Raw genomic sequence first — 142,916 nt, 5'->3', positions numbered from 1 at the left:
AGTTTTTATGATTGAAGTCGAAGAAGAAGAAGAGGGTGATATGGGAAATGGTGATCTGATGATAACCGAGGAGGATAAAGACATGCCAATGGTGTCGATTAGTGTAGTCGCTGGGGTTTTGGATTACAGAACTCTGAAGGTGAAGGGAGTTCACAAGAAAAAGGTGCTGTTCATATTGCTAGACACAGGATCTACACACAACTTTATGGATCCTAGCACGGCTAAGAATTTAGGCGTAAATGTACAAACTGCAGGTGTTTCGAGAGTTGCAGTAGCTGATGGTAGTAAGTTGGGGATACAAGGGAAAGTCTCTCAGTTTCAGTGGTTCTTTCAGGGCACAAAATTTCAAGATGAATTCATGATCATTCCTTTGGGTGGTTGAGATGTGGTGTTGGGGGCTCAATGGTTAGCACCATTAGGAGACACAACTTGGAATATGCAGAAGTTAGAAATGGGATTTTGGTGGAAGAATCAGAAAATACTATTTCATGGTATTAAACAAGGGTCCGTGAGAACATTTAAGGCCATCAAGTTTAATAAGAATCATGAGGAAGCGATACAAATTTCTATGATCTGTGCTCAAGAAGTAGTTGAACAAGAAGAGGAAATGGTTTATGCAGTGGAGCTAAGTCAACGAAACAATGCTGATAATGCAGCTATTGCAGAGTTAAAAGCCACCTACACAGATCTGTTCGTAGAGCCTACAGCTTTACCACCTTTTCGTGAAGGGCATAACCACAGGATAGTTTTAAAGGAGGGAAGCGATCCGGTTAACTAACTACCATACAGATATGCGGTGTATCAGAAGGATGAGATTGACATGATGGTTAAAGAATTACTCGCTGCTGGCACCATTCGAGTTAGTGCTAGCCCTTTTTCATCACCTGTAGTATTGGTCAAGAAGAAGGACGATACTTGGAGACTATGTGTGGATTACAGGGGACTCAATGTGCTTACCATCAAAAACAGATTCCTAATTCCACTCATTGAGGATATAATGCACGAGTTGGGGGGTTCTTCTCTGTTCTCTAAGATCGACTTAAGAGCAGGGTACCACCAAGTTCGTATGGAGCCAGAGGATGTTCACAAAACTGCATTCAAAACACGCAGTGGACATTACGAGTATCTGGTAATGCTATTTGGCTTAACTAACGCACCAGCTACATTTCAAGGGTTGATGAATGATGTTTTCCCTGAGTTTTTGCGCAAGTTTGTCCTCATATTCTTTGATGACATCTTGATTTACAGCGCCAACCTGACAGAACACATCTACCACTTGGAGCAAGTCTTTCAGACAATGAGGCAAAATAAACTATTTGCCAAAGAAAGCAAGTGTGTGTTTGCAATAGACAGGGTTGAGTATTTGGGGCATTATATTGCTGCTTGTGGGGTATCTATAGACCCCGCCAAGGTCAACGCTGTTGCAAACTGGCATGTTCCCTCGAATCTAAAACAATTGCGTGGGTTCCTCGGGCTAGCGGGCTATTATCGACCTTTCTTCAAAGGTTTTGGTACTACCGCTCGTCCTTTGACTACAATGACCAAGAAGGATTCGTTCTTATGGTCTACAGAGGCATTGGAAGCTTTCGAAAACTTGAAGATAGCCTTGAGTCAGGCACCGGTTCTAGCCCTTCCCATGTTTAGTAAACCGTTTTTGATGGAAATAGATGCTTGTTCTACTGGTATTGGAGCGGTATTGATGCAGGATGGCCACCCTTTGGCTTTCATCAGTCGACATTTAAAAGGGAAGCAACTGAACTTATCGATATATGAAAAGGAGTTGCTTGCAGTGGTTTTTGCGGTTCAGAAATGGCGACATTACCTATTGCCAAACCACTTTGTTATCAAGACTGACCAGCGGAGCTTGAAATATCTCTAGGAGTAGAGGTTGAAGACCCCCATTCAGCAACAATGGTTACCTAAGCTGTTGGAGTTCGACTACAAAATTCAGTACAAGTAGGGAAAAGACAACATAGCAGCTGATGCTTTGTCACGGATCGAAGGTGCAGAGGTGTTACATATGGCAATGTCAGTCCTAGAGTGTAACCTCATGAAAGATATACAAGCTCATTATGAGAAGGATCCAGAACTAAAACAGTTGATAAGTGAGTTGGAAGCTGATCCTGCAGCAAAAAGACATTATTCATGGGTTCAGCCCGTTCTTCGAAGGAAGAGCAAAATTGTAGTCCCTAATGATGCTCAGTTACAAAAAACCATCTTAGAATGGATGCACTGCTCAGGAATAGGTGGACATTCAGGCAGGGATGCGACTTATAAGAAAGTGAAAGGGTTATTTTTCTGGAAGAACATGGCGGTGGACATTCAAATGTTTATACGGAGTTGTGCAGTTTGTCAGCAGTGCAAGTATGACACGTCCGCTTCTCCGAGTTTGCTGCAACCACTTCTTATCCCTGATACAATTTGGACTGATTTATCAATGGATTTCATTGACGGCCTTCATGAATCCTTTGGTAAAACAGTGATATTTGTGGTAGTGGACAGGTTAACTAAATCTGCTCATTTCATGGCTTTATCACATCCGTATACTGCAGTAACAGTTGCACAAGCATTCATGGACACTGTTTTTGACTTCATGGTTGTCCTCGGTCTATTGTGAGTGACAGGGACACAGTATTCGTAAGTAACTTCTGGCAGGAGCTGTTTTCTCTACAAGGAGTTGATCTGAAATTTTCGAGTGCGTATCATCCCCAAAGTGATGGACAAACGGAGGTTGTTAATAGATGTTTGGAGACCTACCTTCGTTGCATGTGTGGTGATCGTCCTCAATTGTGGAGTCGTTGGTTACCTCTAGCAGAGTTCTGGTATAATACCAATTTTCACACTTCCACTCAGTTTAGTCCATTTGAGGCAGTCTATGGTCAAGCTCCTCCAGTACATCTTCCTTATCTTCCAGGTGAATCCAAGGTTGCTGTTGTGGCCGGAAGTCTTCAGGAACGTGAAGCAATGCTATTGGTTCTCAAGTTTCACCTTATGCGAGCTCAACACCGTATGAAACAAGTAGCAGATAAGCATCGTTCGGAGCGGCACTTTGATATTGGTGAGTCTGTGTTTGTCAAGTTACAACCATATCGTCAAGGCTCGGTGGTTATGCGTTCAACTCAGAAGCTCGCTCCAAAATATTACGGTCCTTACAAGATTGTTGACTGATGTGGTAAAGTGCCTTACAAACTGCAGTTACCGGACCATTCTCTGATTCATCCTGTCTTTCATTTCTCACAACTCAAGGCAGCAGTGGGTAACATTCCCACTTCGTTGCATCTCCCATCTATTGTGTCGGATAGCTGCGTTAAGGAACCTGTGCAGATCTTGGCTCATCAAATGGTTAAGCGGCAAGGTCGTGCGGTTACAAAAGTCTTGGTTCAATGGACAAATGAAACGGAAGACGAAGCTACGTGGGAGTTCTTGTTTGACTTACAACGCAAGTTTCTGGCTTTTGAACCTTGTGGACAAGGTTCTCCGAACAAGGAGGCTTTGATATAGCAAAAGAGGCATTTAGCGCACGTGGGGCTTATTGTTTTGGATAAGAGAGTGACGAGCGCGTGAGGAAGAAGTAATCAAGCTGGTAGAGTGCAGGTGGTAGAGGTTGCAGGCTGTCAACGTCAAGTAACGGTTAACACTGTTAGTGTGGTGGCAGTATAAGAGCAGTGTTAGCTCATCTTTATCTTTTATGCATTTTCAGAGTTTTAAACTTTTCTAGAACTTTCTAGTACTTTCCTCCCTCATCGTTTTGCTAAGATTCTAGCAGGTGAGAAGTGATTCTGCGTTCCTTTGAGAACATTGTTTCATCTATTGGTTTCTTTCAATAATATTCAACTCTGTTTACTCCTCTGTTTTCTCTGTTTTTGCCGTTGCAAACATGTCTTTATTAATCGTTATCAGTTTAGCGGCTAGCTGTTCAGGCTTTTAATATGGTTTGTGTTCTCTTTTCCAATCGTATATGTGAGCGCTTGACAATGGGTGGTTGGGAGTTTGATACATCCATTATGTTCTCTCCAGACAAAACACACAACAATTTGAAACATCATTCAAAGGAGAGTAGCATCGGATTATCAACATCTTTCAGTTTCGTCTTGTTTTATTTATTTATTAATAAGATCTTCATGATTTCCATAACTACGATTAGTCATCTCGACTGTTTGATTTTGGTTGATTTTTATTCTCACTGGTAATTGGTTTTTGTGTCACACATGTATGTAACTGTAACACACAAATAGAAACACCTACGAGAGTGGACATATCTTCAAAATATCAATGTTATACCTGGCTTGTGTAATATGTCTTTCTTTGTTGTATATATTGAAACAAGAGGTTACCACCAGTGGAACGGTTCAAAGTCCTGATTGAGTATTGGAAGTTTGTCTAGTTAACGTCAAAGAATACAACACGGCCCTAGCGCAATTCAAATTATAGCACACAGACTAGTTGGAAGGGATTATACATCAATTTTGGTGCACCAAAGACCATCTTCACATATATGCCACATATTCTAACAACAACTACGAAGTAGTAATCAGAGAATGAATCAGTTTACGTAAACTGTGCTAAGGCCGTGAATTCAGGCTTGATTCATTTCATACGGCTAAGACATAATTCCTAACACTTAGCTGAAAAGTTGAACGTGAAATGAGTGTAACTAAAGGTATCATGATCAAGAAAACATAGAATCATTAGTAGTACTGAAAATACCTTGTCGTAAGATACCACAACACGATTAAAACGATCATCAATAGCAAAAGACGCATTAACAAGAAAGAATCAAGTAAGCAGGCAAGAGAGGCTAAATACTATGTTCAAATATGCTCGCATTCACACAACGGTATCATACAATCTGATAGTAGCAAGCCTTTAAAGCTGACTGTAAAGGAAACTGAAAGAAAAATGCTCCAGATGAATAAGCAAAGACGTACAGGCTACCCAAGATGTCTTTGGAGTTTGGACAGAGAGAGAATCAAGTAGTTAACAGTACACAACACTAAAGTGTACTAAGAAACACAACTAGCAAAATAGAAAAGGATAGCAACCAATGTTGGAAAACCAATCATCCACTTGCCACTTTTGAAAGGTTTTGTATTACTATCAACCAGATATAGAAAAAATGCTAACGAAAATAGCAACAGCGAAGGCATAGCACCAAAAATCTACAATTACTCTTACCATGAGTGTGTAAGGGTATAGAGACACACAACACACTGATTTACACTTGGAACGCGCCAAGCCAACGCTTTTCTCTTCAATCTTATTAACAAAATTTATCTCTTACAATGATACAATTTTGTCTCGGCCCTTACTCAACCTATTCTACCCAATAGGATTGATCCCGACTAATAATGAATCTAACTGATGTTCATATATTTTACCTTGTTTTCCCTTAGTTTATTCACATCTTTTGCATCTTTTGCTATCCATTTAGGCCATTATTGTGTAGCTTTAGCACTAATCATGCATTATAGTTTAGATGCATTGCATTTGCATCCTTTCATGCATATTCAGGTGATTTTGGAGCTTAAGAAGGTTGGAAGCAATGCTGAGGAGAAGTGAAGCAACCATGACGGAAAAGCAAGAGAGTTAAGGCTGAAACAACAAGGTCCAGAGTCCAACTCGACCGCACACTCGACCAGACACTCGACGGTGTGCTGAGGAGGACTCGACCGAGTGGAGAATGCACGAGAGAAGCCAGCTCGAACTGCCACTCGACCGCGCACAAGTCGAGTTGACCTAGCCGTTGACTATTTTGTCTTTTAGTATTTTTAGGGCTTCCACCCCCTCTCCTATATAAAGCCTTGTACCTGCAGCCACCAAAAGAGTCCAGCTTTTAGATATTCTCTAAACCTAGTTTTTACCCTTTTGGGAATTATTCTTTTTGCACTTTTTATTTTCCTTAGGTTTTGTACTTGTTTGAGAGAGAGAAAAGACTAGATTCTTGTATTTTGTTGGTTTCATAGCTTTCAAGGTATAAAGATTTCGAGTTTTATTCCTTCATCAATATTGTAGATCTCTGTGTTATCTTTCATTTGATGCAAGTTTCAATATTTTCTGGGTTTATGATTTTTGTGTTCATCATGTGTTCTTGTGAGTAGTCCTTTAGGATCTTGAGGATGGGTTAGGCTGGATTGATCTTGTGGTTTGTGTGATTTGGTCAAGCTTGATTGTTGTAGATCTCTTCTAGGCTAGATGTTCTTAATGCTGATCCTGAACTGAGAGGTTAGGGTTTGATTTCAAGCATCTTAGCATCACACCAATGTTTAAGGAGCATAGATAAGGCTAGATCTAGAGCTTACCATTAGGCTTGCTAAGAGATTAGAGGTCTTGTTTGGTTTGAGATGTATTGCTTAATGCCTGCTTGTGTAGATTCTTTACTGTGTGAGAACAAGTCTAGAATTGCATAGGTTTGATTGTTTCTTGCCATGAGAGTGGAAGAAACTTGTCTTAGATTTATATGTCTAGAGATTAGCTCAAAGTTTGCTTGAGATTTGTTGACCAAGTTAGATAACCACAATGATTAGTTCAGCCCATGAATCCCTCCTCAAGGCCTTCTTTGTTTATTGATTTTTAAGTCTTAATCATGTTGCTTGCTTGTTGTTTGATTCGTATTTGCATTGCTCTGTTTTTATTGTGTTGCTCTGTTTCCCGGATTTATCCAGCTCGACCCTGTACTCGACCTACACTCGGTCGAGTGCTTGTTCGAGTTCATCCCCAGGACTCTTGTTTATGATTTGTGATTGTTCTGTTTCATTCCTATTTGCATTTCTGTTTCATCTACTCATTGTCCTGTTCATTATTGTCTTGCATTAGTTCATCATAGTAGTTTCTATTTCTGTTCTAGCTTCATATAGTCATAACCATTCTGTTCCATTCACATTTAGTTCTTAGTTCTTGTAGTTTACTTTCTGCATCTTTATATTTTCATCTTAGGATTGTTAGTGACAAACAATCTATGCATTTGGCTTAACTTAGATTCATATACATATCTTAATTGTTCACAAACACTCATTTAGGATTGATACCTCTTATACTGCAACAGCATAAGGGGAATTGAAACACCCATCCATCTATCCATTCATATCTCACCATTGCATATCATCATTCATCATTCACCACACCAAAAAGATCTTGTTTCACTAACCCTCTCTCTCTCTTTTTGCTAAGAGAATAAAACTCACCCTCTCTCTTTTCTATCTAAACTCTCACCAGTGTAAATCTCTGTGCACTTAATCACCTCCCTGATTAACGTCACAGAGAACTGGGAACACACCTTCTAAACCTTATCTTTGTGGCTTCGAAGTTTACAACTGTATCAATATTCTAGAGTGCTCAAATTGGCTCGTGGCCTACTCCTAGAATATATATACACGACTTGAGAACCCCTAGAAGGCGAATCTCCAAGTATCACGGGATAAGGAAACTGTTTGCTCTCAAGCTTATCTTTTCCTTATTTGCTGTAGAGAATATTCTTCATATCTCCAATGATAAGGAAACTGCTTGCTGCTCAAGTTTATCCTTTCCTTAATTTGCTGTGGAGAATATTCTGCATATCACCAAGAACCATCTTGTCTCTATCTTTAATGCCAAGTCATCACCTTTCCTCGACACATCATCACATCCACTCACGTCTTGCCACGTCAGCTCACACATCCATGTCAGCAACTCGGGCGTCTGTGATCTGATGCAACTTCCTGATTGACACAACGCTCTGTTCGGCACAACTTGTTCCTCACAGCGAGTTGTTCCAGAAGCTGCATTTACAATCTCCCCCTTTTTGACTGAGTTTGATACTCAAGCATCTCTCTGGTTCAACCTGAAAAGACACTCCAACAAACACAAGCCAAAAAACAGAACAAGCAACAACTAGACAAAACAACAATCATTATCTAGCAAAATCAATCAACAGCTTGTTCAAACAGAACTATGATAAGAACCTAACAATCAGAAACCCCAGCGGGCTGCAGCGGAAACCATGTTCTTAATAGCTCTCTAATCAGACTTAATCAATTGGCATATTCTCAATCATTAACAACCTAAGATCAACCAATCAATTCATTAAGACTCCCCCATAAACAATGATTCTCCCCCTAAACCAAGAAGAAACAAGGATTCTCCCCCATAAGTACAAAACTCCTTGTCATTGGGTGTTGATCAAAACCAGAATCATTCTCCCCTAGCTTGAGTGATCAACTAAGTCAAAAACAGACATACATATCACAACAGTACACTGAGTTATGGGAATCACTTACCTGCTAACAGTGCTTCGCGTCCTTAAGCACTTTGATGATCAGTCAAGTCGCCTATTGAAACAGCTTCTTGTTTGTAGGCATGTTGACTATCCTTGCAACCACAACTGGATGTTGGGAAATAGGACACTGGTAGCCGAGAATTCGAACAGCAGATAGCACTTTGGTCGAATCACAGTGTGGATGTGACCATACACAAGCTTTGCAGGAAAAAACAGCACCTTGTGTATCATGATCTTTGCTTTCAAACTTCTGCTTCACTAATCAGATGAGCTAAGCACATATCACTTCTCCAATTCGTCATCTGTAGGGAACTCAAACATATGATCATCTGTTAACTCAACTATCATCAGTCTCACATGTCTAATACCAGCCTAGCCATTAACTCCACCATAATCAAACAAAGTGTTGATCGGTCATGTGAGGCTCCAAATGCACAGTTCCTTACAAGAACAATCACTATCTTGATCAAACCCTTGACAGTTGACAGATTAGCCCACAAATCACATATACCTTTAGATAAGTAAGGCTTAATCTCAGACACAGTTTTTTAGAAGCCCAACAACTTCAAACATCTTCATACATCATCAGTGGAACCAACCACAAATGTTCGTTCTTCAATGGATGTATCACGATCCTAACAACAGAGTATCACACATCTGTCTTTATTGCAGATAACATGTCTCATAACAATCATATGCACCTGTAGGTCAACAAGGGTGAGATGATCTCCTGTCATTCTTTTGTTGACTTCACGACATTGAAGTATCAACCCACTTCTGCAGATTCTCTCTTAACTCAAGAAGATGTCTTCTAGGCGATACAGACGATACTGCACATGTCAAACAGCTGGTGGGACACAGACACTTGCTTCGTAGCACAATCCATCTTCTGGTAACAGTCCCTTGCAACAAATACTTTGATCAAAGATGGAACTCAATTGAACAACCCGACAGTCATGAAAGTCAACAACAACTTGCAAGCACAGCCTTTTGTCTATGAACACTCATCAGCCTCCGGTACAGGTAGCTCCATTCCTTCTTATCATGGAACTGACACTATACTCATTTATCGATACAAACTGAGTATCAGTCTTTTGAATCGTCCTCAGACGCACGATGACTCAACAACATTTCTCTAAAGCACTTCCACCACTTGAACCAGGTTGTGAGTTTCAGTAACAGCTACTTCCAACCCTTCAGTACTCATAGGACAATTATTTTCACCCAAATAATCAGATGAACACACAGCTCTTTGATCCTGCTTCCATGATCAATCCATCACTCAAGACGTCAGACCCTTGATCCATTGCTGCTTTCTGGAGTTTACCTCTTAGAGAGTCATGATCATTCCTATGGGTTGAAACAAAGAAGCTTAAACCTGAAATGAAGCTAGAACAGAAATAGAAACTATACTAATGAACTAATGCAAGACAAAGATGAACAGGACAATAAGTAAATGCAACATAAATGCAAATAGAATGAGACTAGAGACAAGACAAGACAACTACAAATCATAAACAAGAGTTCTGGAGATGAACTCGAGCAAGCACTCGATCGAGTGTAGATCAAGTGCAGGGTCGAGCTGGACAAATCCGTGAAACAGAGCAATGCCAGAAAAACAGAGCAATACAAGAACGAATCAAACAACAATCAAACAGCAGGATTAAGACTTAAATATCAATAAACAAGTAAGGCCTTGAGGAGGGATTCATGGGCTGGACTAATGATTGAGGTTATCTAACTTGGTCAACAAATCTCAAGCAAACTTTGAGCTAATCTCTAGACATACAAATCTAAGACAAGTTTAATCCACTCTCATGGCAAGAAACAATCAAACTCATGCATCTCTAGACTTGTTCTCACAAAGAAAAGAATCTACACAAGCAGGCATTAAGCAATATGTCTCATACCAAACAAGACCTCTAATCTCTTAGCAATCCTAATGGTAAGCTCTAGATCTAGCCTTATCTATGCTCCTTAAACAATGGTGTGATGCTAAGATGCTTGAAATAAAACCCTAACCTCTCAGTTCAGGATTAGCATTAAGAACATCTACCCTAGAAGAGATTCTACAACAATCAAGCTTGACCAAAGCAAACAAACCTCAAACACAGCCCAACCTAACCCATCCTCAAGATCCTAAGCTACTACTCACAAGAACACATGATGAACATCAAAGTCATAAACCCAGAAAATACTGAAACTTGCATCAAATGAAAGATAAAACAAAGATCTATAACATTCAAGAAGGAATCAAACACGAATTCTTAATATCTTGAAAGTTATGAAACCAACAAAATCCAAGAATCTTATGTTTTCTCTCTTAAAAGAGTACAAGATCTAAGAAAAATAAAAGTGCAAAAGGAATAATTCCCAAAAGGGTAAAAACTAGGTTTCTGACTATTCTAAAAAGCTGGACTTTTTGGTGGCTGCAGGTACAAGGCTTTATATAGGAGAGCAGGTGGAAGCCCTAAAAATACTAAAAGACGAAATAGTCAACGGCTCGGTCAACTCAACCCCCTGCTCGGTCGAGTGGCTGGTCGAGTTGGCTTTTCTTCTGCTTCCTCCAGTCGTTCGAGTCCTCCTCAGCACACGGTCGAGTGTTTGGTCGAGTGTTGGGTCGAGTGGGACTCTGGACCTTGGTTCTTCAGCCTTAACTCTCTTGCTTTCCCTTCAAAATTGCCTCACTTCTCCTCAGCATTGCTTCCATGCTCCTTAAGCTCTAAAATCACATGATTATGCATGAAAAGATGCAAATGCAATGCAACTATACTCTAATGCATGATTAGTGCTAAAGCTATGCAATAATGGCCTAAATGGATAGCAAAAGATGCAAAAGATGTGAATAAACTAAGGGAAAACAAGGTAAAATATATGAACATCAACACCTCCAAACTTATTCTTTGCCCTCAAGCAAGTAATCAAGACATAAGAAGGTAGGTGATGTTTGAAAGTGGGATCTCAGCTCCTAAAGCTTGCAAATAGACTATCTAGAATCAATGTCCAAGTTACTAGTACTATGATGCAAGTTGAATGAGCTGTACTTAAAGATTTTAGACAAGCATATCACAACCTTTACTGAGTAGAGCCTTAGATATCCACATGCATTCAAATCAACCATTTCCTTTAACATTCATTAATCAAGAACATGAATCAATTTTATGCAATGCTTAAACTCATTTGGCTTGGAGATAAAGGTTTAGAGACAATGATGGTCTCTTTTTAGAGTGGGGCTTATCAATATCAAGGTTCTCTCATAAAAATGGATTGAGCTTTAGAAGAATGGTAAAGGTAAGAACACTTAGACACATACAAGAACAAAACCTTGTCTACCCAAAGGCACCCAAAGTGTTTATCCAATCAATCTAAACCCAAATGATTCTAGTGCTACCCTTTAACTTCTTCTTTTCTCTTTCACCCTCTTCTCTTTTGGTTTTCAAGTCTTAGGAGAGGTTTCTTATTTGATCTTTCTAGTGGGATGGGGGATTCTTACTTATTTGCTATGGTTCTCTTTTCTTCTTATTCTTAAGACATACAAGCTTTTTGCTAGACTTTCCTTTTCTTTCTTTTCCTTTCTTTAACTAGAACCAGCTTCAACAATTTTTACTTCCCATCCTTTCACTAGACTTTGCTTAAACACATTCTCCTCTTAAAGACTCTAACCTTTTTCTTTCTCTTTTTCCTCTTTTCTTTTCAAAACAGCCAAGTCCCAAACCCAACAAGTGAACCTCCTAGTCCTATCTAGTTTGAAAAATGCAAACTAGAAGTACACAAGGTTTTACTCTTGTCAGTTCAAACCTAACACTTTCTACCAAGCTCATTCCCAAAAATAGGCCTCACACACACAAGAATAAACATGGCTTGAAAGAAGGGTTGGTTAAGGGGTAGGGGAACTGATTCCTAATGAGGAAATCAGCTACTTGGATCAACAAGAGTGGTAAAAAGGAGAAAGATGATCCAAATATGTATATGGTATCCATGAGTTTAAAGCAATGCGCATATTGATAATTGAAATTCAATATTAGGTTCTTATAAATAGGAAATGGTGTCAAATCACAACATGCTTCAATTTAGACCAAATGCAATGCAGGAATTCATGGCTTGGTTCAATCTTATGCTTCTAACTACTCAACTAGCATCAAAGTACTATTAATTTGGGCATTGATCCTAGTCTAGTGAATAAGCAAGCTAACAAGGAAAAACTCATCATAGATCCCTAATGCAAATATTATACAATCCTAAATGAAACATGCTAAACAAGATCCTAATATGCAATGCAAACTACATGAACACTCTTTTTTATAAAGATTTTTGCAAAAAAATTTCAAATTTTTAGGGTTTTTCTATGCCTTAGATGCTATGCAAAAACAAATATGAGGATGCTAAAAATTTGAAATAAGAACACAAAACACAATGTCAAATGCTATCTCAAACCCTCCCCCAAACTTAAATCACACAGTCCTCTGTGTGAAAGAAATTTGTAAGAGGAGTCAAGACCAAAAACAAAACACAATTTCAAATGCTATGATATTTACAAGGGAAGGTGATAGTGGTACCTCAAGGATTGGAGAAGAAGTTGTCCACATCCTCTTGCATACTGTCAAATGTGTAGTTGGGGTCTTGTTGATCACTTGGAGATGGAGATTGGGGCAGCTCGACGACGGTGATCGACCTGCACTCGGTCGAGTGCGTGCTCGAGTGGGGGGGGGGGTCGAGCTGGACCGTGTGTGTCCCTCTCTTCTTCTGTTTAGACTCCCTTGCTTCCCTGACCATGCAAATACCAAGACAAAAGTCAAAATACCAAAATCCTAAGCAATATATATAGAGATACCTTAGGGACTTCCTCCCTATTGAGCTTGTTTAAAGTCACTAAGCTTGACTTCTATAGCTCTTCAAGCTTGAGGGGCATCCTTGAGAAGCATTGAGCACTTCTCATGTGTCTCCTTCTCTCCCAAATACTTCTTAACTCTCTGACCATTAACTTTAAACTCACTGCCATCTTTGTTGAGAAGTGTGACAGTTCCATATGGTAAAATCTCTTTTATTTCAAAAGGACCTCCCCATCTACTTTTCAACTTCCCAGGGAATAACTTGAGTTTTGAATTGTAAAACAAGGCTTGGTCTCCAGCCTTTAGGTCTTTGATGAGAATCTTCTTATCATGGAAGGCCTTAGTCCTTTCCTTGTAGATTTTGGAGTTTTCATAAGCTTCCAATCTGATCTCCTCAAGTTCATGCAAATCAAGGCTTCTCTTAGCTTGTGCTGTTTCAAGATCCAAGTTGAAAAGTTTGATTGTCCATAGAGCCTTGTACTCAACTTCAACTGGGAGGTGACAAGACTTTCCATACACAAGCTGGAATGGGGTTCTTCCTATAGGTGTTTTGAAAGCTGTCCTATAAGCCCAAAGTGTTTCATCAAGTTTACTAGACCAGTCCTTTCTTTTTGCTCCTATTATTCTTGATAGAATGGCCTTGATCTGTTTGTTTGACACCTCAACTTGCCCACTTGTTTGAGGGTGATAGGCTGTAGACACCTTGTGCTTAACTCCATACTTCCTTAGCATCCCTTCAAAAATCTTGTTGATGAAGTGTGTCCCTCCATCACTTATTACAACTCTTGGGATTCCATACCTTGGAAAGATTATGGTCTTGAAAAGTTTGAGAACCACCTTATGATCATTAGTGGGACTGGCAATAGCTTCTACCCATTTGGAGACATAGTCCACTGCTACTAAGATGTAGACATTCCCATTTGAAGGAGGATTAAAAGGTCCCATAAAATCAATTCCCCACACATCAAATATCTCAACTTCAAGAATTGGATTTTGAGGCATCTCATTCCTTCTTGTTATATTCCCCATTCTTTGGCAAGCATCATACTTTGTGATGAACTTGTGGGTGTCCTTGAATAATGTAGGCCACCATAGGCCAGCTTGTAAGACTTTCTGGGCTGTCTTAAAGGTTGCAAAATGGCCTCCATAAGCAGAACAATGGCAATGTCCTAACACTCCTTCAACCTCATTCTCTGCTATGCACCTTCTAAACAATCCATATGATCCCTTCTTGTATAAGTAGGGTTCATCCCAATAGTATCCATTGATATCCTTGACGAGCCTCTTCTTCCTATAGGAGTTCATGTCTGCTGGGATTTCTTCACACACCTTGTAATTGACAATATCAGCATACCAAGGCAAATCCTCACTCTCAAGTGCCATCCACTCCTCCATCTCATCCTGCTCGATCGGGCACCCAAACACGCTCGGCCGAGTGCCTGTTCGAGTGGGTGGTCGAGTTGTGGGCCGTGTTGTCCCAATCAGCATCAGTTTCTCCTCAGGCATTGAATCATCAATTGGAATCTCCTCTTCTATCCTCATCCTGGACAAGTGATCAGTTACTCCATTCTCTATCCCCTTTTTATCAACTATTTCCATGTCAAACTCTTGGAGAAGCAAAATCCATCTCAACAACCTTGGTTTTGTATCCTTCTTTGAATAGATGTGCCTCAAAGCAGCATGATCAGTGTACACAATTACCTTGGACCCTTCTAAGTAGCTTCTGAATTTTTCAAAGGCAAATACCACTGCTAGGAGCTCTTTCTCTGTTGTTGAATATCTTCCTTGAGTTTCATCCAAGGCTCTACTTGCATAATGAATCACATGCAGCCTCTTATCTTTTTTCTGTCCTAGGACTGCTCCTACTGCAAAGTCTGAAGCATCACACATAATCTCAAATGGAAGATCCCAGTTTGGAGCTTGGACTATTGGAGCTGAAATCAAAGCAGCCTTGATCTCCTTGAAAGCCTTCAAGCAATCTTCATCAAAGTTGAACTCAGTTTCCTTACAAAGCAACCTTTTCAATGGCCTAGCTATCTTTGAAAAATCCTTGATGAATCTTCTATAAAACCCAGCATGACCAAGAAAGCTTCTTATGTCCTTAACTGTTTTTGGTGGTTGAAGTTGAACCATGACTTCTATCTTTGCCTTATCAACCTCAATACCTTTTTCTGAATCTTGTGTCCAAGAACTATCCCTTCTTCAACCATGAAGTGACACTTTTCCCAATTCAAGACTAGATTTGTCTCCTCACATCTCTTTAAAACCCTGCATAAATTAGCAAGACAAGAAGAAAAGGAATCTCCATAGACAGATAAGTCATCCATAAAAACCTCAACTACATCCTCAATGAGATCAGAGAAGATAGACATCATGCATCTTTGAAAAGTTGCTGGAGCATTACATAATCCAAATGGCATTCTTCTATAGGCAAAAGTACCATATGGACATGCGAATGTTATCTTCTCTTGGTCATTAGGATGAATGGGAATTTGGAAAAATCCAGAGTATCCATCCAAGAAACAGTAGTGAGTGTGATTAGCTAATCTTTCCAACATTTGATCAATGAAAGGAAGAGGAAAATGATCTTTCCTAGTAGCTGAATTAAGCTTTCTATAATCAATGCACATTCTATGTCCTGTAATGGTTCTAGTGGGAATTAATTCATCATGATCATTCTTTACTACAGTGATCCCTCCCTTTTTTGGGACACAATGAACTGGTGAAACCCAAGTACTATCAGAGATAGGATAGATTACACCAGCATCAAGCAACTTAAGGATCTCTTTTTTAACTACTTCTTTTAGGTTGGGGTTTAACCTTCTTTGAGGTTCAATGCTGGAGTAAGATTCATTTACAAGATGGATTTTATGCATGCAGAGACTAGGTGAGAGTCCTTGAATGTCATCCAAGGTATAACCAATAGCTTTTCTATACTTTCTTAGCTCAACAACTAGCAAATCAAGTTCTTTTTTACTTAACTTAGCATTTACTATCACAGGATAAGTAGAGTTCTCACCTAGAAAAACGTACCTTAGCCCAGTTGGAAGAGGTTTGAGCTCTACTTTTGGTGCTTTTAGTTCAGACCAATCATCTGTGGAGGACTCAGCAGTGCACTCGGTCGAGTGGCTCTGGTGCTCGGTCGAGTGCGTGGTCGAGTGCGTGGTCGAGCTCTCCAGATTTGCTATTTGAACTGAGCAGACTTCTTCTCTTAATGCAGGTAACCCCTCAAAACCTCTGGATGGTCTGATTCCCTACTGGAGTCCAACATCTCCTCATAGGCCTTGGTTTCTTTATGAATGAATCCTTCCTCCCTACTTTTGGTTAAGGCAGTCCTAAGGTGATCTTGTTCTGCTAGTTCTTCCATCAGTTCTCCTGCTAATTTGTCCATCTCTTCAACCCAAAAGATTTGCCCTCCAATGGTTGGTTTCTTCATAGCCTCTACAATATCAAATGTCATCTTGAGGTCCTCTCCCAAGTTGAGATCAATCTTCCCTTGTCTCACATCTATTATTGCTTCTGCTGTAGCTAGGAAAGGTCTCTTCAATATTAAAGGGTCTTTTGGTTCTTCATCCATTTCCAAGACTACAAAGTTTGTTGGGACTTCCACTGCTCCAACTCTAACTGGTAGATCCTCCAAAACACCATGTGGTAATCTTATTGATCTATCAGCTAAGATCAAGGATATATTGCATGGCTTATACCTTGTAAACCCTAGGCGCTTAGCAACTGATAGAGGCATTAAGCTTACTGAGGCTCCCAAATCACATAGGAATCTGTTGAAGGTTAAAGGGCCTATAGAGCAAGGTAGAGTAAAGGAACCAGGATCTCTTAGCTTTTGAGGGTTCACTTGCTTTGTGATGATAGCACTGCACTCATGGCTAAGAATCACCATCCCTTGAACTTCTTTGATCCTTTCCATCACAGCATCTTTCAAGAATTTCTGGTAAGGAGGAATCATCACAAAGGCATCTATTAGAGGCATTCTAAGTTCAATCTCTCTAACTTGTTTGTCAAACAATGCCTTGTATTTTTCAACCATCTGCTTCTTAAATCTTCCTGGGAAAGGTAGTGGAGGCTTGTAAGGAGGAGGAATGAACCGGACTTCTTTTTCTTTGGAAGTGACTGGCTTAATTTTTTCCTAGGAGGCTGCTCGATCGGGTGCTCGATCACACACTCGGTCGAGTGAGTGGTCGAGTGGTGGGTTGAGTTTGATGGCGTTTTCATTCTGAGTTTCTTCTTGTTGAAAACCCTCCCCTTCTTGATCACCATTGTCCTCAGTGTCTGGTAATGCTCCCTCTCTTGTTGGTAGAACCCTTCCACTGCGTAGATTGATAGCATGAGCAGATTCTATAGAGTTCATAATGGCATTGCCTTTGTTGTTATCTTGCATTGGGGCAGTAGCTAGTTGATTCTCCATTGTCACAATCCTGGAAGTCAGTGTGTCAAACTTGGTATGGAGTTCACTGTAAACATCTGATATCCTCCTGTTCAACTCAGCAAATCTGTTTGCTGCCTCAATCTTCCCTTGTGTTTGCCCAATCAACAACTGTTGCATCATAGCTCTTAAGTCTTGTTCTTGGCCTTGGTTAGTCTGAAACCTTGGTGGGAGACACAACTGAGGCTGGAACACTTGATGTTGTTGTTTGGGGACATAGTTTTGTTGCTGTTAAGGCTATTGAGGTGGATAGACTTGGTCTTGTGGATTAGCTACATTGGTGCTTCTATAGGAGAGGTTGTTGTTCTTGAACCCTCCTTGGTTGTAGCCTTTGAATCCACCTTGGTTTTGCATATAACAAAGCTCAGCAAACTCATTCTCCCCTTCTTGAACTTGAACCTCTTCCTCACCAATGAAGTGAATGGACTTTTGTTGGCTAAGGAGGATTTTATCAAGCTTCTCATTGACCATCTTCAAATCCTTCTTGTATTTGTCCTCTTGGTCAGTGGAGGTGGACCTTATGGTTATGTCATAGTCCTCATTATAGTTGCCATCTGACTGAGCAAGGTTCTCAACTAATTCCCATCCTTCTTCCACATTCTTTTTGAGGAAGTTGCCATTTGAAGCTGTGTCAAGAAGCATCCTGATCTTGGGAAGCACTCCTCTATACAATGTGCTTAGGAGTGACTCATTGCTGAAGCCATGGTGAGGACACTGAGTCTGAAATCCTTTGAACCTCTCCCAAGCTTCACAAAAGCTCTCATTGTTTCTTTGAGCAAACCCATAAATTTCATTCCTCAATCTAGCAGTCCATGCATTTGAGAACAATTTTGCCAAGAAAGCCTTCTTGCAAGCATCCCATGTGGTTATTGCTCCAGTAGGAAGAGTCTTCTCCCAAAGGTGAACCTTATCTCCAAGTGAAAATGGGAAGAGCCTCAACTTGAATCCATCCTCACTCACTCCATTAATCTTGGTAAGACCACAGATTCTATCAAATTCATCAAGGTGGTCTAGAGGATCCTCCATTGGCAATCCATGGAACTTATTGGCTTGAATCATGGTGATCAATCCACTCTTGATCTCAAAGTTGTTGTTTGGCACTGTGGGAGGCACAATGCCAGCTCTCTGGTTGTGGATATTGGGTGCATCTCCAGCACCAATGTTCCTTGGTCTTGGAACTGGATCTTGTTGCTCCATTACCACTTGATCTCCTTGCTGTTCTTGAACTACTCTTCTTTGCTTATGTCTCAAACCCTTTTGCAGTCTGTGGATGTTGTCAAGGCCTTTGAAGATTGTCTTTCCCCTTGGACCTTGTGTGCATCCACAGACTGAGATACTGACTCGAACAGGTGCACGGTCGAGCACAGGCTCGAGTGAGTGGTCGAGTCGACTGGGAACTGGTGTCTATTTAAATACGCTGTCTGACTCGATCAAGTGCTCGATCACTACTCGGTCGAGTGGTGCACGAGTGGGTGGTCAAGTGGTACCTGAAACTCAACACAGCCAAGCAAAAGAAGATTCGAGTTCAGCAACTTCACAAGTGTATAAACGAACTTAATCTTAGATTAATAATGATCCTAAATGTCACAGAAACACTCTCAAATGGACAATGGCGCCAAATTGAAACACAATTTGTTGGTGGTATTGATTGATGGATGTATGCAATGGTGAAATATGAAATGAATGGATGGCAGGGTGTTTCAATTCCCCTTATGCAATTGTAGTACAAGAGGTGTCAATCCAATCTGGGAGTTGTGAACAATCAAGATGTGTATATGAGCCTAAGTTAAGCCAAATATGCAAAGGATTTTTGTCACTAACAATCCTATTAATGAAATGTAAAGAACAGAAACTAAAACTACTAGAACTAGATGCTAAATGTAAATGGAACAGAATGATTATCACTAAAATGAAGCTAGAACAGAAATAGAAACTATACTAATGAACTAATGCAAGACAAAGATGAACAGGACAATAAGTAAATGCAACATAAATGCAAATAGAATGACACTAGAGATAAGACAGGACAAGTACAAATCATAAACAAGAGTTCTGGGGATGAACTCGAGCAAGCACTCGATCGAGTGTAGATCGAGTGCAAGGTCGAGCTGGACAAATCCGTGAAACAGAGCAATGTAAGAAAAACAGAACAATACAAGAACGAATCAAACAACAATCAAACAGCAGGATTAAGACTTAAAAATCAATAAACAAGTAAGGCCTTGAGGAGGGATTCATGGGCTGGACTAATGATTGAGGTTATCTAACTTGGTCAACAAATCTCAAGCAAACTTTGAGCTAATCTCTAGACATACAAATCTAAGACAAGTTTAATCCACTCTCATGGCAAGAAACAATCAAACTCATGCATCTCTAGACTTGTTCTCACAAAGAAAAGAATCTACACAAGCATGCATTAAGCAATATGTCTCATACGAAACAAGACCTCTAATCTCTTAGCAAGCCTAATGGTAAGCTCTAGATCTAGCCTTATCTATGCTCCTTAAACATTGGTGTGATGATAAGATGCTTGAAATCAAACCCTAACCTCTCAGTTCAGGATTAGCATTAAGAACATCTACCCTAGAAGAGATTCTACCACAATTAAGCTTGACCAAAGCAAACAAACCTCAAACACAGCCCAGCCTAACCCATCCTCAAGATCCTAAGCTACTACTCACAAGAACACATGATGAACATCAAAGTCATAAACCCAGAAAATACTGAAACTTGCATCAAATGAAAGATAAAACAAAGATCTATAACATTCAAGAAGGAATCAAACACGAATTCTTAATATCTTGAAAGGTATGAAACCAACAAAATCCAAGAATCTTATGTTTTCTCTATTAAAAGAGTACAAGATCTAAGAAAAATAAAAGTGCAAAAGGAATAATTCCCAAAAGGGTTAAAACTAGGTTTCTGACTATTCTAAAAAGCTAGACTCTTTGGTGGCTGCAGGTACAAGGCTTTATATAGGAGAAGAGGTGGAAGCCCTAAAAATACTATAAAAAAAATAGTCAACGGCTCGGTCAACTAGACCCCCTGCTCGGTCGAGTGGCTGGTCGAGTTGGCTTTTTTCTGCTTCCTCCACTCGGTCGAGTCCTCCTCAGCACATGGTCGAGTGTCTGGTCGAGTGTGGGGTCGAGTGGGACTCTAGACCTTGGTTCTTCAGCCTTAACTCTCTTGCTTTCCCTTCATGATTGCCTCACTTCTCCTCAGCATTGCTTTCATGCTCCTTAAGCTCAAAAATAACCTGATTATGCATGAACAGATGCAAATGCAATGCAACTACACTCTAATACATGATTAGTGCTAAAGCTATGCAATAATGGCCTAAATGGATAGCAAAAGATGCAAAAGATGTGAATAAACTAAGGGAAAACAAAGTAAAATATATGAACATCAACACACATCAGTGCACACTTGTTGAAAATATACAAACATTTCTTATCAACAATATTTACAATCTGCCTCGTGTTTCATCAATCAATCATATGAATTTAACTACAAAACATTGATTTTACAACACATTTTTTCTTTTCAGCCTTTTATACACGACCTCAGACATCCAAACATAGTTAATCACAGGAAGTGAGGGAACCATAAAAGCAATAGACCATCAAAAGCACTTGTATATTAATTTTACTTCTTAAAGTAAGCGGCTTTCATACCTTGAGATCTGTTATGTAATGTGTGCCAACCACTTGTTTAGGACTTCACCAGAAACTGCCACAACCTTTTGTGAATCTTCAAAGAACAACTCTATGATCAGTGGCTATTCTTTCGCTCTGGCATGCCTTTGATTCTCATGGTTCATCATCAACGTGAAGTAGGCAGCTGGAATTTCCTTTGGAGAGTGCACTGACAGGAGTGTATCAAGTCATCAATTTTTTTTTTTTTTTTTTTTTTTGACTTTTCTTGATACACTACCTTAGAGCTTAGATCCAACAGGCATGAATGATATTCACAGTTTGACGATATGAACGATCTTCTGCTGAATCTCCTGATTTCTATCAGCGATATCACTTGACTTCTCAACCGCAGATATTTGTGCATTCCCTTGTTATTATTCTTCAGGACTCTGTTGCAGACGTACCAGCAATATTACTCTATTTTTTTAATTACAAACAACTGGTACTTCTTTCAGAATGGAATGCATAATAATGCCACTCCTCAGCTCTTTGACCTCCTCCTTCACGATAACGTTTTACGAGATCCCCCATATGAATTGGCATGACAGGCAGCTGTTTTCCACTGACTCTTCGTTTAGACAGAGTGTTGCTCTTTTATACATTCTAGGAATTCCATGGCCTGTTCTGATGCATGTCCTTGTATCTGATCAACACAACTCACAGAACATATTAGATCCCACAAACACCAATGACTTTTCTCAGAATCATGTTGATCCAAGTCCAATGGTTTTGTAAACAAATCAGCAATTCGCAAATCAGTACTTTGATGTTCTATTACAGTCAGTTTCTCCACAACTAATCTATGAATAAACTAATATCCAGGATCCTGTAATTGTAATTTTAGTATGTGAAACATGATCTACAGCAATATCAACAAACAAACGATTATCACACAACATTGATGCAAGGTCAAAGAATGTACCGTACGCTGTTCTCAATTGTTTGATTCTCATCAGGTGATTGATTCTCTTCTTCCAACCTTGTGGAACTTCTTCTGGCTTAAGAGTTGACTTACATGATTTTTAAATCTGTAGAAATCAACCTTAATATGACCAATCACACCACAATACCAACAACGACGCAGTTTCCCTCTCAGGTTGTTCACAACAATCATCTGTTTAGTCTTCTGCACGTTGAACTCAGACGCTCGTTTGACAGCACCACCTCTGTTTTGTAGCACTATTGACCCATTCTCTGCACTTGTGTCACCACTTGAGTTTCCTCCATGGTTCTTCATACCACAGTTTGCAATCATAGTACCCTTGTGAGTAACCAGCCGCTTGTCTAGATCTTTTGCTCCTTTACTCAGCCTCTTGTTAATCTTTAGCTGATCCTCAAGACGTTGTCTCAATAGAGACATAATAACTTTCTCTTCAGACAACAATTTCTCAAGAGTGAAGACCCTATAGAGTAGCTCTTTCTTCTCGACACCAGATCATAATTTTCCTTCTTCTGCAGAATCAGATCCTTAGACAGAGCGATGACTTGTTTCTCAACAGATAAGCCAGCCACATCATCCTTAGGCTTCAAAACAGACTTCTGATTCTCATCATCTTCTTTGGCTGAATCAATATCACTCCATGTCAAACAAGATTTCGTATGAACATAGCATTGACGGTTTTAACACTTCAACACGCTTCTTCTTTCAAGTCTAGAACATTCTGATTGGAATTGTCCATAACCTTGATATTCTGAACTCTGAGATTCTTTCTCTGCATCAGATCTGAATGATGAAGATTGATGCTGACGTTGTACACCCTTCAGACTTCTGAACTGCTTCTTAATCAGTACTCCCTCATTACCTTGAACAGATGTCTGAGTTTCTACTGTCTTCAGAGTGAATGATTCCTCCGCCTTCTGAGCTTTCTTTCTCATCTGCAGTTCATCTGTCCGAATCAATTTCACACACTGATCAACCTTCTGTTCATCTGAACTCAAAGCACCTTTACCATCAGATTTGTGAGAAAGATATTCATGTGATAAGCTTCTGAGAAATTCCATGACAAACCTCTTATCCTTATATACCTTCTTCAGCACTACAACTTCCTTACAAGGAGAGCTTAGTTGACTGTTGAAAATGACAGGATGGTGATACATCAGATTTTTCCTTTTTAACCCTTCTGGCTTCCTCAAAGAAGGCTTCCAAAATATCCCAAGCTTCTTTCGCCGACATACACTCTTGTAACATCGCGAACAGATCCATCGGCAAGCAGCTGAAAATAGTAGATAACGCTTCAGCGTTATGTTTTCTCTTTAACTTCTCCTCAACCGTCCACAGCTTACAAAGCTTTATTACAGTTTATCCTCTCATGTTCGTAAGTGTTGGAAGTGACCATCCATCTTCAACAGCGAACCAGGCTTCCATATCACGACTCTGAATCATCTATCTGATTTGTGCTTTCCAATCATCATAATGCTCAGCGTCAAGCAATAGCGGATTGTTCTCATCAACGAACTGTTGTGGATTCTCCATACTCCATCTCAAGATCTCACCTGTTGAAAATATAAACAATTCTTTTATCAGGCGTCCGCTCTGATACCAATTGTAAGGGTATAGAGACACACAACACACTGATTTACACTTGGAACGCGCCAAGCCAACGCTTTTCTCTTCAATCTTATTAACAAAATTTATCTCTTACAATGATACAATTTTGTCTCGGCCCTTACTCAACTATTCTACCCAATAGGAATGATCCCGACTAAGAATGAATCTAACACTCTCTCTTTTTTTGCTAAGAGAATAAAACTCACCCTCTCTCTCTTTTCTATCTAAACTCTCACCAGTGTAGATCTAAGAGAAAGAAAAACAATTCTCTGTGCACTTAATCACCTCCCTGATTAATGTCATAGAGAACTGGGAACACACCTTCTAAGCCTTATCTTTGTGGCTTCGAAGTTTACAACTGTATCAATATTCTAGAGTGCTCAAATTGGCTTGTGACCTACTCCTAGAATATATATACACGACTTGAGAACCCCTAGAAGGCGAATCTCCAAGTATCACAAGATAAGGAAACTGTTTGCTCTCAAGCTTATCTTTTCCTTATTTGCTGTAGAGAATATTCTTCATATCTCCAAGGATAAGGAAACTGCTTGCTGGTCAAGTTTATCCTTTCCTTAATTTGCTGTGGAGAATATTCTTCATATCTCCAAGAACCATCTTGTCTGTATCTTCAATGCCAAGTCATCACCTTTCCTCGACACATCATCACGTCCACTCACGTCTTGCCACATCAGCTCACACATCCATGTCAGCAACTCGAGGGTCTGTGATCTGATGCAACTTCCTGATTGACACAACGCTCTGTTCGACACAACGACTTGTTCCTCACAGCGAGTTGTTCCAGAAGCTACATTTACAGAGTGAAGTCTCGAACTCTCTTGCTGGCATTTCGTTTAACCATACTTGAACAGCATGATTAATCTGCAACAGGAGCACCTCCTTTCGCAGCTTATTCGTCGTTTGGGCAAATGGATATAGGGTGGAGCGTGAACTGACAAATTTAAGGATATGATCAGGAGTAGAAGATAAGCAAAATGATTTAGCCCAATATTAAGAAAATATCTCTTTGATTTTCAGCAATATTAGCTCTAATTAAGGAAAGCACTTCAAACAATTTCAGTTATACCACGAGTACTTAATTAAACCTAAAGATTAATCAAGAAACCAAGAAATCATTACATATTCAAGCCTTTTATGTTTGCAATTGACTTCACCGAATCTTCCCATTGCCCGATCTGCACACAATATCCCCCCAGACTTAATTTGCCAGCGTATTTGTTCTTCAATTTTTTGAAACTTTTTCTGAAATCTCCTGTAAGGTTTTTCACGTCGGTCGTTGTTACCTTGTAGAAGATAGGAATCACGATGAGTCTTCTTTCTTTCCTTAGGTTGCTAATCTTCACGAGCTCGTTCATACACCAGTCAGATTCTGGGAACCTCTTGGAGAAGATCACGACCGCGATTTTGGACTCTTCGGATACGAATTTTGGGTCTTTTAAGAATGGGGATTTTGCAATATATATTTGAGAAAAGAGAAAGGCCGACAAGTTACAATACATTGTTAAGTTTGTGGGATTTGCAATACACAAGACAAACCTAAAAGGTGATTAATGATTATATATAAAGTTATAACCAAAAGATAGTTAATTAGTTATGATTATATTCAAGTTTGGAAGTACTTGGGCTTTAATCAACTCATGAATTAAGAGTTAAGACAAACCCAATAGGTAATTATGAGACTACATACAACATATGAGTGTTGTCTTGTTCTTTGTCTACATATTCTTTCTTCAAATCGTCAAAATTCTTTCCGAAATCTCCCTGAGGTACGGTTTTTTACGTTGTTCATGCCTCACCTTGGAGTTAGGAGAGGGCAAGAATGATCATCAAATCAAATAGCACAAGAGAGAATCAAGCGACCTTGTTTGCATACGCTTTAATAACACAACGCATTGATCGATAACAAAAACTGAAGTTGAAAAGGGGCAAAAACAAGTCCATGCATGCCAATGACCCAAAAAAAAAATATATACAACACAACAAAAACTGTATGATATACATTAAATGTAGTATTGTATAATGTATAATGTATACAGACAGAACAATGTAACTACAAATAACACAAAACTATAAAAAGACACAAACAGAAAGAAAAAAAGTGAACACAACGTTCACAAGCAAAGAAACTATAAAAGCAAACCTTTCTCTGCGAATCTAACGTTTTCTTATTTTGGAGTTTCTTTTGTCAACATTTTTGGGGGTTCTATAATAATACCACATTTTTCTTAATGTATCTAAGGAGGTGATGATGTGGTCACATTTGGTGGTTTTTATCTGAAAGGCCTTATAGAAAACCAAAAAACCGACTAACCATGATGCAGCGAAGCGAAGGTTCCCATCAGCTAAAAATAGTTTTGGCAAGAAGATACCACAGAAAAAAGCCAACATAGCAGAAACGAAAAGAGTTACTCCACTTCCGACATGTTCTGTTTTTCCGTAATTGGGATCTCTTCTCAACAGCTCTTTCTTAACCTCCCTGGTAGTACGCATAACAAGAACGTCATCTGATAAGCTACATGGATGAGTGAAACCGTAGTCGGGATATCTGAGACAAGAGAAAAGCCGACAACAAGTTACAATACTTAAACCTAGAATTGGGTTGACATGTTACTTCTAGACCAAAACTAATTTCTTAAGAAAGAATCCAAATACTATATATACTAAATAGTAACTAGACCAGACTACCCTCTAGAGTCTATCAAGAAAGGATGATAAAGAATCAAAATATTACCTATCGTTCCAGACCATGCCGCTTATGCCAGCAATGTACTCCACAGCCTCTTTCCACTTCTGGATCTGGACCTTCCCGTATTTATTCCTCAACTTCTGGAATGTTACACCGAACACACCATTGAAGTTTTTCACCTCGCTAGGGGTCACATTGACAAAGATGGGGATCACCACGAGTTCACCAGCCTCCACGCCCTCTTTCATCCTTACAAGCTCGTCCAAACACCACTTTGATTCTGAGTACCACTTAGAGAAGATCGCAAGCGCAATCGCTGACTCTTCGATCTTCTCGAAGAGATCCGTTATTGGTTTACCCTTCTGCGCTTTGTCATCTATGAAGTAGTTGACGTTATTTCTTTGGAGCTCAGTCAAGAGACGTTTAATAAAAGTGTGGCGGAGCTCTTCTTTCCGGTAATTGAGGAAAACCTGAGGACGTCTGTCTCCTGCTTGAGAAAAGGCCGCCCCCATTTTAAGGTTTGATTTTACCAGCAATTAACTAGAAAATTGTCAAAACACAAATTTCAAACTAAAGTCACTGTATCACACAAAACCTCAAATTATACTATCTATCAAAAACCCATCTTTTCTCATTTGCAAAACTGAAAAAGAAAAAAAAAACTCATTTGCAGCTACATATCTTCTCTTCTGATATATAGTCAAGAACCAAAAAGACTACAAAAGTGAAGTCAAAGAACAGAAAATTTGTCTGTTTCTCTGATTCAAATTTGTCTATTAGCATAGAAAATATAGTTTCAAATCCAGTGTTCTAATGGAAATCTTAGAACAATCAACATCTGAAGCTATAATATATGCTAATAAAGTAATAAGTACAATCAGGCCAAAAAAATTCTAGAGGCATGAAAAAGAAATTAAATCATGATTGTCATATTACAAACCTGCAGAAAGGAAGAACAATGGGTAGCTTAGATTTTACTCACCAAAAAAGTTTGAATGAGGTTGAATCTTGATCTGTTTTGGGGATTCGAGAATAATGATAAAGAACTAATATAAATTACCTGTTTTCGAAGAAGATGGGGTCGTATAAAGGTTTATATATTAATAAATGAAGAATAAAGACAAACAACCCAAAGGGGTGATTATGAATCTATGATTGTAATTAAGTCAAAGCGAAAAGATAATGGGTATTGTAGGCAAATAGTTTAGCACCATCCCATTAACCAGATTTTAAAAAGGAACAAATCATATTGGTCTTTGGAATAGGCTCAACAACTAATCCGATTCGAAAATCCAAATCCGATTAGCTTGACATCAAGCGTGAAGGTGCAACAGAGCTCTGAAGGGAACAGGCAGCTGTGAAGTGTCTCAGAGTACTTACATGTTGATGTGGAATGACGTGATGATGTGGAGAAATATTGTGGATTCGATGACAAGATTTCGTGAGAAGGAAGGAAGAAGGGATCAAGATATACTCGAAGATATTGAGAGTATATTTGGTGAGAAGAGATAAGGGAAAATAATTTTTAGGGATAAAGAATATTTCTTTTTAGTTAGAATTTACAAAGATCTAGGTTAGAGATTGTTTGTGGGGTATAAAGTGACGAGGGCTAGTCGCAAAAAGAGCTAGAACTCGTGAGATAAAAGTTTGAGAGTTTTGTAAACCTTCTAGCGAATTCAAAAAGCTTTGAAGGTAAGTGTGTATACTCTTTTAGATTTACACAAGGTGTTGTGTCAGATAGATAGGAGAGTGAGCTTTATTTTTCAAGTCTTGTAAGAAACGAAGATTTTTATAAAATTGATTAAAAGCGTTTGTTTGGCGCGTTCTAAGTGTAATATTTGTGTGTTGTGTTGTCTCTATACCTTAACAAAGCGATGCGACACGTAGAGTTTGTTGTACTATGGAGAGTTGTCATGTCTCATTTCACTTAATTGAGTAGCACAACAGTGGCGGGCAAACACATAAAAAGGAGATAAACTTCTAAAGTTCTAAAGTCAAAGCTAAAGATGATGTGGCATATTGGTTGTTCATTACACATAATATGTGATAGTCAACCTAGTGGTTGACAAAAGGTTTAGTATGTTTTTATCAAATCTGAGGTTCCAATTTCAGAGAAAACAATTTTTGTAGATCAATAGAGATGTTGAGTTGTCTCTAAAACTATTGATTATGTTTTCAATATTGTAAATAAATTAAATTCACACTCATTTTGTAAAAAACATATGTTTTTGTTTGAAAATGATGATTAATGTAACAAAAAAAGGTAGTAAAATATTATGGTGGTAATGTGATCCATTCACGGACAGGTAGAGTCTACAGTGTCTACACGTCTCAAAAGTCAGAAGCCTTCATGTAATATGTACTATTAAGTATATTATCAAGAAACCAAGTCAATCTATGCTTAGTTATATTCTAACGTTTTCCATGTAGAGAGGGATCTAAAATATCCTATTAAAGAAATTTGTTATATATATTCTGCATACTCTTCATAGTACAACAAACGCTATCAAATAATTGATGCAAGGTCAAACTAATCAAAATCGAATTATTTCATAAAAAAATATCAAATGCAAACCATTCACCACTCACTTTCCACAGCTCGATTGATTATGAAATGACCAAGAGGAATAGAGAAAACAGACATAAGGACTAAACCATAAGGACCAAAAACTATTGTGAAAAGAAGAAACAGACTTAGGAAACGTATAACAACTCTAATCACTTCATCTGTTCTTGCCGCCAATTGGTTGCGTTCCGCTTCAAAAATTTTGCGTTCGCTCTCGGAGATGTCTTTTAAAACTTTCTTAACCTCCTCGACGATTGTTCTGACCAAATCATTCTGCCGGCTGTCATCATAACAGAGATCAAAATATCGAACAAATTCTGTCCTGAACTAACCAAGAAACAGAGTCTTGAAACAGAGTATTCTAACCAAGAACAGAAGAAAAGAGACAAGTCAAGACCTGTATCGTGACGAAGACAAGCCAACGTTTCTCGAGACACAAAACATAGCTTCCTTCCATCTCCTAAAAGTTTCGGGCTCGCCGCGATGCGTTGACTTCAGGTCCCGGAAATTGTCTCCGAACTTTCCCTTTAGTTTCTTCACATCGTCAGTTTTCATCTTAAAGAAGATAGGAATCACTGTAAGGCTTCCTTCTTCCACACATTCTTTGATCTTAGCAAGCTCATCTAAGCACCATCTCGACTCGGTGAAGTTCTTGGAGAAGATTGTCAGCGCGACTCTCGATTCCTCGATCCTGTTGAAGAGATGATCAAGATCTTTGCCTCTAAGCTCATGATCATCTATAAAGACGTTTACATTCTCTTCTAAAAGAGCATCCACTAGAAAACCTAGGAACCTGTCACGCAACTTTTCGCCTCGGAAGTTGATGAACACTTGGTACTGAGGTGGGATCGGTCCAACGTTGGTAAAGAGGGATAAGGAGGAGCCCATGGAAGGTGATGATGATCTCTGAGGAAATTATTTGCAGAGGGAAAAAAATAAAGCAATTGATTTTAATGGTTTCAATGTGTGTTTTGACTTAATCACAATTGATTGTTGGTTTAAGCTTGAAGAGAACCTAAAAATAGAAAGAGCAGAGCATTCCTAATCGAGTTATGATTAGTGAATGGATAAGGATCAAAGCTTATTTAGTGTTATCTAGGATATTGGTGTTTCCTAGTTGAAATAGGTTTTGGTTTTACTATATATATGTATGACGAGTTATGGCATTAACATATAGAGTTTGAGAGATTGAGATTGAGATATTGTAACAAAGAGCTTAGAGTTTTGAGATATTTTCTTTAAGCTATTAAGAGAGTTATTCTTAAAACAGTCTTGTGTTCTTAAATCTTTGCTAATTCTATATTTGGTATCAGAGCATGAAAAGAAGATCAGGAATCTGTGAGAATAGAATAGATGTCAGGAGACGGAAGTACAGACACTAAGGATAAACAACTTGCGGTCGCAGGAGATAAACCAAAAGAAGGAGGAGCGTCATCTTCAATCTCATGTCCTATGCTCAGTTCTACCAACTACACGGTTTGGGCAATAAAGATGAGCTATGTTCTTAAGGTCAACAAGGTCTGGGAGGTGATCGAAGCAGAGTCATCCGATGGTGACAAGAATAATCTGGCCATAGCTTTAATCCTGCAATCCATACCAGAGACACTAATTCTGCAGGTCGGAGGTTTGAGTATAGCAAAGAAAGTCTGGGATACGATTCAAACTCGACATGTAGGAGCTGAGAGGGTCAAAGAGGCTCGACTACAAACCTTGATGGCTGAATTCGACAGGCTCAAGATGAAGGAAACAGAGAAGATTGATGACTTTGCAGAGAAGATTTCTCAGATTTCTTTGAAAACTGCTTCTCTTGGAGAAACTATAGAGGAATCAAAACTTGTTAAAAAGTTTTTGAAGAGTCTCCCAAGGAAGAAGTTTATTCATATGGTTGCTTCGCTTGAACAAGTATTAGACCTTAATACTGTAAGTTTCGAGGACATTGTTGGTAGGCTAAAGGCTTATGAGGAGCGCATCTCTGAGGAAGAAGATGCAGAGGAAGATCAAAGTAAGCTGATGTACACTAACTTTGAACCACAAAATCGAGAGTATAACGGAGACTATAGAGGAAGAGGACGTGGTGGAAGAAATTTCAGAGGACGAGGACGTGGCCGTAATAGTTGGAGGGATCCATCTCAAGTCACTTGTTTCCGGTGTGACAAGATAGGTCATTTTGCTTCACAATGTCCAGATAGGCTGCTTAAACTTGGACTAGCAGAACACAAGGAGACTGAACATAAGGACACTGAGGAAGCAGATCATCTCATGATGCATGAAGTTGTTTATTTGAACAAAGAACGCTGCATACCGAGTAAGTTTGAAGCAAATACTGTTGGAAGTAATGTGTGGTTTCTTGATAACGGCGCAAGCAATCATATGACTGGAGACCAGAGATACTTTGATAAACTCGATCGTTCAGTTACAGGAAAGGTAAGATTCGGAGATGACTCGAAGATTGATATCAAAGGGAAAGGGACAATTGCTTTCATTGACTCATTCGGGAAGCCAAGAGTGATGTCGGAGGTGTATTTTATCCCTAGTCTATGAACCAATATCATAAGCCTAGGACAGGCTACAGAGGCTGGTTGTGAAGTACGATTGAAAGGAGAACATCTTACAATGTGTGATCCAGAAGGAAACTTGCTCGTAAAAACAGAGAGAACAAAGAATCGGCTGTATAAGGTAAACATGGGACTAACAAACAAAGCTTGTTTGAACTTCACGGCTGCAAGTGAATCAAGTAGGTGGCATGCCAGAATGGGACATATTAACTATGTCACCTTGTCGAACATGTTTACTAATGAACTGGTGATAGGTGGTCCGAACAAATCTCTTGAAAAGGAGATTTGCAGTTCATGTTTACTTGGAAAACAACCTACTCAGGTTTTTCCAAATGCAACTGCCTTTTGAGCAACAAAGAAGCTGGAACTAATACATGGAGATCTCTGTGGCCCCATAACACCATCTACAAGTGCTGGAAATAGATACATATTTGTCCTTATAGATGATTATTCAAGATATATGTGGACTGTTCTACTAAAGGAGAAAAGTGAGTCATTACAGAAGTTTAAGAAATTCAAGGCTATGGTTGAAAAGGAAACAAGAGAAAAGATACAAACATTTAGAACTGATAGAGGAGGACAGTTTGTATCTCTTGAGTTTAATAGTTTTTGTGAAGACTCTGGAATTACTCGACACTTGACAGCTCCTTATACACCGCAACAGAACGGGGTTGTGGAACGACGTAATAGGACACTCATGGAGATGGCGAGAAGTATTCTAAAGCACATGAAGATGCCTAATTACTTGTGGGGGGAGGCTGTAAGACACTCCACTTACCTGTTGAACAGAGTTGTGACAAGGTCGCTTAGGGAACAAACTCCATATGAATGCTACCGAGGAAGAAAACCAGCAGTTGGACATGTTAGAGTTTTTGGTTGCATTGCTTATGCCAAGACAGAGAAAGCTCACTTGAAGAAGTTAGACGATAGAACTCGAGTTCTTGTCCATCTAGGAACTGAACCGGGTTCCAAGGCTTATCGATTGCTTGATGCAGAAACGAGGAAAATTATTGTTAGCCGTGATGTTGTTTTTGACGAAAACAAGAGCTGGAACTGGAGTAGGAACAATCTTAGTGATGGAGGAGATGAGAACTTCGAGTTTACAATTGATGGTATGAGTAGTCAAAATCGAGAGGAGAGTGCAATAAGCGAGTCACCAAAGCAATCTCTTGTGAGAAACAACTCTGATAGCGAGGAAACCGGAGAGGATGAGCAATCTGATGAAATTTCTGATAGCGAGACCAGACACATAGAAAACGAACCTGCAGTAATATCTGAAATTACAGAGAAAAGGCATCGTACTAAACCAAAGTACTTAGAAGACTATGTCTGTTTTCAACTTGCAGTGGAAGAAGGAGAATTAGTTTTGCTCTGTTTAAACAATGAGCCAAGGAATTATGAAGAAGCAAGAGAGTCTATTGAATGGAGACGAGCCTGCGAGGAAGAGATAGAGTCAATCGAAAGGTTCAAAACTTGGGATCTTGTAGACTTACCTATAGGAGCAAAGCCGATTGGTTTGAAGTGGGTGTTCAAAATCAAAAGAAACTCGGATGGGAGCATCAACAAGTATAAGGCTCGATTAGTGGCTAAGGGTTATGTCCAAAAATATGGTGTTGACTTCGAAGAAGTGTTTGCTCCAGTTGCAAGGATCGAAACAATCAGGCTTCTTATCAGTCTTGCTGCATCTTATGGTTGGGAGATACATCACCTTGATGTCAAGACAGCTTTTCTCCATGGTGAACTCAAGGAGATTGTACATGTCAATCAACTAGAAGGATTTATCAAGAAAGGTGAAGAGAGAAAGGTGTATAAGCTCAACAAAGCTTTATTTGTTCTAAGGCAGGCTCCTAGAGCATGGAACAACAAACTAAACCAGATACTTATGGAATTTGGTTTTGTTAAATGCTCAAAGGAACCCTCTGTTTATAGGAAGAGCTCAGGTCATAATCTCTTGGTTGTGGGAGTGTATGTTGATGACTTGTTTATCACAGGAACATGTTTGGAGATCATTGTGAGGTTTAAGGAGGAGATGTCATCTATGTTCGACATGAGTGATCTCGGCAAACTGTCGTATTATCTCGGAATCAAGGTAGAACAGCATCAAAAGGGAATAACACTTAATCAATCAAGTTATGCATTGAAGATTCTAGAGGAAGCTGGTTTACAAAACTGCAACTTAATTCACACTCCGATGGAAACAGAGTTGACACTTTCGAAAGCAGAGAAGGAGAAGGAGATCGATGCAACAGTTTATCGGAAAAGGGTTGGTTGTCTGAGATATTTACTTCATACTAGGCCTGATCTTGCGTATTGTGTTGGAATATTAAGCAGGTACATGCAGAGTCCACGAGAATCACATGGTGCAGCGTTAAAACAGTGCTTAAGATACTTAAGAGGAACAGTCGGATTGGGTTTGTCCTATGAAATATCAAGAGTGCCTAAGCTGATCAGTTACAGTGACTCTAGTCACAGTGGTGATCCCATTGATGGAAGAAGCACTTATGGTCACATTTTCTATTTTGGAAAGGGACCGATCACATGGTGCTCAAGGAAGCAGGATGTTGTGGCTTTGTCTTCGTGTGAGGCAGAATTTATGGCAGGAACCGAAGCTGCGAAGCAAGCAATCTGGTTGCAGGACTTGTTAGTTGAGATTACTGGGAGTTCTCTTGAAAGAGTCATCATCCGCATTGATAATGAATCTGCTATTGCCTTAACAAGAAATCCAGTTTTACATGGACGCAGTAAACACATTCATCGACGGTATCATTTTATAAGAGAGTGTGTGGAAAACGGACAAGTCGAAGTGGAGCATGTTGCAGGCACTGAACAGAAAGCGGATATACTCACAAAAGCTTTGGGAAGAACCAAGTTCAAGGAGATGAGAGAGTTCATAGGAGTTAAGGATTTAGCAGCATTGGAGTTCAAGCTTAAGGAGGAGTATGTTGGTTTAAGCTTGAAGAGAACCTAAAAATAGAAAGAGCAGAGCATTCCTAATGATTAGTGAATGGATAAGGATCAAAGCTTATTTAGTGTTATCTAGGATATTGGTGTTTCCTAGTTGAAATAGGTTTTGGTTTTACTATATATATGTATGTCGAGTTATGGCATTAACATATAGAGTTTGAGAGATTGAGATTGAGAGATTGTAAGAGAGAGCTTAGAGTTTTGAGATAATTTCTTTAAGCTATTAAGAGAGTTATTCTTAAAACAGTCTTGTGTTCTTAAATCTTTGATAATTCTATATTGATTTCCATGCTTATTGATCATTGATCTACAAAGCCAACTAAACAAGTTGACCGGATTTGAGTGAGTCTTATATTAATCCATATAACTTAATTACAGCTGGGTAGTTGTTGAAACAACAAAATAAAAAATAACATAGAAAATGACACATCTCCTTTATAATAAAACGGAAGTACACAACATTGTTTTGGTAGACTTTATAATTTTAATAAATGGTTACAAATAGGTTATACATAAATTATAAATTAATCCATATATTAATTGTAACCAATAAAACCTTAATTGTAACAGTGTTGTAAATTAGAGAGTTTAGGGAGTAAATCTCTTAGGTTATTATTGATAGGAATTGAGGTTACAACATGTATATATAGTGTTACAAGTCCTAAGGTAAAACCGACATACTAATGCTATCGCCGATGGGCTTCGACTAACGGGCCGAAGGCTCTCGACCAAGTATGGTCGAGAGGCTGCGCACGGACGAACTGATAATGGGCCGGTTGGATAGAGTCCACCAAGTGTTTTACAACACTCCCCCTTGGACGATACAACCGTGCCTATGCGAGGAAGGGATCGATGCAATGTGCTTAGGGGATGCTGCCTCATTAAAACCTTACCAGGAAAACCCATTGGGACAAAACCTTAGTGAAGGAAAAAGAGTACAGCACACATTGCTCCCCCTGTTCCAAGCATCACTCCAAGTCCTTAAGCCTCCGCATTCCAATCTGGTGCGTGAGCTTCCTGAATGTTGTTGTCGGTAATGCCTTGGTGAAGGGATCGGCTGAGTTGTCACATGACTGAACTTGCACCACTTGAACTTCTCCGGCCTTTTGTAGTTCATGTGTATAGAAGAACTTTGGCAGGATGTGCTTTGTCCGATCTCCCTTGATGTAACCTTCTTTGAGTTGTGCGATGCAGGCTGTATTGTCTTCATAGATGACCGTTGCTGATTTGTCTATGTCCATGCCACTATCTGTCCGAATGTGCTGAGTCATTGACCGCAACCAAACACACTCACGGCTGGCTTCATGCATGGCTAGGATCTCCGCGTGATTTGAGGATGTGGCTACTAGAGTCTGCTTCATAGAACGCCAAGAGATCGCTGTACCACCGTGTGTAAACACATAACCTGTTTGTGATTTACCATTGTGTGGGTCGGACAGATAACCTGCATCAGCAAAACCAACTAAACTTTCTTTGTTATGGTTAGTGTAAAATAAACCAAAGTCTGTCGTTCCTTGTAGGTAACGCAGAACATGTTTTATACCATTCCAGTGCCTTATGGTCGGACAAGAAATGTATCTTGCCAGAAGGTTTATTGCGAAGCATATGTCAGGTCTAGTGTGGCTAGCCAAGAACATTAATGCTCCTATAGCACTGAGGTAAGGCATTTCAGGACCAAGAATTTCTTCATTGTCCTTCTTAGGAGCAAATGGATCTTTATCCACTTCTACACTTCTCACAACCATTGGGCTAGTCAATGAGTGAGCTTGCTCCATATTAAATCTCTTGAGTACCTTTTCTATGTATGCCTTTTGATGCACAAGGATCCCATTGTTTATGTACTCAAGCTGCAACCCCAAACAGAATTTTGTCTTGCCTAGGTCTTTCATCTCAAACTCTTTCTTGAGATATCCTACTGTTTGGGCAATTTCCCCAAAGGTTCCAAGGATGTTTAAATCATCCACATATACTGCTATTATCACAAATCCCTTATTCGCGAATTTCTTTATGAATATACAAGGACTGATCGGGTCATTCCTATAACCTTCCTTGGCTAAATATTCACTTAGCCGGTTATACCACATTCGACCACTCTGTCTCAGTCCATAAAGCGATTTGTCTAGCCTTATGCAGTATTGGTCTCTAGAACCCTGCTTATCTTTGAGTTCTATACCCTCTGGTAATCTCATATAAATTTTATTATCCAGTGGACCGTATAGATATGCAGTTACAACATCCATTAACCGCAAATCTAAACTTTCTCTTATGGCCAGACTTATTAGATATCTAAAAGTCGTTGCATCCATCACAGGGGAGTATGTCTCCTCATAATCTATGCCAGGTCTTTGAGAGAATCCTTGTGCTACGAGCCTTGCCTTGTATCTGACAATCTCGTTTCTCTCATTTCTCTTTCTTACAAAGACCCATTTGTGTCCAACTGGTTTAATTTCTGGTGTTATCCTTAAGGTCGGACCAAACACACTTCTCTTCTTTAAAGAGTTTAGCTCCACATCAATGGCTTCTTTCCATTTAAGCCAATCTTTGCTTTGTGTACACTCTAGTATAGATGTGGGCTCATGATCCTCATTTATTTCAAGTGCTACCTTGTATGCAAATATATCATCAATGTCGACATCTTTTCGGTTCCATTGTATTCCAGACATTATATAGTTTATCGAGATCTCATTGTTGTCAACTCCTTCAGGCTCTTGAGGTTCAGCGTCCTGAGCCTCATTTGGTGCCGTAGGAGTTTCCGTGACAACTTCTGGCTTTTCTATAATTCCCTTAGCCTCGGTCTGTTTTGCACTCTTTGTTTTCCGAGGATTCTTATCTTTGGAACCTAATGGTCTACCCCGTTTCAAACGTGGCATAGACTCTGTAGCAACTTGATTATTGTGTTCCTTGTGAACATCAATACGTACTGGTGCATTGCAAGCTGGTATGTACGATTTTGTTACTCTTTTCGGGTCAGCAAAGGAATCTGGCAATTGATTAGCTAGCTGTTGAAGATGTATAATCTTCTGAACTTCTGCATCACATGCTATAGTTCGAGGATCTTGCCATTCTAAGGATGTTTGATTCCATGTCAATTCTTTGCTCAGCTTGCTGGTCTCCCCACCTAGCATAGAGAATTCGGACTCAATAAATTGACAGTCCGCGTATCTGGCCTTGAACAGGTCTCCTGTCAGTGGCTCGAGATACCTTATTATGGTGGGAGACTCATACCCCACATATATTCCCATTCTCCTCTGTGGTCCCATCTTTGTTCTCTGTGGTGGAGCAATTGGTATATAAACGGCACAACCAAATGTCTTAAGATGGGATAAGTCTGGCTCTTGACCCGATAGGAGTTGGGATGGGGAATATTTGTGTTCACTAGATGGCCTGATGCGTATGAGTTCTGCTGCGTGTAAGACCGCGTGTCCCCAAGCCGACACAGGAAGCTTCGATCGCATTAACAATGGTCGAGCTATCAATTGTATTCGTTTAATGAAGGATTCAGCTAATCCGTTTTGTGTATGTACATGTGCCACAGGATGTTCCACACTCACCCCCATGGACATACAGTAATCATTAAACGCTTGGGATGTAAATTCACCAGCATTATCTAGACGTATAGTCTTAAGTGGAAAGTCTGGAAAATGTGCTCTTAATCGAATGATTTGAGCTAAGAGCTTAGCAAATGCTAAGTTTCTCGTGGATAACAAGCATACGTGGGACCATCTGGTTGATGCATCTATCATCACCATGAAATATCGAAATGTCCCACTAGGTGGGTGTATCGGCCCACATATGTCACCTTGTATCCTTTCCAGAAAATGTAAAGTCTCTCTTGTGACTTTTACTGGTGAAGGTCTTACAATAAGTTTCCCTTGTGCACATGCCACACATGTGAGATTCTTAGGGAGAACTTTTCTTTCTTTAAGGTTGTGCCCTTTTGAACTCTTTATCAATTTACGCATCATGTTAGTTCCCGGATGGCCAAGCCGGTCATGCCATAAAGTGAAACTTTCTTTGTATATTTTGTGCTTAGCAAAGTTGGCTTCTATCATGTTAATCTTAGCATGGTATAGACCAGAGGCTAAGGCAGGTATAGTCTCTAGGATCTTCTTTTGTCCTTTCACATTTTCTGTAATGTAGAGGAACTCTTTAGATCCTTCACCCTTGGTTTCAATATGATAACCATTTGACCTTATGTCTTTAAAGCTCAATAAGCTTCTCTTAGAGCTGGGTGAGTATAAAGCATCACATAACTCAATATGAGTTCCGTTAGGCAACAATATGTGTGCTTGGCCGTAGCCTTCTATAAGATTTGCTATACCCGCAATTGTATTAACATTTGCACTTTTCATTATAAGATTTATGAAATATCTCTTATCTTTTAGTATGGTGTGGCTGGAGCCACTATCCACTACTAATTCACTCATGTCCTCGGCCATGTCTATAAATAGGACAAGAATTTCGGATTTTAATAGAATAGTTTATAAAATAAAATCTATTGAATTTAATTCAAAGCAATTATCCATTACATTAAAAGCAAATTAAATCATAAAGCATAGAAAATAAACCAAAACAAATTCGAAATTCATTCAACATCTTTGAGGCAGTCGGAGGACTCATATCCTAGCAAGTCATCATTCTCATGATCGAAGTCTCCTTCATCATCGATGTGTACATAGTTTGCTTCTGGATTTTTCTTAAGAGATTCTTGATATGCATCAATGAGGTGTTTGGGAGTTCTGCAGTTCTTGGCCCAGTGGTTTGACATACCACATCGGTGGCAAGTCGATTTGGCCTTGGAGTTTGGCTTAAAGGACCCACGGCCCTTACCACCACGTCTGCGGCCTCCTCGACCAGCCTGGCCCCCTCGACCACTACGTCCCCTGCCACCACGGCCACCATGGCCATAGTGTCTATCTCTGTGGACGTAATTGATCTCACTAGGCTCCTTAGGCTCATTAGACTCTGCTACAGCTTTCTTTCCCAAGTCGACCTTATTTGCTTCTGGTAATGGGGCTGTACCAGGAGGTCGCATAGCACTGTTCATCATCAACAACTCATCGTTCTGCTCAGCGAGCAGTAAACACTGAATGAGTTCCCCATAGTCAGCAAGCTTTTGGTGCCGCTATTGTTGCTGGAGTACTCTGTTATTAGGGCTGAAGGTAGACAATGTCTTCTCAATCAGCTCCTGCTCAGTCACCTCTTTCCCACACAGCCTAAGGAGTGAGACAATCCTAAAGAGCTCAGAGTTATACTCTTCCACGGATTTGTAATCCTGGATCCTTAGGCTCTTCCAATCAAACTCTGCCTTTGGAAGGAGCATCGTCTTTTGGTGCCCATAACGGCGTTTAAGCTGTGTCCAAAGGGCAAGAGGATCTCTTAGGAAGAGGTACTGGCTTTTGATACTCTCAGCAGTGTGATGATGTATGTGCTGGAGACACTTACTCTTATTCCTGTCCGTAGACTCAATATCCTCATCGATGCACCCTTTCAGGCCATTCGATGACAAGTAGATTTCGGTGTCATTAGCCCATTGCAAGTAATTCTTTCCGGAAGCTTGCAAGATAGGGTAGTCTAGGCTCTTGAGATTAGCCATCTGCATAAATATAGACAACCGACAGTTAGCATGCGGTATTTGAGACCGAACCATGCAACAAATAATTTTCAGGTCATGCGGTATTTGAGACCGAACCATGCCTTAGGTCATGCGGTATTTGAGACCGAACCATGCCTTGCCTCTTATAGTTTTTTCGGTTTAAATTCATGCATGCAAGACAACAAAACTAAATAGCTATATGCATGCAACAATTTCCTTATTCCTAAATAGGATTTCCTTATCTTATAATTTCCTATTTGATTTAGGATTAAATATTTTTGATTTTAAGGAATTTGGATAATTACTATTTAATTAGGAACTTATCCTAACTAATATTTTAATTTCCGATTTAAAGTTTTAATTTATAGAAACTTAGCGAAAGTTTTATTTAATCGGATTAATTTAGGATAATTACTATAATTTTAATTTGGAAATTATCCTAGAACAACTCTAAAATTTTCGAGTTTATGAATTTAGGATCTAGGGAATTTTCTTCTTGAATTTCTCAAGAACAGTTTAAACAATCCTAAAATATAATTCATGCAATCGATTTTATAACAACCTAAGCATGGTCCGATTTTAATTGTTATGCATGAATGATCCAAGTTTTAATTTCCTAGAACAATCTGTAATAATCTGATCCTTATGAATCTAAAACAGTTCTAGGTTCTTATGCAACAATCAAGCAGTCAATCAACAATTTTAAAGCTTGATATAATTTGGTGCAATTTAACAAACAATCTAACAATCCTATGTGAATAGATTTTAAAGTTTATAGGATTATAGATCTTAAATTTGTTTGTTAGTTTACTTGGATATTTTAGGGTTCAATAGCTTTTAGATCCAGATTCAATTATGTGGTTTTAAGAAGTTTGAATTTTGTTTACCTTAACACCACAAGGATTCTGACTGGAATTGATCTGGGAGCTAAAGACCTCAGATATCTCTTGACCACGAACCACGAACAACTTCCCCACGAACAGCTCCTTGCTTCCCGCGAACAGCTTCTCGTACTCACCCCCGATCGACGAACCGCTAACAGTAAACCTCGACCAAGCTGGGGAGAGACTTTGATCACAAGCTAAGGGTTGCTTGTGAACAAGAGGATCTTCGAACAGGAAGGATTTGATCTCGGATGGAAGTAAGAACAGGAAGTCGGTTTAGGGTTTTAGGGTAAGGGAGAATAGGCGGCTGCTTTAGGGTTTAGGGATAGAGGCTATCGTGCTGATAACGTGTTGTAAATTAGAGAGTTTAGGGAGTAAATCTCTTAGGTTATTATTGATAGGAATTGAGGTTACAACATGTATATATAGTGTTACAAGTCCTAAGGTAAAACCGACATACTAATGCTATCGCCGATGGGCTTCGACTAACGGGCCGAAGGCTCTCGACCAAGTATGGTCGAGAGGCTGCGCACGGACGAACTGATAATGGGCCGGTTGGATAGAGTCCACCAAGTGTTTTACAACAAACAGAAAATTTTAAATGGGTTATTCCAAATTGATAGTTCATGGATATTCCAAACTTTATTTTCGGAAGATCACGTATATAGTTTCAAATATCTAGAATCACAATATCACCAATTTATTTTCTACAGATTTTATTGATAAACCACATCAATAAAAAAGTTATTAAGGGATAAAAATATACTCTTAATCATAAAAAAGAATCAAATCTCGCTAATTTAACAAGATTAATCGTGATCTTCGGGATCATATTCAGAAATTAAAAATTAAACCTTAATGCTAGATTAGGACCGGGTTAGAGCACGGGTTGAAATTCCTTTTATTATATCATAATTTTAGAATAAAATATAATTTATATGATTGATTTTAAAAAAATTTCAGGTCCTAATCTAACATTAATCGTGATATTTGGAATCGTATTTTATTCTAAAATTATGATATAAATAAAAAAATTCAATCCGTGCTCTAGCACGGGGATTAGTAGTAACGTAATAATAGGCGAACAGTATGGATACCTCAATTGACCAAGATAAGAAAATATATATACATCGAAAGACAATTTTTTGTCGTTGTATATATTTTCATTTTAGGTAAGTTCCAAGCATCTATTTGACTTGGGGAACCTCTTGGAGAAAGATCAAACCACATTGCCTTTCACGCTTGCTTAGCCGATTAACATGGTCTGAAGAAGACTCAATATCCTGAAATATCTTACGTGAATAAAATGAATCAAAGAGGAGTTTTATTAATGTTTTTTTTTTGTAATCAGTAAGACTACAAACCAGTAAAGCATAAAAAATGATCACTGTGCAGACTGACACAATTATGATAGAACGATAATCTAAACCAGGACCTTTTACCGAAGTGGTTTCACGTCCATTCACTTCGACAGAGACGTTCTTTGGTTCGGCGTTCATCAAACGGAACCCACAATCCACCATTTCACTTTTACAGGCATCAGTCAAGTAGAACTCCAGAGAAGCCTTTGTAGGTATAGAGTTACCAGAGTAGTGATCTTCCAAACGTTGTGTAATGTGTGAGCAACTGACATAGCCGATAAAAATATGATCTGCCTCAATCTTTTCTGGTTCGGTCAAACTTCCGACATCACAATCAAAGCGGATACGAGACCCATCTTCGTTTTCAAACTGCAGTGAGCATTTTACTGAGAAACTACTGTCGATGATCGGATCTTGGTTCTCATGGAATGAGACAACTGCGCAGAGAGCTATCCCAGAAAGCCTATTGTTACACCAATGTGGTTCTAGTCTTGGCTCTAAGACTGATCCAACTGCTTGGTGATGGAACCACGAAGGGACTTCAAATCCAGGATAGCAAGTGTTGAACAAAGCTCTTGACACTATTCCCTATAAATGAAAATTGCACAACAACAGCGATGAGTGAGGAAAAAAAAAACGAACTAAAGGGAGAAACATTGAGAGTGTTATGATATTGTAAGATAGATGATTGTACCAAATCATATCTATTACCTTGGGAATCAAGGAGAAGTATATTAATCACTTAATATGTGATTTGATTGCATATATTTAGGAAGATTTGCATATATCAGGATATATCTTTGTGTATATATAGAGCCTTATGGCCAATAATAATAAATAAGAAACCCTTTTCCAAAATTATGTTTGCTTGACAGAGAGCGAGAGAGAGAGATGAAGATACCTTATCGTAGCATTCAAGTGCAAGTCGCTGGCATTTCCATTTCGCGAAGGATGAAACAGATTGTTTCAATTAGTGAAAAAGAAAGTGGAACGGATCTGCCCAGTCATCATTCGAAGGACCAGAGGATTCACAACTGTTTCTAGTTTTTCACAGCCATATGCATTTAGGTACTCAAGATATGGTGGAAGCGTTGGAAGATATCTGAGATTCTTGCACTTCTTCAAGACAAGCCATTTCAGATGATAAAATTGACTGAGGTTACCGTGCAGATGGACCATTTCAATATTTCTACTTAAGCATAAACGCTGCAACGAGTATATCTTTGGGATCTCTTTGATTCTTGTGCCATCAAGCAATCAGATCCGTAAATGTTTCATGTTTGCTACGTCCTCTGGAACACTCTCGAGCTTTGAACAGCCAGAGAGTATGAGTTCTTCAAGAGCTTTCTGTTTTCCAAGACATTCGGGAAGACTCTCCAGTTCTGTACAGCCTTTCATATTCAATATGGTAAGTCTCATCAGATCCCCGGTGGCTGGCGGAAGTCCCTTCACTGCAGTTCCATCTAAATATAATGCTTCCAAATTTTCCGAAATCACCTCAAACTCGTGAAGTTTTGAGCAGTCACTGAGTATCAGAGTTTTTAGAGAGCTCAGTTTCATCCTCTGAAGAAATGTTAGACTCTTACAACCTCTCATGTTCAGGAAGACAAGACTTTTCATGTTCTCCATCTCTTGGGGCAGTTCATGCAAACTTGTGCAACCTTCAAGATTTTTAGCATTTGACAACACTGAAAGATTAGTCAACTTACTCGAATAGCTGAGATTGGCCCACTTTAGTTTTTGGGTACCCTGTAAAGAAGAAGAAGAAGAATATAACCCTAAAATTTGATGTTTGATTCATATGAAACAGATGAATTGTGGAGTACAGTGAGACACACCTTAACACCCTCCCAAACTTTCTTAATGGAGCTACAAGGCAGTTCAAGATCAACAAGATTCTCTGGGTTGAAGTCTGATGGAAGTTGCTCAAATGGATATTTCATCCAGTGGAGATAACATACCTTATCTAATGGTAAATGAATCTCCTTAACCATGTCAAATTTGAAAATGCCTTCGCCTTCCTTAGGGCTGGCGGAATTGTATGTTTTGAGATATCGAAGATTGCACATATTGCTAAAGATGTTAGCAAATATTATTTCCTCCGGAACTTCAGACATGTCTAAGAAAATACCTCTGACATTTTCCATTTCCTACAACCAATTGATGAGAAACGTACTGTAAACAAAACCACACGAAAAAAATGGATAGCAATTGAAATTCTAGAGTACTTGTCCATCACTCCAGAAGCTGGAAATTTAGCACAACTAACACATGCTTGTGAAGCCTGAGATGAACCCCTGTATTTAAGCTCGAATATGTTTAAATAATCTCACCAATTTATTCTTCAGCAAACGGATGATATCTTGATAGTTCCAAAGCCTGAGATGAACCCCTGTATTTTCAGTCAATGCTTGTGAAGCAAGTTCCTTGGCGAATGTGCATGATATATCATGCATCTCAACTATATTAACGAGAAACTTGTCTTGGAGATCTCTTATTTCATCGCAAACCGTAGAAGACTCAGAATCACATGAATTTACCAGGCATCTTACATAACTTGCATTCTCTGATTAAAAGAAACATGCAACGTTAAGAAAAGCCTCTTGCTGCTTCGCTGTGAGCTCATCATATCTTTTTCTCAAGACATATTGGATCATCTTATTAGAAATTTGTGCCAGTGTTCCAATCCTCTGTTCCCAATAAGCCTCGCCTTTCCCATGAAGGTCAACACCAAAAGCTCTAAGGGCTAGTGGGTTGCCGTTGGCATAATTCAGAAAGTGTCTGTACAGCTTTACGAAATTTCCCTCGGCATGATCCACCAAACCAAAGGCGTGATTGGTAAACAAAAGTAAACTGCTTCTGCTGTTCAGTCTCGGGACTACATAAGTATCGTCAACCAGTTCCTTGAGCAGTGACTCATCACTTGATGCAGTAACAATCTTGCTTCCTTTTCTAATCCAATCGCAATTACCAAAAAGAGATCTGATCTGTCTCTTGCCACTAACGTCATATATAACAACAAAAAAAATCTTTTGGAGAGGAGTATCCTTACAAAACTCAGGTTTCTCTGTAATTAATCCTATGTTGGGATGAATATCCTTCAACAGCTGTTGATTTAATCTTTTATGTAGCCAATACAAACCGTGTTCATTCGCCATCTTACTGACATCTAGGAAAAACAAGCTCCTCTCAAACTTGTGTTCCCACTTTCTATACAACGCTTCCGCAAGACTGGTTTTACCAATCCCAGGCATCCCAACGATTCCAACAATTTTAGTTTTGGCACAATCAAAATGTATCTTTTCTTCCAAATCCTTAAGGCTTTTGTTTTATTCCATAGTGGGGTACTGAAGTGCTAGGGGTAGATCCTCACCCCAATAAAAAGCGCGGCCCAGAAAAGGCCCAAGTAAACCTCAAAGGAAGGAGGGGTATTTTGGTCTTTTCAGAGAACAAACCGATACAGTTACCTAAAAAATACGGACGTACGGCGTTTCAGAAAGGGGTGGAATTGTGGCTTGGTGCTGAGGCGGATTGATACCGTGGTCGTCGTTGATCGAAGAACATGGAAACTCATACGAGCCAAGCAAAAATGTGTCTACAGTCTTTGCCCCCGAGTCTTTTCAGATCCCGTCTGCTACTATGCTTGCCGGTGGATTTAGGGCAAGTGCTCTTTTGATCGAGTCAACGATCATGTCAACGAGTTCCCTCTCGTTCCTGCTATACGAATTAAGGAAAAATCAGTGAAACATGTCAAAATGAGATATGCTCTAGGATGAAAAACATGTCAAAATGAGATAGTCAAACAATTTTTCTACCTAAAATTCTTCAATTCCAAGCCTATCTTGCTTGGAACAGACTGCAGAGCGCTCTCCCATTTCACAATATTTGGATTGTCAAGTGGGATTGAACGGTACAAATCTATCTCCCCTCCAACACATTGTTAAGTTTGGGCTTATCATGGGTTTCTAACTAAAAAACAATTGGCAATTAGTAGATTGACCTAACCCTTTATATATTAATGATAATCTCTTTAAACTTCAGATGTGGGACTTGGTGTGTATCCCAACAATCTCCCCTTCAAACCAAAGACCACATGTGGGATATTAACACGCCTCCTAGAGATGATAACTCCATCTCGAACCGATGCCAATTGGATCGATAATAAACCCCTTCTTGGGCCTCCATTACTCGGGTTAACAAGAGGCATATCTGTATCCACTTTTCTAGGTCCACCAGAATTTTTAACCTTGGGCTCTGATACCATGTTAAGTTTGGGCTTATCATGGGTTTCTAACTAAAAACCAATTGGCAATTAGTAGATTGACCCTAACCCTTTATATATTAATGATAATCTCTTTAATCTTCAGATGTGGGACTTGGTTTGTATCCCGACACACATAACCCTCTCCAATGCGCAAATTTCAGATATTAATTAGCTCTATGTTAATAATAAATTACTTCAAACAAGCTGTATGTTGTTCTCATAGAAATAGAATCCAATCCCTTTGCTTTAAGGTTGGCTAGTATTTGATTTATTTTATATTGTTTTTATCACTGTCCTCCTTACGTTCATATAGGCTTAGGACAAATTAAAAAAATGGCATTTGTAATTAAAAAATGTTAAAAGTAATATATATATATATATATATGTATACTATATATATAAGTTATTTAATTGTTTGATACATTGAGTATAGTTTACATTAAATTCTATGTAAATATATGTAACATCCGAGAACCAAATATTGTGGTTTTGGTGTGGGTGTCGATCGACACCCTTGGTGTATCGATCGACACCATGTGTTTCGGTTTGGTCGGGTTTGTTTTAATTGTTGTTTGGTTTGGTTTGGTTCAATTAGAATCCCCAAAATCGTATTTATAAGTGACTAAACGACAAATTAAGGGTTTTGGGAGAGTTTTGTTGTCGCCGTTGAGTGAGAAAAGAGAGAAAAATGAGAGAAAACATTTCCTGTGAGTTTCTGGGCTTGTTCTTGGTGTTTTGCAGAGATCTGTGGCTATAGAAGAGATAGCTGTTGCTGGGAACGGAGGAGAAGCTCCTGGAGGTGTTGTTTCCATCGATTTCTCAATCCAATCTTCCTGTATTTGAGGTGAGTGCTTGACCATGGTTGATCTAAGCATGACATCTCTTTTGTTTGGGTGTTTTCTTTGTTGTTTGTGGTGTTTGCTTGCTTAGGTTCGTTGTTTTCGTGTTTACCAGAGATTCCCGAGGTATTTGGGTGAGTTTGAGACGGTTTCGAGGTGGATTGAAACGGAAGTTCGGCGTTTGGGTTGCGCAGATCATGTCTGCAGAAGAGGCATCGATCGACACTCTAGTGGCATCGGTCGACACCATTTGGTGGAGCATCGGTCGACACTCTCTTGTAGCATCGGTCGACACCAGTCTCAACCGAGACTTGATTTCCTGGTTTGATGTATTGCTTGTGTTTTGTTTGCTTGCTTAAACATGAGAGTCTCATATGCTTGTGTGTATAACCTAGTAGATGGGAGGACGGCCTCACTAAGTATTTATGATAATACTTACGCATCTCAATTGTTGTTTGTGGTGTGCAGGTATAGGCAAAGTGTGATCGTGGAATCATGGCGATGAGAAGGAGGATGATCTAGGGTCTCGTTTGTGTGTTTTGGATTTATTGTTTATGTTGTTGGAACCTTGGTTAGTACCATGTTAGGTTGCTGGATAGAAAGGTTAGAAATGTTATTGTGTTGGTTTTGTATTATTGTTATGTTTCCGCTGTGCATGTTATCGGATGTCAGTTTATCATTGGTTGGTTTGTGTGTGTGGGTTGGTTTGTTTAATTAAGTAGTATGGGATGCTTAATTATATATTGTATTTAATTATTTAAAAAAAAAGGTTGGGTTGTTTCATTTTGGTATCAGAGCCCATACGGTTCTAGGATGGTTAAGTGAATGGTTTAGGGCGGTTTAGGAATTTAATTGGTTGAAGTGTTTTCCTGTTGCTGGATGCATGATGTTGTGTGATGAAATTGAATATGCGTAGTTAGTCAATTTGTTTGTGGTATGGATTCCTAGTATCATTCTCTTCGAGCCTTCAATGAGATTCCACGGTAAGATGTGTACTTTATGTGCGGTTTTGAATTGTGTGCTTAGCCTTCTGTTCTTGGTAGTGCAGATGGCTAGAGAGGGTGCTGTTGGTCGCGGGCGTGGTCGTGGTCATGGTCGTGGTCGTGGTCGTGGTCGTGGTCGTGGTCGTGGTCGGAGGCGAGGTCAGGTTCCCGAGGCCAGTGTGAGTGTGAACCAGAGCATGGCCAGTGAAAAGGTAGCGGAGTCACAGGGTCATCCTAGTGTGTCTGGAGACCAGGCTGGTTTGGGTGGCGGCAGGGCGGATGGGCCTGGTGTCGGTCACGGTGTTGCCCCGGGTGTGAGGGTTGCAGCAGAGGGTGCTTGTGACAACCCGTCCCGCGGACCCCACTAACCCACCGCTAGCTGCCCCAACAAACCGTCCGTGGACCCCACTAGCCCACCGCTAGCCGTCCAACGGACCCCAAGATGGCCCTGCAGGGCATCGATCCTAACCCATCACTGTGGATATCCCAATCCACCAGTAGATTATTGGTGCGCCAGGCGTTCCTCGAACCCTGGTCCTCACCCTTTAACAACCTTCCCACAGGACAAGCTGTCACCAATTGATCTACTAGCAGGGTCCACGGACGGTCCGTTGGGGCAGCTAGCGGAGGGCTAGTGGGTTCCGCGGGACGGGTTGTCACAATATAAACTATACGTGTAATTTTTTATATATGGCAACAAATTAGTCATTTTTTTGTTCTTTGAAAAGTTGAACAGATACTAACAAAAAATAAGCAAAACATATGAAAAATATGAAGAAAACATAATTAAAATAAATTTATGTACGTTTTTTATAACATATAAAACAGACTATCATATCATATCATACTATCATATCATACCATACTATGGTTTTTTCGGCTATTACAAAAAATAAAGGAACAAAAAAAATTGCATATACATATAAAATTAAGTGAATCTACTCAATTGTTTTTTTTGTTTGGTTCTTCAGTTTGCTAGTCCTATCTAACTACTGCTTATCAACCATTAATCATTTCCTACTAAAGTATGGGTTTTAAGATTTTAATCTCTTGAATAACATATTTTGTATTAGCTGTATTATGCAATTATGAAAAATTTATTTGAGGGTTTCAAAACTCATTTTATGATTCTATGCTTCACAATTATGGACTGGTAGGGAAATGGTCTCTTTTTAGATCTATCATTTGATTACACCATTTCGATATGTAATTTTCACTTGTAATCATTTTAATCTTATCAAAGTCAAGTTGATAATGAATTTTCTTTGACAAGAATTGGAAGTAGTTAAATGTAGTATTATTGCAAATGCAGGTATAGTTACTTGCTTCATGCTGGTAGCTTTACGATTCTGCAACAAGTTACAATGCTTTTATAAAGAGGGATATCTAACGGGGAATGGTTAGCTAGAGCATATCTACTTGAAAACAAAGATGGCAATGGTTCAAGAATGGGTTCATGTAATGAGCCTTTTGCAAATGTTGATGCTCTTTAGAAGATAATATAGGACATGTGGGTGAAAAAGTAACCAAACTAGACGCCTCTGTGCCATTTGTTTTAATGCTCCAAGAGAATGCATTTTCTTCCCATGTGGCCATTGTGTCTCCTGTTATGAATGCGGAACAAAGTAAGATTTTCTTTTGTCCAAGAACAATTGATAGTATACAACTAGACATATCAAAACTACTTGATTGAAAAACGGTATTTGCTTAGTAAGTTTACTGTATTGGGATTGATCTGACTATTAAACCTAATGAATTTGTAGGATGGCAGAATCTGGTGGGAGCAGCCCCGTCTCAACAATTTTTTGGTCCCTAGGCATATAATTTTTTTAGACTCTTAACAACATAAATTGTTTTTTTCTATTTTTTTGGACCCCATTTGCTTAAGGTTTTTTGAAAAAAAAAAATTGTCCCATGGCCACCGCCCTCTCGCCATGGGTATGAGCCGGGCCTGGGTGGGAGTTGTCCAATATGTCGAAGGAATATGAAGAAAGTAAAGCGAATCTATACAGTGTAAGATGAGTCAATATATAAATCTCTCTAGAAATGGTAAGTCGAGTGGGAATATGCGTTACAGTGGGATCGAACCGTACAAATCTATCTCCCCTCCAACACACAACCCTCTCCAATGCACAAATTTTAGACATTAACCAGCTGTATGTTAATAATAAGTTTCTTCAATCAAGGTGTATGTTGTTCTCATAGAAATATAATCCAATCTCTTTGCTTTATGGTTGGTTAGTATTTGGTTTATTTTAAATTATTTTTATTAGTGTCATGCTTAGGTTCATATAGACTTAGGGTGAATAAAAAAATGGCATTTGTTATTAAAAAATGTTAAAAGTAATATTTATATATATATATATATATGTTATTTTTTGGGTTTTTGAAATGTTGAATAGATATTAACAAAAAATAAACAAAACATATAAAATATATAAACAAAACATAATTAAAATATATTTATGTATGTGTTTTTATAATACATAAAATAGACTCTCATTTCATACCATACTATGGTTTTAATTATAAAAAAAAGGAAAAAAATAAATCAAAATTGCATATGCATATAAAATTAAGTCAATCTACTCAATTGTTTTTTTTTTGTCTGGTTCTTCAATTCGCTAGTCCCATCTAACTACTGCTTATCAACCATTAATCATTTCCTACTAAAGTATGGGTTTTAAGATTTTAATCTCTTGGATAAAATATTTTGTATCAGCTGTATTATGCAATTTTGAAAAATTTATTTGAGGGTTTCAAAGCTCATTTTATGATTCAATGCTTCACAGTTCTGGACTGGTAGGGAGATGGTCTCTTTTGAGATATATCATTTGATTTACACCATTTGGATATGTAATTTTCACTAGTAAACATTTCGGTAACGCCTCGACCGCCACCTCTTAGTAGGCTCCATGTCCAATCCTAGTCCATGGACTCACCTTCCTTAATGGGCTTTACGTGCTCTCACTAGGCCTGTGAGCCCATCAATATCTGACGGCCGGTTTGCTATGTTCGGGAGGTTTTAAAGACTTGTTACCGTCCCTACAAATAAGCGCATGATCTTTCTCTTTGTTTTGTCCTCAATTGCACAGTTCCGACAGTGACTTCCCGGAAGGTCACCCATCATGAGACTACTCCAGCTCAAGCGCGCTTAACTCTGGAGTTCTCTCAGGGCCCTTAACTGAATAGATAAATGCACTTTGGTGATATAGGTGGCCAAATCAATTTTTGTAAAACCTCTCCGCAAATCTATGAAACTGGGGTGTCACAATTTCAATCTTATCAAAGGCAAGTTGATAATTGAATTTGAGCATTGGTCAGTTTTTCTTTGACAAGAGTTGGTAGCAGTTAAATGTAGTATTATTGCAAATGCAGGTATGGTGACTTGCTTCATGCTGGTAGCTTTACGATTCTGCAACAAGTTACAATGTTTTTATGAAGAGGGATATCTAACTGGGAATGATTAGCTAAAGGCCTAGAGCATAACTTCTTGAAAACAAAGATGACGATGGTTCAAGCATGGGTTCATGTAATGAGCTTATTCATATGTTTTTTTCTATGATCATCCAAAAATAAGTATCCATCTATGCATGTTAACCATCCACATAATAGTAAACAACATCAATGAATTTGGAAATTTATAAAGAATGTAATGCAAGAAATAAAAAAATTGGCATAATTTAAGGTTTAGGATTTGGTTGGGACAGGTCAATTTCATGTTTTCTATAAAAAAATCTTCAGATTTGGCTATATTTGTTAAAATTGCTATGAAATTAAATTTATGATTATGGTTTATGATATAAGGTTAAGGTATAAATTTTAGGATTTATGATTTAGGGTTTAGGATTTAAGGTTTAGGGTTTAGGGTTCAGGGTTTAAGGTTTAGGGTTCAGGGTTTAAGGTTTAGGGTTTGAGGTTTAGTATATGATATAATGACCGGCTTCATGCTTAGATGTTAGGGGATATGATGAGTTTAAAATTGTTTGATAGTTAACCATGACTACTTCACCAAAACACAAGTAGTTTTTAGTGGACGTGTATAATTCATCCATATGGACTTGATTTTATGGATATGAAAGATTAAAATCGATTGATAGTTAACCATGACTACTTTACCAAACCACAAGTTGTTTGATTAATTAGGTATTCATATTGTTTTTATCAGGTCATCCAAAAATAAGTATCCATCTATGCATGTTAACCATGTACATAATCGCGAACAACATCAATGAATTTGGAAATTTATAAAGAATGTAATGCAAGTAGCCAAAATTTTGGCCTAATTTAAGGTTTAGGGTTTACAGGTTGGGGTGGGTCAATTTCTTGTTTTCTAGTAAAATATCTTCATATTTGGCTACATTTGTTAAAATTACTATGAAATTAAATTTATGATTATGTTTATGATCTAAGGTTAATGTTTATAGTTTAGGATTTAGGCTTTAGGGTTTAGGGCTTAGAGGTTTTTGGTTTAGAGTTTAGGATATGATATGATGAAAGGTTTCATGCTTAGGTTTTTTTGGGGATATGATGAGGTTAACATTGTTTGATAGTTAACAATGACTAATTCATCAAAACATTATTAGTGTTTAGTGGATAACTCATAGAATAAGTATAGTATCAACATAATAAGACATTTTAGCATCCACATGACAATCAACAAATATTCAACTACAATTGAATAATAAAATGGATCTCAAACTGTAGAAACAATAAAATTATAATGAATCATAAAAACAAAATCAAAAATCTATATCATAATAATTAAAGGGAAAAAACTCAAAAAAATACGCCATATAATTTTCTTTGGCCGTTTAATTCATCTAGTTATTAATTTCCCCAAAAATACCTGTTTTAATTTCCGTTGTCTTTAAAAACCTTCATTTTATTAATAACGGTAGATCCATACTTATGACATAACGACTGTTAACTCTAATGACGAAAATATTAACCAGGATTAAAATATAACCCATGTGGTTAATTAGAGGGTACTAAAGACATTGTTGCCCTCTTCTTTTTTCCCCAAATCGATTTCGAGTTTTAGAAATCTAAACCCCTAAAGCGATTTTTCTTCTCAAACTTCAAATCCCGAATTCTTTTGATTGCGATGATAGTTGTCGTCTGAGTAGTTGCGGTTCTGGTTGATTGTCTGGCAACTATCATCGCAATCAAGTGAGTAATCACTTTATTTTTTCCCAATAATTAAATAAAGTGATTACAAAGAGAGTAAGAGAAAAAAAAAAGTGAAGAATAGAAACAAAAATGTGATAGAAAATCTTGTCTATTAATTTTTAACTAATAGTTTCAATCGAATGGTTCTTATTATTTGTGACAAATCCTATAAATCTCCCTTAACAAAATGTAAACTTGATTTGTATAGTGTACGTAAATTTTATATGTCCAAGTTGTTATTTTTGTAAAACAATTTAATGATGGGAATATGGCAAATAACCCCAAAAAAAATCTATAATTCACTCTTTGACTACTTTAACCATCAATTCCTTATATTTTCTGTATTATGTATATTAATGTCCAAATTAACCCTACCACCACCAGCCACCGCCAGCCAGCCACCTCCAGCCAGCCACCGCCGGCCAGCCACCTCCGGCCAGTCACCTCCGACCAGCTAACTCCGGCCAGCCACCACCGGCCAGTCACCGCCAGCCAGCCACATCCGACCAGCTAACTCCGGCCAGCTACCTCCGGCCAATCACCTCCGGCCAGCCACCTCCGACCAGCCACCTCTAGCTATCCACCTCCAACCACCTGAGAGTATTATTGTAATTTCTCTTTGCCCTTTGGTTACTCACCTAAGAGCATGTACAACGGTGGTATTTAATGGGTTTTTAGGATTGCTTAAGAATAAAAATAAATCATAATACATAATAAAAGTTAAAATCGATCCTTAATTAAGCATTGTTAGTATCGATTCTTATCTCACATGCGTCTTTCTCAGATTGGTTCGTGAATTTAACAAAAGAAAAAAAAAACATCGATGGAAGCTTTTGTTTTTCCCTCTCTTCCTCTCTCTTTCATTTCACGAACCGATTCCAAAATCGGTGTTTTTTTCTCAAGTCGGAATCCATCGAATTGAGAGAGGAGATGAATCGAAAAAGGTTGGGAATCCGCCGTTCCTGCTTCTGAATACCTCCTTAGGTCTGCCAAGAGATGGACATTATTACTCTGCTTTGGGATACTCTTCACCAATAGGTATGAATTTTTTTTATAAATTTTGAATTTTTTTTTTTGTTTCTGAAACAGTTTTTGAATTTGTTCTCCTTTAGTTTTAATTTCACATGATGATGCTCTTTATTATGGTTTGTTTCTTTCACATGTTGATCGAGTTTAAAAAATTAAGTTTCGTGTTTCAATGGGTTTTGATTGCTTTATTCAGTTTCAACATATTTTGCTTTCTGAGATTTTATAAATTTTCCTCCTTTTTGGGTTTTGACTAGTTTATAATCACCATTGTTTCGAAGCTCAATGTTTCAACTTTTGATTATTTTGGTCTGATTGGTAATTTCGTTTCTCATTTGCTATTCTCTTTGGTTTGATGAAACAGAATGAGAATTTATATCAACTCACATGATGAATATTGTATATGCCGTTGGATTTAGCTACAAGACATGATTTTGAAACTAACACACTCTAAAAAACATTTGGTATGAAATTTACTGTTGCAGGATGTGAATATTTCAGAGTCTAAAGACATAGCTCGACCATCCGTAACAGAAGCTGAAAGGTTGAAGCTGATATCTGAAGGCTGTGGTCCAAAAACTGTGAGTGTAATGTGCTCCTTGTTGGATCCTTTTTATATGTCTCTAATTAGGTCTGCCAAGTCTAGGCTCCTCTGATGCACAAGGCTGGAGGACATGTGGTTTATTCATGTTCTTGTTCTCTTTCCGTTTGGGATATCTCTTTGTTTTTATAAACTTGATTATGAAGTTTGGCTTCCTGAGTTTTGGACTTTGCCATCAGAAACTTTTCAAACACGATTTGGTCCTTTTGATTGGATGTTTATAGTTTTGAAGGGAGAAAACCCGGCGTGTTTTCAAGTGATGAAGATGTCGTTACAAGAACTGTGGAGGTTATGCTTATTGTTCAGGTTTGTGTCTTGAATGGTATAAAATGTTTTTCATCCATTCTACGATTATTTCTTGTTTTAATTTTTCTATCTCGTGTGAAACTATCCATGTTTGTTTAACTGGTTCTGATGAGGCAGAAGTGGCAACTGAGTTTAAAGAAATGGCGAAAGCGTTTGCTGAAAGAGCTAGAGCAAGCTCTCCAACTCTTCCTCTGACTGTATTAGTAATGCAACGATCAATGGGATTAGCAACTGCAAGTTTCTCTTTGATGCAGATAGTCGAGGTTCTATAAGAAGAAAAGCATCAGGTTAGTAACTCGTCTCTTTCCTCTATCTTCTCTGTTTTTTGTATTTCTGATGCTACATCTATTAATCCTACTTGTCTCTGTTATTTCAGGTTTTGGATGATGCTTTTATCGATCAGTGTTGGCTTTGATGGACACGCTTCTTCTCTATGCTATGTCTTCAGGGAAGTAACATCATTTGGATGGTGGTTCATTGACTGAGATTTGTCTAATCATGTTTAAAGGATCAACTTGTTCAAACTTGAGTGTTAATTTTCAAAAAAAAAAATTCAGAATTTTAAAAACCCAAAATTAGGTTCTACCATTGGAGCATACAATTTTACAGTTTTTAAAAAAGTTTTTAACTTCACTATTTCCAAATATTATAATTAAAAACATACTTAAGTATCTTTTTTAGTATCTACCATTGAACTTGCTCTAATATTCGCTATTTTTTTTATTACATTCCCAAATTTGGCTTTCTAGCTAATTCACTCTATAATGATTTAACTTTTTTGTTGACAAAAAAAGACATTAGTGAACTTTTTCTAATCGTGTTTTCATTCTAATTTTAGAAATAAATATATTTTATTTTTGTAGGAAAGATTGGAACTTTTTTAAAACCATGAAGTGACCTTTCTCTTTTCTTGTCCTTTCTCTCTCTCTCTCTCTCTCTCTCTCCTCTGTTGAGTTCTCTCTGAAACATTTTTTTTTTTCATCACATCTTCAAAAAAGTCACCGCCTTTAACAATCTTCCCCAATCTCTCTATACAAACCCTAATTTCATCCATGGATCTCGCTGCAGAAGAGCTTCAATTCCTCAACATTCAAGGTATTTTACGTGAGTCCACCACGATCCCCAAATTTTCCCCAAAAACCTTCTACCTCATAACCCTAACCCTTATTTTCCCTCTCTCCTTCGCAATCCTCGCTCATTCTCTCTTCACCCAACCAATCTTAGCTCAGCTCGATTCAATTCCTCCCCAAGATCAATCCCAAACCAATCACGAATGGACCCTTCTCCTCATTTACCAATTCATTTACGTCATCTTCCTCTTCGCCTTCTCTCTCGTCTCCACGGCAGCCGTCGTATTCACCGTGGCGTCGCTTTACACGGGAAAGCCTGTTTCTTTCTCGTCAACATTGCACGCGATTCCTCTGGTTCTGAAGCGTTTGTTCATTACCTTCCTCTGGGTGTCTCTCTTGATGCTTGTGTACAACTCTGTTTTCTTGTTGTTCCTCGTGGTTTTGATCGTGGCCATCGATTTACAGAGCGTGATCCTCGCTATGTTCTCGATGGTTGTGATCTTTGTTCTGTTTTTGGGTGTTCATGTTTATATGACTGCTTGGTGGCATTTAGCTAGTGTTGTCTCTGTTCTTGAGCCTATTTACGGGATTGCTGCCATGAAGAAGAGCTATGAGTTGCTTAAAGGAAGGACTAGTACGGCGTGTACGATGGTTTTTGTGTATCTTGCTCTCTGTGGTGTCACCGCTGGTGTTTTCGGTGCGGTTGTGGTTCATGGAGGAGATGATTTCGGGTTGTTGACGAAGATTGTTGTTGGAGGTTTCTTGGTTGGGATACTAGTGATTGTGAATCTTGTGGGTTTGCTTGTGCAGAGTGTGTTTTACTATGTTTGCAAGAGTTTCCATCATCAGGAGATTGATAAATCCGCGTTGCATGATCATATCGGTGGGTATCTTGGTGACTATGTGCCTTTAAAGAGCAGCATTCAGATGGAGAACTTTGATATTTAATCGTTAATGGATCGGATGATGATGAAGAAGAAGATTAAGAAACAGTTTTTGCGGTTTGTCATTGTAAGTTGTAATGTTTGTAATTTTCTATAGCGTTTGTTTAGCTTTTGCATACCTAAAATTAACTTGGGAATAGTCTGATAATTGCAGATGTTCTGTTCCTTGTAATTTTCATAGTGTCTTGTTCAAATTTTGAAAGATTAATGGAATAAAATTGTTATTAGACAATTTCTTAACTCTGTGTTACTTAACTATATTAGTCTTGCCTCATGTGCATGAGAGCTAACTTAACTTGTTGTAGATAGAACAACTCTACCTTGTCAGGAAAAATTGCATCGGAGACTCAAGTATTGTGGGTTAGTTATTCTTGTCATCTAAAGTTAGGTTAGTTATTCTTCACATAGCCTGATATTTGAAATTGAATACCATCATTTGAATCCTTTTACCCTGGCTTCTGATTTCTTTGCGATGTCATCTTTGAGTGTTTTACGATCTATGTAATCCATCTCTCCTCTTGGATTCATAATTTAGACCTTTGAGTCTTGCATATTTAGTTGCATCTGCTCTTTCTAGAGCTGTACTAGTACTATGTTTCAACACCTACCGTGTCTCAAGTTGTCGAAGGGAATTTTCTTTTAGGGTATTTGATCATTAATTTTGTACAGTTGCTAGCTGTCTATCACAATTTGTAACGGGCATCTCACTCTCTCAAGCTCCCTCTTGTTGACTTAATTGGTTAATTGTTTGTTTAGCAAGAATGGAGGATACAGATCCCTTCTTCGTTTTTACAGTGTCAGAAGTGAAAGAAAACTATGCCTATGCCACACCAGAGACAGTCCTTGAAGGTAAACAATGAGACTTAAGACTTCCCATTTTTACTAGACTTCGTTTTTTTACTTATATTTTTCTGTGTAATAAAACCTGCCAGATCATCTCTGGAGTCACATTTGCAGGAGCGTGCACCTCATTACCAGGTCAAATTTTGACCCGTGAAAGAGATAAATACCTGAATTTTTATGTTCCTCTGTAGCAAGCTACATTGAAAGGTGAATGGAAAGAGGCAAAGGTAATAATCGATCAGAACAAATCATAGTGGCAAGAGTGAGCACATACTCTGTATCTTAAGAGCTTTCGTTTGAAACTTCTGCATGCTTTTTACTGTATCATCATTGTGAACTTTGTAGTGCGGTCATATGTGAGACATCTTAATCACTTTCAGAGAGTAGCAAGTTCTAGTAAGTAGATAAACTCGAATCTAGAGACTTTATTTATGTGGAAACATGATACTAGGAATAACATATGAGAAACAGTACAATTTTCATTCGAGAAGAAGCTGACATGACTTAGAAACCCTAGGCATCGACTCCAATTCCTCAATCACTTTTTGTCTCTCTTCAGGATTGAAGGTAGATCTAACGGAGATTTCTGCTCTTTCTAAACACTTGGAATTAGCTAGGATGTACGTCACAAATTCTTTCTCTTCTACTCGTCCTCCATATCCGTTTGTCCACTGAAAGATCACGAAACTGGAAGATAAGCAACCGGGGACTGAATTCGGTTGGTTCCATGAAAGTGGGAGATCCTTGGGGTTATCTGTAAATTCCTGGACAAGCAAACGAGAGGACTATATATGAAGCGATTTCAATTACTAGTTATATTAGTAGAAGAGGAGGAAGATGCCTACATAACCAATTAACCAAAAGACTTGTTAGTTTTGGAGAATTTCCAAGCAGAAGTGTGAGAGGTTCCAACCAGTCTTGATTCAACTGGAAATATTCTTAACTCTGTAAGTCGAGAGAAGTTGATAAAGCTACAACGCACAAGCTGCGATTGTAAAAAAAAAAAAAAAAACAAGAAAACGTAATTAGTAGATGCAAAAACTGTGACCACAAACCATGTGAGAAAAGAGAGATAGCTACCATTTCATCAGCCAAAAACAAGTTAAGAGACAAAACCGCTGATATAGATCGTGCCAAATTGTCAACTGCGTAGGTATCAACACATAGATCTGCACTATCAAGACAAGGCATATTCTTCATCAAGCAATAGTGTCTTGATAAATTAGTGATAATAATGTTCTTTAATGCCGGAGTATATATAATCAACTAACCAAGAGCCTAGCCCTGTTTCCTACATAACTATAATTATAATCATGATACGATAAGTCCCGTAAAGAAGGCACTATCACGAAAAAATGCGTGATATTGTCATCTTCTTCTCGTGTTATTCGCAGTTTCCCAAGAACAGTACAGCATGATAAGAACCTAAAGAGAGAAGCCTCGTCTTTATAGACCACATTGATTAGGTAGAGCTTTTTAAGGGATGGTAGGCGAGCGGTAGAAGAAGGAGAATCTATGAGAACCTTGTGTGAGAGATTCAGTTTCACTAGCGTTTCGCATGTCTAAAGGCTCTTAGGCAACCTGATTGGATCTACGGACCAGAGAACCTCAAATTTTAGGCTACACACAAAACGATCAACTGCCTTTGCAACCCATTTTGCAACATCAACATGAACAGGACAGTGTGGACCGAGTTTGATACACAAGCTGTCTAATACAGGTTCCCTGTGGAGTCGCAATGACTGGTCAAGAAACCACCACACGCTCTTTTTGCTTCTATCATTATCTTTGCTTTCTTTTTTTTTTGACAAAAATTATCTTTGCTTTCTTTGTACTCGATTATAGGCATCATGGTCCATATAAAACGCCAGCGTTTTGACAAAACCGTGGTGGTCACTGCATCTTTTGTGGAGACAAGCAAGAGAATCTGCACAAGCAAATCGTCGGACAAGTCACTGATCCTGTCTTCATATAACTCTTCGGGCATCCTTAGATTGTTTTTCTCTAGAACAGATTCAGACGAAACTTACGAAGCAGAGCGCTGATTAAGAAGAATGACTCGTGAATTTGTGATGGTATCATGTGAACGCAAAAGAAAGCCCTAACTAATTATGTTATTCGGAAACTGTTTTTTTCTTTCTTTTTTGTATTTTTGATTTTTGATATATATTTTTTGGATAAAGATTTTTTTTTTTTTTAACACATTCATTCTTCATTAATTTGAAACCGATAAGATTTTTTGAAATATACGTTGGATAAAGATTTTTTTTAAATCTTTTTAATACATTTTATTTTCAAATATGGTTAATAACTAATTATTTATTATAATTTTTTTCTGTGTCAAAAGTTGTAAGAGCTACTCCGTTGGAGGTATCTACTGTCATGAAATCACATAGGATGTACAGGGCCTTTAACGTACTTCTTAATCCTGCGTGTTTAGCACCGCACCGGCCAGGATAAAGTCTCATTTAACAGGGGCTGCATGCACATACATCAACAAATAAGTTTTCACAAAATAAACATAAAACGTTAACACTACAAGATATACGGCTTCTTACGTCAGTTTTTTCAATATCTCACGTCGATAATAAACCGATTTAAATATATACACGTCGGTTACGAAAGTGACGTAACTTTCATCGACGTAAAATTTAATTAATAACTAGGGGATAACCCTGTAGCACAGTACGGGGTTAAATATTTTTTAACCTTTTTCTTGTCTAAGTTAGGTTATTTATCTTATTTTCGAAGTTAAAATAAAAACGTAATCGGTAATAAACTAATTCAGTCGCTTTATATAATCTCATACTTTGCATAATATAGCTGCTTACAAAATCAGACAGACAAAGAGTATATTGAATAGTAGCTATGTAAGAGGGTATATATTCGACAATATCGGATCGTAGGTTCGTAATCGATTATGCACAAAGCAATATTGGACTATAGTTTTGTTGGTTTGTGTTCTAAGATTCTAATCAATAATAATAATTTGTGTTTTATGAATGTTTAATATCCAAAGTAAACAATAATAAAATAAAATAAAATAATAGCAACACTCAACAGCAACATTATGTAGGTAGGCTGCATTATGATGATTTCGGGTATCCAGAACCTCAGTACTTTAACAGCAACACTCAACCTATCTGTTGATGGATTCAAATCCTCTATGTATGCAACCATTTTTTTGTTTGGTTCTTGATTATTTTGGAGAACGAAGAAAGATGATGAAAGGTGAGAGGTTAGAATATTTTAGATAATAGATATATAGTAAATTTTCTATCGTGGATGAAGTTTGAAGTTGCACCAAAAAAAAAGATATATATATATATATATATATATATATATATATCTAGAAAAGAGGAATATGAAGAGTGATTGGAAGTTACTTACAAAATTTATATCCGTTTCTCTATTGTCAGTTCGAAATTGAAGTAATCAAGGCGAAGACTTTGAAAATAACAAAAAACTTTCTGTTTGGTGTATAATCCATACATGCATTGGTTAAATTTGATCGAAACTATACATTATAATTGATTAATTCATATTTATATTGTACTTATAGTAAATTAGACAGTCTAAGTTAAATAGCAGTTTTTACTAATCGCATGTACTGTAATAAAAATAGGAATCAGTATAAATTTCTTTTACATTTATAGATACATGATGAAACTGATGCTACTTCAAAGTAGATTTCATCATCATATACTCCATTGAAACTATGATTCTTAGAAGTCTTATTCATCATCAATGTCTCTGTTGAAAGAGATCCTTATTTTACTATATTGAAGATTTCTAAATTAAATAATTTATTACAATATTCAAAAGTAAAGAAAAAAACTAAACAGTCAAATATCTCTTAAACAAAATTAAGTTGAGAACAAATAAATTATAAACAATAAAAATACCATATAAATAACCAAAGCAAAATTATATTAAAAACTGAACCAAATAAATAACCAACAAAGTTTTAAATTAAGCATATAAAAATGCTTTTTATTGTTCAAAGGAAAAATGTGAAAATAATTGGAAACCAAACGTGGAGTAGGACTATGGTTTTCCGTGATCAACATCTTCACAGCTAATGACTTCATTCAAATCCTTGGTAGGATAATCTCCTTTATCTTCGGTGATATCAGTAGACTGATCGGTACATTTTTTCTTACTTGTAGATGATTGATCAATGTTTGGGTCTGTGGCTTCTGTTTTGCGCTTCGACGAAGGAGTTGAACTGGAAGAATGATCAGTTTCATAAGGCTCAGTGCCATTAGTAATCATCAGTGATGCCTGCACGTAAAAGAGTATATACATTAGATGTTTCTGATAGTACTATATAGATATATAGAAACTATATCTGATAAATAAAGGCAAACCTGTTCAGAGGTGAGACTAATTCTGTCAATAGTATTTTCAGATGCTTCATTACTAATTTCCATGAATTTATTGCCTTCCCAGACATTAGCAACCTTGTAACTATCATTAGCACCAGAAAGATTGTCCCCAGCAATACATATCAGAAATTGAAAGGTCTTCCCACACACAGCCTTAATCTGATCAGGGATCATAGTAGGATCCGTAATCTGCATATTCGATATTGTGAATGATTCTATATTTTGTTAAAAATCTAACCAAGGAATTTAAAAATATACCTCTTCAAATGAACCATTTAGGATTTCAGCTGCGGAAACACCCACAATATTTGATGCCCAACTATCAAACATGAAAATTTTGGTTTCACCACTCTTGTCCCAAACGTGGACATGTAATTTGTACCTAAAGAGGAATTAATCATCTAATAGATCAACCAACAAATATTCATATTTCAAAATATATGACAAATAATTAGAAGACTTACTTAGGCTCAATCAACGTGGACCACTCGTTACAGGTTTCACACCTCCACCTTGGTTTTCTTGGTTTCTTGACATCTTCCACTTTAATTGTCAGGTCCTCTTTATCAACCTTCTTATTACACTTTCGACAGCTAATGTAGAACCAACCCCAATCTGTATCGATTGCTGAAATAGTACATGCGATTCTACATTTTCCTACCTATCAAAATAATATTACATCCTTAAGCTTATAACTCATACATTTTCCAAAACAGATTATGTTAATATATTGTTAGACTATTAATAAATGTAAAATACCTCTGTTTCAGCAAGTACGTCAGCGATCATTTGCAAAGGAAAGTCAAGACCACTCTTGGAGAGAGACGGGTTATAAACTCTCTTTCCACCAGAATTGGTAATTGTTAAAGCCAATTGATCCGCAGGAAGACTAAAATGAAAAAGAGGAATAGTAAATCATAATGAAACATATTGTTGATTAATAATTTTAACGCTATTTGAATTTACATGTTCTGAAAAGCCTCCATCTCTGGTAACTGAGGATTGATCATCAAGATAGAAGAATCGAAAGCATTCTCAATGTATCGTTTTTCTGAAATAAAATATAAATATGATACAGTAGTTAAATGTTTTATAAAAATAGCATTTGGTAAATATTATGTGCCCTACAAATTAAATGTATAAATACTATGCGTACTGTTACCTTTATAGCTATTTTGTTTAACAAAGCGTAGGAAACACATAACCATTCCATCACTTGAATCATTGATAGCACGATCTAAAGCTTCAGCATAGGTTTCCCATAGAGTACATGATAATCGTTTATCCCTAAATAAGAATTGTAACAAACATAGATTATATTAAAATAGTATAACATATAAGCATGAAAATCTATATCTCTTAGATTTTAAATAGTATAACGTATAAACATGAAAAAATATATATATTTTTTTTTGTTATGAACAAAGAAAATCTAAAAATGTATATTTAGATTTATAATATTACTCAGTGTCTCTTATCTCAAACTCAATTTTCTTCCTGGTAATGTTGTTACGACTTGTGATTTCTTCTAAACCTCCAGAACTGACTACTTGACCAATAACGTCTGTAAATATAAATAATACAATTATTAATAAAATCATCCTTCTATATTAGTAACAAAATATATGTATTATGAAATTACCTAGCAGGAGATTTTTGTCAAGATTTCCAGCAAGTATACTATCAAACGATGTGAATGATAAGTAATGATCATCAGATACATTTTCAGAAGGAAAAATTGTGGTACCATATCTGGTACTGATCTTATACTTTATAAGAGAAGGACGCAAGTAGGCTGTACAGAGATTCAAACCAAAAGTTGATATAACTTTCCAAGATCCAGGCTTCAATTCAGATTCAAACTTATTGATATGATCCTTCTGACAGAAGCTCCTATTTTGTCACCCTATATAAAACAAAAAAATACTCTTAGAATGAATTGATATTAATCTATTAGCAAAAGAATAATAAATTGATATTTAAAATACATACTGTTTTGTCAGCCAGAATTAGTTCGAGTGATTCACCAAGTTTAGCGGTATTCATTTTCCAACTGTGGAGAATTTTGACTTGAATACGCCAAGCGTTTTTGTATGGTTTTAGATCTTTCAAAGGAGTGTAAGAAAGGGGTAGAGCCATCATTTGGTGTAACGAAGTAAAAATGTATTATTTTAGTATAATAATCCAATAGAAAGTTCTCAATATAATTATAGTGAAATTCTTTGATTTAGGTTATCACTTATAAGTTAAGATTTGACATCAGGAATATACGCAAAATATATTTACTTGCTTGATTCGTTTTTCCTTTTAAACGAATATTCCTTTGAAAATTTGATCGTAAAAGATTAGTTCATAATTGTAACCTCGGAAATCAAGGAATTAAACAAAATCTGGTAACATGAATATTCGTTTTATAAGATTTTAAAAGGAAATTTGTTATGATATGTTTCGGTAATTAAGTAAATATTCAAATTTTTCGGTATTAAAATTTATGAAATCAGGGTGTTTGCCTATAAGGAATGGGTTTGTTTGGGATCTTAATTAACTATTATTGAATGAAATAATAGACTGGATCCGAAAAATATTATTCTCGAGTACAAACAGATCCGCTGGTTATTTTTGTTCTATTCTCGGTTTTTTTAAGGATCCGCGTCCCGACCCATTTTTTTTAAAGTGATCGACCGAGGGCATTTTCGTCATTTATTAAAATCGAAACTATAGGTTAATTAGATTAAATTTTGTGATTCTCTAATCATTTTTAATGAAAAACCTACCAAAACCAAGTCATGGTCCATTTTTACTCTAGGGAGTACTTCTGCTTTAATAGTATAGATAAATGTAGTTTGTACATAAAAACATCAATATCATGGCTGTAAAACAAAAAAAATATATCATGGAAAATACAAAATACATAATATAATTAAAACTGGAGCCTTGCTATTTGTCTGAATTCTGAAGCTTAAAAAACAGCAACACGGTGTGCAGCTCTTCCAAATTCAAACCAGAGCTCTTGTAAGATCTGAAATCAATCATAAAAACAGTCTTATAAATCATGAGCAGCTTAAGAATCAAACCAAATCCAAAATGCAATTCTGATTTCATGAGCACTTTAAGAAGTAATGATAACTTGCTCTATCATACTATTTATTGCTTTAAATGAAAAAATATAGATAAAAGGACACTTGTACCTTTTTACGGGGAAGGTTGGCTTCATAGAAGTTTCACACAGATGCAGAGACCAACGAAAATTACCATGCTACAATGTTCAAAAATTCAACAACGACCATAGAAAATATAGGATCATCCCATCTCCAACACCTATATCAACCAATTTCTAGCTCAGTTCCTCATGCTAATACCATACTATATGTACCTTGGAAAATGCCACGCTTAGTCTCCCAAAGTGCATGACATATGTGTCCTGTGAGTTCATCAAACAAAAAGAACACAATATTCCCTGCCAAGCAGACTGAGGCTTCGTAAGTACGTGAATGATCTCACAAGAGTTCTCAATCAAATGCAGTTCATAAAAAAAAAAAATCATAAGACAACATTAAATACTGAAAGCTTTGAAAAACAAATAAGTTCCTGAACCAGATCACATAAGCATCCTGGAGACCATAAAGGGAAGACAATGAATCACTCAATACACAAACCAATAAGTTCTGGCTTAAGTTACCAAGAGTGTAAGAAATTAAGAAACATACCGTGAAAACAAAGTTTTAACCTTTTCAAGAACAATCCGAAGAAAAATGATTCTTCTGCATATCATTTTCAAATAAGAACGAGTCATGAAATTAGCCTCGCCACCAGAGAACTCAACACCTTTTGTTTCAATTCTGAAACAATGTTTATGCATTTCAACGAGAATATTCCTTAGCATCCAAAGAAATTATCACCAGCGTTAGTTGCAGCTCTACACAGCACATCAAAAGCTTTCTTGATCATTTACCAATTCTAAAACTCTCAAAGACGAGATCGATTACAGATCCTGAAGCTGCCCAAGCTTGATTCAAAGTTATCAGAATCATTGTACGCATCACATCTTCTAGCTTAGGTTCCTCAATTTACTCCTAAGTAATTAAACCAAAAAATCAGAATACATAACACAATAACGTCACGAAGAACTCGTAAGATCCAGAAATCAAACTTAAATGCGACTACTAGCACCATAAACAAGAACACGATTTCAGAATGTGGAGCTATTCCCAAGCACGAAACACACAAAGAGCACGATTCCAGAATCTTTTACGGAATCGTCGCCGAATTGATTCCAATTTCATCGACGAACCAAATCAAATCCCTAAATCTAACACCAAATTATATAACACTCACCGGAGACGACGAAGAATCACTGAAAGAGGGAAAAATGCGAGAGAGCATAGAGGAAGAGCCATAAACGATGTTGAGAAGACCAATAGAGGATGAAGGGAACAAGATGACGAAAGAACGACTCGGGCCTCCGAGTACATTGCCGGAGACGGGGGATTATAATGAATACTACGGCGGAGGAGAGTTAGAAATTTATAACATTCCTCTTTTTACATTCACTAGGTTGGTACCCGCCGGGGGGCTATATTTTTTTTCTTTCTAAAAAAGTATTTTTTTTGTTTTGTGTTTTCTAAAATTATAATTTTTGTATATTGTTTGTTTGTAATCAAAACTCATTATTAATATAGTTTTTGACAATATTTAATGTTAATGTTTATTTTTTTAGTTTTTTTTTAGCCAAATTTTTCTTATTTTTGTAAAAGTCAATGTTTTTTTTTGCTTGTATTACGATGCTATGGAAAGTACATTTTTATTCAACTCTTGTTCTGATATATTTTGTCTTTCCAAGTGAAAATTATCATATATGAGTCAAAAATTGAACTTTACAACATTTACATACTATATAATAAAAGTCTAAGGACATATAATTTAGTTTCTAGTGAGCTGACATTAATTTACGTAGCCTTTTTGTTGAGCAATGTATTCGTGTTTTACCGCCAATAGCCTTCATGTTCGTTCAAAAACTTTTTTACAAACCTTTTTGCCAGAAGTTTCCAGAGGTTACATTATGTGTCTTTATCAAAGTTTACAATAGCTTTAGTAATCATATGGTCGAACCTCGTTCAGACAGTTTATGTCTCCATCAGACCAACTGAGAGACTTTATTCTATGAGTCTCTCTTGTTCAATGACTTCACAGTCTTTGTCCACTTGCCTGGTAGAAGTCAAACACTCGAATTTTTGGGTTTACTAATGAAAGAAGTGAAAAGACATATAAGTAATGGATCAATCACCTCCAGAATTCTTGGACCATTCTTTTGCAATCCGAATACAAATTTTGATTTTTGAGCGTCATATTTCGATTTCAGACTCTAGTTTAGTAGTAAGACGGCCATGAGAGGATCCTTTGATGTCAAACCGCCTATGGATGAAGTGACCAGTACAAAAGAGATTACCCATTATCATAATTCGAACATGCAGAAGCAAGTATTTTCTCATCAGTACATCCAACTGAAAATGTTAACAACAACAATGCAGAGACATGAATACAATAAGGGTATGGACATTTTTCTGTGCAGTGCCAGTCAATTACACGCAAAAGTGTCTTCACATTGCCTATCATGATTGTAGTAAGCTGGGAGCATCTTCATAAGAACCTGTTAAGGGAAAAAAATAAACACATGAGTGAGTTATAATAATCAGAATTAAGCGGTTAAAATGCAGCTCTTACTTTAGTTTATGCCTAGCGAACATTGGTCAACTACAAAAAGCTTCCACTTTTTCTTGGAGATGATAGCTCCCTGATGACATCGCTCCCACAAATCGATAACTTATAATCTGTTGCGTCCACATTAGATAGTTTCCAGAGAGTCTTACACAAAACAAAATATTTTTATATGTTTTCTCAAGACCACAAGAAAAGAAATCAAAAGTAAGAGAGGTTATAACCTGAACAGGACAATAATCTTTTCATTTGAACTCACAAAAATGGTGTGGAAGAGTGTATTTTGATCATTCAAATTGGAATTTCGTCCAAATTTTTTCCTTTGGATCGTACGCGGAAGCCTTCAGACCATGAGACATAGTGATGGTGCTGGTCTTCCTACAGAATGTCTTCCCAACGAAAACAACACTCAACATCAAACAAAGCAAAACAAACAAATACAAAACAAAAAACAAAATTAGTTTTGGTTATCTAACTCCAAGCTGCAAGTTAAGCATGAGTTCATAATTCTTGTGCCCTTTGGAGATAGTTTGTCCTTGTTTTTTAGCAGGCTGTATTCTCAATGGCCCTAATGATGATCTATTACTCTCTTTATTATCATCTAATTGAAGAGAACCAGAACCATTATTCATTAATTCTATTTTTCCATTACATACTCTTCCATCAACGAATCTCCTCCTCGGCCTCTTACTATTCTTGGTCATATTCACATTACTACTTTGCTCCAAAGAACCGTACGAAAGAAGCATCTTTCTGAGACGGCAAAACTGCGTTCTGACATGTAAAAACCACAAATGAACTCAAATCAACATAGAACACTTGTTGTGGTTGCCAATCAAAATTCCCTGAAGATGTGGAAGGGTAATAAGTCTCGTTCTGCTCTTTAGGATCTTTGCTCCAAACACCGACGTAGAAACTCCCATCCGACCATCGGAAAGTTCCATTGCCTTTAGGAGCTCCGTCTTGCCAAGACCCATTGTAATGGTTCCCGTTGCTCCAAGTCATGGTCCCGTTACCATTCAGCAACCCATTCTTCCATTGTCCGATGTAATGATTCTTGTTTCTTCTATTGACACCTACCGTGTCCATCTTCTAGAGCTCTCCTCCATTCTCCGTCGTAGCAATCTCCTTTGACGTAACATTCCGTTCCTTGCCCATGTGGCCATGTATCAGATTCATAACCCAAGATTCTCTATATAAGCTCCAAACGAATCAATATAAGTACCAACCAAAAAAAAAAAACTTGGCAAATGTGACACAGATGAAACGATTTGGGGATTGTTTCTTCGAAGCGATGCGGAGCCTCGAGACATGGTGAAGAGAGAGGAGAATGGAAAGGTTAGATATAATTATGACATGTAAGCAAAATTAGAGCTGATTTGTATTAATGTTATAATTTAATTGGTTACACATTTTAACTGATGTGTCAACTACTCCTTCAACTAAAAAGCTGAGGTGTCAACACTTGAGAGAAACACCTTCTACTTTTATTGTATTGATTAAAAATAATAAAATTAAAGTCGGTTTATCAAATGACGCCAAATCCCGTCTTATTAAAAAAGTTAAAGTCGGTTTAACAAGTGACGTTAATAAACCGACGTCTTCCATCCTATTTCTTGTATAACATGTTATAATTTTAGTAGTTTTAATTTGTAACATTACGTACGTAGTGTTTCTAGCTAGGTTTAAACACATCTAAAAATTTAGAACACCGAAAATTATTATCCCCAAGATCTTCTAACGTTTAATTAAGTCAAACTAGACTAGTAGACTGGTAAAAAAAATCAAAATAATGTGTAAAGCACATGATCATAATCCGATTACTAAGGAATAGTCAATATAATTTTATTTACTAGGTTCTTCTTCGTCAATCGATCACTTTACAAGTAAAGTACTCGCATATCTTAACTAATATTGATTAATTGTTTGTTTAAAGGTACTTAGCTTGTTGAATCTCAATGCCATTGACTTTTTTCTTTTTTACAACTATGTAATTTTTTAAGGGAAAAATGTCATTAAATAAATATATGAACTTTCAAATTTAGGCCAAAAAAATCATGAACTTCGTGGGAGACCATTTAATACATCAATTTTTGTTGACTAGCCATTTAAAACACCAAATATTGTTGACTAAGCCAAAATTGACATACCGTTAAATGAGATAACTGAGCAACTAACGACCGTTACTTTGCTATTTAACGGCATGTTGTTTTTAGCGTCATCAACGATATTTGATGTTTTAAACGGCTACTCAACAAAACTTGATGTATTAAATGGCCTCTCACAAAGTTCATGATTTTTTTTACCTAAATTTGAAAGTTTATGTATTTAATTACATTTTATCTAACTTGAATAGTCTAATTTTTATTATTCAACTAATAATGACTAATTATTGAATGAGTTATTTAAACCCCCAAAATAAAAAGTTATCCTATACTCTTCAATAACACATTATTGAACTGGAGTATATTTCAATAAAAATGTAATAATGTAATTTGATCACATGTATATTATTTTTGTTTGTTAATAGACAAATAAAATTTAGCACATGGGTTCTCATAGTATTTTACAAACGTAAATATTATTTTTAATCATTTTTATGTTTTCGAAAAACACAGAAGAGTAATACATCAACAAATTATTTAACAAATCACCTCTCAAATAATAGAGAAGATATATGAATGTATTTTTAATTACATAAATAGTAGATTATACATTTTCTGTTAAATAATATCATATTCATGAAAATTTCTCAAGTTTTAAATATCTTCAACTCAATTTGATGTAAATAAATAATATTTTTTCAATTATAACCAAAAATATTATTGCAAAGGATATTTGCTGCACCTGTACAAATAACAATAAATAGTATAATAGTCAAATTAAGCTTGATTTTACAGTTTAGAGGTATAAAGCAAAGATTGTCGAGTAAAGTGAACAAAAAATAATCAAAATGCATTATTTTTTTTTACACATAATTCGATTAAGAATCTTTTCGTCTTGTTGAGTACAAAAAAATATTAAATTATATAATTTTGGATTAATACATGAACTTTCAAATTTAGGCCAAAAAAACCATGAACTTTGTGAGAGGCCATTTAATACATCAAGTTTTGTTGAGTAACCGTTTAAAGCATCAAATATCGTTGATGACGCCAAAAACAACATGCCGTTAAATAGCAAAGTAACGGTCGTTAGTAGCTCAGTTATCTCATTTAACGGTATGTCTATTTTGGCTTGGTCAAAAATATTTTGTGTTTTAAATGGCTAGTCAACAGAAATTGATGTACTAAATGGCCTCCCACGAAGTTTATGGTTTTTTTGGCCTAAATTTGAAAGTTCATGTATTTAATGACATTTTTCCCAATTTTTTAAGAGGTATATATTTTCATTCAAGACACAGCAGAACCAGGATATAACCGGAATAAACCTTAAACAGTAAATCCCAGGTTCAGTTTTGGGTGCTTGATGTCCAACCCCCAAAACTTGGGGAATTAGTCTTATCTTATATTCTTATGTGCTAAAGTACGTTTACAAACACAAGCATTCTAATCGATTTAACTTTTTTTTTTTGTCGTATACATAATCAATTACTGTATATATATACTTTAAGAGAGAAATAAATAGGAGGTGTTATTGTCAAAGAATCAACCAAACAAAACCATGAAGAGCTTGAACACCGACTCTTCTTCCTTTTCCGGCTACGAACTGGCTGGCCCTAGTAACACCGTTGGAAGGGCCAAGTTACGGTCTATTGGGTCTGACAGTTCCACCGGTCAGAGAGATGTGCTGAGAGTCGTGTTGTTGTTCACAACCGTGGCACTTTCTTGTCTTTTGGTCTATAAATCTGTGGATAAGCCTTTACAAGTGATGTTGCCTCAATGGAAAACCAGTTGGTACTCACAAAACCAAACTTCCTTAAAGCCGGTAAGTGTCTCAATCATATTCACCAAAAGATACACTCATGTGGATCCTTGTTATATTGACTTGGTATTGTTATATATAGATACAACATACAAAACCGGTTTCAGAGCTAGATAGAGTACTGATGAACGCTGCTATGGAGGACAACACGGTGATTATAACAGCATTGAACAATGCATGGACAGCTCCAAACTCTACGTTTTATTTGTTTTTAGAGAGTTTTCAGACAGGACTAGGGACCGAGAGGTTACTGAAGCATGTGATTGCGGTTTGCCTAGATAGCAAGGCATATGACCGGTGTATGCTGGTTCATTCTCATTGCTACTTGATCAACGCCACTGATTCTGAAGAGCTCGCGGGGAAAAACCGGTTCATGTCTCCCGGTTACTTGAAGCTCATTTGGCGACGAATGGATCTCCTAAAAGAAGTTCTCAGTTTAGGCTATAACTTCCTCTTCACGGTACGTCATATCATATCTAAACAACCGGAAACCGAATAGTGAAACAAGAAATGATTTTGAAGACTTTATAGAGTTAAAGACCATGCCCAAAGGCTTGAAAATGAAGCTACGCATACCTTTTATTGCTTGAATTCTTTGTTTTAACATACTTTTTTTTTTAATTCTAGTAGCTTATAAATTTATAAGCTGGTTAAGAAGTACTAGTTGAGATTTCAGATTTTTTTTACTTTCGTTAAATTTGGTTTTTGGTTTTTAGTTTGTTTGATTTGAGGTTACTAAATAAATTGAACCAATCAACTTATTTTTTCTTTTTCAGATATGTTATTTTGATATGTTCTTAATTGCATATAAATATAGGATGCTGACATCTTATGGCTCCGTGATCCATTCCCTCGGTTCTTTTCCAACGCGGATTTCCAAATTTCATGTGATGACTACAACGGAAAACCTTCTGATAAAAGCAACCACGTAAATTCCGGATTCACATATGTCAAGGCCAATAACAAAACCCGAAATTTCTACAAGTATTGGTGCGACTCGAGCAAGAGATTCCCGAAAAGACATGACCAAGATGTTTTCAATTCCATCAAGAACGACCCGTTCGTCACGGAACTCGGGATCACGATAAGGTTTTTGGATACGGTTTACTTCGGCGGGTTTTGTGAGCCTAGCCGAGACATCAACGTTGTTAACACTATGCATGCAAATTGTTGTATTGGTTTGGACAACAAAGTGAAGAATCTTAAAGCCGCTCTTGAAGATTGGAAGCAGTATTTGTTGATAAATAAAACTGTGACCGAGACTAAATGGAATATTCCACCAAGGTGTGGCTATTAAAGGTTGTGAATCTACATGTCTTGAACAGCAAACCATACAAATATCTTTAATTTCTTCAAATAAGGTTATACTAGATGGGTAACCAATGTCATGCACGGACATATAAGATTATGTTATAGGTACAATATGTAGTTTGAACTTTATAAATCTACTAGATGAGGACCCGCCCGATGTGCGGGTTTAAAGTTTTATAAATTAAATTTAATTTAACAAAAATATATTAAAATTTGTCGTAAGTTATTTATAAATTTTATTTTTGTTATAACACACTAATTTATATCAATTTACAAATCTTTTATGTATGTTACTATTAAAAGTGTATTTTTTACACTTAAAATATATTCTATGTTACAAATATATTCTTTATCAACGCCTAGAAAATGTCTACATGAACACATTAAGCCAATTATTTTACTTTCATTTCTACATAGTTTTTTTAATACTAAAATTGTTGGCTCAAAAAAAAATTTGAATAAAAAATATATTACATATATATATATATATATACTAATCAATGATTTATCATCACAATAATGTATGACCACCATGGAGAAAACCTCGGCTCCGTCCTCATCCCTTATGGAGGTAACCTTGCATCCAACCTCTTCAACGATGGAGAGAACTTTGGCTCCACCTTCTTCCCTTAGGGACATAACCTTGCGTCCAACCTCCTCCACCTTCCTCCCTTGAGGTGATAATCTTGTGTCCAACCTTCTCCACCATAGAAAGAACCTAGGCTATGTCCTCTTCCTGTTTGGAGAGAACATGTTCACGTCTTTTTGCTATCACAAAATGGCTTGCTCTGAGCCTCCGACAACCAATGAAAGTAAAAACCTTTTTCTAACGTCACAAAATATTTTGATAGTAACTAATGTTAAATTTCTCAATGTATTCGTGGAAGGGTCCTTGACACACCATGATGTAGCTTCTGTCTCTGTAACGCCTCAACCGCCACCTTACTTAGTGAGCCCATGTCCACTCTCAGTCCATAGGCCCACCTTCCTAAGTGGGCTCTACATCTATTCCCAGCCCGTGGACCCATCCGGTTTGTTATGTCTGGGAGGTTTTAAAAACTTGTTTACCGATTCTACAAATCAACAAATGATCTTTTTTTTGTTTTGTCCTCACTCGCACAGTTTCGACAATCACTTCCAAGAAGATCACCCATCATGAAGTTCTCTAAGGACCCTTGAACGAAAAAATAAATGCATTTTGGTGACATATGTAGCCAAATCAATTTTTTAAAACATTTTCACATTTTTAATATTTTTTAAACAAAACATTTTATTTTTGTTATATTCAAAATTAAAAATTTATATTTTTTATAAATTTTGTAATTTTTGTTAATTATCTTTTCACATTATTAATATTTTTTTAAAAAAAATATTGTATTTTTGTTGTAATCAAAATTCTTCTATTGAATATTAACTTTTACACATGTCAAAATCTGAGATTGATAACGTGACACATGTCAAAATCTTGTTAATGGCTAACTTTCAAAATCCAACTTTATATAATAAGACTAGTATTCTAACCGTACTACGTACGGGTTAAGAATCATTTAAATATAAATTTAAAAAAGTTAAGTTGAATTAACATGCTACATACATTACCTTCAAATTTCCAGAAACTTATGTGAACAAAGATGATTATTTGAAATGATGAAAATGTTGCTGGTTCTGCCTTCTTGGTCCCCTCTCTTTGATAACGCAAAACAAAAAACTTCTTACATCTGCAATTTATAATGAACAAAATGTTTTCTTAATTATTATGATAATATTGAATTAATACAGAATGTGTATTTACTTACTCAATATCCCGAAGACCGAGCTTAGCGTAGAACAAAAAACTTCTTAAACTCCATATTTGCTGAAGAGCTCTAGTTTTGTGAATTGTCAATGTGTTGAAACTGTTCTCGACAACTTTCAAAACATGGTACAGAATATTACTTTGATAGCATAATAAAAGCATTTTAATGTAAATTGTTTCAAACAAAACAAAAGACTTACAGAGTTACATAAGAGAGTATATGGCTGGAGGCCAAAGAACCTGCTTTTTTTTTTTTCATAAAGAACCTGCCATGGAATTAAATTTAGCCATTGACTACTACATATTTAGTATGCAGAAAGAATTACAATCTTTTATAAAGACTAAAACTCCTAATCTAAATACAATATAAGAGGAAGATAATAATAAATTACATTGAATTAGAACAAAAAGATAGTGGTGTGACTGGTATCTTACTCGTAGGCCTTCTTTCAAATTCCAGTGAAGGCTGTGAAGCTACAATAAGAACATTGAATTAGAACATTTAAATTCCAGTGTATACTATCTGGCGGGAAAGGAATGGCAGAAGACATGGTCAACATCCTCATACTCCAGGGCAGTTGATCAAATGGATTAATCGTCAAGTTCGGGATCAGATATTGGCTATTCAACGACAAGGAGATAGGCAGTTTGACAATGGTCTTCAGACTTGGTTCCAAACAAGATTATGAGTTTTCTCTTCCTCTAATTGTAGTTTAAATTCAACTTGTTTTTTCAAACAACAGCTGCACTAGTTGTAAAACAGCTATTTTTTCTTTGAATATAATTTAACATTAGATTAAAAAAAAAAATACAATAAGAACATTTGTTTTAAATAGGAGTAAATATCTAGTAGTTTGGAGACAAATGATTTGACCTTTATATAGGAGATGAAATTGGTTAATGGAATAGAAAATCGTGGAGAAGTGGTCAGTTATATAGACTGAAACTGAAAAGATCGTGGGATAGTGGACAAATGAATAGTTGGAAGAAACTGAATATTTCTGCTTACGCTTTATTTTTTAATTAATTGATTTTTTGCAAAAAGTAAAATCTATATGTCAGAATATTATTGGCTATGTGACTTGTGATTTATAGGATAAAAGATATTTGAATAATAACAGATATGTGCAAACTAACAGTTAATTTTATTTAGTCAGAAAATTACAAAAAAATTGAGCTCTTGCTCTGGCTACACACAAAAATAAATAAACAAGTTGTATCCCCACAAATATATTTGAATTTTGAGTTATGACCCCATCAACGGTAATTATGAACGTTTCCCATCTAATTCCGTTATAAACCGCTTTTAAAAAATCCATCTATTCGACCTATTTCCAGACTTTAAACACTTATACCATTTTAGAAGCTTTCATAATCGATTTATTCTCTGATATATTTGAATACCTAAAGCATACAAAGACAATGCTTTTTTTTGTTTTTGATCAAACACAAAGACAATGCATAACATGAAAATGTCGAGGGTTCGATATAATGATATATTTATTAAACAATAGGGTGAGTTTGTGATTTAGTACGTTTTCAAGATTTAATAAAAATTATAATACATTCACTATTTGTAATATGAGAAATCGCCATTTTTTACTGTGTATAATAAAGTGTATGTAATTGATACAACCCAACTTTTTTTTTTAATAATTAAATACAATATATAATTAAGCATCCCATACTACTTAATTAAACAAACCAACCCACACACACAAACATACCAATGATAAACCAATATCCGATAACATGCACAGCAGAAACATAACAATTATACAAAACCAACACAATAACATTTCTAACCATTCTATACAGAAACCTAACATGATACTATCCAAGGTTCCAACAACATAAGCAATAAATCCAATAACATACAAACGAGACCCTAGATCATCTTCCTCCTCATCGCCATGATCCCACGATCACACTTTGCCTATACCTGCACACCACAAACAACAATTGAGATGCGTAAGTATTATCATAAATACTTAGTGAGGCCGTCCTCCCATTTACTAGGTTATACACACAAGCACATGAGACCCTCTTGTTTAAGCAAAACAAACAACACACAACAATACATCAAACCAGGAAAAATAGTCTCGGATGAGACTAGCGTCGACCGATGCCTCAACGGTGTCGATCGATGCTACATACAATGGCATCGACCGATGCTACACAGTATCGACCGATGCTTCACAAAATGGTATCGACCGATGCTCCCTAGTGTCGATCGATGCCTCTTCTGCAGATACGATCTGCGCGAACACGAACGTCGATCTCTCATCCCAAAACCTCTCGAATCCGTCTCAAACTCACCCAATTACCTCGGAAATCTCTGGGAATCACGAAAACACCGAGCCCAAGCAACAAAACAACACAAACAACCAAGAAAACACCCAAACAAAAGAGATCTCATGCTTAGATCAACCATGATCAAGCACTCACCTCAAAAACAGGAAGATTAGATTGAGAAACGATGGAATCAACACCTCCAGGAGCTTCTCCTTCGTTCCCAGATACAACTATCACCTCTACAGCCTCAGATCTCTCCCAAAACACCAAGAACAAGCCCAGAAATTCACAGAAACGATTTCTCTCCTTTTCTCCCTCTTTTCTCTGATAAACGGCGACAAAACACCCTAAAACCCTTAATTTGTCGCTTCCCCACTTAAATACTCGGTTTAGGTCACTAAACCAACAATCCCAAACCAAAATCGCGAATTAAAACAAACCTGACGAACACAGGATTAGTGGTGTCGATCGATGCCACAAGGGTATCGATCAACACTCCTTCAAAACCGCATAATCCGGTTCGCGGATGTTACAATTCTCCCCCACCAATAAGGATTCGTCCTCGAATCCCACAGCAACGTTCATCCATCAAGGACCTCCGTGCCACCGTCAACACGGCCCGCACGTCCTCCGACCGGACTGAACACTGCCAGTCAAGGTTTCCCGTGCAACTGTCGCAACAGCCCGCACACCTCCGACTGAACTATGAGGTCTCCCTCTAGTCAATATACTCACATCCTAGACAGTATTTGCTCACTACTCAGTGCTTCCCCCGTCCGTGGTCGCAACCAACGAATCATGCCGGCTCGCTATCAGGCTAACCACCTTAAGCTACGGCATCCAGGAAGTCACTCACACTCCACCCGCTCTCAGGTCGCAACCTTCGAGTCATACCGGCTCACTGCCAGGCCATAGCCTACAGCTACGGTATCCAGGGAGTCTCACACGCCCACTCCCCCCCCCGCTCTCTGGTCGCAACCCTCGAGACATACCAGCTCACTGCCGAGCTGCGGCTCACAGCTACGGTATCCAGGGAGTCTCATAATCCCGCTCTTGGGTCGTCACCCTACAGCACTCTCTCGGATCGTCAGCCGAAGCAAATATACCACTCCCACTCTCTGGCCACAAAGTCCATCGAGCTATCGGTATCAATGAGTTGGGCCTACACAATCTTGAGCAAACAAGTCTAATGTCATCGAGTATCCCCCGACTAGATCTACCTCAATTCTTTCCATTAATAGGCAAGCTTTAACTATTCATAAAACTTCCCATTTTTAGAAACTTTCCTTTTATAATGACATTCTATTTATGGAAATTTTCCATTTATAGCAACCTTCTATTTATGGAAACTTTCCAGTTATAGAATTCCCGAGCTATTTCTTTTCCACTGGTTTCACAATTCCCAAAACCAAAGAACTCCACTTTTATTAGAATCTCAAATGCAATATTTGTTACAACTCCAAATGAAAATAAATAATGAAAGAAAGAAACCAAAAAGCTAAAACTAAGTGCCGGAATGAACACCCGGTCCTCCATTCGGATGCGCCGCAACCTCGATCACCTGCCTCCTCTTAGGACAGAAGGGCATGATATGTCCTTCCTCCCCGCAATGATAACACACTCGACGGTACTCCTGCGAGTCGCCTCCCCTGGGCCCGCTTGCCGACACGTGATCCATGCTCCCGCGCCCATAACCTCCCTGGCCACCTTGGTTTGCCACTATCGTGTCTTCCCGCTTCCTTTTACGCCTTTGCTCCAACTGCCTATCCTTGCTTGGAATGCCCTGCTCCAATGTCTCCTCTGAACGAGCCGCTGGACTGACCACCACTAACTGTGACCTCAAGTCATCCTCTATCCCAGCTGCAACCTAAACCAGCTCCGCCCTCGTGGCATAGCTCCTCACTCTGCACCGAGTCCTCAGATCATCCCGCAAAGCCAGCAAGAACCTCCGCACCTGAGCCGACTCTGGCTCCCAAGCCCGACCTGCATACCCCACCAGCCGACTGAACTCTGCATCCAGCTCCCGCACTGTGCGGTCCCCCTGAGTCAACCCCAAGAACAGTGCCTCCATGCGATCAAGAGCCTCCTGTGGAAAATACTTGGAGTTAAACTCCCTCACAAAATCTCCTCAAGACATACCCCGCTGCACCCTCCGTGCTGTCACCGACCTCCACCACACACGTGCATCTCCTGACAAGTAATACACTGCCAGATCCACTCTATACCGGTCAGGACACGGAAGTGACTGGAAAATATCCTCCATCCGCTCCCTCCACTCATCGGCCACACTTGGATCCGTACCTCCCAAGAAATACCCCGCTCCCACTCGCCGCAGCTGCTCCATCATCTGCACATACTGAGCATCCACTACCTTGTCCCCCGGCTGCACACCTGCCTGCAAACCCGCCATAGGCTGCACCACTGGAACCTGCCCACCAACCACCGGCGGCACTACTGGAACCTGCCCACCATCCACTGGCGGCACTACCGGAACCTGCCCACCAACCACTGGCGGCACCACTAGATCCTGCCCACCAATCACTGGCGGCACCACTGCTGGAAGTCGCTGCAAAACCTGAGCTAGCAAGTCCATCCAGACATCCTCCCTACCCGGAGCACCCTCTGCTGCAACCCTCACACCCGGGGCAACACCGTGACCGACACCGGGCCCATCCGCCCTGCCGTCACCCAAACCAGCCTGGTCTCCAGACACACTAGGATGAACCTGTGACTCCGCTACCTCCTCCCTGGCCATGCTCTGGGTCACACTCTCACTGGCCTCAGGAACCTGACCTCGTCCCCGACCACGACCAAGACCACGACCAAGACCACGACCACACCCGCGACCAACATCACCCTCTCTAGCCATCTGCACTACCCAGAACAGAAGGCTAAGCACACAATTCAAAATCGCATATAAAGTACACATATTACCGTGGAATCTCATTGAAGGCTCGAAGAGGATGATACTAGGACTCCATACCACAAACAAATTGACTAACTACACATATTCAATTTCATCACACAACATCATGCATCCAGCAACAGGAAAACACTTCAACCAATTAAAATCCTAAACCGCTCTAAACCATTCACTTAACCATCCTAGAACCGTATGGGCTCTGATACCAAAATGAAATAACCCAAGTTTTTTTTATAATAATTAAATACAATATATAATTAAGCATCCCATACTACTTAATTAAACAAACCAAACCACACACACAAACCAACCTATGATAAACCGACATCCGATAACATGCACAGCGGAAACATAACAATAATACAAAACCAACACAATAACATTTCTAACCATTCTATCCAGAAACCTAACATGATACTATCCAAGGTTCCAACAACATAAGCAATAAATCCAATAACACACAAACGAGACCCTAGATCATCCTCCTCCTCATCGCCATGATCCCACGATCACATTTTGCCTATACTTGCACACCAGAAACAACAATTGAGGTGCGTAAGTATTATCATAAATACTTAGTGAGGCCGTCCTCCCATCTACTAGGTTATACACACAAGCATATGAGACCCTCTTGTTTAAGCAAAACAAACAACACACAACAATACATCAAACCAGAAAAAATAGTCTCGGATGAGACTAGCGTCGACCGATGCCTCAACGGTGTCGATCGATGCTACAAACAATGGTGTCGACCGATGGTACACGGTGTCGACCGATGCTTCACAAAATGGTGTTGACCGATGCTCCCTAGTGTCGATCGATGCCTCTTCTGCAAACACGATCTGCGCGAACACGAACGTCGATCTCTCATCCCAAAACCTCTCGAATTCGTCTCAAACTCACCCAATTACCTCGGAAATCTCTGGGAATCACGAAAACAACGAGCCCAAGCAACAAAACAACACAAACAACCAAGTAAACACCCAAACAAAAGAGATCTCATGCTTAGATCAACCATGGTCAAGCACTCACCTCAAAAACAGGAAGATTGGATTGAGAAACGATGGAATCAACACCTCCAGAAGCTTCTCTTTCGTTCCCAGATACAGCTATCACCTCTACAGCCTCATATCTCTCCCAAAACACCAAGAACAAGCCCAGAAATTCACAGAAACGATTTCTCTCCTTTTCTCCCTCTTTTCTCTGATAAACGGCGACAAAACACCCTAAAACCCTTAATTTGTCGCTTCCCCACTTAAATACTCGGTTGAGGTCACTAAACCAACCAACCCAAACCAAAATCGCGAATTAAAACAAGCCCGGCGAACCCAGGATTAGTGGTGTCGATCGATGCCACAAGGGTATCGATCGACACTCCTACAAAACCGCATAATCCGATTCGCGGATGTTACAGTAATAAGTTTTTTTTTTTTTTAAAAATTTCATCTCTCCACTCTTTCTCTATCTCTATGGTCTGTGGGTATCAATTTTGTCTCTCATAGCTCTCTCTCTCTCTCTCTTTATATTAATCATTTTTAATATTTTATTTTTATTTCTTTTTTCTTTTATTCTTTATCATAACTATTTAAATAATTGTTAACGTACTAAAAAAACTTTTCACATCTTCTATATATTAAAAGAGAAACATTTTGGTGAAAAAGCTGATGTGTCAGCATTATAGAACTCAGTGCACCATTTAGCAAAGTCCCCTCAAATTTTCTAATTAATTACATATTTGTGCCATTGTATTTATTGGCAAAAGAAAATATAAACTCATAAACGAAAACCCTACACATGCCTATCCTCACCTATATATACATTCTTTAAGCATAATAGCCAGAGCAAACAAAAAAAACCCATTTTCAATAATCACATGCCTACTTCGCCAAGCTTTACGTAAATCATGTCTCATCATGGTACGAGCGTAATAGCCAATACCAGTCATCTACCAATATAATTTATGATGAACATCCTCCTAAGTTTGTTTATAATGTGGTGGAAAAACAGTGGCAGAAGAAAGAAAAACATGATTTTTTACCAATTACAAACTTTTACTCGGTAAGTATACAAAGTTTTATGATGATCAAGTTGTCAGTTTAATTTCTTTATATATCCAACTCCTACATTTGAACAGGTTTCAAAAGCGGTACATCATGAAGCAAATGACCAGACACATAAGATCAAGATTCTGTTTCAGTATTTAACCAAAACAGAGAAATATCCAACTAGATTATCCACCAAGCAGAGAAATATCCAACTAGATTATCCACCAAGCAGAGAAATATCTGCTCCAACTACATATGTCCACCTATCCGCCTCCTTAGGCTCGATACCTTTCGAGAAGAATCTCGAACCCGTCATCTACAACTGCTTCATCCTCTTAACATAAGATGGAAACTCCTCAACATCTGCAGCCCTCGGCTGCACCCCGCCACATGCGGCACAGCTTGAGCCTACTCCGATACCCCTCTCGGTAACCGCTCCAACAGCACAACAACCGATCTACCAAGCGATCATCTCGACCCTGGGCTCCACCTGCTGCAGCCCCACACCTGGGTTCCCAGCACCCCCGGCATTCTCACCGGCTAATCTTCTCTGGTCTCTCCTCATACGCTTACGACCCTCTGACGTACCTCCTCGTGGAACTCTGGACCACACACTCACTGGCCTCGGGACCCGCCCGACCATGACCAAGACCACGTCCTCGTCCACGACCAACAACCCAAACACCTTTAACAACTTTACTTCCAAGAACGGAAGCTAACAAGCAATCTTAACATAACACAAAAACATAAACTCACCGTGGAATCACACTGTAGGCTCGAAGAGGATGTTCTAGGACTCCATACCACACACAATTGACTTACTCACATAATCAATCAAAGCATGCAAATCCCAAACATCTATAGCACAAAGCCTAGTGAACCCAAACCTAGAACCGTAAGGGCTCTGATACCAAACTTAAACGACCCGACCCATTTTTTTTTCTTTAAAATAATAAATAATAAAAAATAGTATAATAATAAACAACTAAGCTAGTGGTCCCATACCTACTAGCCACCTAACCACAATCACACCAAACAGCAGAAATAATAAAACCAGTAAATAACCAATAAACCAATAACAAATATCAAAGAAACTGTAATAATTTCAAAACCATAAACTAAAGATCCAGTTAACATAAACCAGAGAACCAACAATCCTAAACAACATTCTAGGATTCAACTCTAGCAACCTAACAAAAGTCAGACAACAACCAAGAAAGCCACTAGAACATCCTTCTCTTCATTGTCATGATCCCACGGTCACACTTTGCCTCTACCTGCACCACAAACACAATGAGATGCATGAGTATTACTAGAAATAATTAGTGAGGCGATCCTCCCATCTATGAGCTATACACACAAGAAAATCAAGAGTACAACTACAAATAAAATATAACAAACCAACCATTAAACTGAACAACCAATAACACTTTCACCACACCTACACATCATCACACAAAACAAGTCATACAACCCAATCACTTAGATAAGCTCATGGTCACGCACTCACCTTTACAAGTGATTCACAAAAATAACTACAACCAAATGAGAGGCTCTCCAATATCCAGGAACAACCAAACTCGCTCCTACAACCAATCACAACAACAAACAAACATTGAAAACAAACTGCCAGAAAAACAGAAAAGAACAACCTTACAAATGAAACCACGAAATCGAAACTAACCGTTAACTTTCTAATCCCTCCAGTGAAAAGCAAGGCCTAAATGGCCAAAAGCTTCACCCAAAATTTCAGCACGATCAGATCTCAAATGAAACCGTAATCGATCCTGAAATACCCGTTGGTCTCAATCTACGACTGAGACAAAACGTCCCACGAAAACGCCAATATCCCCTAGAATATTAACTCAAATTCAATTCTGTAAAAAGGAGAGTGTACGAAAATCTCTTAGCTACAACCCTACCAAAAATCAATACCTTTCGAAACGATTTGACCCGTCGGATTTTCCTTCTCCCAAACACTAACAGTTCCGTTTCTCTCTGAAAAAGCTTGATCTCCTTCTCTTCCTCCTTTACACCAAAAAAATCAAGGGTTCTCACACTTTCTCTCCCTCTCTCTCTCTGATAGTGTCAACAAAAGCAAGAAAAAAGAGAGGAGGCGTGACTTTTATGAAGAAGATTAAGGATTTTTTGTTTGATTTGATTAAACCAAGATTTAATTAAATCAAAAATCAATTAAAACCCACTCCTTTGGTTTACTCAACACATCACAAACTCTATTCCCAGAACACGGATGTTACGACATCTAATGATCTGATCATCATTACACAATGGTACATATGAAATATAATAATGTTTGTGATATATCATGGTTTTTAGGTGTTTTTAGCCATGATATAAGTCTTATTTGTAGAGTCTTTTTGGTATTTTTAGAATCTTTTGAGTTTTTATAAGATTTAGCATGGATGGGAGCATAATGGAGCTAAACAGAAAGATTAGGAGTTTAATCAAGCATTGAGGCTGAGCTGCAGAAGTTGAGAGACGAATTCAGAATCCAGCATCGATCGACACACTGATAGCATCGATCGATGCTAGGCCAAATGCGAAATCGGAAGTTTTCCTCACAAGTTTTGAAGATTTACAAAGCTGCCCCAAAGTTTTCCATATTTACATCATTAGTCCCTAGACGTGTTTAGGAATATAAATAGGATTTTTATAGTCATTGTTTAGACCTAACCTTTATTTTTCCCTGTAACTTTTGAGAGCAAAACCCTGAGAGATTTTTAGAGAGCTTTTGGAGAGAAGAATCAAGACTCCTTCAGAGAAGCTTCGAAACTCCTTTTCTTCTTTTTTTAATCTCTTAATGCTATCTATTTTATTCATGATTTGTGTTATTACAATTATGTCTGAGTAGATCTGCTTGTTAGGTTTAGGGTTTCTCATTAGGGTTTCATTGATTGTTAGATTGATTAATTGTTTAGGATTCATTATCTTTCTTGTTCTTCACCATAGGTTGTTCTTAATGCTAGATCTTTGATTAGTCATCTGGATTTAGATCTTAGGATTATTGATTGATATGAGAATATAATTGATTTTTCTGATAAAACCTTTGGTGAGCAAAATTAGTTTTTGCAAAGAGATTTGAATTAGTGATTTTGTGAACATATCTAAACCTGATTTTATTGATGGTTTTTAACTTGAATTTTGCAAAGAGATTTGAATTTTCTGGTTTTAAAACTTAGATAATATTTGCAGTGAGAAATGATTTATTTTATAATTGTGTTTAGAGTTCAAGAACGGTGCTTAATTGTTGAATCTTGCTTGTTTAATTAATTGATCTGATTTTTCATGATTTCCTGAGAATTTCCCTAGGTCTAGCGTTTTTAATTCCTGAATTCACAACACCTTTTAATTATGTTTTTGCATTGTTTTTAAATTAATATTTTGATTTAGCATAATTAAAAGATTCATAAGTCTATTGTGTGAACTAGAGTCTCTGTGGATTCCACCCCTAGAGTATTACAACTGCAAGTCTGTTAGTACCATAGGGTATTACAATTTGAGCATATCAAATTTTGGCACCGTTGCCGGGGACTCTTTTGATTTCACCATTAGATTAAAATCTTTGATTTTGTCTAAATTTTTCTTTTTCTGTTTTACTCACACGCTTTTGTTTCTTTTCTCTTGTGTGTTTCAGGTACATGCCTAAGCCTAGCACCAGGAAAAATCCTACTGGTCCGGTTGTGAAGCTTACAAACCAAGAGGTAGGACAACTAGAGCGTGAGAACACAAAAGCAGCCAAATCAACAAAGATGGTCAACCCAATCATATTGAGACCAGATGCGGCTGGAATTTTGAGAGATCAAGAGGGTCATGTGTGTTGATGTCCTTATCGGTCACAATTAGTATGTTTAGTTCGGTCAAAGGAAGGTCAAAGTTCTTTTTTATTTTATTGGTGCCGAGGCACAAAAGACGGGCTACAACACGACTTAAATGAGCTACAGGCGCAGACGAGAGTAAAGGACGAGCTATTCACTCATCGATCCTTAAGCTGTTGACTCTAGATGCGTTGACTCTTGCTTGGACGAGCTGGGGCTCGTGTACTTGCTGTACGAATTCTCTTGCCTTTTTCCGATCCCCTTTTCCAAAGGCCATACGCCTGTATTTATAGGGAATCGTGTCGGTTCGTCCAAGAAAAAGCCCATAATACCCCTCTTTCTTCAAAGGGTTTACTTTGGGCTTTTTCTTGGGCCAGGCCCCTTTGTTGGGGTGGGATCTACCCCTAACAGTAGTCCCCCCCCTTCGCCTCTAGTTCGTAGTCTTTAGGCGAAGGACTGCGCGTGGAAAGATGCAGGGTCGCTTCTCTTGATTGGGTAGACAAAAAGTCGCGCGTGAAGGAGCGGTTTCCGATGTCTAGTGTCGAATTGTCGTGTGCAGTGCTTCGAAGCGCGTGAAATCCGGAAGTCGTATCGTCATTGAGCGCGTGCTGCAATGATGACGTTTCCAGATCCTTCTCTCTTCCCCTATAAATATCACTTCTTCTCGTGTTCTCGGTGCTCTCATCGTTCAGGTTTTCTCCCTTCCTCCTATCTTGTCGTTATTTTTATTTTAGTGCGTCACGTTTTCATTATGAATTCCCCTCGATCCCGTCGTCCAATTCTTCCGCCGAGAGCCACCTTCGACGAGTTACGAGTTCTGAATCTGGCGGCTCCACTAGGTCTGCTCGTCGGCAGGCCCGTTCTCAGAGTCCCTCTGATTCGTCCTCGGCGGGTTCAGACATGGCTCGATTTGAAGAGTTGAAGCGTCGTCTCATTCCCGGGTCGGCAGTTCCTAGTTCGTCGGGTCTCCCCTGCAGGATTCCTTCCTTGATCGACGAGCCATTAATCGATGACTCGTCTTTCGCCAACCGCAAACCTTTTCAATCATATGCCTCCGATGACGCTGAAAATTGACGCGGCAGCTGACGCGGTTCGTATCGGGAATTTAAACACCGAACCGAAGATTCTGATTCCAAAATCATTTCAGCGTCCCTGGGATGCTCCTCCCGGCTTTATTTGACTCTCGGAAAAATACTTCACCGAGTGCGGTCTCACCTTCCCTCTTCCATCCTTTATGATGACGTATTTTACTCGTCGAGAGGCGGCCATTTCTCAATTTACCCCGGCGACCTTTCGAAATGCTGTCGGTCTTTCTATCATGGCCAAAGCTACGGGAGTCACACTCACTTGTGATCACTTGGAAGAGTTGATGAATCTGAACCCGTCGAGTCAGGAGAAAACTCCTGGGCTTTATTATGTAGCATCGGGAAAGAAGACGACGCTCGTCGAGGGTGCCAAGGCCAAAACGTATAATTGGAAGGGCTCGTATTTCTTTCTTGAAGTTTCAGCGGGGGTTATGGAAGGTCCATCTATTCCTTGGTTTTCTGGGTGGAATCCTTCACCCGGTAGCCGACCATTCTTGCCTAGTTATCTTTGTTTTCAGTGTCTTTTGGTTTTACTTAACATCTTTCCCCCCTTTTTTTGTTTCCAGTTGTTATTCCGAGGTGTTTGCTTCCATACCCCTCTTCTTTTCAAGCCGAGATAGACGCGATTAAGCTCCATTGCCCTTACATTTGGCCGGGTACCGAGGGTAAAAGAGATCGTCGAAGGAAGTTAGCATCTAGCCAAAGACCAAGAGGTACTCTTTATGTCCGTACATATACAAATATATATATGTTTCGAGCTTTGTTTCGATACCGTTTCTATCGTTTTTTTTTAGCCGAGACAATGGGAAAGTTGAACTTGAACCACCCTAACGCATCTGCTCGTTACCGCCGAGTTCCAGAGCCGTCGCCTCGTTCGGCTCCCCATCAGGATGCTCGTCAAGGTGCCAATCCCTCAGGCGCTGGTTCGTCCAAAAGGGTCCCTCCTTCCCCTCGTCAAGCTGTGGGCGACCCTTTGAGGATGCGTCCAAGATCCCTTCCGCCGAACAGCCACATTGGTCCTGAGGAGACGCTTCCGAGGAGGAAGGCGGACGGGACTCCTGGTCGCATCGCCGAGGTTCCCAAAAATTCTCAGAAGAGGAAGGATGGTCCTGAGCAAGAACGGTCTGTCCCGCCGAAGAAGTCTAAGCTGTCCGACTTTAGCTGGAATTTAGCTTTCCTCTGGGGCTCGTCCTTTTCAAAATGACTGGCAGTCCTGTGCTGAGCTGTTTCGGAAGATTCACTTTGGTGAAGGTCGTCTTCCTTCTGTTGAGAGGATGAAAGAGGCCGATGCGGTTACTAACGTTGCTCAAGCGTCCTTCGAGGTTCGTCGGTTAAACCAACTCGCTCTTTAAATCTTCCTTTATCTATTTTATCTTTTTTTTTTAATGGTTTTCATTCTTTCTTCTTTTTTTTTAACAGTTTATTGCGCGCATTAATCGTATGGCCTCTTGCTATGAATGTCGCGTTCGGGACTTGGAAGGCGACCGTTCGAGGGCGTCGAATGAGAGGATCGAACGCCTTGAGGCTCAATTGGGGGAGGCGGTTCGGTCCAACCAGAGACTTAGCGACGAGGTAGCGAAGCTCGAACACCACCGAAGCGGGCTGATCACAGAGCGGGACGCCCTTACGACGAAGCTCGAGGAGTCTGAAGCTGCCTGTAATGGCTTGAAGCTCACCCTTAACTCGGAGACGAGGAGGCTTAGGGATCGGCGTGACGAGTATGGGTACCATGAGCGAATCAACGCTTTTCACGAGGTGGCTGGTCGTGTGCGGAGGCTCTTATCCAAGCACAAAAGCTACGCCGATGTGGTTGAAGCGTCGCGGGAGAAATTCCTCGAATACAATCAAGCCGTTGGGAACGTCCAGATGCTCGAAACGCTCGTCGCCGAGGGTCAGATTTCTTTGCTTGATGAGGGGATTAAGGACAAGGTTGTGGCCGTGATGAATCAGCTGAAGGGCGAGGTTGAAGAGTTTGATCTGCCGGATATTACCGAGGCTGACTTCGACTTGTCCCAGGTTTTTGCCGGGCCTCTTCCCCCAATTCTGACTTGGGTTGCTTCCCCAATTAGCGGAAATACTGAGGGTTGTAATGACGAGGGGGGAGATGACGGGTCTGAGAGTGGGGAGATCGAAGGTGACGGGGGTGGAGAACTGGGCGAGCAGGGGCCGGTCGACGATCGTCCTTCTGATGGATTTGAGGTGCAAGTCACGGACCACCCTTCTGATGGAGCCGAGGAGCAAGTTACGGACCTTCCTGCCGGAGGATTACCACGTCTCTCAACTCCCGGGCACGAGTCTCCGGTCGCTGGTTTAGTCTCTTGATTACTCTGTTGTCGTAGTCGCCGTGTTGAGGGTCCGGCTCCCTCGTACTATCTTCCTTTTGCCGTGTCTTTGGGGTCGGCTCCCTTTAAGAACTCTATTCTCACCCTTGGGGCATTTATCAAGGGTTTCATTTAATGCTTTGTTTTTCAAAACGTTGCTTACTGGGCACTGAATGCCTTTTCTGTTTTTTTGTTTGAAACTTGCGCCTGTTGGGACTTGTGCCTTTCGTTCTATAAATAGTCTTTGTTCTTTACTTCAGTCTTGTTTTCTTGTTAGAGTTTTCTTTTGCTTTTGTAGGGAGGAGAAAGTTATTCCGATGCCAGTGACAACTAGAGCCGCGTGGTTGTGCAGGGCGCGGGAACAGCTCGGTGTCAGGTCCGACGAGGTGATACAGTCAGAACTCGACAACTATAATGCTCGCATCCAGCGGCTAAGATCTTACGTCATCGCCACCCGTCGTTCGTTCGAACATTATTATGACTTCTATCGTGTGGACGGGACAGTGGAATGTCTTGAAGCGCTGATTGACGAAGGGTTTTTCGTTCCGAAGTGGCGATGGGGTCGGCTGCTGGACGAGCGTACCCGGCGCAAAATTTTTTTCGCAGAAGTGGTGATTCCTACGCTCGAGCAGGGCGACCTTGACTCCCTTGGTCGAAGGCCGTTTGAAGAACGGGAGGAGATCGAGGCCTGCCGGGTTTGTATCGAAGTGCTTCGTCGTTATATTACACAGCTGGAAGTACAAGTCACTACTTTAATGAGAGTAGTCATGTTGAAGGGATCCGTGCGTACCTCGAGGATATGGTTGGATGAGGCACGGCTGTTCCGATGGACCTGCTGAAAGACGTTAAGGAATCGTGCCGTCATTGGCAGACAGTAATTGGCGGGCTAGAGTTTGATGAGCCTTCCAATGCCGATCTCAGAGTTGAATGACTTGTTTTCCCCTTTTTTTATGTGCGGTAATGGGGTCGGCACCCGCATCAGACTATTGTCACCCCTCTCTTTTCTTTTTAAATAAAGTCAGTTTTTAAATGTTGAAGTATTGTTTTTTTTTTTTAAAAAAAGGGGTGCGACTCGTGATGGTCGGCTTATCCCTTTATGCGAGTTATGACTCAGCTTTCACTGGGTACGACTTAGGACAGCCGATTTACCCGTTTGTGCGAATTGGACTCGGCTTTATATAACCAGGTGCGACCGTTAATAGTCGGCTTACCCTTTTGTGCGAGTTGCGACTCGGCTTAAAAATAGTACGTCGGAACGTCGAATCGTTACCGGGCCAGGATAACAACTAATATAACTTGCAAACGACGACTCATTCTTATAATTTTTATATTATTGGCGGCTGTGTCCCACAAAACGGGACTGCCTACGTACCCCCCGATCAGGAGGGATCAAGCCGCTCGTAGTTTACATTTACATGCTTATTAAAACTATAAAAGGGGTGAGCTGGATGTAGCCGAGCTTGCTCAGTAGTAGTAGCGCTTTTTTTTTAGTAGTAGTAGCGTTTGAGATGCATCGAATTCCAAGATCTCGGCACTCGTTCACCGCCCATTGTTAGGAGTTCGTACACGCCGGGATGAACGACCTTGGATACTAGATATGGGCCTTCCTAGTTGGCCCCCATTTTTCCGGCGTCTGGCTCGGCCGTATTTTCAAAGACCTTACGGAGGACGAGGTCCCCTTCGTCGAAATGCCGATTGTGAACTTTCTTGTTGTAGTACTTGGCTGCAGCGAGCTGATAGTTCTTGATTCGTAGGAGTGCCTTGTCTCGTTCTTCTTCCAACTCGTCGAGTCTATCCGTTAGCATCTGACTGTTGAGCGCGGTGTTTTGGACGAGCATCGTTCGTCTGAGGCTCGAACTGCCGACCTCAGCTGGTGCCATTGCTTCCATCCCGTAGGCTAAGGAGAATGGGGTTTGGTTAGTGGACGTCCTTGGGGTCGTTTGGTAGGACCAAAGTACTCCGTCAAGCTTGTCGGCCCAGGCGCCCTTCTTGGCGTCCAATCTTTTCTTCAGGCCATCGAGTATGGTCTTGTTGGTAGCTTCGGCCTGGCCGTTTCCTTGTGGATACCTCGTCGTTGATTTTCTTAATTTGATTCGCCATCTCGCACAAAAAATTTTGAATTGCAGGGTGATGAACTACGATCCGTTGTCAGTGTTTATTTCGTATGGAAGACCGTGGCCACAAATTATATATTTCCAGACGAAGAGTTGGACGTCTCTGGCCTTGATGTTCACATAAGACTCGGCCTCGACCCATTTAGTGAAGTAATCAGTGAGGACGAGTATATACCGCTTCTACCTAGAAGTTGGCAGTGGGCCAATGATGTCCATTGCCCAGCGCATGAACGGTTAAAGAGCTACTCCGGCTCGCAGGAGTTCGGTTGGTTGATGTATAATGGGGGCGTGCCGCTGGCATTTCTCACACTTGGCGACGAACTTTTCGTAGTCGGATATCATCTTTGGCCAATAATGGCCATGCTTCTTAATTCGTAGTGCTAAGGCTCGGCCGCCTGAGTGATTTCCTCCAGCTCCTTCGTGAGTGTCCATCATGACGCGCTCGGTGTCGTCGCCGTGTATGCAAAGCAACAGGGCTCCTGACGCCGTCCATCGAAGCAAATGATATTTAATCAGGGTATATCGGGAGGCCTTGATTTTCAGTCTTCGTCTAGCCCATTTGTCTGTTGGCACTTTGCCATCAGCGAGATATGCACAGATTTCGACTCGTCAATCCGTCGCGTCAGTGTCTGATGGAGGTTCGCATCTGATGTCGAGACGATTGCCGCCAAAGCATCGGCCGGTGCGTTATCTCCTCTAGGGATTTTGATGAGCTCGAATTCGTCAAAACGTTTCGACAAAATCCTAACGACGTCGAGGTAGGCGGCCATGGGTTCGCTTTTGGTATCGTATTCGCCGCTGAACTGGTTAACGACGAGCTGAGAGTCGCAAAAAGCTCGAATCCGCTTGATCTGCATTCCGTTGGCGAGCCTAAGCCCGGCGTTAAGCGCTTCATACTCGGCGACGTTGTTGGTTGCTTGGAATCGGAGACGGAAAGACTGTTCCAAAATTTCCCCGGTCGGCGAAGTTAATCGAATCCCTATCCCCGACCCAAGTTGAGAGGATGCGCCGTCCACATGCAGGGTCCATCGGTCGTCGGACAGATCAGTGGGTGCTGGTTCGGCTTCTCCAAATGGCAGTTCGATTAAAAAGTCGGCGAGCACTTGAGACTTAGCAGCCGGACGAGTTCGATACTCGATGTCGTACTCGCTAAGTTCAATTGCCCACTTTGTCAGCCGACTAGACTAGTTCGGGCTGTGCAGTATATATCGTAAAGGCTGATTAGATAGGATAGCGATAGTGTGTGACTAAAAGTATGGTCGGAGCTTTCTCGCAGATGTGACGACTGCCAGGGCAACCTTCTCGACTGTTGGGTAGCGAGTCTCTGCGTCGTCGAGTGATTTGCTTATGTAAAAGATGGGTCGTTGCTCTCCTCGATCGTCTTTAACGAGTACACCACTGACTGCCGATTCTGAGACTGCGATATAAAGAAATAAGATTTCGCCGAGTTCTGGTTTTGCTAGGATCGGTGGGGTCGATAAATAGTTCTTTAGCTCGTTGAATGCGCTGTGACAGGCTTCGGTCCATTCGAACTTGCCCTTGGTTTTGAGAAGCTGGTAGAATGGTAGACACTTGTCGGTTGATCTGGATATAAAACGGTTCAAAGCGGCGATCCGTCCAGTTAACCGTTGCACTTCTCTGGCATTTTTTGGCGACGGTAGATCGATGATTGCTTTTATTTGCTTCGTGTTTGCCTCATTGCCTCGCCTGGTCACCAGATACCCAAGGAATTCGCCGGACTTAACTGCAAACGTGCATTTGGTCGGGTTCAGTTTCATCTCATACTTGTTTAGGGTGTCGAAGCACTGCCGCAGATGAGTGATATGATCCTTTGCATGTTGTGACTTGACGAGCATGTCGTTGATATAGACTTCCATAGTCCGGCCGAGTTGCTCGGCAAACATCTTATTGACTAACCGCTGATACGTCGCTCCTACATTTTTCAGGCCGAAGGGCATAACCTTATAACAGTAGGTCCCTCTATCTGTGATAAACGACGTCTTTTCCTGGTCGTCCTTGTGCATTAGAATCTGGTTGTAACCAGAGAAGGCCTCCATAAAAGTTAACAGCTCGTTGCCTGCGGTTGCTTCGACGAGTTGATCAATCCTTGGCAACGAGAAGCTATCCTTCGGGCAGGCCTTGTTGAGGTCTATAAAATCTACGCAGACTTGCCACTTTCCGTTCTTCTTTTTGACAACCACCGGGTTAGCTAACCACTCAGGATATTTTACTTCCACGATTGACCCGGCGCCAAGGAGTTTTTCAACTTTGTCGTTCACTGCTTGTGATCGTTCGGGACCCAACTTGCGCCACTTCTACTTGACCAGCTTATGGGTTGGGTCGGCATTGAGTTCATGGGTCGTGACACTTGGATCAATCCCCTTCATATCAGTCACGCTCCATGCAAACGTCGAGATGTTGGTTTTGAGGAAGAGTATCAACTCGTTACGCATGGCGGAAGTTATCTCCGTGCCGATATTCACGCATCGTTTCTTATCGTTCCCGTCGAGATTCACCTCCACGACTGCGGCAATGCCTTATTGGACAGGAGTAGGCTTCCCGTCTGTCGGCGATGTGCTATCGTCGCCGACTCACTGCTTTGATTGCTATAATTTCTTTCCAGTGCGAATCTTATGCTTGATCAGGAAGCAGGCCCTTGCGGTTTGCTAGTTACCACGTAGCGTGTATATTCCCTTTGAAGTTGGGAACTTAACACACTGATGGTGCGTCGACGGGACGGCTTTCATCTTGTGAAGCCATGGGGTTCCGAGGATAACGTTATAGATTGTCGGCATGTCAATAACCGCGAACCAGAAGTATCTGGCTATCCTTCCAACAAAGATTGGTAAAGTGATGGAGCCGATTGACATAAGATGATCCCCGTCGAAGCCCGTCAGAGAGTGACATTCTGGCGTGATGTCGTTTTCGCCAATTTCCATCTTTGCCAGGACGTCCCTAAAGATGACGTTGACCGAGCTTCCGGTATCGATCAATATTCTTGTCACTTCGCTTTCGCCAATTAAGAGCTCGACGACCAGTGGATCATTGTGCGGCAAATCCAAACCTTCAGCCTCGAACCTTGATGGCCAGGATTTTGTCATTTCTGCCTTCTTGGTGTAATCCCTGATCGCCCTGACCGAATCATTGCATCCGGCCAGTCCGCCCATTATCATGTTGATTTGTCTTATCGTCGGGGGACGTTGATCGGGCTTACGATCTGTATGCGGTCGTTTTTCATGACTGCTGTCTTTTCTTCGGTCAGCGAGTAGATTTTGAATTTCCATTTCGTCTTCGCTTTGGTCGGCAAGTATCTTAGAGTCTTTGACGAATTTTTGAGCGATATTTTCAGCACGCTTGGCATCACCTCGTCCAGGACGGATTGTCTTGCTTCTGTCGGGCTCGACGACTATTGTACCGCTCCATCAAGACCTTCTGGAGGTAATGGCACTCGTCAGTTGTGTGGGTGGTACTTTGATGGTAGTCGCAATACGGGGTTGCACTATTCTCGCCTCCTTCCTTCTGGATGTACTTTTTTTTGCCGATTGCAAAAGTTCGACGAGTTCGATCTTGGTTTCTGGTGAAGTGTTGTCGTGGCTCGACGTGCTCGACTTTTGGAGGCGCGGTTACGGGCTGTTTGGTTATCGGACCTCCCTCCAAGGAGTGTTTCTTGGCGTTGATAGCTTTCTCTTCCTCGAGTCCGATGTGTTTTGCAGCTCGGAGTAGTGCGTCGGCTACGGTCTCTATGTGCGTTAAAGACAGTTCTTCCTTGAATCGTGACTAGTACCAAAGCGCGTTTCGAAGTGCAACGATAGCGGCAGCGTCTGGAATTGAGATGTTGACGTAGATTTCTTTAAATCGTCCGATAAAGGACCGAAGCGACTCGTCCTTATACTGAGTTAGGGCGTACAAGTCGGCGTGGGAATTCTTGTCCTCAATCAGAACAGAGAACTGCTTCAAAAACTCAGTTATTAATTCCTTGATACTGTCAATTGATCCAGATGGGAGTCTCGAGAACCAGCTCAAAGCGGTTCCCGTCAGATGCTCGGTGAAGACTTGACAAGCTCCCGCGTCGTACGCTGCCGGGCTGAACTGTTGAGGGCCGAGGGCTACGCCGAAGGTGAGTAAGAAATCTCATGGGTCGACCGTTCCGTCGTAGTGACCCAGCCTTGGCTTGACTGCCCTCTTAACTGTTGTTGCGGCGAGTCTTCGAGAAAATGGGGTTCGCTGCGTCGCTTTGAGCATAAGCCCAACTTCTGGTGCTTTGTCCGTCGCTTTTTGGAGCATGACTGCCATTTCCCTCATTTGTTCTTTGATCTGCCTTATCTCGGTATCCTTCGTTCAATCCGTTACTTCATCATTTTGCTCATTGAGGCGTGGGGTTTGGTTGCGCTCTAATCCACTGGTTTGCGCATATGACCCTGGTGTTGCTCTTGCCGCGAGAAAGTTCATTGAGTTGTGTCGGATATTATGGAGATGATTGATTTCTTCTTGAGAGTTGACCTGTGCTGCGGTGAGTGCATCCAACCGGCTGTTAGTTTGCTCTTCTTGCTGGTCAAGACGCGTTAAGATTCTGCGGAACAGCTCGTCTATATTAGAGACGGGCTGGTTGTTGAGCAGGGTGAGTTGTGTTGGAGCTTGTGTTGGCTCTGTGGTCGCAGGGGTCGTCAAGTTCGTAGTTATGACGAAGGTCTCTGGACTTTCTACCGTGACGACCTTTCTCAGAGCATCCGGCGTGGGGAGAATTGTCTGCTATGCTTGGTCCGTTGCCGGGGTCGTCGTTCCTCCCGACGAACCGGCTTCTTTCGCTTTTCCTTGTCAGTTTTTGTCATCTTGTCTAGTCGTTGTAGGTTCGTTCTTTAATTCTTCAGAGAAATTTGACTTGGCTCCCCCTACCTGGCGTGCCAAATTGTTGATGTCCTTATCGGTCACAATTAGTATGTTTAGTTCGGTCAAAGGAAGGTCAAAGTTCTCTTTTATTTTATTGGTGACGAGGCACAAAAGACGGGCTACAACACGACTTAAACGAGCTACAGGCGCAGACGAGAGTAAAGGACGAGCTATTCCCTCGTCGATCCTTAAGCTGTTGACTCTAGATGCGATGACTCTTGCTTGGACGAGCTGGGGCTTGTGTACTTGCTGTACGAATTCTCTTGCCTTTTTCCGATCCCCTTTCCAAAGGCCGTACGCCTGTATTTATAGGAAATCGTGTCGGTTCGTCTAGGAAAAAGCCCATAATACCCCTCTTTCTTCAAAGGGTTTATTTTGGGTTTTTTCCTGGGCCAGGCCCCTTTGTTGGGGCGGGATCTACCCCTAACAATGTGCGCAACGAACTGGGCCAAAAACTTGATGCTGAAGGACAAGTTATTCAGGAAGAACCTGTCATCGTTGATGAGAATGCAGATGGCGTCGATCGACGCAACATCGGCAACGATCGACACAACCAAGAAGGCATTGATCGACGCATCATTGGCATCGATCGACGCAATGTCGGAGCTGGTGCGAATGGAGCCAATTTGGATGGTAACAACCAGCAGAACCTTCAGCCTAGACGGGACAACAATGGAGAGCTTGTCAAGACTCTTGCAGACTTCAACAGGCCAGACTTATTATATGAGAACCGCTCCACAATTGTCCCTCCTCCATTTCCAAGGAATGATTTTGAGCTGAAGCCTGCCTACTTCGCTCTTGTTGGACAAAGGCCATTCCAGAACTTGCCACATGAGAAGCCTCTAGACCATATTGAGCACTTTGAGGACATAGTTACAAGCATCAAGGCTAATGGAGTCACAGAGGACTATCTCTACTACAAACTTTTCCCGTACTCTCTTGCTGAGGAAGCTTCTCATTGGCTAAGGCAGCTGAAACCAGGATCTCTGACAACCTGGCATGACATCAAGGTGGCATTTTTGAACTACTTCTATGATGATGCGATGTCTGATGAGCTAAGGATCAAGCTTTCCACCTTTAGACAAGGACCTACTGAATCTTACAAAGCTGCTTGGGTAAGATTTAAGGCATACTAGAGGAACTGTCCACATCATGGTTTCTCAGAGGTGCAATTGATCAGTATCTTCTTTAGCGGGATTGACTGGAGGTATCAGATGGCTTTATATGCTGCTAGTGATGGGAACTTCAAGACAAGGTACCCAGATGACGCTGAAAAGTTGATAGGAAGGGTAGCATCAAGCAACAATACTAAGAATGCAGACTTAGAGCGGAAAAAAGCACATGAAGGCCATGATTCAAATCAGTTTGCTACGGTGAATGCTAAGTTGGATACAGTGGATAACCTTCTTCTTGGAAAGAAGTCAGTCTATTATGCTGAAGATGTTGAGATTTTTGAGCCAAAGCCATAGACTATAGAAGAAGATGTCAATTTTGTGTATGGAGCTGGATATCAGACACAAAAATTTGGCAACCAGCAGGGCAGCAGACCTTACAATGGGAACTCTTCAAGCTACACTCCTAAGCCGGATTACCAAAAGCAACAACAGAACACCGGCTTTACAAGGACCTATGGTTATTCTTCTTATCAGTCTCCACCTCCACAGACTTCTGAGAGTCGAATGGAGGCCATACTTGATCAGATTCTTCAAAGACAAGAGCAGTTGACAGTGACATTCAATGGGAAGATTGATAATGTCTACAATGAACTGACTGGGAAGTTTGATGCATTAAATACTCATGTCAAGAAGCTAGAGAATCAAGTTATTCAGACTGATGGGTCAGTTAAAAGACAAGAGGAACTTCTTTCTAGAAGAACAGAGTCGAACCCCAAGCATGCTTGTAATGCAATTTTGGTGAAGGAAGAAGACAACCATCTGGTAGCTGATGTTGCATCAACCGATACACAGAAGCATCGATCGATGCAATCTCAATCAAGCGTTGATCGACACAATGGCAGCATCGATCGACACCCCCCACAGACAGCTACGGTTTCTGTTCCAGTTCCACCATCCAATTCACAACAAGCCTACAAGCCTAAGGTTCCTTTCCCTAAGCCTAGGAGGTCTAAGCAGGAGCTTGAGGAAGCTAGATGCAAAGCTATGATGGATAAGGTGATGATAGAAATGCCTTTGATTGATGCAATCAAGTTTTCTCCTGGTATTAAGAGATATGTGAAGAGGATGGTCACTAATGGTTTAAGCCCTGAGGAAGGAGCTTTGCTTACCAAGGATGTTAGCTCAATTTTGTTGAACCAGCCTGCTCAGAGGAAGAAAGAGAGGAAAGAGAAAGTGGTTGTCTATGAGAAAGTGAGTGCAATGATTCAGAGTAGGATTGCAAAGAAATTACCAGATCCTGGAAGTTTTGTGTTAGATTGTTCTATTTCAACAGGAAGGTTTGCACACTCACTTTGTGATCTTGGCTCTAGTATTAACTTGATGCCACATTCTGTTGCTGTGAGACTTGGGATGACAGATTTCAAGCCAACTAAGATCTCTCTTATCTTAGCTGATCGGTCCAGAAGGATTCCGGAAGGTGTCTTAGAGGATATTCCAATCAAGATTGGAGATTGCCTGATTCCCACTGACTTTGTGGTGCTGGAATATGACAAAGAGCCAAGTGATCCTCTCATTTTAGGACGCTCTTTCTTGGCTACAGCTGGTGCTATCATAGATGTGAAGCAGGGACACATATCTCTGAATGTGGATGATTTGGTCATGAATTTTGAGATGGACAAGCTGAGAAGAGCTCCCACTATTGATGGTCAGACTTTTTCTGTGGAGATTGCTTCTGATGATGATCCACTCATAGAGCTTCATGAAGACATTACTGCTGGGTATGTCAAAGAACTGGAGACTGTTGAGAAAGTGAGTAAGCAAGTTGTGTAGCTTGAAGATTGGAGTGGAGATCATCTAATCAGTACTAGAGATCATGATGAGGTTCTGATGCATGACAAGTCGCTGGTAGATGACGTTTTTGTGATGGAAACACGGATTTCAGAGGTTAGTTGCAGAATTGTTGAAGAAACACGAATTGCAGACTAAGCATCGATCGATGCAGCTATTGCATCGATCGACACTCCTTCCAGAGACGGCTCGGACTTGTCCAAAACCGAAGATTCTCGATTTGATTCCTTAGCTGCAAGTCCTAGACCAGTTGTAAAGCTGAAATCTCACCATTCCACAGTCCAGAACCCACAGGTAAGGCCAAGGTATGCATCTCCTTCTCCCAAATCTTCTCCTATCATCAATAAGAATTTCAAAGGTACAAAAACTGTTGTGCAGTTAACCAAGCCACGAGATTATCGTAGAGCGCTTGTTTCTTCTGTTGATGGTTTTGCAGGACTTAAGAGAAAGCCAACCATACCTCAGCCCCGCCCTGGTCCTGTTCCTCACATCCTTGGCAGATCTCATGCACATACTGCCTATACAACCCCTTGGATAAAGAGGACATACTCTCGAAGCATTCACTGTCATGTTCCGATCCACCGGATGCCTGAGATCCGACACGGTCAAGCTAATGACTGAAAACAAGCGCTTAGTGGGAGGCAACCCACTGGTAGGTTTATCTTTTTCATTTTTCTTTTGATTTTCATTTATTTTTATTTTATTTGCCAATCTCTTACTTGATAGCACTGGGGACAGTGTTGTTTAAGTCTGGAGGAGACAGTTACTAACTGCATTTTTGTTTTTGAAAAAAAAAATGGTTTTATTGAGTCAAAATTTTGTTGGGAACTATGACTTTTCTTTTTAGTGTACTGCCTTGGTTGATAAATGCTGCAGATTGAATCAACAAATCCGACTAATGAAAAATTCAATGGCTGACCAGTGAACCAGAGACATCCGAATTTCCAAAAGAATCCATAAAAGCTTGAGGTAATTTCAATACTTTTCTTTTTACCTCATCAAAGAGATTGATGTTCATAGAGCTTGACTCCTTGTTCATACCTGACAAGTAAGACTTCAGAAAAGAAAAATTTTGGTACTCCTCTCCCTTATTTAAGTTTAAAATATTTTTCCTGAGAGCTTTGTTAAAAAAAAAAGAAGAAAAAAAAAGATGAGATGATTTTGATCAGTTTAGAGGGTTAGGTAAATTACCTGTGATCCCATTATTCTACTCTTGAGTCAAATGATCACACAAAGCTTGGAAGCGAGGGGTAGGTAAATTACCAATGACCCCGGTATTCGCTTACACCTTTGAAGAGAAAAAAAAAGATAATAAAAAAGCAAAGCTCTAAGGAAGATTAAAAAGAATAAGTCTGGGGGAGAGAAAGAGTACCACATGTGGTAAGAAGATATATCTTGCTTGTTATGGTATTGTATGGGAATGAGTCTAGAAGGTTCTTGATATTGATCAAATTGATGAGACTCACCGATGAAAGCTTTATGGAGGAAGTAGTGGAATTTGGTTTGAATTTGGGATGCTATGAAAGTCAACGGAGAAGTACATGGTGGTTCGATTTGGATTTATCTGCTAAGCATGTGGATTAAGGTTTGGATGATCATGGCATTACTTTAAAAAGAAAATGAGTTCCTGCGTTTTCAAACCTCTTTCACAGATGAAGTTTTTGATTTGCTTGAGGGCAAGCAAAGGCTAAGTCTGGGGGAATTGATATATCATGGTTTTTAGGTGTTTTTAGCCATGATATAAATCTTATTTGTAGAGTCTTTTTGGTATTTTAGAGCCTTTTGAGTCTTTATAAGATTTAGCATGGATGGGAGCATAATGGAGCTAAATAGGAAGATTTGGAGCTTAATCAAGCATTGAGGCTGAGCTGCAGAAGTTGAGAGACGAATTCAGAATCCAGCATCGATCGACACACTGATAGCATCGATCAATGCTAGGCCAAATACGAAATCGGAAGTTTTCCTCACAAGTTTTTAAGATTTACAAAGTTGCCCCAAAGTTTTCCATATTTGCATCACTAGTCCCTAGATGTGTTTAGGAATATAAATAGGATTTTAATGGTTATTGTTTAGACCTAAGCTTTATTTTTCCCTGCAACTTTTGAGAGCAAAACCCTAAGAGATTTTTAGAGAGCTTTTGGAGAGAAGAATCAAAACTCCTTCAGAGAAGATTCAAAACTGCTTTTCTTCTTCTTTTAATCTCTTAATGCTATCTATTTTATTTATGACTTGTGTTCTTACAATTATGTCTGAGTAGATCTGCTTTTTAGGTTTAGGGTTTCTCATTAGGGATTTCATGGATTGTTAGATTGATTAATTGTTTAGGATTCATTATCTTTCTTGCTCTTCACCATAGGTTGTTCTTAATGCTAGATCTTTGATTAGTCATCTGGATTTAGATCTTAGGATTATTGATTGATATGAGAATATAATTGATTTTCCTGATAAAACATTTGGTGAGCAAAATTACTTTTTGAAAAGAGATTTGAATTAGTGATTTTGTGAACTTATCTAAACCTGATTTTATTGCTGGTTTTTAACTTGAATTTTGCAAAGAGATTTGGATTTTCTGGTTTTAAAACTTAGATAATATTTGCAGTGAGAACTGATTTATTTTATAATTGTATTTAGAGTTTAAGAACGGTGCTTAATTGTTGAATCTTGCTTGTTTAATTAATTGATCTGATTTTCCATAATTACCTGAGAATTTCCCTAGACCTAGCATTTTTAATTCATGAATTTACAACACTTTTTAATTCTGTTTCTGCATTGTTTTTAAATTAATATTTTGATTTAGCATAATTAAAAGATTCATAAGTCTATTGTGTGAACTAGAGTCTCTGTGGATTCGACCCATAGAATATTACAACTGCAAGGCTGTTAGTACCATAGGTATTACAATTTCAGCATATCAGTTTGAATAAAAATTATTATGCTTTCTTTTTTTCTACCATTGATATTTGGATGTTGTAGGAAATTATAATACGCATTGTCTTGTTGTTGACTTTATTGAATTCAGTTCTTGTAAATGGCCAAATCTATGATGTGCTTAAATTTGGTGCCAAGAGAGATGGTCTTACCGATGAATCAAAGGTATTATATTTGAAAATCTTATCTTGGAATTTACTCTGTGAAAATGATTAAATTGTGTAAGTTTTCAAATCATTTTTTAGCCAAAATATTATCATATGATATCCAAGTATATACGCATAAGTATTATTAATTGACTATTCATTTTCCTATAAGATAAGAGATCATAATCCTTGTCACCAAATTTTATTTATTGAGTAAAGAAGTCTTACACACTTGATCTTTCGATAAAACAAATAGGCTTTTGTCGAAGCATGGAAAGCTATGTGTGGTAGTGGTGGGAATCCAAAAACACTCCTTATTCCTTCAAATAAAACATTTTTACTACAACATCTTCTGTTTAAAGGGCCTTGTATATCTCCATCCGTGCAAGTTAAGGTAACCTATCAATATTTTGTTAAAACAAATCACTCTCAACTGACGAAAAAAATAAATCAAATCACTCACAACTTTATGTGAATTTAAATATTTTTCTAAAAAAATTATGTGTAATCATTTATGCAGTTTGATGGAAAGATTGTTGCACCAAGTTGTAACATCCGTGAACCGAAATCCCGGTTTGGGATGTGCATCGATCGATGCAGTAGGAGCATTGGTCGATGCTGGCTCAATTCTGTGCGTTTTGACTTAAGTCAAACGCTGCGTTTTAGGATTAAGGAAAACCCTTAGATGCGAGTTTTGTCTCATTTGTGGTTGTGTGGCCGTTTTTGAGAAATAAAAAGAGAGAAAAAGCTTTGTGAGAGTTCTTGAGCGTTTTTGGGAGATTCTTGGAGGTTGGTGACTTTTCTTGGTGAGATCTGTAGCTGGGATCGTTGTAGGAGCTTCCTAGAGGCTCGTTCTTGCTTGCTAGAGGTTCAGATTCTTCTGTGGCAAAGGTAAGTGCAGGACCATGGCTTATCTAAGCTAGAGAACTTTTTAATCTGCTTGTTGTGTGATGTTAGACTTGTTAGATTGTTGCTATGGACGTTAGGAAGCTTTCTTGTGGATTGGGATCGAGTTTTGTGGTTGTAGGATCGAAGATCCGGCGAGAAGCTTCGGAGGAAAACGATGCTCGACATTGCATCGGTCGATGCACTTTGTGCGTCGGTCGATGCAGATGCGAGGACGGCGCGTAAACTCTAGGGTTTTCGTGTTATGTCGAGCATGTGTCGGTTGATGCATTGGGAGCATCGGTCGATGCAAGTTAACCTTGCATTGGTCGACGCAGATCTTGCGTCGGTCGACGCAACCTCCAGTTGGTGTCGGTCGATGCATGTTGGTGTCGGTCAATGCAGAGTCCTGGTTTGATAATTATTGTTTGCTGATTGTTGTTTGATGGTTAGAGATGACTCTATTTCTTGTGTGTATAGCCCAGTAGATGGGAGGATTGCCTTACTGAGTGTTTATAAAATACTCATGCATTGCAATATGTGTTTGTGGTGCAGGTAAAGGCAAAGTGTGATCGTGGAATCAAGGCAATGAAGAGGAGGATGTTCTAGGGACTCGGTTTTATGTTGTCTGGCATTGCTAGGTTGCTAGAGTTGGGTCATTAGAACATTTCTAGGTTGCTGGTTCTATGATTCCTGTTGTTTTGGATATTGATTATGTTGGAATATGGATATATTTTATTATTGGATTATTATTAAATATTGGTTGGTCATTTCCGCTGTTGAATGTGTTTGTGGTTAGGTGGCTAGTGGGTATGAGACCACTAGTTGTAGTTTATTTTATTTTATTATATTATATTTATTATTTATTGTTTTTTGTTTTTTAAAAAAGGTCAGTCGTTTCATTTTGGTATCAGAGCCCTTACGGTTCTAGGTTTGGGTTCACTAGGTTTCTGTTGTAGATGTTTGGGATTTGCATGCTTTGATTGATTATGTGAGTTAGTCAATTGTGTGTGCCATGGAGTCCTAGAACATCCTCTTCGAGCCGATTGTGTGATTCCACGGTGAGTATATGTTTCCTGTGTTATAATAGAAATTGTTTGCTTAGCCTTCTGTTCATGGTAGTGCAGATGGTTAGAGATGAGGCTGTGGTTGGTCGAGGTCGTGGGCGCGGACGTGGTCGTGGACGCGGACGTGGTCATGGTAGGGGCGGAGTCCCAGTGGTTAGTGAGACTGAGGACCAGAGTGTGACAGCTGAGGGTGTTGGCGAGTCGCAGGGTGTTCTGGGGGATTCCGTGAGTGTGGCAGGAGGGGCGGTATTGATGCTCCAGTGGCCGGTGATGCTAGGGTTCCGGGTGTGGGAGTCCTAGCGGGTGGAGTCCCTGGTACTGACTTTGCGGCTATGCTAGCACAGGTGTTAGAGCGGTTACCACCAGTGGTACCGGCTCAGGCTCAGGTAGTGCCACCAGTGGTGGCGGAGGAGCGGCAGCCAGTGGTTGCGGATGTGGGAGAGCATGTACGTTATTTGGCTATGCTCAAGGAGATGAAGGGTCTGTTCACTGAGAGGTTTTTGGGTGGTACAGATCCTACTGCTGCGGATGCTTGGAGGACGACTGTGGAACGTAACTTCCATACTCTGAGATGTCCTGAGGAGTTTTGGGTAGACATAGGGGTCTACTATTTGGGTTGTGATGCTGAGTTGTGGTGGAGATCAGTGGTTGCTAGGAGGGTGCAGAGGGAGATGACTTGGGCTGACTTCGTCTTGGAGTTCAACCGCAAGTATTTTCCTAGAGAGGCATTGGACCGGTTGGAGGTGCAGTTCCTTCAGTTGTCTCAGGGGACACGGTCAGTGCAGGAGCTAGACTTGGAGTTCAGTCGACTTCTTTGTTATGGGGGTCGGGCTTTGGAGTCTGAGGAGGCTCAGATCAGGAGGTTTTTGAGGGCTCTACGTGATGAGTTGAGAGTTCACTGTAGAGGGCGGAGTTATGCTACGCGTGCAGAGCTGGTTGAGACTGCAGCAGAGATTGAGGAGGATATCCGGGCACAGTCAGTGGCTGTAGCTCCAGCAGTTCAGCCTAGTAAGGCTCAGCAGCAGGGTGGTTCTAGCAGGGGCGGTAGGCATTCTCAAGGAACCAAGAGGAAGTGGGAGGCTACGCAGAAGCCGAGTGGCGCGGGTTGCTTCGGTTGTGGGAGCAAGGATCACATGGTTGCTAGTTATCCCAAGAGGAGTATTCCGACGACAGGACCTCGGGTATGTTATCATTGTAGGGAGACAAGGCACATCAGGCCTTTTTGTCCCAAGTTGCAGCCGGCAGCAGTGGCAGCGTTGCAGCAGGTGCAGCCTGGAGGTCAGCAGGTGGCATGGATTGAGCAGACGCCACGTGCTTACACGACAGTAGAGACTGGTGGAACCAGTGCCGGGGCGATCACAAGTATAATTTCTGGTACTTAATCTTTGTGAATTTAGTAGGGTCAGATTTTATGTTTTCTTGTGATAATGTGTTAGGTTCTCAACACATGAGGTTTGTGTAGGGACGTTGTTGGTGGACGGGTTTAAGTCCCATGTTATGTTTGATTTTGGAGCTTCTCATAGCTTCATTACTCCAAAGTGTGCAGAGTGTGCGGGGATCAGTGGGGATCCTGGAGAGCGTGCAGGAGTTGTCAGGGTTGCGGGAGGTGAGTTCCTGAGAGTGATTGGACGGGCTAGAGGAATTGTTATTCAGATCGCAGGGGAGTCGTGGCCAGCGGATTTGCTTATCAGTCTAGTGGAGCTATATGATGTTATTCTCGGGATGGATTGGTTGCATCGGCATAGGGTGCATTTGGATTGCCATCGGGGTAGAGTGGAGTTTGAGCGTTCAGGAGGGAAAGTTGGTTTTTCAGGGTATTAGACCGACTTCGGGGAGTCTCGTGATCTCAGCCATTCAGGCTGGGAAGATGATCGAGAAGGGCCGTGAGGCTTATTTGGTTACTATATCTATGCCAGAGTCAGTGGGGAAGTCTACGGTGAGCGGTATCCCGGTAGTGGAAGAGTTCAAGGATGTGTTTCAGTCTTTGCAGGGATTACCACCATCCCGGTCGGATCCTTTTACCATTGAACTGGAAGCAGGGACGATGCCGTTATCCAAGGCTCCTTACAGGATGGCTCCAGCAGAGATGGCAGAGCTGAAGAAGCAGCTAGAGGATTTATTGAGTAAGGGATTCATCCGCCCTAGTGTATCACCGTGGGGAGCACCGGTGTTGTTTGTGAAGAAAAAGGATAGGAGTTTCAGATTGTGCATTGATTATCGGGGTTTGAACCGGATCACTGTGAAAAACAAGCACCCTCTTCCTAGGATGGATGAGTTGTTGGATTAGTTGAGGGGTGCTACTTGGTTCTCTAAGGTAGATCTAGCGTCGGGTTATCATCAGATACCGATAGATGAGGCAGATGTGAGGAAGACTGCTTTTCGGACGAGGTATAGGCACTATGAGTTTGTGGTGATGCCTTTCGGGTTGACCAACGCGCCAGCAGCGTTTATGAGATTGATGAACAGTGTGTTTTAGGAGTTTATGGATGTGTCTGTCATCATTTTCATCGACGATATCCTGGTTTATTCTAAGAGTCCTGAAGAGCATGCAGTGCATTTGAGGGCAGTTATGGAGAAGCTGCGGGAGCAGAAGTTGTTTCCTAAGTTGAGCAAGTGCAGTTTTTGGCAGCGTGAGATGGGCTTTCTGGGTCACATTGTTTCTGCTGAGGGGGTTTCAGTAGATCCAGAGAAGATCAGGCTATCAGGGATTGGCCTAGACCGCAGAATGCCAACGAGATCAGAAGTTTCCTTGGATTGGTAGGTTACTACAGGAGATTTGTGCAGGGGTTTGCAAGCAGAGCACGTCCTATGACTAAGTTGACGGGGAAGGATGTTCCTTTTGTCTGGTCAGAGGAATGTGAGGAAGGCTTTGCAAGCCTGAAGGAGATGTTGACCACTGCGCCAGTGTTGGCTTTGCCTGAGCAGGGAGAACCCTATGTGGTTTATACAGATGCATCTAGAGGTTGTTTGGGGTGTGTTCTGATGCAGCATGGGAAGGTGATTGCCTATGATTCGCGGAAGTTGCGGGTGCATGAAGGCAACTATCCTACTCATGATTTGGAGATGGGTGCTGTAGTTTTTGCCTTGAAGATTTGGAGATCTTATCTTTATGGTGCAAAGGTACAGGTGTTCACAGATCATAAGAGCCTAAAGTATATATTCACTCAGCCTGAGTTGAATTTGAGACAGAGGCGGTGGATGGAGCTTGTGGCGGATTATGATTTGGAGATAGCCTATCATCCTGGTAAGGCTAACACGGTTGCAGATGCACTGAGTCGGAAGAGGGTGGCTTCGGCTCAGGAGCAGGAGATGGAGTCTCTGGTAGGGGAGAACAATGCTTTGAGCTTATGTGCTGTTTCAGAGGAACCGTTGGGTTTAGAAGCAGTAGATAGAGCAGATCTTCTGAGTAGGGTGCGGTTGGCTCAGGAGAAGGATTTGGGGCTGGTGAATGCCTCTAAGGATGTGGATTCAGAGTATCAGGTCTCAGATAATGGTACTATCTTGGTGCACGGTCGGGTTTGGGTGCCCAAGGATGAGGAGTTGAGGCAGGAGATTCTGAGAGAGGCTCATGGGAGCAAGTTGTCTATTCATCCAAGAGCGACTAAGATGTACCGTGACCTCAAGAGGTACTATCATTGGGTCGGGATGAAGAAGGATGTGGCTAGTTGGGTTTCGAGGTGTGATGTGTGTCAGCTGGTGAACACTGAGCATCAGGTTCCTGGCGGGTTACTGAAGAGTTTACCCATTCCTGAGTGGAAGTGGGATATGATCACCATGGATTTTGTGGTGGGATTGCCAGTGTCACGGACCTTTGATGCTATTTGGGTCATTGTGAACCGGTTGACTAAGTCAGCACATTTTCTGGCCATTAAGAAGACTGATGGAGCAGCTATCTTGGCTAAGAAGTATGTGAGGGAGATAGTCAGATTGCATGGGGTTCCAGCGAGCATTGTGTCTGATAGAGATTCTAAGTTCACTTCGGTGTTCTGGAAGGCATTTCAGGCAGAGATGGGCACTAAGTTGCATATGAGTACAGCTTATCATCCCCAGACAGATGGACAGTCTGAGAGGACGATCCAGACGCTGGAGGATTTGCTGAGGATGTGTGTGTTGGATTGGGGTGACCATTGGGCAGATCACCTGAACCTGGTAGAGTTTGCTTACAACAACAGTTATCAGGCGAGTATTAAGATGGCTCCTTATGAGGCTTTGTATGGGAGACCATGTCGTACACCATTATGCTGGACTCAGGTGGGGGAGAGGAGCATGTTTGGTGCTAGTTTTGTTCAGGAGACCTCAGAGAAAATTCGGGTTCTCAAGCTGAACATGAAGGAGGCTCAGGATAGGCAGAGGAGTTATGCTGATAAGAGGAGGAGAGATCTTGAGTTTTTGGTAGGAGATAGAGTGTACCTCAAGATGGCCATGTTGCAGAGTCCGAACAGGTCATTGTCAGAGACTAAGTTGAGTCCGAGGTATAAAGGTCCATTCAGAGTGATTGAGCGGGTTGGACCAGTGGCATATAGATTGGAGTTACTTGAAGTGATGCGTGCATTCCATAAGGTTTTCCATGTGTCTATGTTACGGAAGTGTCTCCGTGAGGGTGAGCAGGTGTTGGCTAAGATTCCTAAGGATCTTCAGCCTAACATGACTTTGGAGGCGAGACCAGTGAGGTTTCTCGAGAGGAGGATCAAGGAACTTCGGAAGAAGAAGATTCCTTTGATGAGAGTCCTGTGGGACTGTGATGGTGTTGAGGAGCATACTTGGGAGCCTGAGGCAAAGATGAAGGCAAGGTTTAAGAAGTGGTATGAGAAGCAAGCCGCGACTTGAACTTGTCCAGCTTGGTCCCATCTGTAATCCTGGCTGGAGCGGGAATGGAGTATTCCAGCCCATCTCTCTTGTTACTCGGTCGCTTGGGGTGGTTGGTTGTGCGACTCAGTAACAAGATGAGGTGGTGTTCGGGGTACAAAGTTTCCGTGAGGCGGGGTTTTGGAGGAAAGTTCCTGAAATAGAAGTTTCCAAAAATGGAAAGTGCTAAATATGGAAAGTTTTACGGGAGTTGGAATTTGTTCATTTTAGCGGTGGAGAGCCTTGGAGGGGCTTGTGTGTGGCCTTAATGGCGGACTTTTGAGTCAGTGTGCCATGTGTGGCAGTCTTTTTAGACATTGTGTTGTCTTTGTGACGGGCTTTTTAGCCAGAGTTTCTTTGTGACGATCCTCTTTAGGACATTTGTTTGGCCTTGATGGCGGTCCTCTTTAGGACATTTGTTTGGCCTTTGTGGCGGTCCTCTTTAGGAAATTTGTTTGGCCTTTGTGGCGGGCTGTTTAGCCAGAGTGTCTTTGTGACGGTCCTTCGGGACAGATGGTCTTTGTGACGGTGCTTCGGGACAGATGGTCTTTGTGACGGGCTTTTTAGCCAGAGTGTCTTTGTGACGGTCCTCTTTAGGACATTTGTTTGGCCTTGGTGGCGGTTCTCTTTAGGACATTTGTTTGGCCTTGGTGGCGGTCCTCTTTAGGACATTTGTTTGGCCTTGGTGGCGGTCCTCTGTAGGACATTTTTCTGGCCTTTGTGGCGGCCCTTGTGGCATGTATATAATCCTTGTGTGGTCATGTGGTATTCCAGTGAGGGTATATGTGGTTGGTAGGACATTGAGATGTTTTACGCGAGCCACGGGAAGGAAATCTGGATAGGGATAGGACTCAGACGTGTTCAAAATCGTTTGCTCGCGACTCTTGGGGGACTTAGGTTCTCCTAGTACTGCCATATTCAGAGACTTTGTGACTTGGGAATATGGTTGGTATATCGACTTCGGATGATGATCCGGGGGCACGCTGTAGGGTGGCAACCCGAGAGACGAGTAGGATTTTCCTTATATATTATGGAATGCGGGTCTAGGCCCGATGAGGAGCCAACATTATGGCATGCAGACTTTGGTCTGATGAGGAGCCAATAAAAAACTCAAGGTTTAGGCCTATGAGTAAAGGAAAGTCCAAAAGTCGAGAGCAAATGACGCCTGGAGCGTGAGTCTATCGCCTAGAGGTGACCTTCGGTAGATCAGTCGGAGGAGTGCGGGCCGTGGAGACGGTTGCACGGAAGTCCTTGGCTGACGGTAGTTCGGGATTCGAGGACGAATCCAGTTTGGTGGGGGATAATTGTAACATCCGTGAACCGGAATCCCGGTTTGGGATGTGCATCGATCAATGCAGTAGGAGCATCGGTCGATGCTGGCTCAATTCTGTGCGTTTTGACTTAAGTCAAACGCTGCGTTTTGGGGTTAAGGAAATAGAAAGAGAGAAAAAGCTTTGTGAGAGTTCTTGAGCGTTTTTGGGAGATTCTTGGAGGTTGGTGACTTTTCTTGGTGAGATCTGTAGCTGGGATCGTTGTAGGAGCTTCCTAGAGGCTCGTTCTTGCTTGCTAGAGGTTCAGATTCTTCTGTGGCAAAGGTAAGTGCAGGACCATGGCTTATCTAAGCTAGAGAACTCTTTAATCTGCTTGTTGTGTGATGTTAGACTTGTTAGATTGTTGCTATGGACGTTAGGAAGCTTTCTTGTGGCTTGGGATCGAGTTTTGTGGTTGTAGGAACGAAGATCCGGCGAGAAGCTTCGGAGGAAAACGATGCTCGACATTGCATCGGTCGATGCACTTTGTGCGTCGGTCGATGCAGATGCGAGGACGGCGCGTAAACTCTAGGGTTTCCGTGTTATGTCGAGCATGCGTCGTTCGATGCATTGGGAGCATCGGTCGACGCAGATCTTGCGTCGGTCGACGCAACCTCCAGTTGGTGTCGGTCGATGCATGTTGGTGTCAGTCGATGCAGAGTCCTGGTTTGATAATTATTGTTTGCTGATTGTTGTTTGATGGTTAGAGATGACTCTATTGCTTGTTTTTATAGCCCAGTAGATGGGAGGATTGCCTTACTGAGTGTTTATAAAATACTCATGCATTGCAATATGTGTTTGTGGTGCAGGTAAAGGCAAAGTGTGATCGTGGAATCAAGGCAATGAAGAGGAGGATGTTATAGGGACTCGGTTTTATGTTGTCTGGCATTGCTAGGTTGCTAGAGTTGGGTCATTAGAACATTGCTAGGTTGCTGGTTCTATGATTCCTGTTGTTTTGGATATTGATTATGTTGGAATATGGTTATATTTTATTATTGGATTATTATTAAATATTGGTTGGTCATTTCCGCTGTTGAATGTGTTTGTGGTTAGGTGACTGGCTAGTGGGTATAGGACCACTAGTTGTAGTTTATTTTATTATATTATATTATATTTATTATTTATTATTATTTTTTTTTTTAAAACGGTCGGTCGTTTCACAAGTGATACGACAGCATGGTCGGACTATAAGTCATTAGGATGGGTCAGTTTTAAGGAAATAACTTGTTTAACAGTCAATGGTTCGGGGTCAATTGATGGACGTGGTTCATCATTTTGGAAGGTGAAAAAATTTATATATACGAAAGAGATACAATTTTTATTTTGTATATATGTTTATATAAATTATCTATATCTATTTAATATGTGAATCTAATACTTTTATTTTTTCTATATTCAATATATCCAGCCAAGAATGTCAGCTTCTAAACGGCCTACTGTGAGTTTATATCTTTCTCACTAAATTTATTCTCAATTCTAAAATGAAGATAGCTTTTTCTACATTCATGATGAATTTACTTTCCTGTTTTCTTACAGGAATTGCATTTTCAAAATTGCAATGATCTCAATATAATTGGAATAACTTCATTCAACAGTCCAAGAAACCATATAGCAATTAACGAACGCAAAAGAGTTAAAATAATGAAAATAAAACTCGTAGCACCAGACGACATTCCTAACACTGATGGAATTGATATCTTTGAATCAAGTGATGTCGATATTTACTACACAGTAATTGGAACTGGTACATAGCTATATATCTCTCTTGCACATTCATTAATTGAAAATTGATTTGAAACGGTTATTTGAATTTAAGTTTTCTTAAAAATATATTACAGGAGATGATTGTGTAGCTATAAACAACGGAAGTGTGAATATCAACATTACAAGGACGAATTGTGGACCGGGCCATGGAATAAGGTATATATATGTTTGATTGACCAATATCATTATATACATACATAATACTGATTTTTTTTTTTTAATTTTACAATGAATTTTATTATTTATATATATATGATTAAATTATAGTGTGGGAAGTCTAGGGAGAGATGGAGAAGAATATATGGTTGAGAATATCCAAGTGACTGATTGCACCTTCATTAGGACGGAAAATGGAGCTAGAATTAAAACATGTTCGGTAATAATTTTTTTGTTAGATTTTTCCATAGTAAAACTAAATAAATTACGAAAATAATAGAAAAAGATACGCAAAAAATATATATTTTAAGGGTCTCACATTAAGAGAAACCAAAAATCCGATAATAATCGACCAAAAATATGTCGATAAAAGTCGCCTAGATGTGGAAGTAATTCATCTTAAAATTATTTTTTCTATTAAATAAAAAATATTATAATGTTAACTGCAATAACTAGGCTGCGAACATATTTGTAATTTTTTTTTTGTTTGTAGGAATCAGCTGTGGCAATTAGTAACGTGACATTTACAGATATTCATGGAACTTCACAACTCGATGAGATTATAAAGATTGATTGCAGTAAAGTCACATATTGCAAAGACATTGTTCTTGCTAAAATCAATATTGCTACGGTCGATGGAAATAAGCCAATTGTTGGATGCAAGAATGTGTATGGAAAGTCTATCAATGCTAACAAGGTCAATGGTTGTTTCGGAATATAGTATCCATTTTCATAGAAAATATGTCAGATAAATTTGTTATTTTATATAGCCAATGATTTTATGTAACGATATGTGATAGAGGTCTGATCGAATAAAATAGTGTTATATTAAGATTACTAGAAAGTAGTCCACGCAATGCGTGAGTTATGTATGCATTATTAACTTGAAATATAAAATGAAATAGTTATTCATCAATTATATATGAAATGTACACATGTAATTGTTAATATATGTCTTAAAAAATAATATTCATAATAATACGGTTCAACTACAATTTATAATTTATATATGTTATATAGTGTTTCATAGAAAGGTGATGAAAAAAAGGAAAGTTAAATTAAGTACATATCAATAAATATTTTTGATTACAATGTATTGTTGAAATTATTTAAACAGTATGTTACTAACTTACTATAGTAATAAGACCATTACTTATAGCAAAGTCAATTAAATATGTTATTTTCTTTAAATAGTTAACATAAATTAAATTTTTATATTTTTTATATATTTTTTCTCTTTTTTTTTGGAAAATAAAAAACTGATAAGTAGTCTAGAAAGGTAAGCATAAGATCTTAATTATTTTGATAGATAATTTTATGTTGTCCTATATATTAATTTCATTGTCATCATCTAAAAGTAATAGTTAACATAAAATAATTTTATATATGATAAGTCAATTTTAAAATAATTTATTAAAATGATATCACAAAACAAATATCTTATACTATAAGTTTAACCAGTTTTTATAAAAAAATCTTGAAAAGAAAAGTGTGTTAAATTCAAAATATTTTTATTTTCTATATATTGTTAAATTCATAGAGAATAAAAATATTTTGAATTTAACACACTTTTCTTTTCAAGATTTTTTTATAAAAACTGGTTAAACTTATAGTATAAGATATTTGTTTAAAATAAATTCAATTAAAAAAAATAGAATGTTAAATTTAAAATTAATGAAAATAACATGTGTTACAAAAGTAGAGTGCCAAATGTCACATTGTTAGGCAAAGTCAGGAAAAAAACCTTCTTTTATTATATTCTAATCATTTAAAAATAAATAGTACAATTAATTATAAATTAAATTTTGAAACTATTGTTTTCTGTTATTTCATGGGGGAGATAAAACAATTATGTTATGATACCAACTTTTTTTTCTTTTTTTTTAGTACATATGTTTTAAAGACAGTCAAACTGTAACTTATATGATACTATTAAATACAAAGTTGAGTTGTGTCATTATACATTATATATAATTATTGAATACAATGTGATTTATATACATATATTAGAAAATCTTATATATTTTTAAATTAGTCTATCATAAATTAATTTGGTTTCAATTTTTACTTTAAAAGGATGAAACCATTTTCTATTTTTATTTAGTTTCAATTTGTTTATATTTTTTAGTTGGATTGATCAGTATTTTTATAAGGTTCTATGGTATATGATTTCATTATGAAATATATTAGATGTTAAAACTTTAAATTGGAAAAAATATATTTTTGTTACAATGTTGGAAAAAATCATAAAGCAAACTATACAACAATTTTTTTTTTAACAATCTATACACCAGATACAAATAAAATAAAGTTAAATTAAAAAAATAGAATGTTAAATTTAAAATTAATAAAAATGACATGTGTCACAAAAGTAGAGTACCAAATGTTACATTGTTAGACAAAGTTAGAAAAAACCTTCTTTTATTATATAAGATTTCAATATAGTCAGGAGCTAGTAATTTACTATTATCAACACGCTGAGCGATTTGTTAAACTTATGTATGTTATCTCACTTAGGCAAATCGATAAGAACTTACAATAAATTGGTTCTCCCTTCTCTTTAATCAATTTGCATGATAGAGGTCTCACACACAACATAAGATAAAAAGGGCATTGGCTCTTGTCATATAGGTAAAAAATTAGCCCGGGATCTATTGCTTTTAAAGTGATTTTACACTTTTTAGATCATCTATTGAAAAGGTTTTTTCATAAGAGAGGAAAATTTTGATGTTCGAAAGACTTCTATGTTGTAATCGTTGTGTAACTTCAGATCATAATTTATGGTAACCTTGAATAATTGTAACATCCGCTTTCTAAAATTGGGATGTAGAGAAAACCGAAGGATATAATTTTAATGGGTAATTCCCAAAAATAGCACAAATTTAAGTTTTTCTTCCAAGCTTAGCGCACACTCTCATATTTTTCAGAACTAGCACACACACTCTAATTAAATATTAAAATACTAAAATTATTAATTCATTATCAATTTTCTAAGCGCTTTCTTAGCCCAAGTGAAAATCACGTACCTCTTCTCCACATATCCGCCGTCTCGTTGTTGAGTGCTTACATGAGATCAGAGATTTGACAAAATTGCCAGCGATCAATTGAAGTATTCATGTCTGCTGACATCCGCAGTTCCGAGCTGTCGCATGTGATCGAATTGGAAGATAAATCTGATTTTGAGAAGCTTCTCTCATCGGATAATTGGATCTCCATAACAGGCTGTCTCTTTTAACCTAAAGAACTCCACAGTTTCCTGATTCAATCTACGTTCAATCTGTTTCTGATGCAGATGTTGCTTCCTCTCTTCCTTTGATTCGTAATTTTCTCCCTCTAATGGTGATAACGACAGAGAGAGTGAGAGGGAGATCATATTTAAGACGCTTGAGAGTAGGAGAAAATTGACGAAGGAGATTATCAAAAAGATTTTAGTGAGGAAAGGCATATTTGGGATTAAGTATACAAGTAATGTGACTGATAGTTTGGGTAATTTTGTTGTTCATGTGATGATTGAAGCTATAGCGTTGAAGTGGTTGCCGGAATTTTCAGAGTCAAAGGTCTATGAAAATTTAGGAAGGATTCCGCAAAATTCAGGAAAACTTTCTTAAACTTCAAGGTGACTTTCATAAAAACTTAGGATTTCATGAGGACACTAAAGAAAGATTTCTTAAACTTCAAGGTGACTTTCATCCCAATGCATGTTAACAGAAGCAGGAAATTGGAGTCACCACCATGCTGGCGACTTTGAAAATCTCATCACCACTTAGGTTTAATTTTAGTAATGTAATCCTCTAACTTATTGTTATGTAGTATCTCTTATGTTCATAGCATTAGATTTGTTTTAAGTGCTATTAAGAAGGATCTTTATTCTGTTTTTCTTTCTTGTTTAAGTTCTATGTATTTTTTAGAATCCTTTCTGATTCCTTGCAACTTGAAAACCCAGCATCCAACAACACTTTCCACGAAATTTAGGAAAGATTTTACGAAATTCAGGAAAGCGTCATTAAACTTTAAGATGACCTTCATAAAAACATTTGAACTTAAGGATGACCTTCATAAAAAGTCTGGATATTGTTAAGTGATATCATTACCTTTCACTAATAGAGTAATCTTTCACATATTGAGGCAAAACACCGAAAACACATTTATTTAAATTTTAGGAAGGATTCAATAATATTTATGAAGAAAACCTTAAACTTCATGATAGCCTTCATAAAATATTTAGGAAGAAACAAAATCAAATTTTTAATCTTTCATATATAGATAAAATATCATGATGTGCACAAAATAAAATCAAATATCACTCACCAAATAGAGTAATATGTGATACATTATGGCAAAAAATAAATTAAAACATCCAAAAACCCATTTCTTTAGATTTAGGAAGGATTTCACGATGTCTAGGAAGACATTCTTGCACTTTAGGAAGATTTTCCTAAATATTCAGAAACCCCAAAAATGACGATGATCATAACCAGAAGATCCTCCCCCGCTGTACTCCGCATCATCAACACTACTAGCAACCTCCATCATCGACGAAGTACAAGCCGAAGAAGCTGAAGACATCGACATCGAAGACGATGACAAAGTTTCGTACTCTTTACCAACTGCTTTGTTATCAATGACATTATATCAAACACTTGGTATGCGACAACTTTGGTGTCCACATAGGAGAGAGTAGCACTCAAATACACATTTCAGCTTCAAGACTACCCATGATTTTCCATTTCATTCACAGTTCAGATTTCAATACCCAACAATTCAAGCCACCACTCATAATCAGATTTTATTCATTACCCAAGAGTTCCCAACAATTTCAATACCCAAACATTGGTTTAGCTCTGAAACCACCACTCTTAATCAAACATACATATCGTAGAAGAATTTCTTCTAGAATCTCAAAGAAGGTTCTGGCTGCGAATGGAGTAACGAGGACCTCACGTCTCCGTAACACGGTAACGACGTGGCTTCTCCGACCAATCTTTGTTCTCCTCAAAACTCTTCCATCTTCATTCATCTTTTTTCTTCTTCTTCCATCTTTGTTCCTCCTTTGCTTCTTCTTCCATCTTCGTTCTGCTTCTTCTTCTTCATCTTCTTCCAATAATCATCAGATCAGATTGACTGCAAATTTGTCTAATTTTTCAATTAATTCAGAAATCTCAAAATCTAAGATCAAAACTGATACATGAAGAAGAAGAAGAAGATCAGAAGCTTCACGTCAAGCATCGGTGGAAGCTTTACTTAAGCTTTCAAAATTGTAAGTAACAAAATAATAATTAATATTATTATTTAAGAAAAAAATCATAGTAATGCTAGTTTTGGAATATTTGAACTTGTGTGCTAAATTTGGAAGAAAAAACATAAATTAGTGCTAGTCTAGGGTATTTCTCATTTTTAATTGATTTTTAGTTTAATTAAATTCTAGTTTAATCTAATTAAACTAAACACCCCTAATTCCCCCTCTTATTGACGATGTCTCCTCTCCTTTTTTGCTTTTGTCCACATTGTCATTAGAGAGAGGGAGAGAAAGAGAGATAACTCTTGATTATTTGGTGTAAAGAAGAAAGAGAAAGAGATCAATCTTTTTCCTTAGAGTAAATAAAGAAACAGAACTGTTAGGATTTGGGAGAATGAGGATCTGACTGGTCAAATCGTTTCAAAAGGTATTAATTTTTGGTAGCGTTGTAGCTAAGAGATTTTCCTACACTCTATTTTTTACAGAAGTGAATTTGAGTTAATATTCTAGGAGATATTGGCAGTTTCATGGGGCATTACTTCTCAGTCGCAGATTGAGACCAGAGGTGTTTCGGTATCGATTGCGGTTTCATTTGTGATCTGATCGTGCTGAAATTTTGTGGGAAGCTTCTGAACGTCTAGACCTTGCTTTTCACCAGAGGGATTGAAAAGTTAACAGTTGGTTTTTATTTAAGTGTTTCGTCTTTGAGACTGTTTTTTATGATGTTTCTGTCTAATTTCCTTCAAGATTGTTTTTGGTTGTGTGATTTGTTGTAGGACGTTTCTGGACTGTTTTAGATGCAAAAAGAGTCTCTCCTGGTTGTATTTGTTGTTAGAATCAGCTTGTTAAGGTGAGTGCGTGACCATGAGCTTATCTGAGCGATTAGGTTGTATGACTTGTTTTGTGTGATGATGTGTAGGTGTGGTGAATGTGTTATTGGGTGTTCTATTTAATGGCTGGTTTGTTATGTTTTGTTTGTGGTTGTACTCTTGATTTGCTTGTGTGTATAGCTCGTAGATGGGAAGATCGCCTCACTGGGTATTTCTGGTAATACTCACGCATCTCATTGTGTTTGTGGTGCAGGTAATGAATGTGTAGCGTGGAATCATGGCGTTGAGGAGGAGGATGATCTAGGGTCTCAATTATTGTGTTGTGGTTATGTTAGTTAGGTTTATATGTTTCCGCTGTGCATGTTGATGGTTGGTTTTATGTTAATTGGAGTTGTAGATGTTGGTTTACAGTTTGAGTTGTAATTAAATATTATGGGATATTTAAATTATGTTTTTATTATTAAAAAACGGGTCGGGTTGTTTCTGTTTGATATCAGAGTCTTTACAATTCTAGGATGGTTTAGAGCGGTTAGGGAATTTAATTGGTTAAATTATTTTTTTTTTGTTGGATGCATGTGGTTGTGTGATGGAATTGTCTATGAGTAGTTAGGTAATTTGTTTGTGGTATGAAGTCCTAGTATCATTCTCTTCGAGCCTTCAATGAGATTCCACGGTAAGTGGTTCTGTGTGTTGTTAGTTTGTAGTGTTTTTTTTTTAGCTTCTTTGCGCGAGGTGCAGTTGGCTATTGAATAGTTGTTGGAAAGTGGTGGATCACGCCGGTATTGGGAAATATCGTTGGCGGTGATTTGTGGGAGTGGATGTTTTGAAAATGAAGTTCTTTTGGATTTTTGACTTGTGTGTCATGTGGAAGGGAATTTACGCGAGACTTCTAAAATTTGAAAGTTTCTATAATAGAAAGTTTCTAAAAATGGAAAGTTTTTCGGGAGGTAGAACTTGTCTATTTTTTGAAAGGATGTGGGGGAACATCCAAAGTGTTTGAGATGTTTGGAGTGTGAGGCATGGGGGTGGCCATGACAGTGGTGATATTCTGGGAGAGATTATGGTGTTGGTAGGACATAGAGATGTTCTACGCCGATCACGGGAGGTGGTTCCGGTTGGAGAAATGCTTATAGACGTTATGACTGTTTGCTATAGTGAGGGGGGTCCTCAACAACTCATGAGGAGATGGGGGTTCTCCTAAGGGGATGGGGGTTCCCTAGATACCGATAGCTCGAAGGACTGCGGTCCTGAGGGTGGCATAGGGGATGGGGGTTCTCCTGAGGAGATTGGGGTTCTCCTGGTACTGAGATTCCGAGGGTGAGACCTGAGGGTGAAACGGTACTGCTCGAAGACGGGGGGTCTGAGAGTGAGTGTATGGCTTGAAGGTTGTGACCTAAGAGCGGATGAGTTGGGGGCAAAAGGGTCAAGGACGTGGGGATAAGCATTGTAACTGGATGTGGATTAAGGAGATTGATGGGGGTTCAATCTCATATTTCCTATTTTAACCGGATGTGGATTTTGGAGATTGATGGGATTTGAATCTCAGGTTTTCGGTTGAGACCGGATATGGATCTCGGGGGAGGAGTTTATATGTGTTGAGCGAGAAGGTCAGGTTTATGCTGGTCAGGTGGGGACCTGAGGGTGTGGCCGGTGTGCTTACTAGTGTTGCTGGAGGTCCAGCGGGTGCTGTGAGTGTGTCAACAGGTTTTGGCTCAGACCGAGATGACCATGCTGCGGATTTATTGACAATGTTGTTGGAGAGGATTTAATAAGATGATTATCTCTTATTGAATCTTGATGTGGAATGAATTAAGGGATTATGCGTTTCTTGAAAAGGGAAAATTTCCAGAAATAGAAACTTCTAGAAAATGAATGTTTCCTTAAATAGGAAGTTATAGAAAAGGAAAGTTTCCATAAATAGAAAGTTCTATGAATAGTTAGGACTTGTCTATTTTTGGAAAGGGGATGTGAAATGCCTGAAGTGGCGGGAATGTTTAGAGGTTGACCTGAAAAACGGTCACAAATGAGATGATCAGTTCTCATGGAATTTTGATTGGTGATGTCACGGTGCTACGAGATATGTGGGTTCTAAAAATGGGAAATTTTATGAATTGTTAAAGCTTGCCTATTTATGGAAAGTGCGGTTGCAAACAAATAGAAAGCTCTATGAATAGTTAGAACTTGTCTACTTTTGGGTAGGGCGTGTGTAAACACCTGAATGGTTGAGAAGTTCTAGTGTTGGCCTAAAGAGTGGTCATGGGGTGGTGATATTCCGGTGAGGGAATATGATGGTTGGAAAGAAATTGTGTTGCCTTACATGGACCACGGGAGTGTCGGGAGGTGCTTAGAAACGTCAAGACTTGTTTGCTCTAGGAATGGTGGGTCCTGAACAACTCATAAGGAGATGGTGGTTTTCCTGAGGGGATAATGGTTCCCCATATACCGATAGCTTGAGGGGTGGTGGGCCTCGAGGGCGGCAGAGGAAATTGTGGTTCTCCTGGGAGATGGTGGTTCTCCTGAGGGGATGGTGGTTCCCCTGGTACCGAGATCTCGAGGGTGACGACCTAAGAGTAAGACGGTATGGCTCGAGGACGGTTGTTTGAGAGTGAGATCGGTATGCCTTAAAGGTGTTTACCTAATAGTGGATGAGTTGGGAGCAAATGATATCTACAGCGTGTGATTAAGCACAATGATTGAATGGGGATTTCGGGGTTGACAGTGGTTCAATCCCGGGTTTAGCGTTGACCAGTGGGGTCAGGATTTTGTTTGATTGGTGGGGTCAGGATTGTGTGAATCAGTGGGGTCCGGATTATGTAGACCAGTAGGGTCGGGAAGGCGTGGACTGGTGGGGCCATGATAGTGTTGACCGGTGGGGTCGGGATGGAATGACCATTAGGGTCAGGGTAGTTTGGACCAGTGGTGTCCTGGTTACGGCAGACTGGATGGTTGGGTGGTGCGAGCCGTTGCGACGGTGGTTGAATGAGTTTTGCGGGCGAATGGCGGTGGTTGAACCCCTAATCTCCCACATATATCACGCCTCCTCTCTATTTCTTTTGCCAGTGTTGTTATCAGAGAGAGGGAGAGAAAGAGAGAGAGAATTCTTGGTTATTTAGTGTAAAGGAGGAAGAAAAAGAGATTAAGCTTTTTTTCCTTATAGTAAGTGAGAAAACAGAATCGTCAGGGTTTGGGAGAAGAATGATCCGACTGTGAAAATCGTTTTTAAAGGTAATGATTTTTGGTAGGGTTGTAGCTAAAAGACTTTCGTACACTCTCTATTTTACAGAAGTGAATCTGAGTTAATATTCTGGGAGATATCGGCAGTTTGGTGGAGCGTTTCTTCTCAGTCGCGGGTTGAGACCAGTGGGTGTTTCGGGATCGATTGCGGTTTCATCTGCGACCTGATCGTTCTGATATTTTGTGGGAAGCTTCTGCACGTCAATTCCTTGCTTTTCACCGGAGGGATTGAAAAGTTAACGGTTGGTTATTATTTAAGTGTTTCGTCTTTGAGACTGTTCTTTTATGATGTTTCTGTCTAGTTTGCTTCAAGATTGTTTTTGGTTGAGTGATTTGTTGTAGGACGTTTATGGACTGTTTTAGATGCAAATAGAGTCTTTCCTGGTTATATCTGTTGTTAGAATCTGCTTGTTAAGGTGAGTGCGTGACCATGAGCTTATCTGAGCAATTAGGTTGTATGATTTATTTTGTGTGACGATGTGTAGGTGTGGTGAATGTGTTATTGGGTGTTCTATTTAATGGCTGGGTTGTTATGTTTTATTTGTGGTTGTACTATTGATTGCTTGTGAGTATAGCTCGTAGATGTGAAGATCGCCTCACTGGGTATTTCTGGTAATACTCACGCATCTCATTATGTTTGTGGTGCAGATAGAGGTAAAGTGTGACCATGGGATCATGGTAATGAAGAGGAGGATGTTCTAGGGACTTAGTTATTATGCTTTGGTTCCTGCTAGGTTGCGAGAATTGGAATGTTTGTGTTAGATCAAGATTTAAGTTGCTAGTTTTTGGTCTATGTTTCTGGTTAATTATTGGTTTATTATTATTGGTATTTTCCGTTTCTTATTTGGTGATTTGAGTTTTTGCATATTTAAATAATTATTATCGGATTATTTATTTATTATTTATATACTATTAATTATTTTTTATTAATTATTTTTTATTTATTAATATTATTATTTATTATATATTTATATATTATTATTAAAAAAATGGGTCAGGTCGTTTCAGATTGGTATCAGAGCTCTTACGGTTCTAGGTAAGGGTTCACTGTGTTTCTGTTGTTGATGTTTGGATTTGCATGCCTTTGATTGATTATGTGAGTTAGTCGATTGTGTGTGGTATGAAGTCCTAGAACATCCTCTTCGAGCCTTGAATGAGATTTCACGGTATGTTATGTTTATTTGTGTGGTTTTGGTTTGTTTTTATGCTTGTTAGCCTTTGATCTTGGAAGATCAGTGGTTAAAGGTGTTTGAGTTGTTGGTCGTGGACGTGGGCATGGTCGTGGTTGTGGTCAGACAAGTTACCGAGGCCAGCGAGTGGTCAAGAGTTCCATGAGGAGGTACGTCAGAGGGTCGCAAGCGTATCATGAGGGACCAGAGGGGGTTAGCCATTGAGCGTACTGGACGTGCTGGGAACCCAGGTGTGGGGTTGCAGCAGGTGGATCTCAGGGTTGAGATGATTGCTTGGCGGATCTGTTGACGTGCTGTTGGAGCGGTTACCGAGAGGGGAACCAGTGCAGGCTCCAGTTGTGCCGCATGTGGCGGGGTGCAGCCAAGGGCTGCGGATGTTGAGTAGTTTCTATCTTATGTTAGGAAGATGGAGCAGTTGTAGATGACCGGTACGAGATTCTTTTCGAGAGGTATTGAGCCTAGAGAGGCGGATAGGTAGACATATGCAGTAGGAGCAGATATTTCTCTGTTTGGTTGGTAATCCAGTTGGATATTAGAAGTTGAGTGGGCAGGTGTAACATTGCAAAGTTATAATAAGACCACATGAGGTACTTTTCGTCAGGAGATGTTTATAGTCGTTAAGGATTGTTGCTCCTGAGGGGATGGTGATTCCCCTGAATGCCAATAGCTCGAGGGGCTGGGGGCTCCGAGAGCGGCGGAGGGGATGAGTAGTTTCCCTGATACCGAGATCTTGTGGATTGTGGTCCAAGAGTGAGATGGTATAACTCGAAGAGGCTGGTCTGAGAGTGAGATTGGTATGGCTCGAAGGTTGCAACCTATGGGTGGAGGATTTGGGAGTAAGCAATGCCTAGGACGTGAGTATAAACATAACGACAAAATGTAGACCTCGAGAGCTGATGGTGGTTTAATCTTAGAATTTAGTTGTGTTGGCCAGTGGGCTAGGGTTCTATGATCGGTGCGGTCATTAATGTGTGGCTGATGCGCTATGATTTGTGTGGCCAGTGGTGCTGGAGTCCTGGGAAGGGGAGCTGCAGCAGATATGAGCCGGCAAGGGCATGGTTGTAAGATACATAACTTCACGAAAAGCCTTCATGGCAGGATTAACTAATCATTGCGACGAGGATTGATGAATTTCATTGGAGATGGAAAGGGTTGCTAGATTCAAGGTTTTGGTAAGCTTGGTGGGGGGAATAATTCAAGTGGTTTGAGTTGGCGGCCTGCATATTGTTTGATGCAGTGACTCAAAATATGTGCATGTATGGTACTTGTTTGTTTGATTACGCTCGTATTGATGATTTGGTGTGGAGAATTGCCAAGCGGAAAAGCTATGCTGGATTAAGCTGTCTTGTGGAAGTTTCTCTTAGAGGCAAGTTACTAGAAGTTCTTGGACGGGAAAGAGGGTTGATATTCAGGTGGCGGGTGAGTTGGAGCCGACATACTTGATTGTCAACCCAGTAGAGTTGAAGAAGCAGTTAGAGGACTTGTTGGGCCAGAGATTCATTCGTTCTAGTATTTCACCGTGGGAAGCGCCGGTATTGTTTGTTAAGAAGAAGGACGGAAGTCTCCGCTTGTGTATAGATTAACAGGGTTTGAACCAGGTCACTGTGAAGAAGAAATATCCTCTTTCCAGGATCGATGAGTTGTTGGATCAGCCGAGAGGTGCAACTTGGTTCTCCAAATAGATCTGGCGTCGGGTTATCATCAGATCCTTATAGGTGAGGCAGATGTTAGGAAGACTGCATTCAAGACGAGGTATGGACATTATGAGTTTGTAGTGATGCTGTTTGGGTTGACTAACGCGCCAACAACATTTATGAGAGTGATTAACAGTGTGTTTCAGGAGTTTTTGGACGTGTCTGTCATTATTTTCATCGATGGTATCGTGTTTTATTCCAAGAGTTCTAAGGAGCATGCAGTGCAATTGAGAGCAGTTCTGGAGAAGCTGCGGAAGTAGAGCTTGTTTACTAAGTTGAGCAAGTGTAGTTTCTGGCAGCGAGAGATGAGATTTTTGGGTCACATTGTGTCTGCAGAGGGAGTTTCTGTAGATCCAGAGAAGATTCAGGCTATCAGAGATTGGCTAGACTGAATGCCACAGAGATTAGAAGTTTTTGGGGGTTGGCAGGTTATTACAGGAGGTTTGTACAGGGGTTTGCGAGCAGAGCACGTCCGATGACTAAGTTGACAGGGAAGGATGTTCATTTTGTTTGGTCACAGGAGTGCGAGGAGGGCTTTGCAAGCCTGAAGGAGATGCTAACTACTACGCCAGTGTTGGCATTGCCAAAGCAGGGAGGGCCCTATGTGGTTTATACATATGCATCCAGAGTTGGTTTGGGGTGTGTGTTGATGCAGCATGGGAAGGTGATTGCCTACGCTTCCCGGCAGTTGCGGAAGCATGAGGTCAATTATCCTACTCAAGATTTGGAGATAGCTGCTGTAATTTTTGCCCTGAAGATTTGGAGATCTATATTTATGGTGCAAAAGTGTAGGTGTTTACAGATCATAAGAGCTTGAAGTATATATTCACTTAGCATGAGCTGAATTTGAGGCAGAGGCGGTGGATGGAGCTGGTGGCAACATATGATTTGGAGATAGCCTACCACCCTGGTAAAGCTAACTTGGTTGTGGATGCTCTGAGTTGAAAGTGGTCGACTTCGGCTAAGGAGCAGGATATGGATTCTCTGGTAGGAGAGATCAGTGCGTTGAGGTTGTGTGATGCTTCTTAGGAGCCGTTGGTGTTGGAGGCGGCTGATCAAGCAGATCTTCTGAGCAGAGTGCGGTTGGCTCAAGAGAAGGATTTGGGGCTGGTGAATGCCTCTAAGGATGTTGATTCAGAGTATTAGGTCTCAGCTAATGGTACTATTTTCAGGCATGGGTGGATTTTTGTGCCCAACGATGAGGAGTTGAGGCAGGAGATCCTGAGGGTGGCTGATGCGAGCATGTTCTCTATTCATCCATGAGCGACTAAGATGTACCGTGACCTCAAGAGGTACTATCACTAGGTTGGGATAAAGAATGATGTAGCTAGTTCGGTCACGAGGTGCCATGTCTGCCAGCTAGTAAAGGCTGAGGATCAGGTTTTGGGCGGCTTGTTGAAAAGTTTGCCCATTCCGGAGTGGAAGTGGGATATGATCATGATGGACTTTATGGTAGGATTGCCAGTATCTCGGACCTTTGATGCGATTTGGGTCATTGTGGACAGGTTGATTAAGTCAGCATATTTTCTGGCCATTAAGAAGACTGATGGAGCAGTGGTCTTGGCTAGGAAGTATATGAACAAAATAGTTAGGTTGTATGGGGTGCTAGCGAGTATTGTGTGTGACAAGGATTTCAAGTTCACTTTAGTTTTTTGGAGGGCATTTCAGGCAGAGATGGGCAATAAGGTGAATATGAGTACAGCCTACCATCCTCACATAGATGGGCAGTCGGAGAGGACTATTTAGACGTTGGAGGATTTACTTCGGATGTGTGTGCTGGATCGGGGTGGCCATTGGGCAGATCACCTGAGCTTGGTAGAGTTTGCTTACAACAATAACTACTTGGCGAGTATTGGGATGGCTCCTTATGAGGAATTGTATGGGAGGCCATGTCGTACACCGTTATGCTGGACTCAAGTGGGAGAGACTTTTGTTCGGAAGATCTCGGAGAAGATTCGGGTTCTGAAATTGAACATGAAGGAAGCTCAGGAACAACATAGTAGTTATGCCGATAAGAGGAGGAGAGATCTTGAGTTCCAGGTAGGAGACAGAGTGTACCTCAAGATGGCAATGTTGTAGGGTCCGAACAGGTCATTGACAGAGATTAAGTTGATTCTAAGGTATATGGGTCCGTTAAGAATGATTGAGCGAGTGGGACCATTAGCATATAGGCTGGAGTTGCCTGAGGTTATACGTGCATTCCACAAGTTTTTCATGTGTCGTTGTTGCGGAAGTGTCTCCATGAGGATGATCGATTGTTGGCTAAGATTCCTGAGGATCTTCAGCCTAACATGACTTTGGAGGCTAAACCATGAGGGTTCTCAAGAGGAGGATCAAGGAACTTTGGAAGAAGAAGATTCTTTTAATGAGAGTCCTTTGGGACTGTGATGGTATTGAGGAGCAGACTTGGGAGCCAGAGCCGAGGATGAAGGCAAGGTTTTAGAAGTGGTATGAGAAGCAGGCCGCGACTTAAGCTTGTCTAGCGTGGTCCCAGCTGTAGTATGTGGCTGGAGCGGGAATGGAGTATTCCAGCCCATCTCTCTTGTTACTTGGTCGCTTAGGGGTGGTTGGTTGTGCGACTAAGTAACAAGATGGGGTGGTGTTCTGAGTACGAGATTTTCGTGAGGCGGTGGTTAAAGAGGAAAGTTTCCTGAAATAGAAATTTCCAAAAGCGGAAAGTTTCCAAAGGTGGAAAGTTCTAAAAATAAGAAAGATCTAAAAATGGAAAGTTTTATGGGAATTAGAATTTGTCCATTTTTAGTGATTGTGAGCTTTGGAGGGGCTTGTGTGGCATGCATGGCGGACTGTTGAGTTTTTGTGTGCCCGTGTGTGGCGGTCTTTTGAGACATTGTGTGGCCTTTGTGGCGGGCTGTTTAGCCAATTGTGTGGCCTTTGTGGCGTGTTGTTTAGCTAATGTTGCCTGTTTAGGCGGTATTTCGGGATGTATAGTCTTCATGATGGTCCTCCGGGACAATTGGTCTTCATGACGGTCCTTCGGGACAAGTGGTCTTTGTGACGGTCCTTCGGGATAAGTGGTCTTTGTGACGGTCCGTCGGGACAAGTGGTCTTTGTGACAGTATTTTTTAGGACATCTGTTTGGCCTTTGTGGTGGTCCTGTTTAGGACATTTGTTTGGCCTTGGTGGCGGTCCTGTTTAGGACATTTGTTGGCCTTCGTGGTGGCCCTCGTGGCATTTAGATGATCCTTGTGTGGTCATGAGGTATTCAAGTGTGGCGGGCTGTTTAGCCAATTGTGTGGCCTTTGTGGCGTGCTGTTTAGCTAATGTTGCCTGTTTAGGCGGTCCTTCGGGATGTATGGTCTTCATGACGGTCCTCCAGGACAAGTGGTCTTCATGACGGTCCTTCGGGACAAGTGGTCTTTGTGACGGTCCTTCGGGATAAGTGGTCTTTGTGACGGTCCTTCGGGACAAGTGGTCTTTGTGATAGTATTGTTTAGGACATTTGTTTGGCCTTGTTTAGGACATTTGTTTGGCCTTGGTGGCGGTTCTGTTTAGGACATTTGTTGGCCTTCGTGGCGGCCCTCGTGGCATTTAGATGATCCTTGTGTGGTCATGAGGTATTCCAGTGTGGCGGGCTGTTTAGCCAATTGTGTGGCCTTTGTGGCATGCTGTTTAGCTAATGTTGCCTGTTTAGGCGGTCCTTCGGGATGTATGGTCTTCATGACGGTCCTCTGGGAAAAGTTGTCTTCATGACGGTCCTTCGGGACAAGTGGTCTTTGTGACGGTCCTTCGGGATAAGTGGTCTTTGTGACGATCCTTCGGGACAAGTGGTCTTTGTGACAGTATTGTTTAGGACATTTGTTTGGCCTTTGTGGTGGTCCTGTTTTAGACATTTGTTTGGCCTTGGTGGCGGTCCTGTTTAGGATATTTGTTGGCCTTCGTGGCGGCCCTCGTGGCATTTAGATGATCCTTGTGTGGTCATGAGGTATTCCAGTGAGGGGATATGTGGTTGGTAGGACATTGTGTTATTTTACGCGAGCCACAGGAAGGAAACCTAGTTAGGGATAAGACTCATACGTGTTCAGAATTGTTTGCTCTAGGGATGGTTGGTCCTAACTCGACTCTAGGAGAACTTACTGCCATATTTTGAGACTTTGTGGCTTGAAAGTATGGTTGGTATATCGACTACGGATGACGATCCGGGGTCGCGCTGTAGGGTGGCAACCCGAGAGACGAACATTGGACTTCCTTATATACTATGACATGCAGGCTTAGGCCCGATGAAGAGTCAATACTATGGCATGCAGGTTTCGGCCTGATGAGGAGCCAATAGAAACTCAAGGTTAAGGCCTATGAGTAAAGGAAAGTCCAAAAGTCGAGAGCAAATAATGTATGTAACGGTAGTCTATCGCCTAGAGGTGACCTTCATATATCGGTTGGAGGAAGTGCGGGCCGTGGAGACGGTTGCACAGGAGTCCTTGGCTGATGATTGTTCGAGATTCGAGGACGAATCTATGTTGGTGGGGAGAATTGTAACATCCGCTTTCTAAATTTGGGATGTAGAGAAAACCGAAGGATAGAATTTTTAATTGATTTTGGTTTAATCTAATTAAACCAAAAACCCCTAATTCCCCCTCTTATTGTCGATGTCTCCTCTCCTTTTGTGCTTTTGTCGACATTGTCATCAGAGAGAGGGAGAGAAAGATAGATAACTCTTGGTTATTTGGTGTAAAGGAGAAAGAGAAGGAGATCAAGTTTTTTCCTTAGTTAATATTCTAGGAGATATTGGCAGTTTCGTGGGGCGTTTCTTCTCAGTCGCAGATTGAGACCAGCGGGTGTTTCAAGATCAATTGCGGTTATATCTAAGATCTGATCGTGCTGAAATTTTTGTGGGAAGCTTCCGAACATATAGAACTTGCTTCCGGACATATAGAATTTTTGTGGGAAGCTTCCGGACATATAGAACTTGCTTTTGATTTCGTGGTTTCACTTGTGAGGTTGTTCTTTTCTGTTTTTTCTGGCTGTTTGTTTTCAATGTTTGTTTGTTGTTGTGATTGGTTGTAGGAGCGATTTTGGTTGTTCTTGGATATTGGAGAACCTTTCATTTGGTTCTAGTTATTTTCGTGAATCACTTATTAAGATAAGTGCGTGACCATGAGCTTATCTAAGCGATTGGGTTGTATGACTTGTTTTGTGTGATAATGTGTAGGTGTGGTTAAAGTGTTATTGGTTGTTCAGTTTAATGGTTGGTTTGTTATATTTTATTTGTACTTGTACCCTTGATTTGCTTGTGTGTATAGCTCGTAGATGGGAGGATCGCCTCACTGGGTATTTATGATAATACTCACACATCACATTGTGTTTGTGGTGCAGGTAGAGGCAAAGTGTGACTATGGGATCATGACAATGAAGAGGAGGATGTTCTAGGGACTTAGTTGTTATGCTTTGGTTCCTGCTAGGTTGCTAGAATTGGAATGTTGGTGTTAGATCATGGTTTAAGTTGCTAGTTTTTGGTCTATGTTTCTGGTTAGTTATTGATTTGTTATTATTGGTATTTTCCGTTGCTTATTTGGTGATTTGAGTTTCTACATATTTAAGTAATTATTTTTGGTTTATTTATTTATTATTTATATATTATTAATTATTTGCTTTTTTATTTTTTATTTATTAATATTATTATTTGGTATATAGTATTATTAAAAAAAAACAGGTCGGGTCGTTTCAATAATGATTGAAATGATCATAAAAACACTTTTCTTAAAGTGTATTTTGACCCTTCTCTTAAGCCTAGGGTTGCACGAAAACCTTTCTAGGATGTGACAGTCACAGTTTTCTCTCTTGTTCTATGCTAAGATACAAGAGAAACAAATAGAAAATTTATGTTTTGTTTTTCTTTTTTTATCCCAAAAATTTTTCTCAATCTTTAGTTTTTCTCAATCACGTTCCACAAGGTCTTCCATGTGTCTATTTTGTGGAAATGTCTCCGCGAGGATGATCATTTGTTGGCTAAGATTCCTGAGGATCTTCAGCCTAACATGACCTTGGAAGCGAGACCGGTGAGGGTTCTCGAGAGGAGAGTCAAGGAACTTCGGAAGAAGAAGATTCTTTTAATGAGAGTCCTATGGGACAGTGATAGTGTTGAGGAGCAGACTTGGGAGACAAAGGCGAGGAGGAAAGCAAGGTTCAAGAAGTTGTTTGAAAAGCAGGCAGCGACTTGAGTTTTTCTAGCCTGGTCCTAGCTGTAGTCCGTGGCTAGAGCGGGAATGGAGTATTCCTGCCCATATCTCCTGTTACTTGGTCGCTTAGGGGTGGTTGGTTGTGCGACTTGAGTTTGTCTAGCTTGGTTCTAGCTGTAGTCCGTGGCTAGAGTGGGAATGGAGTATTCCAGCCCATCTCTCTTGTTACTTGGTCTCTTATGGGTGGTTGGTTGTGTGACTAAGTACCAAGATGAGGTGGTGTTTGGGATACGAGAAATATGGAAAGAGGAAAGAGGAAAGTTGGGATGGTAAAGAGGAAAGTTTCCTGTTGTGGAAGTCTCTAAATGTGGAAAGTTACCAGAAATAGAAAGTGATAAAAATGGAAAGTTTTATGTGAGTTAGAATTTGTCCATTCTTAGCGGTTGCAAGCCTTGTTGGCGCTGGTGGGGCCTTCGTTGTGGACTTTTGAGTCATTGTATAGCTCATGTGTGGCGGTCTTGCGAGGCGTGTATGGCCTTTGTGGCATGCTGTTTAGCCAATTATGTGGCCTTTGTGGTGGGTTGTTTAGCCAATGTTGCCTGTTTAGGCGGTCATTCGGGATGTATGGTCTTCGTGACAGTCCTTTGGAAAGATTGGTCTTTGTGATGGTCCATCGGGACAAGTGGTCTTCGTGACGATCCTTCGGGATATGTGGCCTTGGTGGTGGTCCTTGTTAGGAAAATTGTTTGGCCTTTGTGGCTGTCCTGTTTAGGACATTTGTTTGGCCTCTGTGGTGGTCCGGTTTAGGATATTTGTTTGGCCTTGGTGGCAGTCTGATTAGACATTTCGGCCTTTGTGGCGGTCCTGTTTAGGACATTTGTTAGCCTTAATGGCGGCCCTTGTGGCATGTTGATGATTCTTGTGTGGTCATGAGGTATTCCTGTGAGGGAATATGTGGTTGGTAGGACATTTTGATGTTTTACGCGAACCACAAGAGAGAGAGACCTTGTTAGGAGATAGGACTCAGACGTATTGAGAATTGTTTGTTCTAAAGATGGTTTGTCCTGAACAACTCTTGGAGGATTTTAGTCCTCTTAGTACTGTCATATTCTGAGACTTTGTGGCTTGAGAGTATGGCTGGTATATCGACATTGGATGACGATCCCGGAGGGAGACCTGGTTAGGATATAGGACTCAGACATGTTTAGAATTGTTTGCTCTAAGGAAGGTTGGTCCTAAACGAATCTTGGAGGATTTTGGTCCTCCTAGTACTGTCATATTCCGAGACTTTGTTGCTTGAGAGTATGGCTGGTATATCAACTTTGGATGACGATTCCTAAACTCGAGAGGCAATTATTAGACTTCCTTTTTGTATCATGGCATGCGGGCTTAGCCCGATGAGGAGCCAATATTATGGCATGCAGGATTCGGCCTGATGGGGAGCCAATAGAAACTCAAGGTTGAGACATATGAGTAAAGGAAAGTCCAAAAGTCGAGAGCAAATAATGCCTTGAATGTGGGTCTATCACCTAGAGGTAACCTTCGTAGATCGGTCGGAGGAGTGCGGGCCATTGAGGCGGTTGCACGAGAGTCATTGGCTGATAGTTGTTCGAGATTTGAGGACGAATCTATGTTGGTGGGGGAGAATTGTAACATCCGCAAACGGGAATCCCGGTTTGGGATGTGCATCGATCGATGCAGGTGTTGCATCGGTCGATGCAAGGTCGGTTTGTCGCGAAAAGAGTTAAGTTAAACATTGCATTTTTGGGTTATTAAACGCTGCAGGAGCTTTCTAGGAGTGTAGATCAGTCGTTTTAGAGTCAGAATCTTCTTTAGCAAAGTTGAGTCCATGACCATGGCTTATCTAAGCTTTAGATTTCTCTGATTTTCATGTTTATGTGCTATGTGGTTGATTCCTTGCCTTGTTATAGTGTTTATGTGTGACTTGGGGCTTTGAGGAGCTTCTTTGTGCCATTGGATCGTGTTTTTCGTGGTTTAGGAACGGAGATCCAATGAGGAGCTTCGGGGAAGATGATGATCGGCATGTGCATCCCCGACGCACATATATGCGAGGACGACACGAATTTGACATAGGAGCATCGGTCGATGCCATATAGAGGTGTCGATCAATGCAATTAGGGATTTCGTGAAATGTCAAGCATGCATCGGATGATGCAGGTGAGGTAAGTCTTGCATTCGTCGATGCAAGCTTGTGTCGGTCGATGCAATCTCAGTTGGTGTCGATCGATGTATTGGTTGGTGTCGGTTAATGGAGTTCCTGGTTTGTTTGTTGATTGTTGTTTGATGGTTAGAGTTATCTCAATTGGTTGTGTGTATAGCCCAATTGATGGGAGCATTGCCTCACTGAGTGTTTTTAAAATACTCACGCATCTTATATGTGTTGTGGTGCAGGTAAAGACAAAGTGTGATCGTGGAATCATGGCGATGAAGAGGAGGATGTTCTAGTAGCTCGTCATGTGTTGTCTGGCTTCTGTTAGGTTGCTAGAGTTGAGTCATAGAATGTTGTTAGGTTGCTAATTGTTCGGTTTATGACTCTGTTGGATTGAATTATTGGTTATTGGTTTAATGGTATTGTTTGGTTTTCTACTGTTTGGTTTGATTGTGGTGAGGTGGACCAGGTGGCTAGTGAGTATGGGATCACTAGATTAATTATATATTTAAAAAAAAATGGGTCGGGTCGTTTCATAACATCAAATATGATATACTTTTAAAAAAATTATCTTACATCAAACTAAGTTAAGATAGAATAATGCAGTTAATATGATAAGATACTACTCAAAATTTTCAATTTTATAATTATCAAGACATTAATAGTAAATTCATTACTGAATTTATTTCAAACACTACAAAATAATTAGACAAACATTTTAAGGGCTGTATTGAATCTTATATTTTAAATGATTTGTGTTAAATTTAATGTTATTCAATCATGCAATTTAAAAAATCTAATTAAATCTAGTGTCATTGAACTACCGGCTCAAAAATCTATCTTACATCCACTATTATTGAAAACATTTTTAGGATTTGATTATTAATGATTTTGAAGGATTTGAGAAGATTTCTTTAAGTTAAAATATAGAAATCCATATCTCATAGTTTTATGTGGGAATCAAAAGGATTTTACAATAAATCATACCAGCTTTCCGAAAAATCATCAAAAATATAGAAAAACTCATTGAAACTCAAATCATATAAAAATACTACCAACAATACTACACTCCCCTTAGTTTTCAATGTCAATGGATATACACACAGAAATAGTGCTTGTCTTCCTCTGATATAATAAGTTTTAATATATTGCAATGAGACCACATCATCCTAATCTAATTCTCTTTTTGTGATTTTTAGATATTTCCCTTTTTTAGTTATTTTCATAAAGATAAAATCAAATGGATAATCTGAAAAAAATTATCATACATCAAACTAAGTTAATATATATTAATCTAGGTAATATGATAAGATGACTACTCAAATCTCTCAATTCTTTTTTTTTTTGTCAGCAATCTCTCAATTTTATAATCATCAATACTGTAATAGTAAACTTTAGTAATAAATTCTATTTCAAACACTACAAAATAATTAGACAAACATTTAGTTTTTTAATGTAAATGGATATACACATGATTAGTGCTTGTCTTTTTCTAATATAAAATAAAATACTGCAATGGTATCACAATATGCATCCAAATTTAATTCTATCTTCGATTTTTCCAAAATAATTTTGATTTATTTCCCTTATTAATTATTTTCATTTTTCTTTTAGCTTATATTTTAGTTAATACTATTTATTCAGTTTTTATTGTGATTTATTTCTAGATCTTATATAAAAAGTTGGATGATATCACAGATATGCAAAAATATTATCCACAAAAAAAGTAATGATTCTAGGCTGAAAATATCTAAAGTTTGAAACTACATCCATGTACCTGTCTACACCCATGATTTTTTATGTGTATATATAAGTGATGAACATAACTTAAACATACACTACATTACATCTAATCATCTGATCATCATCACACAATGGTGCATATGAAATATACATAATGTTTGAATAATAATTATAATGGTTTCTTTCTTTCTAACGTTGATATTTGGATGTTGTAGGAAATTATAATACGCGTTGTGTTCTTGTTGACTTTATTGAATTCAGTTCTTGTAAATGGCCAAATCTATGATGTGCTTAAATTTGGTGCCAAGGGAGATGGTCTTACCGATGAATCAAAGGTATTATATTTGAAAATCTTATCTTGGAATTTACTCTATGAAAATGACTAAATTATGTAAGTTTTCAAATAATTGTTTACCAAAATATAATCATATGATATCCAAGTATATATACATAACTATTATTAATTTATTATTCATTTCCCTATAAGATAAGAGATCATAATCGTTGTCACAAAATTTTAGTTATTGAGTAAAGAAGTCTTATACACTTGATCTTTTGATAAAACAAATAGGCTTTTGTGGAAGCATGGAAAGCTATGTGCGGTAGTGGTGGGAATCCAAAAACACTCCTTATTCCTTCAAATAAAACATTTTTACTACAACCTCTTCTGTTTCAAGGGCCTTGTAAATCTCCTTCAGTACAAGTTAAGGTAACTATCAATATTTTGTTAAAACAAATCACTCACAACTTTATGTGAATTTAAATATTTTTTTTAAAAAAATTATGTGTATTCATTTATGCAGTTTGATGGAATGATTGTTGCACCGAGAGATAAGACAGCATGGTCGGACTATAAGTCGTCACAATGGATTAGTTTTAAGAAAATATTTGGTTTAACAGTCAATGGTTCGGGGTCAATTGATGGACGTGGTTCGTCATTTTGGAAGGTGAAAATTTTTATTTTGTATATATGTTTATAGAAATTATCTATATCTATTTAATATTGAATCTAAATATTTTTATTTTTTTCCATATTTAATATATCCAGCCAAGAATGTCAGCTTCTAAACGGCCTACTGTGAGTTTATCTTTCTCACTCTCAACTGTAAAATGAAGATAGCTTTTTATACAAATATAATGATGTTCATGATGAATTTACTTTCCCGTTTTCTTACAGCAATTGTATTTTAAAAAGTGCAATGATCTCAATATAATTGGAATAACTTCATTCAACAGTCCAAGAAACCATATAGCAATTATCAAATGCAAAAGAGTTAAAATAACGAAAATAAAACTTGTAGCACCGAAAGACAGTCCTAACACTGATGGAATTGATATCTCTCAATCAAGTGATGTCGATATTTACGATACAGTAATTGGAACTGGTACATAGCTATTATATATCTCTCTTGCACATTCATTAACTGAAAATTGATTTGAAATGGTTATTTGAATTTAAATTTTTTTAAAAAATATATTACAGGAGATGATTGTGTAGCTATAAACAACGGAAGTGTGAATATCAACATTACAAGGATGAATTGTGGACCGGGCCATGGAATAAGGTATATATATGTTTGATTGACGAATACCATTATATACATAATACTCATTTTTTTTTCTACGATGAATTTTATTATATATATATATATATGATTAAATTACAGTGTGGGAAGTCTAGGGAGAAATGGAGAAGAATCTATGGTTGAGAATATCCAAGTGACTAATAGCACGTTCGTTAGGACGGAAAATGGAGCTAGAATTAAGACATGGCCGGTAATAATTTTTTTGTTACATTTTTTCATATTAATACTAAATAAATTATGAAAATATTGACACAGTGTTTTAAATGATATATATCTCCTTGTTTTTTTAAAGAATGGAAAAGGGTACGCAAAAAATATACTTTTTAAGGGTCTCACATTGAAAGATACCAAAAATCCGATAATAATCGACCAAAACTATGTCGATAATGGTCGCCTAGATGTCGAGGTAATTCATCTTAAGATTATTTTTTTCTTAAATAAAAAGTATTATAATTTTAACTACAATAACTAGGCTGCGAACATATTTGCAATTTTTTTTTGTGTGTAGGAATCAGCTGTGGCAATTAGTAACGTAACATTCACAGATATTCGTGGAACTTCACAATTCGATGAAATTATAAAGATTGATTGCAGTAAAGTCACATATTGCAAAGACATTGTTCTTACTAAGATCAATATTGCTACGGTCGATGGAAATAAACCAATTGTTAAATGCAAGAATGTGTATGGAAAGACTATCAATGGTGACGAGGTCAATGGTTGTTTCGAAAGATAGTATCCATTTTCATAAAAAATATGTCAAATAAATTGTTATATTATATAGCGAATGATTTTATGTAATGATATATGATCAACTATTTTTATATGTCTGATCGAATAAAACAATTTTATATTAAGATTATTTCAATATAGTCAGGAGCTAGTAATTTTCTATTATCAGCACACTGAGCGATTTGTTAAACTTATGTATGTTATCTCATTTATGCGAATCAAGAAGAACTTACAATAAATTGGTTCACCCTTCTCTTTAATCAAATTGCATGATAGAGGTCTCAAACACAACATAAGATAAAAATGACACTGGCTCTTGTCATTTAGGTATTAAATTAGCCCGAGATCTATTGATTTTTAAGTGATTTAACACTTTTTTTATCATCTATTGAAAGGGTTTTTTCATAAGAGAGAAAAAATTTTGTTGTTCGAAGGATTCTATGTTGTAAGCGCTGTGTAACTTCGATTGTACCGTACGGTGAATTCGGATAATAATTAAAATGTTCAGAAGAGCACTTTTTTAAAGAGTATTTCGACCCTTCTCTTAAGCTTAGGGTTGCACAAAATCTCTTCTACGATATAACAACCACAGTTTTCTCTCTTGTTTTAGGCTAAGATACAAGAAAACAAATAGAGATTTTGTGTTTTGTATTTTTGTTTATCACCAAAGTTTTTCTCAATCTTTGGTTTTGTGAATCTCATTTTTCTCTCTCGCTTTCTCATGTTTTTTTACTATGTTTTTTATGTGGAGAAACAGAGTATTTATAATGTTCGATCCCTTCATCGTACGTTTGCAACCGTACAATTAAACAATGTAACTATTTACCAAAAGTTGTGATGGTTAGTGAAATAACAGTTGATTAACAACTTAAATCACCAACATTCCTCCCCCATTTAAGTTTAATCTTTGATTCTCAAAATCACACACATAAACCAAACTTATGCAAAAATGTAAATATCGTAACAATTGAATTTACATCTTAGTAATATTATACATTTCAAATACTCGAGAATCAGGATTTCCAAGGGATTGAATCCTTTCAGCTCATTTGGGTACATGAAGATAATACACACATGAATTTCGTCACTACTCAAAGTGTTTATACTTGACAATATTATAAGACATGTGTCCATATCTATTCATGAGCATATAGGAAGCTAAGTCCAGGCTTTTTGATGTGGCTCCATTTCATACTCATATAGATAGATTTTAATCTTGCACCTACAAATGCAATTTTTCAAAAGATCTATTAAGAACAGAACTTCAACCTAACCCTTTCTTTCAGGTTCAAGCACTTACTTTGGGATGATACATCAAGTGTTTCAATCTTTAAATTGTAAGCTTTCCATATTGAATTCAGCCTCTAATGTTGTACTAAAGGGGAATTGGGTATCCGGCAATTAAAATTTTCAAATGCACTTTAAACCCATCCATCTAGCTGACTTGATCACCAAGTCTCTAGCTAACTCTTTAGTCAATTGATCCACTAGATTTTGTTCAGATCGAACAAGTTGTATGGTAATTGCACCATGAGTGATCAGCTCTCATATCATGCTATGTCTAACACCAAGGTGTCGTGAATTACCATTATACACTTGGCTATAAACTCTAGCCAAAGTGGCTTTACTATCACAATGTATACAACAAATTGGTGATATCGGTCTTGGCCACAAAGGAATCTCATAGACTAAATTTCTTAGTCATTCCGCCTCTTTGTTGGAAGTCGCTAACACTATGAACTCTGATTCCATAGTCAAACTTGTAATACAAGTTTGTTTTCTAGAAGCCCAAGAAATGGCATCTCCTCCAAGCAAGAACACTCAACCACTTGTAGAAGAGTGACTTTCGACGTTGGAGTTCCAACTTGCATAGGAATATCCTTCTAGGACCGAAGGAAATTAGACATAAAATAAACCATATTTTATGGTTCCTTTCAATTACTTTAAGAACATGTCTTATAGCTTGCCAATGATGAGTACTAGGGTTACTAGTGTATCTACTCAACTTTCTTACTGCATACGCTATATCCGGTCTAGTACTTGTCCTGACATACATTAAGCAACCAATTAGTTGTGGTACTCGAGTTGTGAAATCGCTTTTCCCGTATTAGGCTTAAGCTTCGCACTCGCATCCATGGGAGTGCTCACGGGAGAACATTTCTCATAATTGAATCTTTTTAGCATCTTTTCAATGTAATGTGATTGAGATAAACATAGGCCTTTGTTCTCACGCTTGATTCGAATTCCATAAATCACATCCGCCTCCCCCATGTCTTTCATGGCAAAATTTGATGACAAAAACTCTTTTGCAAGTTCTACTTGTCTGAAGTTGGTACCAAAGATCAACATGTCATCAACATATAGGCAAATGATTACTCCACTACCGGAATCATCAAATTTGCTATGTAAGCACTTGTCTGCTTGATTCAACTTGAATCCATTTCATAAAATAGCCTCATCAAATCCTTTATGCCACTGTTTAGGTGCTTGCTTCATCCCATAAAATGACTTTATTATCTTACACACCTTTTGCTCATTTCCGGGCATAACAACCCCTTTGGGTTGCTTCATATAGATTTCTTCTTCCAAAACGCTGTTTTAACATCAATTTGGTGGAACACAAGATCATTAATAGCTGTTAAAGCAATTAATAATATTATAGAAATATTCTAGCAACCGGAGCATTAGTATCAAAATAATCAATACCTTCCTTTTGTCTAAAGTCTTGGATAACCAATCTAGCCTTAAACTTGTCAATTATTTCATCGATTTTCTTCTTTCTTTGCAGATCCACTTTCAGCCTAACACTTGCAATTGGGTGGGAGATCCATTAAGATTGATGTATTATTCTCTACGATGGAGTCTATCTCATCGTTTACCGTTTTTTTCTAAAATGCAACATCTTGAGATTTCATAGCCTCGCCAAACATTCTTGGGTCCTCATTAACATGATAACAATATGAATATTGATATTAAACCAAATCTTTGCTTTGAGGTAGGAATTTTTCATTGATAATAAATGCATGTGATTTTGGTGTTTTCCGAGCAATTATAGCTCTTTGGTTAAGGTAAGCGAAAGCTCTATCTTCTAGTAATGCATAATGTACAATATATGTTTGAAACTAAAAATAGGTTAAGTCCATTCTTGCTTTTGAAGAAGATTTTGGGTTTCTTAACTAGTCGTATGAAGAAAGACTTCTCTCGGCTGCCTTGCTAATTTTTTTTCACTCTGCGTGTCACTTTTGTTATGCAATCTTACATTCTTACTGTTATAAAAGGCTGCAAGTTCTAGGTTTAATCGTTAATTAACCGAGTTAATTCCTCTAGTTATTAAATTTCTCAAAAAACCTGGTTTAATTTTCCTTGTCTTTAAAAACTTTTGTTTTATTAATAAAGGTAGATCCATACTTACGACATAACACTGTTAACTCTAATGACGGAAATGTTAACCAGGATTAAAGTATAACCCCACGTGGTTAATTAGAAGGAACTAAAGACACTGTTGCCCTCTTCATCTTCCCCCAAATCGATTTCGAGTCTAACCAAGGGACCCACACAGAGATTATCACTATTCCGCAGGCTAATGGTAAACAACAATTTGACAAGTTCTATGTCTGTTTTGCGGAACTTAGGAGAACATGGAAGAATTGTTGTCGGCCTATTATAGGTCTTGATGGAGCTTTTCTTAAATGGGAATTGAAAGGTGAGATTCTAGCCGCTGTTGGAAGGGATGCATATAATAGGATTTTAGGGTTCTAGGGTTCTAAAACTCAAAATCGATTTAAAGGAAGAAGAAGAGGGCAACAATGTCTTTAGTTCCCTCTAATTAACCATGTGGGATTATACTTTAACCCTGGTTAACATTTTTGTCATTAGAGTTAACAGTCGTTATGTCGTAAGTATGGATCTACTGTTATTAATAAAATGAAGGTTTTTAAAGACAACGGAAATTAAACCAGGTATTTTTTGGGAAATTTAATAACTAGAGGAATTACACGGCCAAAAAAATTAGATAGCGTATTTTTCGAGTTTTTTCCGTTAAAAAAATATATTCTTTTTTTATTTTCCTTATTTTGGGCTTTCACATGTCTTCAGATTTGGATTTTTTTTTTATGTCAATAAGATGTTATCTTTCTATCGAGATCCGATGTTTAGGTTTTGGTAGACTTGATTGGATAGATGTCCTCTGCATTTACTTAATGTTAGGAGATATCCTGTGCTATAAAAACGGATCAATATTTTCTTCAAAAATTATAATATAATAATAATAATAAATTATATTTAAAAAAAAAAAATTATTCTGAGACAGTATTTATTTTTAATAGTGCAATTTTTTGGTCCTACATATATTTTAAAAAATATTAATTATTTTAGAATATTATAGTATTTTAATCTGTTTGATGTATATTATCATTTTATATTGTTTGTTGTATTTATATCATTATTTTGTAAAATATTTAAAAGTGTTAATTATTGTATTCTAATTGTGAGCAAATAAAATTTATTAATTTATCTAATACATAAATTTAGTTTTACCAACCCGCCGATGTGGAACATTAAAACACACATTTTTTTCTTCATAAATTGAGTAATATATCTAAGAACGAGTTCGCCCTAGCTGTTTTCCTCTTTGGCACAGCCTCGTTGGGCTTTGGTTCTATAATCTATGTCTTCTCCTCTGTCCAAAAGCTCCTTTAATTTCTATTTTTCTTTCACTCGAGTCCTCTCGAGATCTCAGATCTCACCTCCTGCAATGCATCAGCTTCATCTCCTTCCTCCGCCTCCGACTCCCTCGCTCGGCGAACTTACTCTTTCTGAGCCCCCAGCCGCCTGATAGTACCCCTCAACCCCTTGAATGCTCCGGTAACTTTGTCTTCTGTCTCTCGATCTGGCTCTTTCTGCAGTCAACTCTAACATCTCTCCGCTCCTTGGATCTATATCCTCTCTCCAAGGGTTTTACTTGGGTGCAGATGGACGAGAGCTCTTTGATGCCAGAGCCATGGAAGATCTTGACAAAGAATTCTAAACCCTCGGCATTCTTTGGTTCCCCTTTGTTACCCCTTTGGCCCAGGTTTCCATTCCTATCTCAGAATCCTGGTAGATAGTTTACTTTGTTTAAACTATGGCACATCCCTGAACTGGAAGCTACTCTGACCTGATTATAATAGTTCAAATCTGGTAGCATCAGTGTTTTCTGCTTGGTCAAGTCGAGTTCCCTTCGGTAG

The 142,916-nt window shown here is 39.1% G+C and overlaps 9 protein-coding genes, 2 long non-coding RNA genes, 2 other non-coding genes and 4 pseudogenes across 17 annotated transcripts; 8 read left to right on the top strand and 9 right to left on the bottom strand.

Moving 5' to 3' along the window:
* The first annotated feature begins 18,215 nt into the window (after positions 1 to 18,215).
* On the top strand, positions 18,216 to 18,322 carry LOC147919691 (small nucleolar RNA R71). Its single transcript, XR_015594270.1, has one exon. It is a non-coding gene; the product is annotated as a small nucleolar RNA R71 (small nucleolar RNA).
* A 7,427-nt stretch (positions 18,323 to 25,749) lies between these two features.
* Positions 25,750 to 27,533, bottom strand: LOC104771671 (TIR domain-containing protein-like). Of its 2 annotated transcripts, none has more exons than XM_010496241.3 (3): positions 27,406 to 27,533; positions 26,511 to 27,005; positions 25,750 to 26,324 (listed from the first exon to the last, which is right to left on the bottom strand). In XM_010496241.3, the coding sequence occupies exons 2-3, from the start codon at positions 26,975 to 26,977 to the stop codon at positions 25,934 to 25,936; spliced, it is 858 nt and encodes a 285-aa protein (XP_010494543.1). In that variant the 5' UTR covers positions 26,978 to 27,005; positions 27,406 to 27,533; the 3' UTR covers positions 25,750 to 25,933. The 2 variants fall into 2 exon arrangements, with proteins under 2 accessions (XP_010494543.1, XP_010494544.1); XM_010496242.3 differs by having other exon boundaries at positions 27,448 to 27,533.
* A 1,463-nt stretch (positions 27,534 to 28,996) lies between these two features.
* On the bottom strand, positions 28,997 to 30,029 carry LOC104771670 (protein PHLOEM PROTEIN 2-LIKE A8-like). The gene is made up of 2 exons (XM_010496239.2): positions 29,429 to 30,029; positions 28,997 to 29,311 (listed from the first exon to the last, which is right to left on the bottom strand). Exons 1-2 carry the CDS (start codon positions 29,917 to 29,919, stop codon positions 29,044 to 29,046), a joined length of 759 nt encoding a protein of 252 aa, XP_010494541.1. The 5' UTR covers positions 29,920 to 30,029; the 3' UTR covers positions 28,997 to 29,043.
* Positions 30,030 to 30,384: 355 nt separating this feature from the next.
* LOC147919690 (uncharacterized) lies at positions 30,385 to 31,572 on the top strand. Its single transcript, XM_087504058.1, has one exon. The coding sequence runs from the start codon at positions 30,385 to 30,387 to the stop codon at positions 31,570 to 31,572; it is 1,188 nt and encodes a 395-aa protein (XP_087360184.1).
* Positions 31,573 to 39,135: 7,563 nt separating this feature from the next.
* LOC147919689 (disease resistance protein LAZ5-like) lies at positions 39,136 to 46,598 on the bottom strand (annotated as a pseudogene).
* Positions 46,599 to 54,345: 7,747 nt separating this feature from the next.
* On the top strand, positions 54,346 to 57,828 carry LOC104771669 (uncharacterized). Of its 3 annotated transcripts, none has more exons than XR_015592090.1 (5): positions 54,412 to 54,687; positions 55,161 to 55,256; positions 55,509 to 55,582; positions 55,700 to 55,869; positions 55,959 to 56,157. XR_015592090.1 is itself a non-coding variant. In XM_087503395.1 (5 exons), exon 5 carries the CDS (start codon positions 56,635 to 56,637, stop codon positions 57,598 to 57,600), a length of 966 nt encoding a protein of 321 aa, XP_087359521.1. In that variant the 5' UTR covers positions 54,432 to 54,687; positions 55,161 to 55,256; positions 55,501 to 55,582; positions 55,700 to 55,869; positions 55,959 to 56,634; the 3' UTR covers positions 57,601 to 57,828. The 3 variants fall into 3 exon arrangements, 2 of the variants coding, with proteins under 2 accessions (XP_019097192.1, XP_087359521.1); XM_087503395.1 differs by having other exon boundaries at positions 54,432 to 54,687; positions 55,501 to 55,582; positions 55,959 to 57,828; XM_019241647.2 differs by having other exon boundaries at positions 54,346 to 54,687; positions 55,161 to 55,582; positions 55,959 to 57,828.
* Positions 57,829 to 58,783: 955 nt separating this feature from the next.
* LOC109131250 (putative FBD-associated F-box protein At1g05080) lies at positions 58,784 to 60,426 on the bottom strand (annotated as a pseudogene).
* Positions 60,047 to 60,643, top strand: LOC147919688 (uncharacterized). The gene is made up of 2 exons (XR_015592091.1): positions 60,047 to 60,184; positions 60,285 to 60,643. It is a non-coding gene; the product is annotated as an uncharacterized LOC147919688 (long non-coding RNA).
* A 1,843-nt stretch (positions 60,644 to 62,486) lies between these two features.
* LOC104772812 (uncharacterized) lies at positions 62,487 to 64,966 on the bottom strand. The gene is made up of 10 exons (XM_087504057.1): positions 64,855 to 64,966; positions 64,470 to 64,622; positions 64,292 to 64,391; positions 63,990 to 64,114; positions 63,794 to 63,878; positions 63,587 to 63,716; positions 63,323 to 63,488; positions 63,086 to 63,114; positions 62,810 to 63,016; positions 62,487 to 62,723 (listed from the first exon to the last, which is right to left on the bottom strand). The coding sequence occupies exons 1-10, from the start codon at positions 64,964 to 64,966 to the stop codon at positions 62,487 to 62,489; spliced, it is 1,344 nt and encodes a 447-aa protein (XP_087360183.1).
* A 655-nt stretch (positions 64,967 to 65,621) lies between these two features.
* LOC147919687 (uncharacterized) lies at positions 65,622 to 67,378 on the bottom strand. Of its 2 annotated transcripts, XR_015592461.1 has the most exons (6): positions 67,163 to 67,378; positions 66,780 to 66,900; positions 66,535 to 66,702; positions 66,201 to 66,284; positions 66,016 to 66,083; positions 65,622 to 65,846 (listed from the first exon to the last, which is right to left on the bottom strand). It is a non-coding gene; the product is annotated as an uncharacterized LOC147919687 (long non-coding RNA). The 2 variants fall into 2 exon arrangements; XR_015592462.1 differs by lacking the exons at positions 65,622 to 65,846; positions 66,016 to 66,083; positions 66,201 to 66,284 and adding an exon at positions 66,302 to 66,438 and having other exon boundaries at positions 67,163 to 67,322.
* A 1,189-nt stretch (positions 67,379 to 68,567) lies between these two features.
* On the bottom strand, positions 68,568 to 69,855 carry LOC147919686 (uncharacterized; annotated as a pseudogene).
* Positions 69,856 to 72,174: 2,319 nt separating this feature from the next.
* Positions 72,175 to 73,989, top strand: LOC147919685 (uncharacterized protein At4g15970-like). Its single transcript, XM_087503517.1, has 3 exons — positions 72,175 to 72,469; positions 72,549 to 72,926; positions 73,284 to 73,989. The coding sequence occupies exons 1-3, from the start codon at positions 72,206 to 72,208 to the stop codon at positions 73,761 to 73,763; spliced, it is 1,122 nt and encodes a 373-aa protein (XP_087359643.1). The 5' UTR covers positions 72,175 to 72,205; the 3' UTR covers positions 73,764 to 73,989.
* A 13,919-nt stretch (positions 73,990 to 87,908) lies between these two features.
* On the top strand, positions 87,909 to 90,078 carry LOC147919684 (uncharacterized). Its single transcript, XM_087504056.1, has 5 exons — positions 87,909 to 88,236; positions 88,323 to 88,469; positions 88,551 to 88,831; positions 88,968 to 89,078; positions 89,176 to 90,078. The coding sequence occupies exons 1-5, from the start codon at positions 87,909 to 87,911 to the stop codon at positions 90,076 to 90,078; spliced, it is 1,770 nt and encodes a 589-aa protein (XP_087360182.1).
* Positions 90,079 to 92,730: 2,652 nt separating this feature from the next.
* On the bottom strand, positions 92,731 to 95,475 carry LOC147919683 (uncharacterized). Its single transcript, XM_087504055.1, has 4 exons — positions 94,866 to 95,475; positions 94,560 to 94,715; positions 93,490 to 94,469; positions 92,731 to 93,375 (listed from the first exon to the last, which is right to left on the bottom strand). Exons 1-4 carry the CDS (start codon positions 95,473 to 95,475, stop codon positions 92,731 to 92,733), a joined length of 2,391 nt encoding a protein of 796 aa, XP_087360181.1.
* Positions 95,476 to 98,130: 2,655 nt separating this feature from the next.
* On the bottom strand, positions 98,131 to 98,237 carry LOC147919682 (small nucleolar RNA R71). The gene has a single exon (XR_015594316.1). It is a non-coding gene; the product is annotated as a small nucleolar RNA R71 (small nucleolar RNA).
* Positions 98,238 to 99,318: 1,081 nt separating this feature from the next.
* Positions 99,319 to 113,863, top strand: LOC109131249 (putative polygalacturonase At3g15720; annotated as a pseudogene).
* Positions 113,864 to 135,302: 21,439 nt separating this feature from the next.
* On the top strand, positions 135,303 to 137,816 carry LOC104771664 (putative polygalacturonase At3g15720). The gene is made up of 10 exons (XM_087506058.1): positions 135,303 to 135,507; positions 135,589 to 135,708; positions 135,945 to 136,082; positions 136,177 to 136,320; positions 136,422 to 136,451; positions 136,551 to 136,758; positions 136,857 to 136,938; positions 137,041 to 137,149; positions 137,252 to 137,365; positions 137,468 to 137,816. Exons 1-10 carry the CDS (start codon positions 135,505 to 135,507, stop codon positions 137,693 to 137,695), a joined length of 1,176 nt encoding a protein of 391 aa, XP_087362184.1. The 5' UTR covers positions 135,303 to 135,504; the 3' UTR covers positions 137,696 to 137,816.
* The last annotated feature ends 5,100 nt before the right edge of the window (positions 137,817 to 142,916 follow it).

The sequence above is a fragment of the Camelina sativa genome, chromosome 20 (assembly GCF_030686135.1).
Source record: "Camelina sativa cultivar CO46 ecotype springtype chromosome 20, ASM3068613v1".
Classification (NCBI taxonomy): domain Eukaryota; kingdom Viridiplantae; phylum Streptophyta; class Magnoliopsida; order Brassicales; family Brassicaceae; genus Camelina; species Camelina sativa.
This window is presented reverse-complemented; position numbering and strand designations above follow the sequence as displayed.

Bases quoted from the DNA above. Each gene is read 5' to 3' on its own strand.
- LOC104771671 (XM_010496241.3), bottom strand. From the start codon at position 26,977: ATGGGGGCGGCCTTTTCTCAAGCAGGAGACAGACGTCCTCAGGTTTTC. The intron at 26,325-26,510 runs GTAATATTTTGA...CTCTTGTCTCAG, and splicing joins GGCATGGTCTGGAACGATAG to ATATCCCGACTACGGTTTCA.
- LOC104771670 (XM_010496239.2), bottom strand. From the start codon at position 29,919: ATGGGCTCCTCCTTATCCCTCTTTACCAACGTTGGACCGATCCCACCT. The intron at 29,312-29,428 runs GTCTTGACTTGT...TTATGATGACAG, and splicing joins TTGTCTTCGTCACGATACAG to CCGGCAGAATGATTTGGTCA.
- LOC147919690 (XM_087504058.1), top strand. From the start codon at position 30,385: ATGTCAGGAGACGGAAGTACAGACACTAAGGATAAACAACTTGCGGTC.
- LOC104771669 (XM_019241647.2), top strand. From the start codon at position 56,635: ATGGATCTCGCTGCAGAAGAGCTTCAATTCCTCAACATTCAAGGTATT.
- LOC104772812 (XM_087504057.1), bottom strand. From the start codon at position 64,966: ATGGCTCTACCCCTTTCTTACACTCCTTTGAAAGATCTAAAACCATAC. The intron at 63,489-63,586 runs GTATTTTACATT...TTATTTTGATAG, and splicing joins ACGTACTTGCTGAAACAGAG to GTAGGAAAATGTAGAATCGC. The intron at 62,724-62,809 runs GTTTGCCTTTAT...TTTTACGTGCAG, and splicing joins TTAGTCTCACCTCTGAACAG to GCATCACTGATGATTACTAA.
- LOC147919685 (XM_087503517.1), top strand. From the start codon at position 72,206: ATGAAGAGCTTGAACACCGACTCTTCTTCCTTTTCCGGCTACGAACTG. The intron at 72,470-72,548 runs GTAAGTGTCTCA...TGTTATATATAG, and splicing joins ACCAAACTTCCTTAAAGCCG to ATACAACATACAAAACCGGT. The intron at 72,927-73,283 runs GTACGTCATATC...ATATAAATATAG, and splicing joins GCTATAACTTCCTCTTCACG to GATGCTGACATCTTATGGCT.
- LOC147919684 (XM_087504056.1), top strand. From the start codon at position 87,909: ATGACGTATTTTACTCGTCGAGAGGCGGCCATTTCTCAATTTACCCCG. The intron at 88,470-88,550 runs GTACTCTTTATG...GTTTTTTTTTAG, and splicing joins ATCTAGCCAAAGACCAAGAG to CCGAGACAATGGGAAAGTTG. The intron at 89,079-89,175 runs GTTCGTCGGTTA...TTTTTTTAACAG, and splicing joins TTGCTCAAGCGTCCTTCGAG to TTTATTGCGCGCATTAATCG.
- LOC147919683 (XM_087504055.1), bottom strand. From the start codon at position 95,475: ATGGAAATTCAAAATCTACTCGCTGACCGAAGAAAAGACAGCAGTCAT. The intron at 94,470-94,559 runs GTGTCACGACCC...GATCACAAGCAG, and splicing joins TATGAAGGGGATTGATCCAA to TGAACGACAAAGTTGAAAAA. The intron at 93,376-93,489 runs GTTGCCCTGGCA...AGCCCGAACTAG, and splicing joins GCTACCCAACAGTCGAGAAG to TCTAGTCGGCTGACAAAGTG.
- LOC104771664 (XM_087506058.1), top strand. The intron at 136,452-136,550 runs GTGAGTTTATCT...GTTTTCTTACAG, and splicing joins CAGCTTCTAAACGGCCTACT to CAATTGTATTTTAAAAAGTG. The intron at 137,366-137,467 runs GTAATTCATCTT...TTTTGTGTGTAG, and splicing joins ATGGTCGCCTAGATGTCGAG to GAATCAGCTGTGGCAATTAG.